Below are 139,359 nucleotides of genomic sequence, written 5' to 3'. Positions count from 1 at the left end.
AAGAGGGAGAAGGAAGCATAATGAGGGCAAGGGTGACACCACACCCGGCAGTTTCGAATAGATGTTATATAACATACCTACAAAATTGCAATTGTACTGTAATAAATAGTAGTAGTAGTAGTAGTAGTAGTAGTAATAATAATAATAATAATAATTTTAATAATAATAATAATAAAATTATATGTCGCCCATCTGACTGGGTTTCTCCAGCCACCCTGGGCGGCTCCCAACAAAGATACAGGGGTACCTCAGGTTACATACGCTTCAGGTTACATACTCTTCAGGTTACAAACTCTGCTAACCCAGAAATAGTGCTTCAGGTTAAGAACTTTGCTTCAGGATAAGAACAGAAATTGTGCTCCGGCGGCGCGGCGGCAGCAGGAGGCACTATTAGCTAAAGTGATGCTTCAGGTTAAGAACAGTTTCAGGTTAAGAACGGACCTCCAGAACGAATTAAGTACGTAACCAGAGGTACCACTGTACATTAAAATGTCACACATTAAAAACTTCCCTGAACAGGTGCTGTGTCTGCTCAACTGCCCATGTTGATGGACCACAAATTGGATGCTCCTGGACCTCAGTGGGACTGTACTTGATGCTGGACTGAATCCTGGCTTTGGATTTGGATTAACCCAGAACCTCGTTTCCTGACCTTCAGCCTTAGGACTTCGGACTTTGCTTGGGCATGGCACACTGACGTGTGGATCAGGAAATACAGCCTCTTCTTGCTCACTAAATAAACCCTGTTACCTCTTTAGCTTTTGACACTGAAAAACTACAGTCGTGCCTTGGTTTTCGAACAGCTTAGTTCACAAACAACTTGGAATTCGAACATCGCAAACCCAGACGTAGGTGTTCCGGTTTGTGAACTTTGCCTCAGAAGCCAAACACATTCCATTCGAAAACCAAGGTACGACTGTTTCATATATAAAAAACCCCACACCCACACAATTAAAAACAATTCCATATTTTAAAACAATTTCAAATCCAATTCAGATGCAAACCAGCAAAGTTACATTTTCCAACTTGCTCTGCAACTCATTGGGGTGGGGTAAATGCTTTATTTTCCATAAATTCTGCTCTTAATAAAATGCACAATTTTGTATTTCAGATTTCTTCACTGGGTGGTGGAAATGAGAGAAATATTTAGAAATGGGGAAATCTAATAGGCAAAGGCCCTGATTATTTGTATGAACACATATCTGCATATATTACGTTCATTTGTAAAAGAGGATTCTTGTATTTAAATCTTGGTCGCTGCTGTCCCCTGGTGTACATATGTAAATATTTTTGGTTTTGAAGAAATCTCTACAGTATTTTAAATCTGGAGTCACTTCTGCCATCTGGTGGAAATTGATGGTGTTTGCACCCCATGCTTTAAAAAATGTACTGCTCACATCTTTAAAAAAACCACTCAGGGAAGCTGTAGCAAGCAGAATCAAGCTATATAAGTTCTGCTAGAAGTGTAGCATTCCTTCAACCTGGCAAGAGTCAGTAGGAACAGTTTCTCCTTCAGGAGAAAAAAATTCAAAAAATCCAGAAATTCAGGAAGATTCAACACATTACTTAATACAGACCCTCCAAGTGTCCCTATTTTCCCTGATTTAGAGAAACCACCCCAGTTTTTAATTTGATCCTAGAATGTCCCTCTTTTCCTTAGGATGTCCCTATGTTCATTGGAGAAATGTAGGAGGGTATGACGTTCTTTGACCCCTGAGCTGTCTGACGGAAAACCTGTATAGGGAACTTTTTTTTAATGTTTAATGTTTTATTATGTTTTTATATATGTTAGAAGCCACCCAGAGCGGCTGGGGCAACCCAGTCAGATGTGTGGGGTATAAATTGTAAAATTATTATGGAACGGGGTGTCCCTATTTTCATCGGAGAAACACTTTGGGCGGTTTCCAACAAAATGTTAAAATACTATAGTCTGTTAAACATTAAAAGCTTCCCTAAACAGGGCTGCCTTCAGATGTTTTCTAAAAGTCTGGTAGTTGTTTTTCTCTTTGACATCTGGTGGGAGGGCGTTCCACAGGGTGGGTGTCACTACCGAGAAGGCCCTCTGCCTGGTTCCCTGTAACCTGGCTTCTCTTTTTTAAAAATAATAATAATAATATTTATTACTTTTAAAACTTACAAAAAGGAAAGAGAAGAAAAAGGACAAAAAGAAAAACAACAACAAGAAAAGGAAAAAAACAATACAATACAATATATAAACAATACAAAACACAACATTAACCTAAACAAAACAAAACAAAACAAAAACAATTTAAAAACATACATTATACCATTTCAGTAGTCTACCTTTCATACCCTTGTTTCATCGACCTCCTCTCACCTCCCTTTTTGTATTCCACTTCTATTAATTGTTTCAGCAATTCCTCTCCATCTTTCTCTATTTTCTGTCATATAAATATCTTAACTTATTTTACCCTTATTTTCCATTAATACTATAATGCTTATTTATGCTTAACTCCTTATAACATTTCAACTAAAGCCATAAGATTTCATTCCAACATTTTTCTAACACTCAGTAATTTTACAATATTTCTATTTCTGAAAATAAACTTTAAAACTTTTTCCAATCTTCTTCCACCATCTCTTCTCCCTGGTCTCGGATACTGTCAGTCATTCGTCAATTCCAAATAGTCCATCAACCTGGTGATCTTCTGTCCGAGGCTCTTAACTCTTTTCCAAGTCCATTCTGCAGGTCTCCTTCATATTTATACATGCACGGAGTAAACTCCTCCCAATCAGAGGAATTCCGCCATTGCCAGAGGCGCTAACCCGGAAGTCCTCCCCTGTAACTTGGCTTCTCGCAGCAAGCGAACCGCCAGAAGGCCCTCGGCGCTGGACCTCAGTGTCTGGGCTGAACGATGGGGGTGGAGACGCTCCTTCAGGTATAGTGGGCCAAGGCCGTTTAGGGCTTTAAAGGTCAGAATAGAAAAGGTGCCAACTTTTTAACTGACCCCTGCCCCTATGCCTTTAAGGCAGCCCATTCTGCAGGCATTTAGGGGAATGTGGGTAATACTTACCTCATGCCATGAAACAAAACTACAGATGCAGGCTATTGAGAACAGCCCAGCGCTTATGCGACGACAGCCACACAGATGCTATTAGCTCAGAGATGGAAAGAAGATAGTCCCTACCAGAGAAGAATGGCAAATAAATTGTTGGACTATGCTGAAATGGCAAAACTGACTGGAAAGCTCAGGAACCAAGAAGACCAAAACTTTAATAAGGAATGGGAAAAAATTGTAATTTACCTTGGAGACCACTGTAAGCAGATGGAAACATTAGCAGGATTGCAATAACACTTGTAAGCTAGCAAGTACTACAAAGACAATGGTGTTATATAAAATGTAAATTACTGGAAAAGATGCAGTAGAAAAGGTTTAATAATAGTACCCACAGAGGGCAGGTGGAAAGTCCAGAGACTCGGAGGAATCTGCAAATGTGTATGTGAATGGTTGCATTGTTATAATTTTATATTTGCAAAATCAAATAAAAACTATTTAAAAAGAGAGAGAGAACAGCCCGGGGCTATTTGAAACAGTCATTTGCATCAGAGTGGGCCAAAGATTGACCAGGAGCTACTGGTAGATGACTGGATGATATGCAGTACATGATGAATATTTCTGATTTCCAACAAAGGCGTGTTAAAGGGGAGCATGTAAGAAATCATGTACTGTGTGGAAATGATAGGGAGTTTTTCTCCTCCTCCTATAATCCTAAAACTTATAGGCTTCCAATGAAGCTGGAGTGTTGGAAGGACAACTGGAATTATTTCTTCACACAGCACATAAACTGTGGAATTTGTTCCCACGAGTTGTAATGATGCCCACCAAGTTGGAAGGCTTTTTTAAAAAAAGGATTAAGACAAATTCATGGAGGATATGGCTGTGTTCTGCCTCCACTGTTGAAGACAACACTGTAAGCTCAGATAAGGAGAGATACGATTGGTAGATAGACAGATATAGGTAGCCCATCTAAGAAAAGGAAAACTCCTGCAGCAAAGCTGGTGCTCCACTTTCCTTGGACCTCATCAGCAAGTGTCAGGAGTTGAAGTTAGGAGCAGGTCAGCAACAAAACACCTGGTGCCCAAGAAGTTAACTGTTTATTCAAAGAAACCAAAACAGCCCAGGCCTAGGGATCATGGCAGCTCTTCCCAGTAGGTCTTGCCCCAATGAGTAGTCCCCACCTTCCCACTGCTCTCGGACTCCTCCCCCCGGGGTCCTTCCCAAACAATATGAGGCTCCTTCGCCTTGTCTCTCTTTGCTCCGTTCTCTCCATTGCTCTGCATGTTCTGGGAGACCAGGTGAGAGGGGAACAGGTCGCGGCAGGAGACGACTCCCAGGTTTCTTCAGCGGCCTGCCTCATCTCTGCCTTCTGTCCCCTTCCGCTCCTGCCTCTGAATCTGGACTGCTCTCTGCCACTACCTCTTCCTGTTCACTAAAACCTGTTGCCTCTACTTCGGCTTCTGACACCTCCTCCTCCTGGTCTGCTCCCTCTTCTCCCTCTGACCATGTGTCGTCGTCCCACCACCAATCCCCTGGCTCTGAGCCTTCTTTCCCTGGGGTTTTCCCAGCTGGTGCCTGTTAGAATTCCTGCTCCGTGATTGCAGTCATGGGATTTTTATCTATCACATGACGGTGTATGTTTTGACTCTACAGAGTGGGAAGTGATGGAGACAGGATGTTTGTGTTACTGTGTTCCGTGAAGTGGGACTATTGTCCTTTGTTCTTTCTTTCTTTGCTGTCTGATGCTAGAGAGAGAGGGAGCCATGTTGCAGTGCTCCGTGTGTGTTTATATGTAAATAAAGTAGATTAGCCAAAATGCTGAGTTGCTGAGGTCTGTCACGCAAGGTGCGCAAACTCTGCGGATCCCTAAGTATACTGGTGTCTGTTGGCATCGGTCGCTGTGATGTTCAGGCAGAAGAAAGCTTTTAAAGCTCCCAAACAAAAGACCAGGAGGGAGAGAACATGCCAGTTGGGCATGTGTCTCTGCCAGGGTCCTACTCGAGTGTAGGCTGAACTCCTGACAGTGCCTCCCCCCCCCCACTCCTCTGCATCCAGCCAGTGCATGACAGTGAGACCGAGAAGGGGGTTGTCGTCTGAGTAGCCCAGGACCTCCTAATACACTGCCCAGACTTGCGCCCCAGGGATGTCACTTCGGTCCTTGCGACACAGCGGTTTGACTTCACCCCCGGAGGCACACTCCATTGGGGTGGGGATTGGTTTTGTTTTGGTGTAATTGTTTTTTGTTTGCTTGCTTTTATATTTTGTAAATGGAGGCGAGTATGAGGCTTGGGATTCCTACTGTGGAGGGGCGAGGGAGGTATGGCGGTGGGGGCAGATGTCATAGGCGAAGGGGATCGAGATACGGATATGCTCGTACCCCTTCCAATCTGTGCCCCATCCCGAGACACGAGGGTAGGGTGAGCAAGGATTACTCACCTCCGGTGTTGTGCAATGCCAGGTCTATAGGCAACAAAACCGCCACCCTGCAAGATTTCTTTATCTCGCAGGGGGTCGACCTGGCTTGTGTGACGGAGACCTGGGTGCACGAAGGGGATACTGTTACCTTACGAGAGATGGCGCCCCCGGGTTTCTCCGTCCTTCACCAGTCGCGGACTGTGGGCCAGGGGGGGAGGGGTGGCATTATTAATCCAGGAAGATTGTTCTTTCAGGGCTCTACCATCGCCATCGATCCCTGGCATTGAATGTCTTAGCCTAGTGTGGGGCTCCGAGGTGAGCTTGGCTGTCTGGCTGGTGTACCGGCCACCTAGCGCACCAGCAGCCACCCTGTCAGGCCTATTGGAGGCGGTGGCTGGCTGGGCCTTCGAGTTTCCTAACCTATTGGTATTGGGGGACTTCAACATCCATGCTGATGCCACTCCCTCCTCACAGGCTCTGGACCTGGTGTCTTCCATGGCGACACTAGGGCTCTCCCAGTTTGTTTCGGGCCCCACACATCAAGCAGGCCACACGCTGGATTTGATCTTTGGCGTCGGTATAGATGTGATCATGTTTCCTTTGATGAAGGTGCCATGGTCTGATCACTACGCTCTGAAAGCCAGGATTGATGTTCCACCCCCACCCTGCTTAGGTGGCGAGCCGATTTGGGCTTGCCCGCAGAGGCTGATGGACCCTGATAGATTCCGTCAAACCTTGCTGGACCTTTCTCCCCCTGGCGACTCATTGACTGAGCTTGTTGAGGGCTGGAATACCCAGCTCCTGGCAGCCATCAATGAGATCACACCTAAGCGCCCTCTGCGACCCCGCAGAAACCGGGCTCCCTGGTTTACCGAGGAGCTCCGGAAAATGAAGCGGGACCTCAGACGGCTAGAGCGAGTATGGCGGGGTGCCCGTGACGGAGCTTCAAGAACATCTTATAGGGTTTTTATGAAAACCTACGAGATGGCAGTGAAGGCCGCTAAGAAGTCCTACTTCTCGGCCTCCATTGCATCTGCTAGCTCTCGCCCAGCACAATTATTTAGTATAATTCGGTCTTTAACGTCCCTAAATTTGGACAGCCAAATTTAAATAACAATTTGACACACAGCTGTGAGGCATTTGCGAGCTTTTCTGCGGAGGTCCTGTTGCTCCGCCATGACCTCCCTGCCAATTTGGATACAATAAAGGAACTGGAGGCCCCTCGACTGTCCTCGGGTCCAATATTGGACCACTTTGACCGGATATCCCTAGCCGATGTGGACAGACTCCTCCGAGCTGGAAAGCCCATCACTTGTCCTCTCAACCCGTGCCCGTCCTGGCTGACTAGAGCGTGTCCAGACGCTCATTTTTTTCATTCAAAATATAGTCTGGCCCCCCCACAAGGTCTGATGGACAGTGAACCGGCCCCCTGCTGAAAAAGTTTGCTGACCCCTGATTAATGGGTTTCAGAGAGCACTGCTGTCTTCTCAGAGTTTGCCTCACTGCCCTGGTACGCAGACAGAGGTGCATCTGGTATCTTCATTATTCAATACAGCTTTGGGCAAATGCTGAGGACGTACCTCTTTAACCTGGCTTTTGAGACTTGAGATATATACTTTTGTAAAGGTAAAGAGACCCCTGACCATTAGGTCCAGTTGTGACCGACTCTGGGGTTGCGGCGCTCATCTCGCTTTAATGGCCAAGGGAGCTGGTGTACAGCTTCCGGGTCATGTGGCCAGCATGACTAAGCCGCTTCTGGCGAACCAGAGCAGCACACGGAAACGCTGTTTACCTTCCCGCCGGAGCGGTACCTATTTATCTACTAGCATTTTGACGTGCTTTCAAACTGCTAGGTTGGCAGGAACTGGGACCGAGCAATGGGAGCTCACCCCGTTGCAAGGGTTCGAACCACTGACCTTCTGATTAGCAAGTCCTAGGCTCTGTGGTTTAACCCACAGCACCACCCACGTCCCTTAAAGAGCTTTCCTACTGAATGTACATCCCACCTTTTTCTCCACGGAGTATATGGTTCACGTTGTAGTTAATCCCTACAATTTCTGGGTTTGTAAGTTGTTTTAAAACTGTTTTTAATGTTGTTGTGTCCCACCCTGTAACCGTAAGTGAAGGTTGGGAAAATTATTATTTACTCTTATTACCGGTACTTCCCTAGGCATATTTTCCCCCACCCACTCAACAAACCAGCATAAGCAGCCATCCGTTGAATAAATAATGTTTTAATATTTCAATTTCCATAATAAATACCAACATTCTCATCAATCAATAAATAAGTAAACGAGGTAGAAAAAACCCTGTCATGTCTGAGGAAACAATCCTTAATTATTATTGCAAATTCCCTTTGTCGTTAAAAAGTGCAGTAGAACTGATTAACAATAAATACAAATATATAATATTCCAAAACATCACTTTCAACTGTAGCCTGCTGAGCCGCAGCAGGAAAACACAAACACACGGAGCAAACTCCACAGCATTAACAGATTCTAAATTTGCAGCTCCCCAATCACTCGCAAACTGCAGAGTGGGATGGCATTGCGATGAGGCATCGGAAGAAAATCTTCAGGCCTTCTGCGTCTTTTCCAGTGAATTGCATTTTTAAAGGATCCGAAGAGTATGAAAACTCCAATTCTGCAACTTGAATAAATTACGCAATCGATGGTACCCAGTGGTCAGTGTTTGCGTTACAGTATACCACGCTCAAGACCTCTGAAAGGCCAATCCAGACACTTCAGCAACTCTTAAGAAGTAGGGAGAAAAAATCGCAAAGCCTAAAAAATTCCACCCGAGTTTGGATAAAGGTGGATATTGCACGATCCACAGCACTAATATGTGAGGATTTAGGTTTCCTAGAGAGGTAGTTCACTGCCCATTTCAGAATGGGAATTGTAGCAGACACCATTGGTGGTGTGGAGAAAGGGGCAGGGATTTGATGACAAGAGGTGAAGTTCTTCAAAAATAGTTAAAAGGCCTTTGGGAGAAGGGGAAAACCACAAAACTGGGATTGAGAGAACAGAGAATAACCCTGTTCTCTTGCCCCAGTGGTGGTATAGTGGTGTGGTGGAGAGCCAGTGTGGTGTAGTGGTTAAGAGCGGTAGTCTGCTAATCTGGGGAACCGGGTTCGCGTCTCCGCTCCTCCACATGCAGCTGCTGGGTGACCTTGGGCCAGTCACACTTCTTTGAAGTCTCTCAGCCCCACTCACCTCACAGAGTGTTTGTTGTGGGGGAGGAAGGGAAAGGAGATTGTTAGCCGCTTTGAGACTCCTTAAAGGGAGTGAAAGGCGGGATATCAAATCCAAACTCTTCTTCTTCTTCTTCTTCCCGTCCTCAGATTTCCATCCCTGCATTATCCACCACTACTTTGAGGTAGAGCGTGTCGTCTTTGAGGTAAGCAGGAATCTCAAGATGGCTGACGAAGAGGGGACTCCCGCTGGCCACGTTCAGCCTCTGCCGCGGCTGGTGGAAGGAGACGCTGTGGGGATCCGGGAGGAAGGTATCCATCACGGGGGACTTTCTCCGTGTGGGGTCCAAAAGAGAGAAGGTGACCTTCTGCCGGAAAGGCCAGGGCAGGACGTCGTCGTAGGGCCCCTTGGCCAAGGCGAGGAAAAGCGAGACATGGCCCCCCTGGCCAATGCCATCTCCGTCAGGGTAGAGCCGGACACAGAGATGGTACCCAAACGGATGAGTGGCAAAGGCCGGGGAGTAAATGGAACGCTTCTTCCCAGCTTTGGCATCCTTCTGGAGTTTGGAGAAGTTCTCCACCTTCCACACCAAGGTCCCGTCGGTGCTGGCCAGCTGGGGCAACGCTGGTTCTCCAGACGCTTTCTCCATGGCGCACACTTCCTGAGAGGCCCTCAAGAGCTTCTCGTAGTGGGAGCAGCAGCGCTGGAGGGACTTCACCGCAGCCGTCTGGCTGTTCAGCTGTCGGCGCAGAGACACCACCATCAGCTCCAACGCCTCCACCCGCATTTGGACGGCTTCCACGTTCATGGAAGGGCCACCCTAGGGAGAGAGAGATGAGAGAGTTTAAATGGAGGGGTTCCCATCAGGGCATATTGCTCTATTTCTGGGCGCAGGCCCATAACGGGCCCTGAGCTTGCTTTATATACCCTCGCAATGCAGGTTCTCTCGACGTGACTTACCATGACTGTGCTATTGACACTCCAGCAGGGTTCTATCTCCTCAACGTTTTGATCTCCAAGGGCCAAGGGAGCCTTCTTTGGGGTTCCGGGCTGGGCCACAGGGGGGCAAGTGTGCTCCTAAAGCAAAAGAACAAGGCCAGAAAAATGAGCAAAGGTGGTTTGCTGCCGACTGCAGGATCCTAGATTACCTCATGTTCTGAAGCCTTCAAAAGGCATATCTATACGCTACAAAACATACTGGCTTTGTATCACATTCTGTTGTTGGGAACAGCATTTTGATGAGGGTGGTAAGGTATGCCTTTTAGGAATTCCTAACTCTGCTTTATTATCATAGTCTTACTGATACAAATTATTGTTGTTGTTTTTCATTTATTCAGTTTGCAGCCTATTGTTTTACTGGGGTGCCAGTTGAACTGATCTTTGGTTTGGACTGTCCTCTGAATGGGGCTATGAAATAATAATAATAATAATAATAATAATAAATAAATAAATAAATAAATAAATAAATAAATAATTTGTATCCCACACTTTTCCCCAAAGGAGTCCAGGAATGTCAAACGCACAAGTGATAAAACTATCAAAATATCTAAACATCAGGAGCTATAAGTGAACCTCAAAACGAATGCAGTAGCGATTCTACAAATTATTGGTTGTTTTTTTTCATTTATTCAGTTTGCAGCCTATTGTTTTACTGGAGTCCCAATTGAACTGATCATAATTATTCTTTTAAAAAAATAAAAAAATAACTTTTTATTAATTTTCAGTTACGAAAACCGATCAAAATTATTCTTATCACCTCCCCCTAAAAGCAAACTTAGGTGGCGAGTGCTGTTGACAGAAATGGACTCAGAATGGCCCCATAAATAAATAAACATGGAAGTACTGGATGTGCTCAGCTGCCACAGAATTATTTGTTTGCTTGCTTTTATTAAATTTGTATATTGCCCTTCATCTCAGGGCCGTTCACAACATAATAGAACATCAATCTGGAAAAGAAAAAAACGGAGCACAGGAGTGACTGGCTGGCTAGAACCCTGAACAGGATCACAGACGGAAGAGTCAGATCAATAATATCTGAGCAGCTCAACTATGGACTTCTTTCCCCTTTTCCTCCAGTCGCAATTTCTTCCAACTGTTTTGCATGTGTTTTGTCAAATGCCTGCAATTGCCGCAAGAGGGCACCTAAGAGCTTTGTGCTCCCGTTTCATTCCTGGTCTTGTGCACTGCGTATTAGCATCGAGAAGGGAGTGATTCTCTTCATTTAAAACCACTGTACCTGGTACGATTTCAGGGTCCCCATCCAAGCGCAGTCAAAATTTGGGCAGGCAACTTGTGTGGCTAGAGCGTCGTTCTCTGCTGCTTTGTCAGTGTGGAACTGGAGAGAGAGAGAGAGAGAAAAGAAGGAGTCAATATGTTGGCTGCCAATTCTGACCCATCACAGTTACCTCTACCAATACACTACAGTCATAAAAAAAGGTAAAGGGACCCCTGGCCATTAGGTCCAGTCGTGGCCAACTCTGGGGTTGCGGCGCTCATCTCACTTTACTGGCCGAGGGAGCCGGCGTACAGCTTCCGGGTCATGAGGCCAGCATGACTAAGCCGCTTCTGGCGAACCAGAGCAGCGCACGGAAACGCCGTTTACCTTCCCGCCGGAGCGGTACCTATTTATCTACTTGCACTCTGACGTACTTTCAAACTGCTAGGCTGGCAGGAGCAGGGACCGAGCAACGGGAGCTCACCCCATCACTGGGATTCGAACCACCGACCTTCTGATCGGCAAGTCCTAGGCTCTGTGGTTTAACCCACAGCGCCACCCACGTCATACCTCACTACAGTCATACCTCGGGTTAAATATGCTTCAGGTTGAGCGTTTTCAGGTTACGATCCACAGTGACCTGGAAGTAACGGAATGCATTACTTCTGGGTTTCGTCGCTCGCGCATGCACAGATGCTCAAAACAACGTCACATGCATGCGCAGAAGCGCTGAATCGTGGCCCGCGCAGACGCGGGTTGCATTCGCTTCAGGATGCGAACAGGGCTCCGGAACGGATCCTGTTCACATCCAGAGGTACCACTGTACACATTACCTCTAACCATCCTTTGCTGACCAGGTGCCAGACTGATGTTTCAAACTACAACTCCCATCAGCCTCTGCAGACCAGGTGGGCACCAGGTTGGCAAAGTCTGCCTTAAACACATCGCCCTCAAATTATGGCAAAGTGCACAGTCAGTGCTGAAAAGCAGGCACGGCAAATAGTGATTCTCACCTCCTTCTCTAGGGCGACAGTTGTGAACTACTTTGAACCCAGGATTCACCCTTAACTCCAGCTTACAACAAAGGGACGTCAGGTGTTTTTTTCCTGTTTTTCTGTTTCTGTTTTGCTGTCTATGTCTCTCTTGTACCATGTTCCTAGTAGACAGGAGGGCGAGATTTCTGGCCTTCATAGCCATACAGAAAACGAGAAAATGCTGAAAGGAGTACAGTGGTGCCCCGCAAGACGAATGCCTCGCAAGACGAAAAACCCGCTAGATGAAAGGGTTTTCCGTTTTGGAGGTGCTTCGCAAGACGAATTTCCCTATGGGCTTGCTTCGCAAGACGAAAATGTCTTGTGAGTTTTTCCAACTTTCCCCCCCTTTTTCTAAGCCGCTTATCCACTTATCCGCTTAGCCGCTAATAGCGCTAATCCGCTAAGCTGCTAATGGGCTTGCTTTGCAAGACGAAAAAACCGCTAGACGAAGAGACTTGCGGAACGGATTCTTTTCGTCTTGCGAGGCACCACTGTAGGTTGTCAAGCAGCAGCGAAGGGAGTGCAACAGATTCTTTAAATAAACCCTCTCAGCTTTTCTACTTATGGAGCTCTTCTGAATTTCATCACACACCTCTCTCTCGTTTTCTCCCTTTCTATATCTTGTGTTTCTCTTTAGGTCCTGTTTTTAAAAGAGGATGGCAACACAGGTGTGACCCATGCTAGGGGATGAGGTTGATCACAGGGCAGCGCCAGGTAACATCCATACCTGAACCTTGGCTCTTAGAGGGAATTTAGTGAATTTAGTGAGAGGGAATTTAGTGACCATTCATTTATGGGTTTCTTGCTATTCGGGGCTGGGCTTGACTGGTCTTATTATCATTTTCTTCTTGTTAAATTTGTTGCTTTCCACAAAAGAGAGTCCAAAAGTGATTGACTGAGATTTGCCAAGATGGCAACAAAACAACAACAACAACATATCGCTTTAAGAACCAAAAGCCCAGGAAAACCCAAACAACTCTGGTTCCAGAACATCATGTTACTACAACTCACCTGTTTGGGGTTCAGTCCCTTCTTACAAGTCCGACAGGCCACCCTGTCTGTGTCCCTGTGGGGAGAAAGAGGACAGAAAATTGAGCAGGATGAACCCTGAGAAACAGAAAGGGGGTGTAAGCCACAATAAGCTTATGTCGTAATAAATTTTATATACTTTAAAGGCACCACAAGCCTCTTTCCCTGCAAGGCACTACTAACATGGGTTTCCCCCTCTGAAAACTACATTTTGAATCTCTTTCTTTCTCTCTCTTTCATACACACCCTCCAAATTTTATTCATTAAATATATATCCCACCCTGCCAGGGAATAGGGGATAGGGCGGTATATAAATTCAATAAATAATAATAATAAATAAAACACTTATGCATTAAAAAAAACCCAATTGAGAATAAAAGGAACACATATTTGATGCATTTGAAACATAGCTACTTCCATCTTCTCTTCCCTGTGTCCTCTGCTAATTTATTCTTCCTCCCCACATATGCGAAGCAGTCGTTCATCATCAAGATTAATGCCATCCATTGGTTAATCATTAGTCTTGTGGATACCGCGCATTATTCTCATTTGTCACATTTATATCCTGCACTTGTCCAAGAAGCTCAGGGCAGCGTGTGTCGTGGTTCCCTATCTGGGCCCCTCTTTTATGCCCGCAACAATTATGTGAGGCTGAACTGAGTCGCTCAAGATCACCAAGTGAGCTCAGGGCCGTCTGAAGCATATCCGGCGCCTTTGGGGAACAGTTTTCCAGGAGATGAAGTGGGATACATAGGGACAGAGGGCTCAAAAGCTCTCATGGATACTGAAGAGTGGAATCGGCTCCCCAAGACACTTTAGCGCAGCTCAGATTTACAAAATCACTTGCTGCACCAGGAAGTGCCGTCAGCATAATTCAGAGCCACAGGCCCCCTAGACTACCACACGTCAACATCTTGCTTACGCACAAGCACAGCTGAATCGGCATATGACAACAACAACATTTGAGGTGCTCGAGGAATAAACACAGCTGTGCCAATATGGCTTGGCATCTATCCCCACTCCCCGAGAAAACAGAAAAGCAAACTGAAATATTGCAAACTGGAGAGAAACATGACTCTCACACACCCTGATCCTATTAAAAGAAACAAAGTGAGTCTTCTTTTTAAATTATGTTTCTAGAACGCATCACAAATCTGTCGTTGCCAACAGAAACTGGCCCCCGACCAATTAACGGGTTGCAGCCTAAAAACACTAAGTCCAATAAAAGTGGATGCTTCGTTCCCAGGAAATACAAAACACAAGAAGAGCCAGGGTCAGGCCAAGGGTCCATCGCCTTTGATTTCCCAGAGTGGCCAATCAGATGCTTCAGAGACCCACACAAAAAGGGGCAGGAAGGCAGCAGCCCCCTCCCACTGGTGCTCCCCCACAGCTGGTATTGGGGCAGTTTCTATATGCCCATCATAGCCAGAAGGTAGGCAGGAAGATAGGAGATTGATTTATCCAGCTAACCCTATGAGATGAAGGAAGCTGATCTGGCTTGCCAATTAAATGCCAATGACTGTAGTTATAGCTCAGTCAGTAGAGCGTGAAACTCTTAATCTCAGGGTCAAAGGTTTGAGCCCCACGTTGCGGAAAAGATCCCTGCCTTGCTATGGGATGGACTAGATCAGGCTTCCTCCTGATGTTTTTGGCCTACAACTCCCATGATCCCTAGCTGGCAGGACCAGTGGTCAGGGATGATGGGAACTGTAGTCTCAAAAACATCTGGAGGACTGGGGTTGAGGAAGCCTGGACTAGATGATGCCCATCAGGGTCCCTTCCAACACTATGATTCTGTTATTCTAAGCCCTGCGAATCCTGGACAGGTGACCCTAACATCTGAGAAGCCTCCAGCTACAATTAAACATAAAGGTAAAGGGACCATTAGGTCCAGTCGTGACCGACTCTGGGGTTGCAGCGCTCATCTCGCTTTATTGGCCGAGGGAGCCGGCGTACAGCTTCCGGGTCATGTGGCCAGCATGACTAAGCCGCTTCTGGCGAACCAGAGCAGCGCACGGAAACGCCGTTTACCTTCCCGCTGGAGCGGTACCTATTTATCTACTTGCACTTTGAAGTGCTTTCGAACTGCTAGGTTGGCAGGAGCTGGGACCGAGCAACGGGAGCTCACCCCGTCGGGGGATTTGAACCACCGACCTTCTGATCAGCAAGTCCTAGGCTCTGTGGTTTAACCCACAGCGTCACCCACGTCCCTCCAGCTACGATTAGGGGACTCCAACTCCCATGAGCATGACAAATGATCACGGATGATGGGACCTGTAGTCTAGCAACATCATGGAGAGGGGGAATCGCGAATACCCCGCCTTTGCCCTTAAATATCCTGGGAGCACTTTCCCCTTTTTTTGCCACTGACCTGAACAGCCTCTTCACGCATCCCCTGCAGTAGCGGTGCCCACACTCGGCTTGCTGTGGGTTGCAGAGGAGGAACCCGCACGCCTGGCAGAGCAAGCCGGCGTTGCCCAGCAGATCCACGGGCATCACGGAGCCCCGTTGCTTTCCCATCCTTGCCAACGTGGGCTAAACTCTACCTTCAGTCCCGAGAGAGGGAAAATAAGATCCACACGAAAAGCGACCAGGAGAGGAAGGGGAAAAAAATGAGTCTGGCAGGCAGCAGCCGGCGCGAGGCTTTTATGGGACGGGACGGGCGTGAGTCAGAGAAGGGCGCGCGAGGGAATCCCGCCGCTGAGTCATCAGAGATTCTCCCCGAACGTGCCAGCTGCGGGTCAACGGGGTGACGCAGTTCTGTGCGCGCGCGCGCGCGCGCGCCACCAGGAGAGCCGGGCCCCGGCGGGCTCGGCGCGGGAAATGCCTCTGAGGAGAGTTGAGGCTGAGGGGAGGGAAAGGGATTGCGAAAATGCAAGGGGCTGGGGAGAGAGGGGAAAAGGCACACTGGGCCGGCGTGAGGCGAAATGGCGCAGGGGAATACTGTTATTATTATTATTATTTGTTACGGGAAGGGACAGCGCTTTGGAAAAAGAAAGGAAAACCGTGATGAGAGCAGCTGGTGCCTTTCCAGAAATGAAGGCGGGCGCCCCTCTCTTGCTTAACCTGCCTCCGCATCGTGGACTAAGGGTTAAATGGTTATATGGTGCTTGAAGGATTTACAGAGTTATACAAAGATTTGGAGCACACTCACACACTGCAAGGTGTCCTTTTTAATAATAATACAGTGGTACCTCGGGTTACATATGCTTCAGGTTACACACTCCACTAACCCAGAAATAGTGCTTCAGGTTAAGAACAGAAATCGTGCTCCGGTGGCGCAGCAGCAGCAGGAGGGCCCATTAGCTAAAGTGGTGCTTCAGGTTAAGAACAGTTTCAGGTTAAGAACAGATCTCCGGAACGAATTAAGTACTTAACCCGAGGTACCACTGTAATGACAATTTCCATTCTGAAAGATCTTTGGCGATCACTTGTAGCTGAGTAAGATTGTCTTCCATAAACACAGTTTTAAAAGTGTCTTCCAAAAATACAGTCTTCCATAAACACTGTTGTCGTGGTCGTTTAGTGGTGTCCGACTCTTCGTGACCCCCTGGACCAGAGCACACCAGGCACTCCGGTCTTCCACTGCCTCCCGCAGTTTGGTCAGACTCATGCTGGTAGCTTTGAGAACACTGTCCAACCATCTCGTCCTCTGTCATCCCCTTCTCCTTGTGCCCTCCATCTTTCCCAACATCAGGGTCTTTTCCAGGGAGTCTTCTCTTCTCATGAGGTGGCCGAAGTATTGGAGCCTCAGCTTCAGGATCTGTCCTTCCAGTGAGCACTCAGGGCTGATTTCCTTAAGAATGGAGAGGTTTGATCTTCTTGCAGTCCATGGGACTCTCAAGAGTCTCCTCCAGCATCATAATTCAAAAGCATCAATTCTTCGGCGATCAGCCTTCTTTATGGTCCAACTCTCACTTCCATACATCACTACTGGGAAAACCATAGCTTTTACTATACGGACCTTTGTTGGCAAGGTGATGTCTCTGCTTTTAAAGATGCTGCTGTCTTGGTTTGTCATTCACTGTCACGAAATCCATCATGCGAAAGGCTGGGCTGGATGAATCCCAAGCCCAAGAAAGTAAAATCTCTCACTGCCTCCATTTCTTCCCCTTCTATTTGCCAGGAGGTGATGGGCCCAGTAGCCATGATCTTCGTTTTTTTGATGTTGAGCTTCAGACCATATTTTGCGCTCTCCTTTTTCACCCTCATTAAAAGGTTCTTTAATTCCTCCTCACTTTCTGCCATCAAGGTTGTGTCAACTGCATATCTGATGTTGTTGATATTTCTTCTGGCAATCTTAATTCCGGCTAGGGATTCATCCAGCTCAGCCCTTCGCATGATGAATTCTGCATATAAGTTAAATAAGCAAGGAGATAATATACAGCCTTGTCATACTCCTTTCCCAATTTTGAACCAATCAGTTGTAGAGATCAACTAAGTTTGTTTTTGGTATAAGCATTTGTGTGCATGCACACTTCTTCAGATACACTTCAGATACATTTTTATATATATTTCGACTGTGTCAGACCAACACGGCTACTTACCTACATCAGGTGAAGACACCCCCCTCTCTGGTGTGTACTGCAGTGCAGACACAACATTGACGTGTTTCAAGCTACTAGCATCTACGTAGCCTGTAAAGGCCAGGGCGCTTTCACACCTCCTGATGCTAATGGAAGTTGCAGTCCAAAAGCTTCTTGATGGCACCCCCTGAGCTTGTTGGCAGAAGCATCAGGGAAAGATGTAAGAGGTAAAATATATAACAGCAGCTTTGGGTGGGTGACTTAGACCAAGGAAACATGGTCTTTAAAATGGTATTTCTTTGAGAATGAGTGGGGGACAGTGTCATTTTTTTCTTACCTTTCCCCTAAAAAGCTCAAGGTTGGCATACATGGCAGTTCCTTCTTCCACTCACCCCACAGAAGGGCACAGAAGAAAAGAAAATAAGCAATTGAAATTTTATGTGTTTTTTTAATTGTTTTTAAGTTTTGTATTCTTGTATTTTTGTATTTTTGTTTTTTTTCCCTTTTTTGTCTATTTTTGTTTTTGTGTTGCTATTGAAAATGCTAATAAATATTCATTAAAAAAAAAACCAGAAGGGCACAGAAGTGATTTCCTTCAGGACAGAATGGGGCGGACCAACATAATTCCTATTGGCAGATAAAGGAAGAAAGAAACGTCTGTGTTCATGGGACCCACACGTCTCCCAGAAGCATATTTAATTGTGCAAACTGGATATTACACTGAAAGTCCCAAGGTCGGTGCGTTAAACACAGGCTGACTGTGCTTTCTCATGTACCCCTGTGGTGTAATGGAGAGAATGTCGGGCTGTGTACACACCATACATTCAAAGTGCATGGCTCCCCCCTCCCCAAAAAATCCTGGGAACTGTACTTTACTCCTCACAGAGCTACAATTCTCAGCACCCTTAGCAAACTACAGTTCCTGGGGTGGGGGTGGAGTGTGTTGTGTTCGCAGCCTCAGACTATGCCCAGGGAGACCAAGGTTCAAATCCTGCCTCAGCTATAAAGCTCACTGAGCGGCCTTGGGTCTCTCTCTCCCTCACAGGGATATTGTGATGACAAAACGGGGTGGGGGAGACCTTTGTTAGGCATTCAATACAGTGGTACCTCGGGTTAAGAACTTAATTCGTTCTGGAGGTCCGTTCTTAACCTGAAACTGTTCTTAACCTGAGGTACCACTTTAGCTAATGGGGCCTCCCGATGCCGTCACGCCATTTCTGTTCTCATCCTGAGGTAAAGTTCTTAACCCGAGGTACTATTTCTGGGTTAGCGGAGTCTGTAACCTGAAGCGTCTGTAACCTGAGGTACCACTGTACACATAATAAGCAAATAATTAATTGACATGTTCGTTTTCCTGCAAGCGGCAATGCGGGGAATCTTTTTAACCACACCTTGATTACAAATTTTATGGGGCCTGGAGGAAGCCAGGTAAAAGTTGCTTTAGGGAGTGCATTCATAGCTGCCTGCAGAGATCCCCACTCCAAGCAGGAGAGGGATGAGTCAATCCAATTAAGTTGTTGAAAAGTTATGTACTCATCAAACACAGGAAGCTGCCTACATTCTACCAAGCCAGAGCAGTGAGCCCCTAGCTCAGTGCTGCCTGAGTGGCAGCGGATTCAGGAGTTCAGGCCAGAGTGTCTCCCAGCCCTATCTAGAGGCACCGGGCATTGAACCCACGATATTCTTCATGAGAAGCAGCTGCTCTACCACTGAGCTATGGCCCTCTGGCCTCCCCATCGCAAGTGATATCTAGTAGCATGTCCCCTTGTTGTCTTCACATTGCCACATCGTTCAACTGGCAACAGTTCAGGGGGAAAGCTGTGTGTCCGTCTGTCCATCCCCCACAGTACGAAACATCGTATAGTGGTACCTCAGGTTACATACGCTTCAGGTTACATATGCTTCAGGTTACGCACTCCGCTAACCCAGAAATAGTGCTTCAGATTAAGAACTTTGCTTCAGGATAAGAATAGAATTCGTGCTCCGGCGGCGCAGCAGCAGCGGGAGGCCCCATTAGCTAAAGTGGTACCTCAGGTTAAGAACAGTTTCAGGTTAAGAACGGACCTCCGGAACGAATTAAGTACTTAATCTGAGGTACCACTGTACTTCAAGTGCTGGGAAAGGTGAAATGTTCTTGCGGCAAAAATGCAACTCTAAACTTGAGCAGATCATGCCCAGGCAAGACCTGAGCAGCAGAAATGAGTAAGCAGTGCTTTCTGTTGCAGTGAAAATCTGAAAAGTCTGGAAAAGCCCACATGGAGCACTTTTTGAGATTGGTACATTAGCTGAGTCAGGTGCCAGAGGTGAGGTCGCCGAGTTCACGGGTGGCGCTGCTAAGGACAGGGGAATCCCGGTGTTACATGCCATCCTTATCTCTGAGCAGCGCCCAAGGGTTGCAGGCAAGCTATAACCCAGGGTTGGTGTTTCCTGCGGGACAACAGCCATCTTGAAATATCTCACAGGCTGCACATGGAAGGTGGAGCAAGCTTGTAATCTCCTACTCCTAGAAGGTAGGACTTGTTGCTCTTTCCACAAAAGTACCCCAGATATAGCAAACGTAAAGCCAGCTATGAAAACCGAAGTGGAATAAGAACCAGAAAACACATCTGTAGAAAGGCAGGCCCAACACATCCCACCCTACTCAAAGATGCCACAGACCACAGGGGAAGAACATTCCCTCCAACTGCTTCTCAGTTTCCTGTTGTTGTTGTTTAGTCGTTTAGTCATGTCCATTTCTTCGTGACCCCATGGACCAGAGCACGCCAGGCACTCCTGTCTTCCACTGCCTCCCGCAGTTTGGTCAAACTCATGCTGGTAGCTTCAAGAACACTGTCCAAACACCTTGTCCTCTGTCGTCCCCTTCTCCTTGTGCCCTCCATCTTTCCCAACATCGGGGTCTTTTCCAGGGATCTTCTCTTCTCATGAGGTGGCCAAAGTACTGGAGCCTCGGCTTCAGGATCTGTCCTTCCAGTGAGCACTCAGGGCTGATTTCCTTCAGAATGGAGAGGTTTGATCTTCTTGCAGTCCATGGGACTCTCAAGAGTCTCCTCCAGCACCAGAATTCAAAAGCATCAGTTCTTTGGCAATCAGCCTTCTTTATGGTCCAGCTCTCACTTCTGTACATCACTATCTCAGTTTCCTAATCGTAACTAACTGAGTGTCCACTGAATTGATTCTGGGCTGAATGGATCTTGTGCTGATCCAGCAAGATGATTCCTATGCCAAAATACCTTCAGCTGGCTCATGAAAGCAAGGGAAAATCAGAAGTAGTCTATTCTTTTCTTTTATCTTCTTTTATCTTCTTTCTTCTAGTCATTCCAACTCTATGATTCTATGATTCTCTCCCCGCACCCCCGCTGTTTTCTTTTGGTGTCCTCTGGGCCATTTTTGAGGTCCAAGGATTACACACACGTGAAAGTGGTGGGTTTGGACCCAGGGCAGAGACAACCTTTCAGAGTGAGACTGAGAGAAGAATGGACAGGCCTCAGGTGAGAGCTGGAAGGGTCCCCCACTTTCTGTGCGAGAGAGCCAGTGTGGTGTAGTGGTTAAGAGCGGTAGTCTCGTAATCTGGGGAACCGGGTTCGCGTCTCCGCTCCTCCACATGCAGCTGCTGGGTGACCTTGGGCCAGTCACACTTCTTTGAAGTCTCTCAGCCCCACTCACCTCACAGAGTGTTTGTTGTGGGGGAGGAAGGGAAAGGAGAATGTGAGCCACTTTGAGACTCCTTAAAGGGAGTGAAAGGCGGGATATCAAATCCAAACTCCTCCTCCTCCTCTTCTTCTTCTTCTTCTTCTTCTTCTTCTTCTTCTTCTTCTTCTTCTGTGTGAGACAAGGCTTAAGAGAGAGGGCCCCGCATTTTCCTCTCCCTCTCTCTGCTTTTGTTTTTATTCAGATTGATTTCTTTTATCTTATTGTATCATGAAAAAGCTTCCATAAAATCTTAATAATAACAACAATGAAAAGAAAGCGAGCCAAACCACGCAATGCAGAAAAAGGACAGCGTACACACACACACACACACCAAAGTTCACTACCACCCCCAAATGTGGCCATCGCCACAAGCAAATATTAGAAGATAGTGAGTCACCTTACAGTACAATGACTGATGAGTTTGGCTGTGTCATGGATGTGTGTCGGAAGAAAACCGGATTGGAAACAGAAATGCAAAGATGGGCAATGAAATGTTGGTCTCTCCCTGCCAGTCAGGGAAGAAATGGAAAGCGTTCTGGTTTCTCAATCAGCAACAGCACATGGTTCACACACACACACACACACACACACAGACACACCCCAAAATACATACAACCACCCTTTCCTCCCTAGGACTTCGGCTAAGCACCACTTCCAGGCTCTTGTATCTGTTAAGACCAGCCGAGCAGCTCTCTGAGGCTGTTGGGAAATTATGGGACAGGCAGGCGATGAATCATCTCTAGGGGTGTGCGTTTACATTTGAGAAATTCCCAAAAGATGCAGCATGGAAGCGATTCTGGCAGATCTGTGGGAACTGATTACGCACCAGGCGCCGTAATCGAGGATTACAAGAGGCCAAGCTCTGCCCCAGAACCTGTTTTCAATTTCATTTCTTGGGCTTTGCCCCCTCTGGATGACATAATATGATTAAGAAAGTGACTGATCTACTAACCTCAATGCCCTTTAACATTTTGGGGTTTTGTAAAGGGAGGAAAGTGGCCTGGGGGACAGGGGGCAGGCGGGTGTGGAGGATTCCCTGGTCCTGAATGGGGTAACTGTGCCCCTGAAGGACCAGGTGCGCAGCCTGGGAGTCATTTTGGACTCACAGCTGTCCATGGAGGCACAGGTCAATTCTGTGTCCAGGGCAGCTGTTTACCAGCTCCATCTGGTATGCAAGATGAGACCTTACCTGCCCACAGACTGTCTCGCCAGAGTGGTGCATGCTCTAGTTATCTCTCGCTTGGACTACTGCAATGCGCTCTACGTGGGGCTACCTTTGAAGGTGACCCGGAAACTACAACTAATCCAGAATGCGGCAGCTAGACTGGTGACTGGGAGCGGCCGCCGAGACCACATAACACTGGTCTTGAAAGACCTACACTGGCTCCCAGTACGTTTCCAAGCACAATTCAAAGTGTTGGTGCTGACCTTTAAAGCCCTAAACGGCCTCGGTCCAGTATACCTGAAGGAGTGTCTCCACCCCCATCGTTCTGCCCGGACACTGAGGTCCAGCTCTGAGGGCCTTCTGGTGGTTCCCTCACTGCGAGAAGCCAAGTTACAGGGAACCAGGCAAAGGGCCTTCTCAGTAGTGGCGCCCGCCCTGTGGAACACCCTCCCACCAGATGTCAAAGAGAAAAATAACTACCAAACTTTTAGAAGACATCTAAAGGCAGCCCTGTTTAGGGAAGCTTTTAATGTTTAATAGGTTATTGTATTTTAGTGTTTTGTTGGAAGCTGCCCAGATGACCAGGGTATAAATAAATTTATTATTATTATTATTATTATTATTATTATTATTATTATTATTCCTGCATTGCAGGGGGTTGGGCTAGATGGCCTTTGGGTCCCTTCCAACTCTATGATTATAATCCCATGATTCTATATCCTGGAGTTCCACCAAATGGTTCCCGGGGCCTTTAAAGGGGTGGCTCCCTGATTGCAGAACACTTTCCTCAGGCATTTCATTAGCTTTTGGAGAAATGTTTAAATATTTTTTTTATTATAACCATTTTAAAACATTATGTCTGTTGTGTAATAGTGGGTGGGATGGTGCTTTTTAACTGTAGCTTGTTAAGGGTGCTCTGTGTGTGTGGGGGGGGGGGGATTAAATACCTTCCCCGGGATTCTTTTGGGGCGTAGGTTGTGACCAGGGGAATGGGGACACTCCAGAGGTTGCAGGACTATGAATCCCTGAAAATCAGCTACGATGGCTGGGGCTGTGGGAAGTTGGAGTCTCTCCTGTAGGGCCCTGGGGCCCATGCACCAGGCCTGAGCCGCCTCCTGGGTTTTCAGCTTCTCATTCCTCCCAATACACCAAAGGGGAATTTTGGCTTCTCAGACACTTGCCAGAAAGTTCCCCAATTGCTGGGTCAGCTTTACCAGCTGCCTTGGTGCCTGTCAGCCCAACTCCGGGGCTCTCTAACGTGGAATTTCACTTTTTCAGCGTCATCATCGCCACCGCTCTGCCGGCTGCAGCAGAACATTTGCTTCTGCCGGAAAAGGCAAGCCAGGGAACATTGCTTGCCCTGCTTTCACTTCCCCATTGTGTGAGAACTCAGCTCCGGGCTTTGTTGGTCAACAGTGCAGGGGAACAACACTGCCTCTCTGGACCAGCGAAGCTGCTTCCACTCTGCTCTGTGCCTCCCACATCCCAGCCCCTTAAGCTCCTTCCTCGCTGCGTCCCAAGTCAAAGAGCTGTGCAACCTAAAGCCAATTTCAATGGGGCATATTACGTCAAGTGTGTCCAGGCTTGTAGCAACAGAGGCAAGTGTGTGTGTGCCCCCCCCACTCCGCCCCCTAGATGACCAGTATGTTTCCAAGCACAATTCAAAGTGTTGGTGCTGACCTTTGAAGCCCTAAACGGCCTCAGTGCAGTATATCTGTTTTGGTTTTTTTTATTAATATTTATTAAATTTTTAACAAAAAAGAGTTACCAAATAATAGCACACAGAAAAAATACAAAAATACAAAACCAAAATTTAACATAAAAAGCAAAAGCTAAAAATCCCTCTTTTGTTGTTGTTGTTGTTTAGTCGTTCAGTCGTGTCCAACTCTTCGTGACCCCATGGACCAGAGCACGCCAGGCACTCCTGTCTTCCACTGCCTCCCGCAGTTTGGTCAGACTCATGTTTGTAGCTTCGAGAATTATAATATCTTATATTCATTTACTTATTTTTGTGACTTCCTCACACCTCCCTTCTTTGTATTCCATTTAAAAATTTACTCAGCAAATTCATAACCTCATATTTTAGCCTAATCATTTATCCTCACATATTCTAACTTCAAATTTTCGTCCGAAATCCATCCCTTCTTCCATATTCTTATTTTACCTTATTACTAGAACCACTTCTTTTCATTCCAACGTCATTAACATTCAATAATTTTACAGTGTTTCTGTAGATAGATTTTAAATTTCTTCCAATCTTCCACCAACTCTTCTCCCTGGTCTCGGATTCTGCCCGTCATTTCAGCCAATTCCATATAGTCCATTACTTGCATCTGCCATTCTTCCAGGGTGGGCAGGTCTTGTGTCTTCCAATGCTTTGCGATGAGTATTCTTGCTGCTGCTGTAGCATACATAAAGTAAGTTCTATCCTTCTTTGGCACCACTTGGCCGACCATACCCAGGAGAAAGGCCTCTGGTTTCTTCAAGAAGGTATATTTAAATACCTTTTTCAATTCATTATAAATCATTTCCCAGAAAGCCTTAATCTTTGGGCACGTCCACCAGAGGTAAAAGAATGTACCTTCAATCTCTTTACATTTCCAACATTTATTATTGGGCAGATGATAGATTTTTGCAAGCTTGACTGGGGTCATGTACCACCTGTATATCATTTTCATAATATTCTCTCTTAAGGCATTACCTGCCGTGAATTTCATACCTGTGGTCCACAACTGTTCCCAGTCAGCAAACATAATGTTATAGCCGATATCTTGTGCCCATTTTATCATAGCAGATTTTACCGTTTCATCCTCAGTGTTCCATTTCAGCAGCAGGTTGTACATTTTTGATAATGTCTTAGCTTTGGATTCTAACAATTCTGTTTCTAGTTTTGATTTTTCCACCTGGAAACCAATTTTTTTATCTAAATTATAAGCCTCCCTTATTTGAAAATAATGGAGCCAATCTCGCACTTTATCCTTTAATTTCTCGAAACTCTGTCTCGGTCCAGTATATCTGAAGGAGCGTCTCCACCCCCATCATTCTACCCGGACACTGAGGTCCAGCGCCAAGGGCCTTCTGGTGGCTCCCTCACTGTGAGAAGCTAAGTTACAGGGAACCAGGCAGAGGGCCTTCTCGGTAGTGGCACCCTCCTTGTCGAACGCCCTCCCACCAGATGTCAAAGAGAACAACAGCTACCAGACTTTTAGAAGACATCTGAAGGCAGCCCTGTTTAGGGAAGCTTTTAATGTTTGATGTACAGTGGTACCTTGGGTTAAGTACTTAATTCGTTCCGAAGGTCCGTTCTTAACCTGAAACTGTTCTTAACCTGAAGCACCACTTTAGCTAATGGGGCCTCCTGCTGCCGCTGCGCTGCCAGAGCACAATTTCTGTTCTCATCCTGAAGCAAAGTTCTTAACCTGAAGCACTATTTCTGGGTTAGCGGAGTCTGTAACCTGAAGCGTATGTAACCTGAAGCGTATGTAACCTGAGGTACCACTGTATTACAATATTTTAATAATTTTTTTGGAAGCTGCCCAGAGTGGCTGGGGAAGCCCAGCCAGATGGGCGGGGTATAAATAATAAATAATAAATTATTATAATTATAATTATAATTATTATTCTCTGCTCATCACTACCCTTTGCTGGTATCTGAGCCAGCGAGGTGGAGAGAGCAGCTCAGGCAGGAATAGGGAACCTGCAGTCCTCCAGGTGTTCCTCAACTGCAGCTTCCATCACTTCGGTTTCCCTTCCAATTTGTGCTTGCCCTGTGCAATGCAGTTTCCATTCTACTGCATTTCAGCTTCCATTCTTCTTCTTCTTCTTTTTTGGCAATCACTCGTAGCCGAGTAAGATTGTCTTCCATAAACATGGTTTTAACAGTGAGTCCGTAAGTGACTGTGGGGGCCAATTTTGTATCCACACACCCTTCCTCAGTGGGGACATTGGTTTCCGGGCAGGAGTTGATCACAGTGTGGATTTGCCAAGAGTGCCTTCCTCTTTGCACGTTTCTCCCTTGCGTCCTGAGTTTGAGTGTCTTCAAAGCCCATGAAACCTTTGGTAAAGGCTGTTCTCCAACCGGAGCGCTCGCAGGCCAGTGTTTCCCAGTTGTTAGTGTTTATATTACATTTTTTTAAGATTTGCCTTGAGACAGTCTTTAAACCTCTTTTGTTGACCACCAGCATTACGCTTTCCATTTTTAAGTTCGGAATAGGAAAGTTGCTTTGGAAGATGATCATCAGGCATCCGCACAACATGACCAGTCCAATGAAGTTGCTGTTGAAGAATCCTTGCTTCAACACTGGTGATCTTTGCTTCTTCCAGTACACTGGCATTACCGGTAGTTCGCCTGTCCTCCCAAGTGATGTGTAAAAATTTTCGGAGACACCATTGATGGAATCTTTCGAGGAGTTGGAGATGGCATTTATAAGTGGTCCATGTTTCACAAGCACACAGTAAGGTTGTTAGTACAATAGCTTTGTAAACAAGCATTTTGGTTTCCCCGCGAATGTCCCGGTCCTCAAACACTCTGCACTTCAATAGGGAGAAAGCTGCACTCGCAGAGCTCAGGCGATGCTTGATTTTGGCATCAGTGTCACGAAGCTAGATATAGCCATCTGTCTTACTGGAAGGGAGATCTCATGCATTCCTTAAAATGTGTGTGCTTTTGTGAAGCAGTTGGGCACAGATTACGATGTTGTTGGACCACAGCTCCCATCACCCTTCACTACTGGCCGTACTGGAAGGGGCTGGTTGGAGATGGAGTCCAACAACATATGGAGAGCCACAGGTTCCTGATATGGATGCTAATCATAGCTGTCAACCGTCCCTTATTTGGTGGGAAAGTCCTTTATCCCTGCGCTGTGTCCTGCTGCTGTCCCTTATTGATGATGTCCCTTAAAATTCCCCGGTTTTCAAAGAAAGCAGCTCCTCTCCCTCCCTCCCTGCTGGCCAGGGAGGAGGGAGGCTCCAACTGCGTTGCTTGGCTGCGTCGCTCACCCAATAAGGAGTCTAAGAACGACTGGGGGGTGGAGCTTGCATGCCTTGTGCCGATCAAATCGGCCGCGTTGCCTGGGGACTCGCCTTTGCTCAGCGCTTCCCAGCAGAGAGGTGACGGTGGTTTTCCTTGCTGCATCCCCTTTGCCGGGTTGCTGCGCTGTGGGAACCACCGCTTGAGGCTTCGTTTGGCTGCTGGCTGGGCTTTCTGCCTTTGGCTCAGAGGGGCTCAGAAGTTGAACATATCTGTGCTTGAAAAATCCCTTATTTTGGCTGCTGGTCCCTTATTTTCAAATCTGTAAGTTGACAGCTGTTATGCTAATGCTGCCACAGGGGGGGTATTTTTGAGTCCAGCATGGCTAGAGCGAGGAAGGAGACTTCAAGGGGAACAGGAAAGCCCACACAGAAAACAACTCGGAGGCCATATTGCTTATGGCCAAAGGGAAATTAGATGGTGGGAAAGCCCAGAATTTCCTCGTTTCTAAAAAGCCTGCTTCTATGTATTTGAACCTTTTTACCAGAAAAACAACCATGCTGACCACAGGCAGTCGATCAACCCACCCAGAGGCAAAGCAGAGATCCCAGTCTAATGAGCAGGGCAGAGGGTATTCACAATGATTCAAGGTGTTATAGAAAAAAATAGGGGGGTTGGCTTTTGCTGCCCAACTCCCCAAGGGACTGAGTCCCCTTGGTGACTGGTCAGAGATGAATGGATGGAGGCAAGATCCATAGAAAGGAAGGAAGCAAGATCTTGGTTTTTCTGATGCAACAGGGTTCTCTCCCCTCCTTGCAAGGAGGTAGGTGAGACCCAGAACAATGGTGAGCAAGCCCCTATAACAGGGGTCAGCAACCTTTTTCAGTCGTGGACCTGTCCACCGTCCCTCAGACCATGTGGTGGGCCAGATTATTATTATTTTTTGGGTGGGGGAATGAACAAATTCCTATGCCCCACAAATAAGCCAGAGATGCATTTTAAATAAAAAGACACATTCTACTCATGTAAAAACACGCTGATTCCCAGACCGTCTGTGGGCTGGATTGAGAAGGAGACTGGACAGCATCCAGCCCCTAGGCCTTAGGTTGCCTACCCCTGCCCTGTAAAGACTTTGAAAACTGCCCACCCTGTAGCCCAACACCCCCCCAAAAAAAAACCATCATGTAAACATCACAGAAGGAGACAGTCTCCAGCAGAAATTTGAGGATGTTGCTTCTCTTCTGTCTGCCAAGATACCTGATAATGCCTTACTTGATTGCATTTTCTGGGTAGCCTGGCCATTTCTTTGAGATGGTAAATACTTAGTTCTTGAATCTCGGAAGCTGTACGCTGGCTCCCTCGGCCAATAAAGGGAGATGAGCGCCGCAACCCCAGAGTCGTCCGCGATTGGACCTAACGGTCAGGGCTCCCTTTATCTTTACCTTTACAGTCTGGGTACTACAGACCTTAGAATTCTTAGAACAAATGTCATCCTACATAAGTGCAGAAAAGGTGTCTAATGAAGGCACCAGGCGAACTTCCCTGGGGAGAGCATTCCACAGACGGGGAGCCACTGCAGAGAAGGCCCCGTTCTCATGTTGCCACCCTCCAGACATCTTGAGGAGGAGGCACACGAAGGATGGCCTCAGAAGATGATCTCAGGAAGGTTCATATGGAAAGAGGCCGTCCTTGAGGTATTGCGGTCCTGAGCCATTTAAGACTTTACAGGTCAAAACCAGCACTTTGAATAGGGCCCGGAAACTAATTGGTAGCCAGCACATTTGGACCAGGATCAAACCGTCTTGCTCTGGCCCCTGAATTCTGCACTGTCTGAAGTTTCCGAACGGTCTTCAGAGGCAGCCCTATGTAGAACGCACTGCAGCAATCTAACCTTGAGGTTGCTAGACCTCAAGGTTACAAACACTGACTTGAGCATTTGTGGCTGGTGCCTTGTGAAACTTCAGAAACTGCCGGAGGAGGGAACTTTAAAAAAATATCTTATCCACCTTTCAGGGTGCATTGACGACACAAGGTAGTTTACAAAACAAACCTTAAATCATGTGACACAGCCCAGATTGGGTGCTTTCAGGACCTCGCTGTCCTTTGTACCTCTTAGCCCCACCTCCAGAGCGAGCAGCAGCAGAGCACATGATGCAAAACAACAGAGCATGTCGTAATTAGCCAATGCAGGCTAATTCCCCATGACTTCCAGAGGTCATGAGATTCTTCTCTGGCCCGGGCAAAGTAAACATCACCCAAAGAAGAACAGCCGGTTGTGAAATAATTTACTTCTGAAGCGAACACCATGTTCAGTTCAAAACGGCCTGTTTATAAAACATCCGTCTGAATTTGTTTATGGCGAGCCTGTGCAAAGTTTGCCAGGAGATTAGATGACGTCAGCTGCTTATTGAACATCCACTCTCATTTATTCGCAGGGAGATTGGGCGACATTGCAGAAAGAAAATATTGTCCCACACTTTCCAGTGAACTTCCCCCTATCACTTCTCTTATCACAAAAAGAGATAGAGTGGGGGTAGAGTGGGTTTGTTGGACAGTGGCAAGTATGGGAGTTTACCTCTCCCTTCCGGTGGCTCACCGATAAGAATTAACGAGCATTTGGTAGATTTATAGTCCTTTTATTACGGCATTCTGTTACAAGCACAAACGGGCAACTCTCTACAAAGACATTAGTTGCCTGCTCTGACTCCTCCTTGCGATTTCCGCAGCAAACTCTGACACGCTCAGACCTCCGAGTTTGGGGGAGGGAGGGCTTTCCCCCCACTCTCGATTGATGTATCGCCCAGCTGCTCCTTCCCTTCTGGTTGCTTAGCTACTATCTCAAAGCTGGGCAGCTCCTCTCATAATAATAATAATAATAATAATAATAATAATAATAATAATATATTCATACCCCGCCTGTCTGGCTGGGTTTCTGAGTACCTTGGGTAACATACGCTTCAGGTTACATATGCTTCAGGTTACAGACTCTGCTAACCCAGAAATAGTGCTTCAGATTAAGAACTTTGCTTCAGGATGTGAACAGAAATCGTGCTCCAGTGGCGCAGCAGCAGCAGGAGGCCCCATTAGCTAAAGTGGTGCTTCAGGTTAAGAACAGTTTCAGGTTAAGAACGGACCTCCAGAACGAATTAAGTACTTAACCCGAGGTACCACTGTACTCAAATTTCTCTTTGGGGGTGGGGGGTGTGCCATTAATGAAATCTACAATCTTCAACCTCTTTTTAAAAATATTTTTAATTGATTTTTCCATGTATACTTCTTCCAACAATATATCTTTAACAATTTTTCATATTTCCACCCTCCTCCCCTGGACTTCCCTCATACTCCTGTTTTGTTTTATTTCCATATTGTTCACCCTGCGTATTGTTTCCCCAGAATTTTCCCAGTACATATAGTCTTATTTTCTGTTGTATACAGTTGTGCTTGTTTACTCAAACCCTACCAATGAGTCCATTTCTTGATGTTGCCTCTTCATATATGTTGTAAATGGTTCCCATTCTGTTTTAAAGTCTTTGTTGTCCTTTTAATGTAGTTTATCTGTTAGTTTTGCCAGTTCTGCATATTCCAACCATCTTCAACCTCTGATTCCCTCCATTTTTAGCCAAATAGCATCTCTCCATGGATGAAGGGAGTCAGCTCTCACCCACAGTCAGCTCTGTTTCTATTGTGCTGCAGTTCAGTTTCAGGTAAAAGCTAAAAACTACTATCTCGCTGTCCGATGTGGCCAAATTTAACACAATAAGTTACGTTGCCTCTGTGTGATTCCACACCATTCCTTTTGGTGCAGAGGAAACGTCGGGGGTGGGGGTGGGATGAGGAAGAAGGAAGTCCTCCATTACATATAAACTGCAGGCTGGGAAACATCAACAGCCAATACGGGTCGTATTTGCTTCTCTCATTTCCGTTCCTGACCACAAATGAACAGGCAAACTGAGGCAATTTCCACTTCCATGTCTGCTCGGAGCTGAATTCTCTGCAGTGCCAGCCCTAGCTGTCACCCGAATGAAAATAAGGTTGAGCTGCCAGTTCAGTTGTCTCTACAATTGTTGCTTTTACACCTGGCAGAAAAATGTCATGGATGGGCCCTGAGTTGGGGGAGCCAGCCCTCGAGTGAGTGTGTGTGTGTCTTAAAATACCCACAGTTCCTGTGCCACTTCCCCAATCAAATTTGTTTCAGCTTAGGGGGGAAAGAGAGAGAGAAAGAGAGAACACATGAAGAGAATATATACTGGATCAGTTTAAACACTCATTTGGTTCAGCATTCATATTTTCACAGTGGCCAACCTGAGGGAAGCCTACAAGAAAGACATGGGTGTCATTTATACTAAATACCGTATTTTTCGCTCTATAAGACGCACCAGACCACAAGACGCACCTAGTTTTTGGAGGAGGAAAACAAGAAAAAAAATATTCTGAATCTCAGAAGCCAGACCAGCAAGAGGGATCGCTGCGCAGTGAAAGCAGCAATCCCTCTTGCTGTACTGGCTACTGGGATAGCTACGCAGTCTGCATTCGCTCCATAAGACGCACACACATTTCCCCTTACTTTTTAGGAGGGAAAAAGTGAGTCTTATAGAGCAAAAAATATGGTAAGTCCCTTCAATGTATCTTACCCAAGCCTACTTGGGCATTGTTATGGAAAAATCTGGGTGCGAGACTAACAGGCATGTAATTTCAACACCTAATTTTGTTTTATTGCAAAAGGGTTGTAGCCAACCAAGTCCTACTCAGAGTAGACCAAGACCCTACCCACACTATACATTTGACGCAGTACCATGCCGCTGCAAACAATCATGGCTTACTCCAGAAACCTAGGCGCTGCGGCTTGTTAAAGGTGCAGAGAGCTCTTTGGAAACCCCTTACAGAGTGACAGTTTCCAGAACAATCTAACCATCAGTCCCTCTTCCTATTGAGCCCTGGGAATCGTAGAACTCTGAGGGGAATGGGGGGGGAGTCTCCTAGTTTCAATTTTTAAATAGTGTTTTTATTGTATGGTTTTATGCCTGACTTTGTCCATGGAGTTTTCTTGGCAAGGATACTCACCTTGCCAACAAAGGTCCGTATAGTTAAAGCTATGGTTTTCCCAGTAGTGATGTATGGAAGTGAGAAGGCTGATCGCCAAAGAATGGATGCTTTTGAATTCTGGGGCTGGAGGAGACTCTTGAGAGTCCCATGGACTGCAAGAAGATCAAATCTATCTATTCTGAAGGAAATCAGCCCTGAGTGCTCACTGGAAGGACAGATCCTGAAGCTGAGGCTCCAGTACTTTGGCCACCTCATGAGAAGAGAAGACTCCCTGGAAAAGACCCTGATGCTGGGAAAGATGGAGGGCACAAGGAGAAGGGGACGACAGAGGACGAGATGGTTGGACAGTGTTCTTGAAGCTACCAGCATGAGTTTGACTGAACTGCAGGAGGCGGTGGAAGACAGGAGTGCCTGGCGTGCTCTGGTCCAGGGGGTCACGAAGAGTCGGACACGACTAAACAACTAAACAACAACAAAATGCCTGACTGTTATACACCGCTCTAAAAAGATCATGCCAAGGAATAAGTAACTATACAACCTCGAGCCAAGGAGATAAGTACAGTAGCTATAAAACCTTTAGAAGACATCCCTGCATAGGGAAGTTTTTAAATGTTTCATGTTTTATTCTGTTTTTATGTATGTTGGAAGCTGCCCAGAGTTGCTAGGGCAACCCAGTCAGATGGGCGGGGTACAAATAATAAAACTGTGACCCTGCAGACGTTGCTCACGCCCATTTCTTACTTTAGCCATGCCCACCACTGTCATGTGACCCTCAGAGGAATGCAACTGTTCAGGTCCGAAAGAATAGCCTCCTCGGTTGTCCCAGAGACAATGCACTCTGTGTGTGTCTTCATTATGCCAAGGGGGAAGTGGGCGGGGAGAACAACGGCACGGACTTTTGCAATACTTCCTAGGGAACAGAGTTTGTGTTTGCCAACAACGCACCGTGGAGTCACGCAAGAACATCGACTATGACGCAACAGGAGTGTCACACACAGCCTTAAAGAGAGAGGGGGGTGGCTGGGGTGAGAGTCCTGCCATCGCAGCGGCAAGATTTACCGTTCAGGAAATGGGTTCATTTAAAACACACATACACACGCACAGTAAAGGGTACTTGGGGCTGTTACCTCAGGACTGTTACCCTGAACCAGTCACTGCTTTCAGCGCAAGGCAAGGAATTCCAGGGAGTTTCAGTCCACACATTCTTGCTGAATGACTGTCACAGGTCATTTATGAGTAAAATGAGTAGCACGGATGGGGACTGGGTTTTGCACGGCCAGCCCTCTAGGTTTGTGCACACTCCCAACTGTCCCGTTTGTAGAAAGCACAGGACCAAGAGGTACCATATTTTTCGCTCTATAGGACTCACCCGACCATAGGGCAAAGCACCTTGTTTTAGAGGGGGAGAACAAGAAAAAAAATTCTCGCCCTCTCTGCTCAGCGCCCCTTCAGCGAAGCGGCAGGAGAAACAGAGTCCCTTCTCCCTCTCTACTGAGAGAGGCGGCTATCCCTGAAGCCTGGAGAGCAAGAGGGGTCGGTGCGCACCGACCCCTCTCGCTCTCCAGGCTTCAGCGAAAGCAACGCATAGCCTCCAGAGCGCGGAGGGAGCGCTCCCTCTGCGCTTCGGAGGCTTTGCGTTGCTGTCGCTGAAGCCAAGGAGCCTGCATTCGCTCCATAGGACGCACACACATTTCCCCTTAATTTTTGGAGGGGGAAAAGTGCGTCCTATAGAGTGAAAAATACGGTATTTCTTTTAGGCATGGGCCTGGTGGGTTTTTTCATTTGTCCCACACTGCTTTGCCCAGGAAAGCCCACTGTTTACCGCTGAATCGGAACAAACAATTGATGTTTGTTCCAATTCAGCAGTAAACAGCAGGTTTTTGTGAGGAGAAGCAGCACTGTGGTGAGTGCAAAAGCCTTGCTGCCTGTGGGAGAACCCTGAGGTTGCAACTGCTTGACTCACGTTGACCTCTGGTGCACTGAAACCCTGCTCAGTGCAAACATGCCTGCTCAGAAGAAAGTTCCAAGTGATTTATGCGCCAGATAAGATAAGGAGCTGTTGGCTCACGAAGGAAACTCCAAAAAGCCATAGACACAGTAGCTCCACCGTGAACTTACAGTTACCCACTCGTGAATCATGGTGGCCAAGCTGCCTCTTTCCAGTAAAACTGACGGGAAGAGTTAGAGGAGTATTGAACCAGAAAATATTTGGAGAATGGAGAATATTTAAGGCTTATATAAGATCATATTGTACCAACCACACCATATTAGCAGAACCTGAGTGATACTTGTAAACACAACAAATACCCTTTGTGGAGTAGACGGGAACAATATTAAAGAATATAAAACTGTGCGGGATAATTGACGACAGTATAAACAGTACAATGAGAACGATTGGAAAACTCATTTTGTCAGAAGTCTTTTTTGTTTAAGTGTTTATTGAAGTATTAATTAGGAAGATTAAGTTTTTTATGCATGTAAATCTGCTTTTTCTTCTTTCTTTTTTCTGTACAGTGGTGCCCCGCAAGACGAATGCCTCGCAAGACGGAAAACCCACTAGACGAAAGGGTTTTCCGTTTTGGAGAACCTTCGCAAAACAAATTTCCTATGGGCTTGCTTCGCAAGATGAAAACGTCTTGCGAGTTCCTGCGGGGGTTTTTTCCTCCCCCCCCCTTTTCTAAGCCGCTAAGCCGCTTATCAGCTGATCCGCTAAACCGCTAAGCCGCTTATCAGCTGATCTGCTAAGCCCCTAAGCCGCTAATAGCGCTAATCCGCTAATCCGCTAATGGGCTTGCTTCGCAAGACAAAAAAACCGCAAGACAAAGAGACTCGCGGAACGGATTCTTTTCGTCTTGCCAGGCACCACTGTATTTTTTTCTTTTCTTTTTTCTTAATTGTTTTTTCTTTAATTTTCTTTTTGTAGTATGAGATTGTAAATTCTTCGTAAATTCTTTGTATGTTTGTGTAATTTAAATTAATAAAGATTATTTTTTAAAAAAATTCAAAAAATGGCTGCCCTAGGGGGCAGGGCATAACAGAAAATGGTTGCCACCTCCAAAAGAGCTGAAGAGACTGGAACCACAAATGGCACAGGGAAAGAAGAGTTTGGATTTGATATCCCGCCTTTCACTCCCTTTAAGGAGTCTCAAAGCGGCTAACATTCTCCTTTCCCTTCCTCCCCCACAACAAACACTCTGTGAGGTGAGTGGGGCTGAGAGACTTCAGAGAAGTGGGACTGGCCCAAGGTCACCCAGCAGCTGCATGTGGAGGAGCGGAGACGGGAACCCGGTTTCCCAGATTACGAGACTACCGCTCTTAACCACTACACCACACTGGCTCTCTACATCAGGCACCTACATCAGCCGCTGCTGACAGAGAGAAGCTCTTTGCACCCTCTCATGTGCTCCTAACAAGTGGAAAGTGTTGTGTACTGAAGTTTTCACCCTCGGCCAGCAGGGGGATACTGTAGATAGTTTTCACTCAGGTCCACATATGCAAATAAGGGATTGAAAGTGACGTTCAGTGGTTGGATAGTTACAGGAAGTGGTTACTGTTCCGTTGTAGTGGAGCTCTATATAAGCAGGATGGCTGAACCCTTCAGTTCAGTTCTGTTCTGGCCTGTGAATAAACAAGAGCTGTTTGAAGAATCGCTGTGTCGTCTGATATGTTCACCCACAATTTAAAAGAAAGGATGGCAGAGGTGGCCCATGAGTGAGGCGAGGCAAAGCCATTTGCCTCAGGCAGCGGATCCTCCCACTGTCTCACGCCCACCATTGTGCCACTGCCAGCCCCACCGGGGCTTCCTGCACTACCGACACACTGCCCTTGCCAATGTGTCCTTACCACTAACTGTGGCATCGTGGCGGCAGTGTGGCCACAACCACAGGAGAGGGTTGCAGTGACAGGACCGGCAGCAGAGGCAAGGATGTGGCGGGACCGGGAACCAGATATTTGGGGGTGGGGTCATCAGGGCGTTTTGCCCACAGTGGCCAAATGTCTCAGGACAGGCCTGAGAGAGTGGGCATCTAATCCTGGCATCCATTGAAATGTGTGCTAAAGAGTATATGAAAAAAACATTGTTCTGGAATAAGCATATCGGTATGTAATGAATGATGCTTTGCAGGGTTAAAGAAAGAGAAAAATGGTGTAAAAAGTATAAAGATAGAGGTAATCTACATTAGACACAACAACTTAGAAAGAGTAAAAAAAATTAAGGTCTTAGAACAAAGGAAGGAAGTCAATATGTGTATATGTATGTAATGACCAGATTAGAATGATATTGTTTTATTTGTAGATGTGTGCTTTTTTGTTGTTTTTGTTTTTGTGTTCTTTTCTCTTTTGTGGTTTTTTTTGCCTGTTTGTACTGTTTTATTTTGGATTCAATGTTTGTAATTTTTGTTTCAATTTTCCATTGAATTTTTTTAAAACAAAGGAAATAAAGAAATGTGTGCATGTTTAGGAGGGGTGTTTAATGTACAAGAGGCTGACCCAGTGCAAATAGGAAGCAGGCAGGCAGGAGCACTGTAGGGTTTTGAGGGGTGCTTTGTGGAGGCCTTCTGTGGGCAACTGCGGGCACCAACCTGGCGACCCCAGCTCTAGTATTAGCCAATGGTCGTTGCGTTATTCAGGCCGACGGCGACTGAAAAAGCGATTCCCACAGAAACTTCCCTGCCACAGACTGTGAAAGCACGTTGAGCAAGCGGCTGAGGAACCTCAGGGTGGCCTTGGAGTGGAGAGTGGTAGTGGAATGCAAGCCTTGCACAATCTCCCACCCAAGCTCGCCCACAGACACCCACACAGAGCCAGCCAGCCCAGCTGTTAACTGGACTTGACATCTCGCAGAGGAAGTCCAAGTTCTACCACGGAAATCAGCCAGACTCAAGTCTAAACAAATGAGCAATGACAGATTTCCCCGTAGGTTACGCTGGGCCCACATCAGAAAGGCCTTCCCAGCAATGCAGAAGATGATTTACTCAGGAGCCGGCCTACAGAAACCAAAAAAGATTTGTTGAGAAACCCGGCCAGAATCAGCAGCAACATTCCATGTTCACAAGGAATAGCTGTTTGAGGTAATTGATATTCATGCATTAAGAAGGGCGAATTGCATTACTTCGTATTTTTCAAGATTAGGGTAGGATTCGTTCATATAGTTTTCTAGGGGCTGTGCCCCTGTTCGCTCTGCTCACCCCCACCCCCACCGCCATTCTCCCTACATAGAGATTCCCCTTCCCAGCCTGTGCAACTATGAAGCTTGCTTTTCACCTTCCCAAGCCATTTCTTCATGCAAACCCAGGATTGTGATGTGGCACTGTAAGCCCACCAGTGGGGGCTGCATGATGACAGCCTTACCTTTTTATGTATATAGGAAGATAAGCACCATGGCACACCTGTAGCAGCAAAACTGGTTGCCTTCATCTGCCTCAGCTGCAACCAAACATGTCTCTCCTGCATCATCCAAAAAACTGACCTCAGATGGATGCCAGCCAGGAGGATACTGAATTTCGTACCCATTTTTTCCCCTTTAGCTTTTGATGGCTGGCTAAATTGCAAACATGCGCTGGATTATGGAGAAAGCTAGAGAGTTCCAGAAAAACATCTACTTCTGTTTCATTGACTACACAAAAGCATTTGACTGTGTCGATCACAGCAAACTATGGCAAGTTCTTAAAGAAATGGGAGTGCCTGATCACCTCATCTGTCTCCTGAGAAATCTCTATGTGGGACAAGAAGCTACAGTTAGAACTGGATATGGAACAACTGATGGGTTCAGTATTGGGAAAGGAGTATGACAAGGCTGTATAATGTCTCCCTGCTTATTTAACTTATATGCAGAATTCATCATGCAAAAGGCTGGGCTGGATGAATCCCAGGGCGGAATTAAGATCGCCGGAAGAAATATCAACAACCTCAAATATGCAGATGACATAACCTTGATGGCAGAAAGCGAGGAGGAATTAAAGAACCTTTTAATGAGGGTGAAAGAGGAGAGCGCAAAATATGGTTTGAAGCTCAACATCAAATGAAACTAAGATCATGGCCACTGGTCCCATCACCTCCTGGCAAATAGAAGGGGAAGAAATGGAGGTAGTGAGAAATTTTACTTTCTTGGGCTGCATGATCACTGCAGATGGTGACAGCAGTCTCGAAATTAAGAGACGCCTGCTACTTGGGAGAAAAGCAATGACAAACCTAGACAGCATCTTAAAAAGCAGAGACATCACCTTGCTGACAAAGGTCCAAAGCTGACAAAGGACCTTGCTGACAAAGGACCAAACTGTGAGAGGCAGTGGAAGACAGGAGTGCCTGGCGTGCTCTAGTCCATGGGGTCACAAAGAGTTGGACACGACTAAATGACTAAACAACAACAAAGGCTCATGAACCTCCATTTATGGCATTTGTACATATTGCCTGGGATGTGGGTGGTGCTGTGGGTTAAACCACAGAGCCTAGGGCTTGCTGATCAGAAGGTCGGTGGTTTGAATCCCCGCGACGGGGTGAGCTCCAATTGCTTGGTCCCAGCTCCTGCCAACCAAGCAGTTCGAAAGCACGTCAAAGTGCAAGTAGATAAATAGGTACCGCTCCGGCGGGAAGGTAAATGGTGTTTCCGTGCGCTGCTCTGGTTCGCCAGAAGCGGCTTAGTCATGCTGGCCCCATGACCCAGAAGCTGTACGCCGGCTCCCTCGGCCAATAAAGCGAGATGAGCGCCGCAACCCCAGAGTCGGTCACGACTGGACCTAATGGTCAGGGGTCCCTTTACCTTACATATTGCCTACTCAGACTGGCATTGCTTCCAGGGTCTTGGGAGGACGTTCCCCATTATCTGATTTTAATTAACCAATCCTTTTCCGAAGAAAATACCGCTGTGATTGAGTCGAGGCGTTCCTGCATGTGGGGCATGTGCTTTACTACACAACCTTAGCTCCAAAGAAGCGCTGGAGCTCAAAGCAGCAGCCTGGAAAACCCTGTCCACAAATGAACAGCGGCTGCATATTACCAGCAAGGAGGGGAGAAAAATTAGGAAACACTAATAATTCGGAAGGTGGGGGATGTTACTATTATGCAACATCCTAATTCTGAGGATGTCACAGTTATGTAATTGTGGTTTACTACATCACTTTTCTGTGGAAGAGTAAGTTCTCAGGCACTTCTCATTAAAAAAATAATAAACAAATAAAAGGAGTACATTGCTTACCTCCTTTTATCATTCAAACTGTATATACTAAGGCCGTGGTTCACAAACCATTTCTGCCATGGACCACTTGAAAATTCCTGAGGGTCTTGGCAGACCACTTAATGATTTTCCTTCCTGTTGTAGCAACTGAAATGTACCGTGCTAGACAATGTGTGGTCCACACTGAATGAGGTTTGCAAATTACCACTTACGGTCTGCAGACTACAGTTGGGGAACTCCTGTGCTAAGCTACACAATTGCTTCCAGTTTACACCATCCTTTCTCCACACACAGATTTTGAAGTAAACTCACGGCACTTGTAGCCAGCTGCGTAAACCACACAGATGAGTCAGCCGCTTTTGTGCCTATTCTGTTACCCTTCTGGGCCAGCTTTTAAGAAAGGTCTGTGTGTGGTTTAATTGGGCGCAGAATTTACCTTCTTGAGAATATCCGTTTCTATGAAAGCGAGTTTTTAGTTCTTGTGGTTATGAAGATAGTCAATATCGTAAGTCCCAATAAGTTCTGGAGGGGCAGGACGAGAGTTGACAGAAGGAGCTCAAGAAGTTGCCAACTGATGACTCTGGAAGAGGGTCCAGGAGGGTATAGAATCACAGAACTGTATACAGAGTTCGGATTTATTACATTTACTGTATATCCCACCTTTCATCATAGCTGTCAACCGTCCCTTATTTGGTGGGAAACTCCCTTATCCCAGTGCCGTGTCCCGCTGCTGTCCCGGATTGATGATGTCCCTTAAATTTCCCGGGTTTCATGCTCGCCCAGCTCGGGAAGGAAGCAGCGGCTCGGGGTCTTCCGCCTCGAGAGAGCAAAAGAGCTGCCGCGACTCCGCCTCTCCCTTTTCCCCCTCAGGGGCGCGTCGTGAGGAGACGGGTGGCGACGGGCGGGCAGGCAGCCCCTCTCTTGCGAGAATTTCGCCGCTCTGCCAGGGGAAGCCGGAGGCGGCAGTGGCAGCGGCAGCTGAGGAGGCAGCCTGAGGGAGGAGGAAGAGGAGGGGGTGGGGAGGGACGCAGAAGGGCGGCGCTTCAGCGGCCGCCGTGGCGCCGCAATCGCCTCATTCTGGACTTGCGGGCAGCATGGGCGAGAGTCTCTCTCCCTCCCTCTCTCTCGGGCGGGGAAGGGCCGATGGAACTCCTTGCGCCAGGACGACGGCAGCCCCGACGTGCTGCTTAGCATCCCCTCCAACCAGTGCAGCATCTTAATGTCGTGATTTCCCCCTCTGCATCCCTTTCATAACTCTATTTTTATAAATCATTTGTCCATCCATAGTTCAAATTTTTCTGTCAATCCTACCAATGTATGTAACTCTTTACGATAGCTTTTCAAATAAATTATAAACTTTCCCCATTCTTTATGAAAGAGGTCCTCTTCCTGGTTTCTAATTCTGCCTGTAAGCTTTGCCATCTCGACGTCGTTCATCAGTTTTGTCTGCCACTCTTTGGTGGGAGTTGTAGACCCTTAGGATCATCTAGTCCAACCCCCTGCAAAACACAGTCAGTCGCAGCAAAAGCAGCATGGCTCCATCAGTGCCGGATTTCTGTATAAGTTAAGCAAAATCCCTTATTTTGGCTGCTGATCCCTTATTTTCAAGGCTGCTGGTCCCTTATTTTCAAATCTGTAACTTGACAGCTATGCCTTTTGTCCAAGGAGCTCAGGGTGATGTACGTGGCCTGCTCCCTCTGTCCATTTTATCCTCACAACAACCCTTTGATGTAGGACCAGGCTGAGAGACTGTGACTGGCCCCAAAGTCAAGTTCCCAACCTGTGTGTGTGTGTACCTATTGGATTTGAAGTTGCTTTTGCAAAGAAGTAGTTTTTTACTGTGGAATTGCATTTATATATGGACTTGTCTTGTCACTTGTTTTTGCATGTGATAATGCTTTTAATATTTTTATACATGTATTATTTTGGGGAGATTTTTACACGCACTTGTCTTTTTAACACGTTTATTTTGTTTACTGTTGATGTCTTTACAATGAAACCCTTTTAATGGGAAGCGATGGGCTCAATCCATCAGTCAACACAATTAATCATAGTGGAAAGGGATGCCAAGGGCAGAAATCTTTTGCCCAACATGGGGCTCAAACCCACGACCTTGAGATTGAGGTTCTCGTGCTCCACCGGCTGAGCTATCCCTGCTGTCATGCCATGCATCATTTGGCCGTCAGAGTGCTATTCACACACATAGTACAACTCCTGCTCGCAACACTCGTCTTCCCACAGGACTCCTTCCTCCGTGCCTGTCCCTGCCCCACAGTATCCCCGTAGGGGATCGCTCGGTTCCCCTTCCCGCCAGCTCTGAGGCTCCTCCACGGCGCTCCCATTGGCCCAAACCCAGTAGCCCCACAGCCCGTGGCGGTGCAGCCCCAGCCAAGTCTTCAGACCCGGCTGGAGCGCGACCCTCCCGGCCAGGATTTGGCCTCTGGCATGGCAGGCAGCCAGAGCTTCGAACCAGGTGCAGTTTTCCTGAATGACGACAGGGCTTTGATCCTGCAGGGGTCCCGCTAACAGGAAACAGAAAGAGAGAAGAGGTATTAGACTGCAGGGATCAGCAAACTTTTTCAGCAGGGGGCCGGTCCACTGTCCCTCAGGCCTTGGGGGCGGCAGACTATATTTTGAAAATAAAAATAAAAATGAACAAATTCCAATGCCCCACAAATAACCCAGTCACATGACCTGCACAAAGTCACGGAGCCCAAAAGACACACTTTTTTTCAGTGTTATGCTCTCACTGTGGCCAAAAATGCACATTGTGCCTCATCATGCGAGATCGTGGCACCTCCAAAAAAATCACTTTTGGGGGGGGCGAGATCTTGACATGACAATATGGTGCCTAAAATGGCCGTCTGCTCTCGCATAGGAAAAACAGGATGTCCCATGTTTTTCCAGGACATTTTTGAGGGGGTTTGTGTTTGTAGAAACTAGCTAATTGCACAAAGGAGAAATGTCGCTTCACACACTTTTCCCCCAGAAGGAAATGTGGCCGTCGGAATGGGGGGAAAACCCTATCCCCCCCAATTCTGCTACAAAGCTTTCCAAAGGCAACTAAACAGTGATCTGTCTCCAGGATGTATAAGGTAAAGGTAAAGGGACCTCTGACCGTTATGTCCAGTCGCGGACAACTCTGGGGTTGCGACGCTCATCTCGCTTTATTGGCTGAGGGAGCCGGCATACAGCTTCCGGGTCATGTGGCCAGCATGACTAAGCCGCTTCTGGCAAACCAGAGCAGCGCACGGAAACGCCGTTTACCTTCCCGCTGGAGTGGTACCTATTTATCTACTTGCACTTTGACATGCTTTTGAACTGCTAGGTTGGCAGGAGCAGGGACTGAGCAACAGGAGCTCACCCCGTCGCGGGGATTCGAACCGCTGACATTCTGATCGGCAAGTCCTAGGCTCTGTGGTTTAACCCACAGCGCCACTTGCATCCAGGATGTACCTTTTGATAAATCAGAAGCAGAGAAAGTTGCCAGCTCTGTGTTTCTGGTCTCTTTCTCGGGCCTGTGTTGGGTTGAGAAGAGATCCTGAACTGCAGTAGGATAAGGGGGCTCGTTTCCATCCGTAGTTGCAGGGTCGTACCCTAAGGAGACAAGATACCCAATTATTTTGCATTTGGACTCAGATCAGCCCCAGCCATCAGGCACGATGGTTGGAGGCGATGGGACTTGTAGTCTGGCTGCATGTGGAGTTCCACAATTTCCTCGTGAAAAGCTGGAACTGGGAGACTGAGACCAGAGCTTAGGTTGCATAGTTTTTTTGGGATTAAGAAGAGCCCGTCTGGTCCAGAACCCTGTTTTCACAGATGCCCAAAGGGAAGCATATGGTATTACTGGCGAGTAGGACTCTTGAGACTTCTTCAGTTACAGGGCTGTACTGTGGTACCTTGGGTTACAGACGCTTCAGGTTACAGACTTCGCTAACCCAGAAATAGTACCTTGGGTTAAGAACTTTACCTCAGAATGAGAACAGAAATCGCATGGCGGCAGCAGCGGGAGGCCCCATTAACTAAAGTGGTACCTCAGGTTAAAAACCGTTTCAGGTTAAGAACGGACCTCTGGAATGAATTTTCTTAACCCGAGGTACCACTGTATCTGGATTACTGATAGGCAGGCAATATGTGACCTTAACCAAATATCAAGAACCAGGCCTCTGGTCCTCCCCATTCTGCTCTCTTGTGTTTTGTCACGGTTATAGGAATTTTAAGGTCTCATATATATATATAATAAATGTTCATAACTGTATAAGGCAAACACATAAATAAATAAATAAATTTGTAAGTGTGTGTGTGTGTGTGTGTGTGTGTGTGTGTATATATATATATATATGTAAACTACATGTCTGGAAATAGTACAGGAAAACAGTCCTAAAGCCATTTTGACTCTTCCAGTGACCTCAAATATTTCTCTGCAAGGAGGAAAGAAATGGAAAAGCCTCCCCATTGTCTCTTTGTTCACAAATCCTGTCTTAAGGGTGTGTCTGTGTATGAACAGGGTGAGCCTGTGACTTGGACTAGTTATCATCACAAAAGAGTGGACAAATGGCCCAGGTAATACAATCCGTGATCCATTATCAGGTATCCTAGCAGACAGGAGAAAAACAACACACTCATATTTCTGCTGTAGACCGCCCCTTCTGTGATGTATGTATGATGTATTGGGGGGTAGTCTTGAGCTACAGGGGAGGCAATTTCAAATGTCTATATAAGAGTTTGCACACCAATGTTCTGGGTCTCCTCCTCCCTCCTGCGTGTGTGTGTGGGGGGGGGGGACCCTGTTGCAACAGCTTTAAAAAAGATCAAGCTTACTAGCTGCTTTGCTTTTCTCAATATTCTCTGGCTGGCCCCTGTTATTTTCTCCTAGTGATAGAGAACCTACATAAGGACTCGATACGGGCTCTTTGGTAACCCATAAGGAAAAAGGAGCAGTTTTTCCCCTTATCATCTTCTTCTTTAGCGATCACTCGTAGCCGAGTAAGATTGTCTTCCATAAACATAGTTTTAACATTGAGTCCTTAAGTGACCAATTCTGGATCCACACGTCCTTCCAAAGTGGGGACATTGGTTTCCAGACGTGAGTTGATCACGGTGTGGATTTGCCAAGCATGCCTTCCTCTTAGCACATTTCTCCCTTGCATCCTGAGTTTGAGTGTCTTCAAAGCCCATGACACCTTTGGTAAAGGCTGTTCTCCAACTGGAGCGCTCGCAGTTTCCCAGTTGTCAGTGTTTATACTACATTTTTTTTTAGATTTGCCTTGAGACAGTCTTTAAACCTCTTTCGTTGACCACCAGCATTACGCTTTCCATTTTTAAGTTCGGAATAGAGTAGTTGCTTTGGAAGACGATCATCAGGCATCCGCACAACATGACCAGTCCTTTACCTTTTTTTCTTATATAACATCACTCTTTTCCATTTCCCTTCTTCACTCTTCCAGGCCGTCTGGAAAAAACTCACCATCGTTGGATCCGGCTGAGAACCGTTTACTTGTCACAGGTATCCAGGAATCTGAAGCTGAACCACTTGCCGTGGAAGTCACTAAGAGGAAAGATTTTAAGAATTAGTCCCACCGCCATTCACTACCTTTCTCCCCACACCCCAAAAAAATATTATAGGGCCATAACTTAGACACAAACAGCTTTGTGAGTGTTTGCGTGGTGGGGGAAATCGATCTGAATTCTTGACTTGAGGAAGCCACATCCTGGGACCTGTGTAAATTATGCAAAGGAGCTGGATTTGCATTGACCGGTTTTGCAGAATTTGTTTGGCTTCTGGCATTCAAGGGATAATCCCCTGACCGCTAGAAACCCTGGCTGTAATCTAGGCTCTCATGATTATTCTCACACAACAAGATGTTCTCTCCCTATTCTCCCCCTGTGTGACCTCCTGAATTTGTTCTGGCTGTTTCCCACAACCCCGTGGAGCAGATTCAAGAAGGGTGCAAGGGGTGGAGAAGGGGGGGGGGAATTCCTGTTGGCCGAAGGGACAGAGCAGTTGAATACCACCCATAATGTGGAAGCACCCTGAGCCACAATATTAATACTGTCAACCATGGTTCTTGCTCTGTGTATACATCAGGGGTGGGAAACCTGTGAACCTTCTCACACTGTTGAACTACAACTCCCATCATCCCTAACTTGTGACAGGGTGGTGGGAGTTGGGATCCAACAATATCTGCCAGGCTGCAGGTTCGCCAACCTTGGAGTAAGGGATATGGCTTCCTACTTGTGCCCACCTCACTCCAGGAAGCCCTATGAGGCGCAGATAGGGTTTCCCTCAGTGTTGAAACTGAGGATGTTTCACTGGCCTGCAATCTGAGATTTTCTAAGATTCCACTGATACCTAGGTGTGTGGCAATCTGGTACGCAGCTCTGATTCTGACCGTTGCTGATAGATGTGATAGGAATTTTATGGTCTTAGATATATGGTAATGTTCATAACCACACATACATAGATCAGCACAGGAAGGCCAACCTGGAACCATTTTGATTCCTAAACTGAGCAAATGTTTTCTCTGCAAGGTCAAACTGGAAAAGTCTCCCCATTGTCTCTTTCCTCACAAATCCTGTCTTAAGATATGAATAGGGTGTGAGCCTGTAACCTGGCCCAGGAAATAAGTATTTTACCACTACAAAAGAATGGCCAGGCTCCCCAGGCAATCTAGTCAAATAACTTGCCAGACAGGAGATAAACTGTGACAGGAGAAAAACAACATTTAAATTTCTGTGATGTAGGTGGGATGTATCTGAGGGGTGGTCTTAGGTTACACCCCTTCTGTGATGTATGCATAATGTTTCTGGGGGTGGTCTTGATCTAGAGAATGGGAATTTCAAAAGTCTTTATAAGCCCTTGCACAGCATTTTTCTGGGTTCCTCCTCCTCTCCTGCGTGTGATGGGAGCACCCTGTTGCAACAGATCAATAAAGATCAAGCTTACTAGCTGCTTTGCTTCTCAATATTCTCTGGTTGGCCTCTGTTATTCTCTCCTACCAATAGGGAACCTATGTAAGGACTCTATATGGGCTCTTGGATACCCCATAAGGGAAAAGGGCATATTTTTTATTTACAACATAGACATAAAGGTAAAGGTAAAGGTACCCCTGCCCGTACGGGCCAGTCTTGACAGACTCTGGGGTTGTGCGCCCATCTCACTTAAGAGGCCAGGGGCCAGCGCTGTCCGGAGACACTTCCGGGTCACGTGGCCAGCGTGACATCGCTGCTCTGGCCAGAGCCAGCCACACACGGAAACGCCGTTTACCTTCCCGCTGGTAAGCGGTCCCTATTTATCTACTTGCACCCGGAGGTGCTTTCGAACTGCTAGGTTGGCAGGCGCTGGGACCGAGCAGCGGGAGCGCACCCCGCCACAGGGATTCGAACCGCTGACCTTCCGATCGGCAAGCCCTAGGCGCTGAGGCTTTTACCCACAGCGCCACCCGCGTCCCCTTACAACATAGACATATCCCCTCTTAAATCACAGGGTGAACATTTCAGTCTGATGCAGGAGCTGGCAATAAGAGCTTATGCCAGGGGTCAGCAAACTTTTTCAGTTCACTGTCCCACAGACCTTGTGGGGGGTGGCCGGACTATATTTTGAAGAAAAAAATGAACGCATTCCTATGCCCCACAAATAACCCAGAGATTCATTTTACATAAAAGCACACATTCTACTCATGTAAAAACACCAGGCAGGCCCCTCAAATAACCCAGAGATGATTTTTTTAAAATAAAAGGACACATTCTACTCATGTAAAAACACGCTGGTTCCCGGACCATCTGCGGGTGGGATTTAGAAGGTGACTGGGCCGGATCCGGCCCCCGGGTCTTAGTTTGCCTACCCCATGGCTTATGCGGTTGTGGTAAATGGATCCAGATTAGGATCAGGGAGACACGGGTTCCAATTCCAACCACAAAATTCATTATGTGGCCTTGGGACAGCCATGTACTCTCAGCCTAAGCCACCTCAGAGGATAATTCAGAGATGAGATCCTTGGATGCGGCCTTCCAGTAGTCTGACTTGGTTTAAGTCAGCTTCCTGCATTCCTAATATTGTAGAGGACTGGGCAATATGGAACAACACAATCAAGAGGCAAGCTAATACCAGTGAGGGGCTGGATAGAAATCTGCTTTTCTTGAAATAACATTTGTTTGTTTGTTTGTTTGCTTTATAAAAATATTTGTACACTGTTTTATCACCAAACATAAATACATCAAAGTAGTTTGCAGCAATAAAACTGTGAAATACAGTGGTGCCTCGCAAGACGAAATTAATTAGTTCCGCGAGTTGCTTCGTCTTGCGATTTTTTCGTCTTGCGGAGCACGGATTCCCCGGGTATTAACGGTTTTACGAAAAAGGAAGCAAACTCGCAAGACGTTTTCGTCTTGCGAAGCAAGCCCATAGGGAAATTCGTCTTGCGAAGCACCTCAAAAAACGGAAAACCCTTTCGTCTAGCGAGTTTTTCGTCTTGCGAGGCATTCGTCTTGCAGGGCACCACTGTAATTAAAAGCAGACATCAGTTAAGCGTTGTAGTATAACAATAGGAAATGGATAGCTTACTTGGTTAACAACAGCAGCAACAACACCACCGCACTCCTCTGGCTGGGTTTCCCCAGCCACTCTGGGCAGCTTCCAGCACATATGGTTAGTTCATGGTGATGATAACACCAAGGTTTCAGGTTTGATCCCCCTAAGGGACATTACAGGGGGGTTCCAACTTTAGGATTCTACGAGATTCTATTAGAATAATTAAAAAAAAACCACCTAATGCTCAATTGCTCCCCCTAGAGGCAAATGGAGAAATTACCAGGTTTTCACCCACCTGAGTGCCCCTGCACCCACAGAATCTTTCCCTGGCACCTTCAGGGTCCTGTTCCCCATCCCCTCTACCACTTGCTGAAATCAGGCTTGGGGAAAAGTCTACTACAGGTTTAGGATACTTACCAGCCATGGTCGACTGCGGGCTAGGAGTCAACACGTCCTTCTGGTCAGGTATGGAGCGGCAGTTTAGCAGGAGTTGGAGAAGAAAAGGAAGAGCACCTGTAGGCCCTGAAAGGCAGAATATAGGAGACGCTTTTTCGAAGTGATTATTTATCCACGCTTTGCTTCTCTTATTACTGGAAGCTGTAGTTTCCTCCCTCTCAGGACTCCCAGCACCCTTAAACAAATTACAGCTGCCATTACAGTGGTACCTCGGGTTACAGACGCTTCAGGTTACAGACTCCGCTAACCCAGAAATAGTACCTCGGGTTAAGAACTTTGCTTCAGGATGAGAACAGAAATTGCGTGGCGGCAGCGGGAGGCCCCATTAGCTAAAGTGGTGCCTCAGGTTAAGAACAGTTTCAGGTTAAGAACGGACCTCCAGAACGAATTAAGTTCTTAAACCCGAGGTACCACTGTATTCTGAATGGGAGGGTCCTGTGCTTTAAATGTGTGTCGAACGTTCTTTGAACGTGTGGTGTGGATTTAGGAGCTGAGCTTTTCGAGTAACGTAGCCAAAATGGGTACAGTGGTACCTCGGGTTAAATACTTAATTCGTTCCGGAGGTCTGTTCTTAACTTGAAACTGTTCTTAACCTGAAGCACCACTTTAGCTAATGGGGCCTCCCGCTGCTGCCACGCTGCCAGAGCACAATTTCTGTTCTCATCCTCAAGCAAAGTTCTTAACCTGAAGCACTATTTCTGGGTTAGCGGAGTCAGTAACCTGAAACGTATGTAACCTGAAGCGTATGTAACCCGAGGTACCACTGTACTGAGACACAAGCGGGAGGTAACAGCACGCTCAGATGTGGAGGTGTATTGTTTAGTTCTTGTTCTTATTATGCGTTTTTGTGTTTTTCATCTCGTATTTTTGCGTTACCACTCGCCACTCACCTTTGCAGCACACGAAAGGATGTTTCTGCAGGCATTTCTCCTGATACCACAGACTCTCGTTCATAACCGCACAGCTCTCCGAAGTCCTGGACGCTGGGCTCCACTGTGTAAACTTATAGGGGTCGCCATTAAGCCAGACCCAGGAGAGGCCTTGGCGGTACAGCCCGATCCAGAAGGAGCAATTGGGGCAGAGGGAGGCAACCTGCTCCATATCCCTGTCATCCCGGAAACCTGCCAGCCGGGTGCCCTGTCGAAGGCAGTAGCAATGGGCTCCGAGCATGGTTTGCGGGTCCTGGATGAGGAAGTATTCGCGGTCTGAGGACAGGAGCGATGCCATGGCGACTGTGTAGAGAAAGATAAAAGAGAAAAGGCACCCAAATATATCCAGTATCGAAAGGGGGTCGGGCTAGACATAGGGTCCTTGCTAACCCCACAGTTCTATGGTTCTGAACCCTGACTTGCCATATTTATTGCTCTATAAGACTCACTTTTTCCCTCCTAAAAAGTAAGAGGAAATGTGTGTGCGTCTTATGGAGCGAATGCAGGCTGCACAGCTATCCCAGAAGCTAGAACAGCAAGAGGGATTGCTGCTTTCACTGTGCAGCGATCCCACTTGCTGTTCTGGCTTCTGAGATTCAGAATTCCCCCCCCCCCCCCTTGTTTTCCTCCTCCAAAAACTAGGTGCGTCTTGTGGTCTGAGCAAAAAATACAGTACTCTGTCCAGATTTCATGACTGGAAATCATAATGATTTATCACGTTAAGCTGCCGTTGTTCTGAAAACAACAGGAAGATTTAAAGGAACTATTAGAAATGACTATCAAAGCACTGGAGATATGAGATGACCAGAGCTCCCCCGAACTTGAAGCATGGGAAGTCCCAATAAAAAATTAATAATTTGGCAGAATATTTTGATTAATTGATATGTATATGTATAATTTGGAATACTTAATGTGATTTAGATTGTTAAAATGGAAAACTTAATAAAAATTATTTTTTTTAAAAAAAGTTGCCATTGTTCTGAGGCGCTTTGGACAGTAACAACAACCCTGTGAAGTAGGTTAGGCTGAGCGTCAGTGACTGACTCCAAGGTCAGAACCCCGTGAGCTTCATGGCCGAGTGGGGATTTGAACCCCACTCCAACCAGTACACCACACTGGCTCTCTAAACGCCAGGATTGTTCCATTTTAACCTTTCAGCAACCGCTCTGAGGTAGGGTGAGAGATGGCGACTTGACTCCAGACAACCTAGAAAGTAGGGATTCAATGTTCATGTTTTCCAGGCCTGGTTCAAGCACCGCACCACTGCTTCTTCTCCTCTAGAGGCTGCCTGCTTTATCGGCTGGTTCCAGGTGGCAGTTGAGGCATCCCTACTACTTACTTGGGAGTAAGTCCCATTTAAAAGAATTGGCATGCGAACAATACCTCCTAAAATCCTCGCTTCTACACAACTACGAAAGGTGCAGGAGAACTTACTTCTGAGTAGACATGCACAGGATGACACTATTAATGCATTAATTCCCCTATGTCTGTTTTTTTTTTTTTTAATTGTTTTATAAAATAAAGAGGCAGACGAATAGATTTAGTTCAGAATAAATTCTGGGCCTATTCGTTGCAAATACTTTGAGTGGGATAAACTTCACTTACCCCCTAGAAGGATGGCTGACAAGAAAAGCTTCATAGCGATGCAAAAGGGGTTTCTTCAAACCCAGGCAGGTTCCAAGCGCCCAACAAGAGCCGAGGTGCTAAGCTGCGAAAGTCAACTTCTGGGAAATTATGTCCTTGCTTGGGAGACTTAAAGCCTAGGTATGTCTGAATGATGAAGGGGACCTCCTAGCTTTGGTAAGGATTCCACCTGAGGCAACAGCCTTGTCCACAAGATTATGCGAAAGGAAAGGAAAGAAGATTTGAATTTCAAATTGAGGCATAGGCACAGAAACATCCTGTCTTCCTGGGGCGCTGAGCTGGAGACAGGTGCTTCCTTACTTTGGAAACCAGATCTCAGAGAACAAACAAGAGCTGTTTGGTCTCCACCCTGCATTGCACAGGTGTTCCCTGAGGAGCACCCATTCATTGAACTCCTGCTCCATACCTGCCAAGTGCATCCCATTTTTTTATCCGAGATCATGGCGGCCATTTTGGGTTCCGCGATCTCAAGCTACGCTCTAGCTCCTAAAAAAAAAAGAAAAAGTGCTTTTCCCGGGGCTTTCCTCAAGGTGAGAGCGAGGTGCAAGCAACATGACTTGCCTAGGAGCGTGTCCCAGATGATGCACGTCCCGGGTTTGGGTCTCCAAAAGTTGGAAGCAGTGCTGGATTTATGTATAAGCTAAACAAGCTATAGTTTAGGGCCCTTGGGTACCTTGGGTTAAGAACTTTGCTTCAGGATGAGAACAGAAATCGTGCAGCGGTGGCACAGTGGCAGCAGGAGGCCCCATTAGCTAAAGTGGTACCTCAGGTTAAGAACAGTTTCAAATTAAGAACAGGCCTCCAAAACGAATTAAGTTCTTAACGAGAGGTACCACTGTAAAAATGATTTATTTTTTTAAAAAGATATACAGTGGTACCTCGGGTTACATACGCTTCAGGTTGCAGACTCTGCTAACCCAGAAATATTACCTCGGGTTAAGAACATTGCTTCAGGATGAGAACAGAAATCATGCTCCGGTGGTGCGGCGGCAGCGGGAGACCCCATTAGCTAAAGTGGTGCTTCAGGTTAAGAACAGTTTCAGATTAAATATGGACCTCCAGAACAAATTAAGTACTTAACCCGAGGTACCGCTGTAGAAGAGTCTGAAAAGGTTCAGAAACGAGGTGAAATTATTTTTGTACTTCAGCTAACGTAGTAAAAATGGCACCGTTCATGAAGCATAGGTAACGGGGGGAAACCCAAGGTTTCCAAAAGTACAACAAATATTTAGGGGGAAACCCTACGGGGAGAGAGAAAATCCAAAACAGACCAAAGCGAACAGAGTGTGCTCAGTAGGCATGGGACGTGGCGGGGGCAGGGGGCGGTGAACCAACTACTAAATGGAACGGGTAGGGGATGGAATGGGAAAATCTGGGCTACTTTACGAACAGCGCTCCATGTTGCAACATTTTGCTGCGGTACTGTTTAAGCCGTCTTACGCTGCAGGTGGCCATAGGCAGAGCCCTCTACTTTTTAAAAGTAACCATGTGCACATTGTGGAGAATTTTGAGAACCGGGGTTTTCCCTGCAGTGATTTCTTCCAAAGCAGCCTGACTTACTGGTGCTGCTCTTCTGCTGCGATGAGGAAACCAGTCACAAGTCAGATGAGGCTGAATCTGGCCTCCTGCCAGCACAACCAATGGTTAGAAGTGATGGGAACTGTAGTCCGACAACATCTGGCAGCATACAAATTCTCCTGGTATGCCCTGGTATGCCCCGCGGAGGAACCTTAAGGTCCACAAATGACAACATTCTGGAGGTCCCAAGTCACAAGGTGGTTAGATTGGTCCCAACTAGGGCCAGGGCCTTTTCAGTACTGGCCCTGACTTGGTGGAACGCTCTGTCACAAGAGACTAGGGCCCTGCGGGACTTGACATCTTTCCGCAGGGCCTGCAAGACAGAGCTGTTTCACCTGACCTTTGGTTTGGACTCAGACTAACCCTTATCTTTCCCTCCCTTTATGGTTTTGACTTTTAAAATGAGGCTGCATTTTAAATTGCATTTTAAACTGTATTTTAAATTTCTTTTTTTTATTTTCTTATTATGTTTTTACTGAAATTTTATTGATGTTAGCCGCCCTGAGCTCTGGCTGGGGAAGGCAGGGTATAAATATTATTATTATTATTATTATTATTATTATTATTATTATTATTATTACCCCTGCTCTCTGCTGCTTAAGACCTTGGTATGTTCTGGAAACCACAGAACTCGGGTCCTGCTCGAGCATTTCCCACAGACCTCTCGTTGGCCCCTGTGAGAACAGGATGCTAGACTAAATGACTCATGTCTCCAAAGGACCGATTCTCCCCCATGAGTCTGCCCAGTTATTCAGATTAGCATCTTTTCCAGGCACCCCCATCAGAAACTGGGGAGAGCGCTTTTCGGCTATGGAAACTTTGCTGATGAGATACTCTCCCAGCTCTGAAATTTGAGGGCTGGGGGAAGTCCTGTTTTCTTTATCTGAAAGACGTCAAGCTGCACATTACGATTATCTTTATTGTCATTGTCCCATACAGAAAAACGAAATTGAAAAAATCTACATTAGACATTCAAAAACCAACAAGCCTGCTATCCCAGCTATCCCAGCCTGGTTAACCCTCTAAAAACTCTGATACCCCATAATTAAATACAATATACTCCCATAGAGACTACCTTACACTGCATTTAAAAGCAAAATCACATTTGGATAAAAACTGTTTCTCAGGCTGCTAGTCCTAGTCTTTATAACCCTGTACAGTGGTACCTCGGGTTAAGAACTTAATTCGTTCCGGAGGTCCGTTCTTAACCTGAAACTGTTCTTAACCTGAAGCACCACTTTAGCTAATGGGGCCTCCCGCTGCCGGAGCACGATTTCTGTTCTCATCCTGAGGTTAAGTTCTTAACCTGAGGTAATATTTCTGGGTTAGCAGAGTCTGCAACCTGAAGCGTATGTAACCCGAGGTACCACTGTACCTTCTTCCAGAAGGCAGAAGCTGAAAGAGATCATTTCCGGGGTGCGCACTATCCCGCGCTATCTCTGCAACTTTCTTATGACACCTGGAAGCATAAATTTGATCCAAGGTGGGAAGAGTGCACCCAATTATTCTCTCCGCAGTCTTTACAACCCTGGACAGCATTGTTTTTCCCCTGACCGTGCAGCTCCCAAACCACACACAGAGACCATAAGTTAATTACGGTCAAAAGATTAGAGTGGGTTCTAAAAATATAATTAAAGAAGAATGAAGCGGTAACATCAGGAATGTAACGAACATATGTTTGTAACGGGATTGGGAAATGTATTAAATTTAAATAATTTGGATGGATTTGTTAAAATTTGGAAAACTAATAAAAAATAAAATAAAAATATGCCTCTTATAGGGTTGCTGTATCAAAAAAGTGAAGATCCAGACACCTTTTTTTGGCATAGTTGTTGAACTGTTTTTGTAAACTCTATTTTTAATGAATTTCACCAAATTCAACGCTGCCGACATGGGTTACCATAAGCCCAGATTTTCTCGGACATTTCAGCGATTTTCCGCCTGGACACCGTTTTAGATGACCAAATCCAGGCTATTTCCAGGAAAAGGGATGCGGGTGGCGCTGTGGTCTAAACCAGAGAGCCTCCTGGGGTTGCTGATCGGAAGGTCTACGGTTCGAAACCCCGTGATGGGGTGAGCTTCCTTTGCTCTGTCCCAGCTCCTGCCAACCTAGCAGTTCGAAAGCACACCAGTCCAAGTAGATAAATAGGTACTGCTGCGGCGGAAAGGTAAACAGCATTTCCAAGCACTCTGGCGCTCGTCACGGTCCTCTGTGTGCCAGTAGTGGTTTAGTCATGGTGGCCACATGACCCAGAAAGCTGTCTGTGGACAAATGGCAGCTCCCTCAGCCTGAAAAGAGAGATGAGCGCCGCAACCCCATAGTCGCCTTTGACTGCACTTAAACGTCCGGGGGTCTTTTACCTTTTTACCTTTATTTCTGGGAAAATCCAGATGTATGGCAACCCTAGCCTCTCAGTTATGAAAGGCAGGAGGGAAATGTGTCTTCCAGCATGCAATGAACGCTGCGTAATGAAGGTGCTGGACACACCTCTGTGGGAAGGGAATTCCACCGCTTGGGGGCTGCCACAGAGAAGGCCCTGTCCTGGGCTACCTACCCACCCTGAACTCCTGCAGGCGGCGAAACTACCAAGAGGCCCTCCTCAGCGTATCTTGAGATGGTCTGTATGGATGGAGGCACCCTTTCATATATTTGGGGCCCTGAGTCACTTAGGGCTTTAAACACTAATGTGAGCATTTTAGGATGGAAATGCAATGGCGACTGGTACAGCTGTGAGTGTGATAAAGGCGACTCTCCAGTTATGCAGGGGGTTATGTTCTGGGCCCACGTGTGCTTAAGTGAAATCTCGTGAAGTGGGGAGCGCCCTCTAAACCCCCTTTAAACACCTTCTCTGCTGTTCTCTCTCTGCAATCCATACCCAAAATAGGTAAAGGTAAAGGGACCCCCGACCATTAGGTCCAGTCGTAGCCGACTCTGGGGTTGCGGCGCTCATCTCGCTTTACTGGCCAAGGGAGCCGGCGTACAGCTTCCGGGTCATGTGGCCAGCATGACTAAGCCGCTTCTGGCGAACCAGAGCAGCACACGGAAACGCCGTTTACCTTCCTGCCGGAGCGGTACCTATTTATCTACTTGCACTTTGACGTGCTTTCGAACTGCTAGGTTGGCAGGAGCAGGGACTAAGCAACGGGAGCTCACCCTGTCGTGGGGATTTGAACCGTCAACCTCCTGATCAGCAAGTCCTGGGCTCTGTGGTTTAACCCACAGCGCCACCCCCGTCCCAAAATACTGTGTCCTAAAATATCAATAACTAGAATTGAAGCTCTGGAGAGGATGAGCAGCATAAACAAGGCCCCGCTGTGCCTCTGGTCTCTTAGGGGCTTCCGTCGCCCTCACTGACATTCTATTCGGGCTTCGGGAAGGGTTTCCTCATGAGTCACAAGGACTTCCTGGCTCTCTCCAGCCATTTCTGGGTCTGAATTAGAATTATTTCCCAGTGCCGCACTCAAGCAGAACACGCGTGTGTGTTTCTGTACTGTTGTTTTGGCTGCTCTCAACATTTTTATTTATTTTAGTTTGTAGGGTTGTATTTGCTATGACAAATCCATAAACTGACACTATTAACCCTGCAAAGGAACAAAGAGGGCATGAAAATGTATCGAAAACCAGCCTTTGCCAACCTGACGCCCTCCAGATGTTCTGGACTACAACTCCAAAACATCCAGAGGTTGCCAAGTGGGCAAAGGCTGGTTTAAACAAATTCTTAACTAGCTTTGGTATCCAAAGGGGGTTCCTTTCAAGACAGAAAAGGCCAGACAGAGCCATTTATCTCTGTGCTTCTCTGGAAAGACCCCCAAGAGACTCGCAGAGAAACCTCTTCATTTTACATCTTGAGCCCCTTCTGCCCGCAACACAATCCAGCACGATTCCGCCCTCTTGAAAAAGGCAAAAAAACACACCCTTTATTCACAGACAGCCAAGGACACACAGAGAGAGAGAGTTATTTGCAAGCTTCTGCTAGCCGGTTGAACGCTTGGGACAGCGCCGTGACAGTGTCCAATATCCGGCGGCGATCCTGTTCTGCCAAGCGCGCGCCACAGCGTTGGGCAAACTTGTCCGGGTGCCAGAGGGCCTGCTGGCGCCGCAGGAAGCGCCGGTAAGCAGCTTGGTCGGAGGGGTCCATGCCGTGGAGCGCCACGGCGGCCATCTCCTCCGGCGTCCCAGTCGGGCACGGCCAGGGAATGTCCACGTATCTCAGAAGGCGCGAACCGTCGGCGGAGAAGACCCGGCTACAGCCTTCCTCGTAGCGCAGCTTCTTGGCTTCCCTCAGTTCCTTTTCCTTGGCTCGGGCCCGCTGTTTGAACAGCAGGTGTTCCTCCTCACGGAGGCTCCCCAACTTAGGCAGAGGCTTCTTTGGTTCCGCTTTAGGTCTCTGGCAAAGGCGTTCATTGTCCCGGCTGCGCCTCTGCCTATATTCATGAGCGATGCGGTCGGCCCAGTCCTCATAGGTTTCCGTGTCTGGGCCAGCAGTGTAGAAATCCTCTGGGAAGGGCGAAAAGGGAAGAGGAATTTGAGAATACAACTTAAAAGATCGTCTCACCCGTTATACACCCAGCTGAACATGGCACTCGAACGGCAGTTGGCCAGACACATCATCGGATTCCTCATAACAGCTGTGTGAACCAAGGAGGAGGAAGAGAACTTGTTTAAATTTCTAGGATGATAATTCTCAGACAAAATGGCAATTATGGAAGTGATCGGAAGATACCATAACACAACTTTGGCTGAAGCTGATTAATATTCTACGGCCTTTAAATTGTGCTTGTGGATAGGGCCTGCAAGACAGAACTGTTCCGCCTGGCCTTTGGTTTGGACTCAGTCTGACCCTTATGTTTCCCGCCCCTTATGGTTTTGATCTATGGGCTACTTTTAAAACGAGGCTGCATTTTAAATTGCATTTTAAGCTGTATTTTAAATTGGTTTTTCCCCTATTATGTTTTTACTGTAATTTTACTGGTGTTAGCCGCCCTGAGCCCAGCTCTGGACGGGGAGGGTGGGGGAATAAATAAAATAAATTACTACTACTACTACTACTATTATTAATGGTTTCTATGGTTATTGTTGTTTTCCTTTTTGTTTCCTTTGTGAATGATGCCATGGCCTTTGGCTAGTGCAATAAAGTTTATGATGATGATGATGAATTTTTGTTCAGGCCTATGTTTATTTTTATTACTTTGCTCTGGGACTAAAAATTAAGCAGGACAAACCTAGTGCAAATAATAATAATAAATAAAATCTATATCCCACCTGTCCTGCAAGCAGCTGAAAGAGGCATCTGGCTCTCCCCCTCCACATTTTATCCTTACAGCAGCTCTGCAGGGTAGGTTAAACTGAGGGGCAGTGGATTTGAACCCAGGTCTGCCGGGGCCTAGTTCAACACTCTAACCACTACATTGGCTCTCACAGAACTTTTGACTCTGCGAGGCTGAGCTTCACCTTCGTATTGCCAGCCCATCTCCTGAAACTCGTCCTCCCATTCGCCGAGGAGTTTGCGGCGCCATTCCCTCTCTGCGTCACCCTCTGCCTTGTCTGCCTCAGACGCCTCCTGAGAGCACTGCAAAAAAAGGTTATGGAAGGTATCAGCATCCAGTCTGGTCAGCAAGCACCTGAAACCCAACCTTACCCTTCCCCCACGGAACCACGCCGATACCCATTTCTCTTCCTCTTCCCTCAAGAGTTCTCCTGGCGTCTTCCCATCTCTGTTCCTGATGCTCATTGCAGAGGGGCAACGGTTTCGCAAGGGCGAAAACAGGTCTTCGTAGACTGGGGGAAGGGGAAGAACAAAAAAAACCAAAAAACCAAGATTAATGAATGGCAACCGAACTAACAGCAGCAGGCAAACCCTCTCTCCAGTGCCCTCTAATGGCTGCAATATGTGCTGCTGACAGGAAATCCAAGCCTTTTTATATATACAGTGGTACCTCGGGTTACATACGCTTCAGGTTACACACTCCACTAACCCAGAAATAGTGCTTAAGGTTAAGAACTTTGCTTCAGGATAAGAACAGAAATCGGGCTCCGGCGGCGTGGTAGCAGCAGGAGGCCCCATTAGCTAAAGTGGTGCTTCAGGTTAAGAACAGTTTCAGGTTAAGTACGGACCTCCGAAACGAATTAAGTACTTAACCCGAGGTACCACTGTACAGTCATACCTCAGGTTAAGTATGCTTCAGGTTGAGCGTTTTCAGGTTGCACTCTGCGGCGACCCGGAAGTAACGGAACGCGTTACTTCCGGGTTTCACCGCTCGCGCATGCGCTCAAAATGACGTCACGCACATGCGCGGAAGCAGAGACCTGCGCACGCACAGACGCGGGTTGCGTTCGCTTCAGGAGCCCCGTTCGCATCCAAAGGTACCACTGTACATAGGTGTAGCCAGGATTTTTGTGGGGGGGGGCAGGCCTTTTGTGGGGGGGACACCTTAGTTAGCTGTGTATTTTTATTGATTTGGGGGCAGCTGCCTCTCCCTGCCCCCCCCCTTTGGCTACACCCATGTATATATAGATAAATAAATACATAAATTTTATAGTCCACCCATCCACAAATAGCTCAAGGTGGGATACACGGTTCTCCTCCCCATTTTATCCTCACAGCAAGGTTTTAACTTGGGTGGGTGTTGTTTATTGTGGGTGGGTGGGTGGGAGGGTGGGTGTGTTTTAAACTGTTCTTAAGTGTTATAAAAGGGACGCGTGTGGCGCTGTGGGTTAAACCACAGAGCCCAAGACTTGCCGATCAGAAGGTCGGCGGTTCGAATCCCCGCGACGGGGTGAGCTCCCGTTGCTCGGTCCCTGCTCCTGCCAGCCTAGCAGTTTGAAAGCACATCAAAGTGCAAGTAGATAAATAGGTACCACTCCGGCGGGAAGGTAAACGGCGTTTCCGTGCGCTGCTCTGGTTCGCCAGAAGCGGCTTAGTCATGCTGGCCACATGACCCGGAAGCTGTACGCCGGCGTCCCTCAGCCAGTAAAGCGAGATGAGCGCCGCAACCCCAGTCATCCGCGACTGGACCTAATGGTCAGGGGTCCCTTTACCTTTTAAGTGTTTTATAAGGCTGATTAATATTTTACAGACTGCCAAGGACGCTGTAGTCCTACCTATTAGGGACGCTATTATCCAACGAATCAGGGATGCTGTGGCAGTAGATTTCCTGCCCTGTCAGAGAGCTGGCTCGGAAAACCATACCAAAGATCCCTCCCACCTCCATCCTTCCATATTCCATCTCCTCCACCCACAGCAGACAACCACAGAGCCCCATGTGTGAAGGACTTAGCATGTCCATAAGCTGACCAAGGAGATGCTCGAAGGCTGTGCCTCACCTGTGCCTCCCTTGCGGGCCACCTGTCGGGCAGCCACATGCAGAGCTGTGTCCCCACGCCGGTCCGGAACGGAGGGGTCCGCTCCATGCTTCAGCAAGAGGAGGGCAGTTTTGTGGTCTTGCCGGGCACAACACCGATGAAGAGGCGTTCGGAGCTTGCGCCCGGCCGCCTCACCCAGGTCCAAGGCTTCCCCGTGGTGCTGCAGGAGCCTGCGCAGTTTGCGGCGGCGGCCGGAATCGACGTAGCGCCACAGGCGACGCTGGTACCTTGACGCCATGGGAGCGGGCATGTGGTGGAAAGGGCGTGACGCTGTGGGGGACATGCAGGATCAGTACCCAGCGCCCTCCCCCTAGGTTCTGACCACACACCTCCATCTCTGCTTTGCTCAGCTTAGCTGTATGACCTTTGCTTTATACCAGTGATTCCCCACCTAAGCGTCTCTAAAATCTGATACCATCCCCATAACATATAATTATTATTATTAAAAAAAAAAAGAACTCCTACACGTGTGGAGGAAGCCGAAAAGGCCATTAACTTGGTCTAAACAAGCTTCCAAAGAACATGGCATCCACATTGCTTGTGTATTAGAAATTAGAAGTTTAGAAATTATTTATTGTAACTGTTGAGTGGATTTCTGTTTAACTTTTATATGTTGATATTATTATTTTGTACTATTCTAATAATTGTTGAATGTTGCTTTTTAATGTAGGTTGCTTATTTTAAAGTTTTGTTTTATTATCACATTTTTGTATTGCATTAGATTGTTGTAAGTTGTACATTTTTTGTTTTTTCAGCTTGTAAACCGCCTTGAGTATTGTAAGATAGAAAGACGGTATACAAATAAAAAAAATGAAATGAAAAATGAATGTGTGTCACAATATATATTTATATACGGTATATGAGGCCCCTAGAACCATAAGAAATGCAAAATGCAAACAAATTCACTGTTAATAAGTCATTCTCAAATTGCCCCCTCCCTTAAAAATCAAATTGCCCTCCTGAGAGGCATGTGCCCCATGCTGGGTTTTATACCAAAAACCTAGCTCATTTTCCTTGTGTTTGACACCTGATACTATCTATTTACCTAATGTGTGAGCGCACTCACAAACACACACAGAGTGTTAGGGAAGAGAAATAGTTTTTCTGTAGCCACTTCACGTCTCCGCAACGCCTTACCTCTGTTGGCATCCAGAAATCTTTCACTCCTTTGGGAAAGCTGGGTGGCTTATAGAGAGGCAAACATTACCCACTGGTGGTGGGGGATATTTTTAAAGCTGAGTAACAGCCCTGCAGGGATGCGGGGGGCGCTGTGGGTTAAACCACAGAGCCTAGGACTTGCCGATCAGAAGGTCGGCGGTTCAAATCCCCGCAATGGGGTGAGCTCCCATTGCTCAGTCCCTGCTCCTGCCAACCTAGCAGTTCGAAAGCACGTCGAAGTGCAATTAGATAAATAGGTACTGCTCCAGCGGGAAGGTAAATGGCGTTTCCGTGCGCTGCTCTGGTTCGCCAGAAGCGGCTTAGTCATGCTGGCCACATGACCCGGAAGTTGTACGCCGGCTCCCTTGGCCAATAAAGTGAGATGAGCACCGCAACCCTAGAGTCGGCCACGACTGGACCTAATGGTCAGGGGTCCCTTTACCTTTAAGAGCCCTGCAGGGATGCGGGTGGCACTGTGGGTTAAACCACAGAACCTAGGACTTGCCGATCAGAAGGTCAGCAGTTCGAATCCCCGCGACGGGGTGAGCTCCCGTTGCTCGGTCCCAGCTCCTGCCCACCTAGCAGTTCGAAAGCACGCCAAAGCGCAAGTAGATAAATACGTACCGCTCCGGCGGGAAGGTAAACGGCGTTTCCATACGCTGCTCTGGTTCACCAGAAGCGGCTTAGTCATGCTGGCCACATGACCCAGAAGCTGTCTGCGGACAAACGCTGGCTCTCTCGGCCAATAAAGCGAGATGAGCGCCGCAACCCCAGAGTTGTCCGCGACTGGACCTAAGGGTCAGGGGTCCCTTTACCTTTAAGAGCCCTGCAGGATCAGGCCCATCTATTCCAGCGTCCTGCCCTCTCGACGGCCAGCAAAATGTCCCCATGGGGAGAAGCCCACAGTCAGGACCTAAGGGCAACAGCCCCTCTGCCCACCTCACTGTCCTTTCCTTGAGGGTTTTTAAGCAGAGGTTGGATGGCCATGATCTAGCTGAGAGTCCTGCCTTGCGCGGGTTGGACTAGATGATCCTAGGGTGCCCCCTTCCAACTCTACCATCCCGTGATTTCCCCCCAGCAACCTGTCTTCACGCGAGACCCGCTCCTCCCCAATCATAATTACCTAAACACCCCTCCGACAACTGCAAGGTTTCGCGAGCGAACGGATTCCTCCCAGTCTGCGTTGATCCATGGCGGAAGGGGAGGAAGAAAGGGCACGCACCGATGAGGGCGGATGTGGCTTCAGGAAGCCGCCCAAAGCGAAGTGGTCCGCGCGCGCGTGCCAATACTTGGTGCTCAGCTTATTGGAGTCCGGCTAGGAAACCGCGAGGTAGGACCAGAAAGTAATTAGCCCTCCGGAACAGTCCCATAGCTTGTTGATAGGTTTCTCACTGTACTATGGAGTCGTCTCCTCTACTTTCCAGTTCATTTGAGGCAGCCCGGGGCTGATGAGAGTTGTAGTTCAAAACATCTGGCGGGCGCCAGACAGGGAAGGCTGCTGGGAGGACTAGTGTGATAATTAAGACTGAAAAGTGTTACATAAATGCTCATATTTACCTCTATTATTTATCATTAGTATTAGGAGTAGTAATATTTCTGTTGTTGACATCTGTTTTGGGAGACAAAATTAATATTAATAATTTTATTATTTATACCCCACCCATCTGGTTGGGTTTCTCCAGCCATTGGGCGGCTCCCAACAGAACACTAAAAAAACACTAAAAAATCAAACATTAAAAACTTCCCTAAACAGGGCTGCCTTCAGATGTCTTCTAAAAGTCAGATACAGTCATACCTCGGGTTACAGACGCTTCAGGTTTCGTTTTTTCGAAACCTGGAAGTACGAACGGGTTACTTCCGGGTTTGGGGGGGTCACACACGCACAGAAGCGCTAAATCGCGACCCGCCAGTGCACAGACGCGCTGCTGTGGGTTGCGAACGTGCATCCTGCATGGATCACGTTCACAACCCGAGCGTACACTGTACAGTGGTACCTTGGGTTTAGTACTTAATTTGTTCCAGAGATCCGTTCTTAACCTGAAACTGTTCTTAACCTGAAGCACCATTTTAGCTAATGGGGCCTCCTGCTGCTGCCACGCTGCCGGAGCACGATTTCTGTTCTCATCCTGAAGCAAAGTTCTTAACCTGAAGCACTATTTCTGGGTTAGCAGAGTCTGTAACCTGAAGCGTATGTAACCTGAAGCGTATGTAACCCGGGGTACCACTGTAGTTGTATTTCTTTGACATCTGGTGGGAGGGTGTTCCACAGGGCAGGTTTCAGTGAATCTTTTTCAGCATCCTGGCTACCAGCTCCCACCACCCCCGTGTAGACACTTCATGTTGTTTAGTCGTTTAGTCGTGTCCGACTCTTCGTGACCCCATGGACCAGAGAACGCCAGGCACTCCTGTCCTCCACTGCACCCCGCAGCTTGGTCAGACTCATGCTGGTAACCTCGAAAACACTATCCAACCATCTCATCCTCTGTCGCCCCCTTCTCCTTGTGCCCTCCATCTTTCCCAACATCAGGGTCTTTTCCAGGGATCTTCTCTTCTCATGAGGTGGCCCAAGTATTGGAGCCTCAGCTTCAGGATCTGTTCTTCCAGTGAGCACTCAGGGCTGATTTCCTTCAGAACGGAGAGGTTTGATCTTCTTGCAGTCCATGGGACTCTCAAGAGTCTCCTCCAGCACCATAATTCAAAAGCATCCATTCTTCGGCGATCAGCCTTCTTTATGGTCCAGCTCTCACTTCCATACATCACTACTGGGAAAACCATAGCTTTAACTATACGGACCTTTGTTGGCAAGGTGATGTCTCTACTTCTCAAGATGCTGTCTAGGCCTGTCATTGCCCTTCTCCCAAGAAGCAGGCGTCTTTTAATTTCGTGGCTGCTGTCACCATCTGCAGTGATCATGGAGCCCAAGAAAGTAAAATCTCTCACTGCCTCCATTTCTTCCCCTTCTATTTGCCAGGAGGTGATGGGACCAGTAGCCATGATCATAGCAGATCCCTTTTTCAGAGATGGTCACCACAATCTGGTTCTCTCCTTTTCCAGAGCTCAACACAATCCTTTCTTCGCTGCCCATAATAACCACCATCTTGGCATTGTTCTGGACACACCAGGGCTCCTGCTGTAACTTAGACACAGCTACGCCAAAACACTCCTTGCCCCCTGCTGACTCCATCACATCCCTTGCCTTCCTTAAGTTCTCCAAGTTCAGCTGGACAATCCCTGCTTGGAGACGCTCTAGGAACAACGTCTCACTCTTCTCATTGATGTTATAGTCAGCCACGCCATCATTTGAGAAGACACAGATCTCACTGAGACCTTGGCCACTGCCCATCCATCACATTCCACCAGCATTTGGGCGTCTTCCTTGATGAAGCTAGGCTCCATAGCAAAACACTCCACTGCTTTGTCAAAGCAAGCCAAGGATAGGGCCTTCTTAGATGAACTCCAGCAACGCAGCTTGCTACGGGTGGTAAGAAGAATCCCCAGGCTCAGGGGCTGGGGCTGGGAGCAGACGCAGGCTAGGTACTGCTCCCATGTAGCCACAAAGACATGATATTGGGCTTTGCCTTGGATGTAGAAGACGGTGATCTCACAGTCACCCCTCCCAAAAATCCACTCTAACAGCTTGCGGTCAGCAGCAATGGTAAGCCGGGCGTTGTTTCTTATGCACTGGGGCTCTAGCATCAGTTGATTCAAGGCAAGATTCAGGCAGGAGAACAGCTCACTGTTTGGGTCCACACTGCTTCGAAGAGATAGCAAAGTCGAGAAACTGAAGGCCATCTTTTCCCAGTGCAAAACAAACCTGCGGTGTTGGTTCCAGATTTGCACAATGGGATCTAAGGGAAGATGACAGGAGGTTGAAAAACGGTTCTGACATTTATAAAAATTCCTTCCAGTAGCACCTTAAAGACCAACTAAGTTAGTTCTAGGTATGAGCTTTCGTGTGCATGCATCTGAAGAAGTGTGTATGCACACGAAAGCTCATACCTAGAACTAACTTAGTTGGTCTTTAAGGTGCTACTGGAAGGAATTTTTTAATTTTGTTTTGACTATGGCAGACCAACACGGCTACCTATCTGTATCTGACATTTATGTCAGGGATGGGGAAACTGTGGCCCAGTGTTGTCAACACTGCTAGGCATATAGTTTCCATTATTTACTTCTATGCAATTTTCAGAGTCTGGATTTCATATCCATCTGACTTCACTGCTCACATTTTCTCTCTCTAGGCCTATTTATATAATTATAATATATCTGGCAACTCAGGATAACATCTACACATCTGAGGAAGTAGACTCTGGCTTAACAAATGCATTACATATTTGAAAGGTGTCGCATCTCAGAGGCAAGTCCACTAAGGGAGTCTAAAGGCATTGCTTGGTTTTCGGAAAAGACAATGGTGAGGTTTTCTGAGCGGTGACTGCCTCCTTCCTTACAAACCCTGCCAGTGTTCATATTGTCAGAGAGGGCCCTCTTGGTCGTTCTGCTACGCTCAGCTCAGGGTGGCTGTGGCCCAAGGAAAGGCCTTCTCTGTGGCAGCCCCTAAGTTGTGACATGCCTTTCCTTCACTCTAGCTTTCAGTTAATGATGAACACACACCTCTTTACTCTGGCCTTTGCCACCTGAGGTGTGACCAAGTTGTTGTTTTAAACCACTTTTAATGTTGCGTTTTAATAATAATAATAATAATAATAATAATAATAATAATAATAATTTATTATTTATACCCTGCCCATCTGGCTGCGTTTCCCCAGCCACTCTGTGCGGCTCCCAACAGAATATTAAAAACAAGATAAAACATCAAACATTTAAAAAATTCCCTAAACAGGGCTGCCTTCAGATGTTTTCTAACAGTCAAGTACAGTGGTACCTCAGGTTAAGTACTTAATTCGTTCCGGAGGTCTGTTCTTAGCCTGAAACTGTTCTTAACCTGAAGCACCACTTTAGCTAATGGGGCCTCCTCCTGCTGCTGCGCCGCCGGAGCACGATTTCTCTTCTCATCCTGAAGTTTTTAACCTGAAGCACTATTTCTGGGTTAGCGGAGTCTGTAACCTGAAGCATATGTAACCTGAGGTACCACTGTACTTGTTTATTGCCTTCACATCTGAAGGGAGGGCGTTCCACAGGGCGGCACCACTACAGAGAAGGCCCTCTGCCTGCTTCCCTGTAACCTCACTTCTCGCAGTGAGGGAACCTCCAGAAGGCCCTCGGAGCTGGACCTCAGTATCCAGGCTGAACGATGGGGGTGGAGACGCTCCTTCAGGTATACTGGGCTGAGGTTGTTTAGGGCTTTAAAGGTCAGCACCAACACTTTGAATTGCGTTTTAATCATTGTAACCTGCCCTGAGACCTTAGGGTGAAATTAAAACATTAATAGTTTAATTAAAAGATGCTGGAGGCTGCAATCTTACACACATTTACCTGGGAGTAAGCCCCTTCGCACGGAATCAATGAGTAGTAAAGCGCAACACTGCACTGTGGGGAAAGAGGCCTGGGGCAACGAATTGTAAAGAAAGTGTCAGAGTGGTGCAGCTTGTTAAGTTTAGACAAATTCACAGAGAATGATGATACAGTGGTGCCTCGCAAGACGAAATTAATCCGTTCCGTGAGGCTCTTCGTATAGCGGTTTTTTCGTCTTGCGAAGCAAGCCCATGACAGCTTAGCGGATTAGCGCTATTAGCGGCTTTCAGCGGATCTGCTGATAAGCGGCTTATCAGCGGATCAGCTGATAAGCGGCTTAAAGGTAAGGTAAAGGTACCCCTGCCCGTATGGGCCAGTCTTGACAGACTCTGGGGTTGTGCGCCCATCTCACTTAAGAGGCCAGGGGCCAGCGCTGTCCTGAGACACTTCCGGGTCACGTGGCCAGCGTGACATCGCTGCTCTGGCGAGCCAGAGCCGCACACGGAAACGCCGTTTACCTTCCCGCTGGTAAGCGGTCCCCATTTATCTACTTGCACCCGGAGGTGCTTTCGAACTGCTAGGTTAGCTTAGGGCTTAGATAAGCGGCTTAGGGCTTAGGAAAAGCGGGGGAAAGGGAAAAACCCCCGCAGGAACTCGCAAGACATTTTCATCTTGCGAAGCAAGCCCATAGGGAAATTCGTTTTGTGAAGCGCCTCCAAAACGGAAAACCCTTTCGTCTAGCGGGTTTTCCGTCTTGTGGAGGCGTTCGTCTTGCGGGGCACCACTGTATCAGTGGCTGCTAGTGATAACGGCTCTCTTACCTCCAGTGTAGCTGCTGGGAACACAGCAGGGGAGAGTGTACTGCTGCATTCAGGTCCTGCCTGTGGGTTTTCCGACAGGTATCTGGTCAGCCAAGAACACGGTGCTAAACTAGATGGGCCTCTGGCCTGATCTAGCAGGGGCTCTTCCTATACCCTTAATAAGGCAATACTCCCAAACACAAGCAGTTCAGCACTGAAACAAAATGCCTCCAGGGGCTGAGGAACCTCCTGTAATGTTTCTAGAAAAGGCTGGCCACACATCTGTCAAGAGATGTCATATTTTATACAATGTAAGATCATCCTTTATTGGATCCCAAGTTTTTGATTACATATCTCCTACATCTAATACAGTGGTGCCTCGCAAGACGAAAAGAATCCGTTCCGCGATTCTCTTCGTCTAGCGGTTTTTTTGTCTTGCGAAGCAAGCCCATTGACGGCTTAGCGGAATTAGCGGTTTAGCGGCTTTTAGCAGCTTATCAGCTTAGCGGATAAGCAGCTTAGAAAAAGGGGGGGGAGGGAAAAAACCCCGCAGGAACTCGCAATACATTTTCGTCTTGCGAAGCAAGCCCATAGGAAATTTGTTTTGCGAAGCACCTCCAAAATGGAAAACCCTTTCGTCTAGCGGGTTTTCCGTCTTGCAAGGCATTCGTCTTGCGGGGCACCACTGTACCATCTCACCTATCATGGACAAAATAAAATGCCCATCTTCTTCCATCCTTTCCCTCCTGCCTCCTTAGGTTTATCATTCATTTATTCATTCATACACACATACTGCACCAATTTGGGCTGCCAGTCCTGCCTCCTTGCTATAGTCCTACTTTGTCTTCTACACATGTTGCTGTGTGGAGGTATGCTGGGAGGCTCCATAACTCACCAGAGGTTGGAGCTCAGATCTTTCTCCTCCTGGTGCACTGAGCAAGTGCTGAATGAGTCATGACCTGAGCAGCTGTCCAACCTGTTATTTTGCTGTTTTGCCTCCAGTACATACTTATTTGTTTTCCATGTTTTTGTAGCTAGGGGAAGGCTAACAGGTATCCAGGGTGCTGCTCTCAGGGGAAGGGCAGCCAAGGGATGGATGGATGGATGGACGGAAACACACAGGCACACACACACACACACAGAGCGCACAGCAAGAGTTGTGAAAGACAAGTTGCTCGTGCTTTTGACTGACATGTGACATGCCCCATTTGTTGGTGCAGGGTCAAATTGCAGCACACCTTCAAATTATGTGCAAGGGAACTGGAGAAGCACAAATCTCTTCACCCAAGAGCTCAGCCACCACAAGGGGACTTCCCCTGGACAAGACAATACCTAGAGACTCTATGGAGTCAATGAAAAAGTTACTATGCAGGATCCAGCTTCCTGAGGAAAATCTTTTAAAAGTCAAGTCCCCTTATGGCTGTGATATCTGTCATGGATGTTTCATCTGGGATTTCTGCATTGCAGGGGGTTGGACTAGATGACCCTTGGATTCCTTCATGATTCTATGATATATACTACAAACACATGAGAAATGCCCTCTGGGACCTAAGAGGGCTTGGGGGCAGGAATGGGTTAGACACCCAGGGACTGGGGCTTCCATGCCCTTCATAGCTCAATGTCCGTCGCTGAGAATAATGCATGCAAAATGACAAACATTTCTGCATAAGGGAATTTAATTTGAATAGTTTCTATAAGCTACATAATTCAGCTCTTTCGCGAGGCAAGTTCTGGAGCACTGTTGGCAAATAATTCTATTTTTCTTCCAGCATAGAGTACACATAGCCCTGCACAATGAACACCGACGACTGCGCAGAGCGAAAGCTAACGTTTTGTTTGCTAACAGATCTTCGGGGAAACTAGGAAAAACAGAGATATTTTAATCTTTTGCTTCCCTTGGGGATCCTGAAAGGAAGCCAAGAGCCTTTTCTGACCTTTGGCCTGTTTACCTGGGTGGTCCAAGGATGCCTGAGAGTGTTATGGCCTCGTGCAACACATGGGAAACTCCAAGTTTATTTTTCTGGATTACCTACTTTGGCTACTGCCTAACAGCTGCCAGCAGCTCCTTGTATCTTCCTTCAGAAGACCTTTCCCCTTTACAACATTGTGCTGTCTCTCCGATTGGGCCAGAAGGAGAACGAGTGGTTATGTAGACAGCTCCTCTAACCAATAAGAGCTCAAATATCAAGGTTCATGTAAGTACGGAGGTTGCGTTCCCAAGCTTGAGCCTTGGCCTCTCTGCGGCGAGCTTCTCGTTTCCCCACCGTCGCTGCTCTTTCCTTCCTGGTCCTCTGCTCTACGGGCCTCTCCACTGCACTGGAGTCATTAGCGTCGAAGTGGGTGACTTTGGGTCTGAGGTCGCTGCAGAAGCCCAGGCCTTTCTGATCTCGCTTGAGGACAGTCTGGATCGGGAATTTGCGGCCAGTGCCCTCAGGCCCCAAGCCAGCTTCCTGATCCCAACCTCCCTTGACCATCAGCCGGAAGCCCACGTTGTTCTCTGGGATGTGGTAGCGTGTGGGGGGCAGTGGGTCGCGCCGGTTGAACAGGTGAGCAGTGGAGCGCTCGTGCAATGCCACCATGTCCTCGCTGCAGTGCGTCCGGCACACGGCACAGTAGTTCCTCTCGGCTGGTGGCTGCGGACTGGAGAACAAAGGAAAATTACACCGGAGAAAGGCAAGCCGCATTCACACAAGCTATGGCTGTAGTAACCCTCAAAGAGCATCTTACAGGGGAATGTGAGGAAGAAACACAAATACAGACTTCTCCTGAGAAAGAAAGGGGGAAAAGGGAGTGCCTACCCACTGTGTCTGTACTGTCTGGATGAAAATATCATCATCATCATTTATGAATCCTCTTTCCCACATTTACAAGCATACAGAAAAAAACAATAAAAACTAAACAAACACCAATTGAGAGAAGTTTTAAAACAACACAAAAAGACCTGCCAAAAAAGTTGAAAAACATATTCATGTATGTGACAATGGCCGCAAGAGTTCTGGTAGCACAAAGATGGAAGACTGAAGAAACCCCAACTAAAGAATCATGGCAAGAAAAATTGATGGACTATGCAGAACTGGCAAAATTGACATATAAGCTATGGGACAAGGATAACTGTGACTTTAAGGATGAATGGAAACCTTTCACAAAGTATCTGAAGACGCAACAAAGCGAATTGGACTCCTTGGCAGGTTTTGAATAAACATCCACAATATTTTTTTTTACTGATATTAATCACCTAAACAGTTTATACAACTTTGTAACATGCAGAAAATAGCAATATTAGGGAAACCAAAGACTGGAACTGAGGGAAGTTGGGGGGTGGGGTGGGGGTGGGTTCTGGGGGGGGGGGAGGGAGGAAAAATGGGGGGGGGAATAAGGATATGTTTTTGGATAATATGTCTTGTTATAACTTTGAATAAAAAAATATAAACAAAAAACACACACACAAAAACCAACAACAACACAAATGCAAACCCAAGTCAAGAGGGTTAACTCCAACCAAGCTCTTCTAGTAATTTGGGGCCTAGATATGGGAAGAAGGGTGTAGGGCCTGGATATCCTAGGAAGGGGGGTGAACAGTTTGTGGCAGGGAATGGTCTCTATAGCAGGGGTAGCCAATATGGTGCCCCTCCAGATGCTTTTGGACTCTAACTCCCATCAGCCCCAGCCATCAAGAACCATTGGATAAGGATACTGGGAGTTGGTATTCCAGCTACATATTGACTACTGCTGCTCTGGGAGATCTTTCCATGTTCACAACTGATGGTCAGTTGAAGTGTCTTAAGTGGATGGTAATCTCTTAAAACTGTGGCAGTTTTATTGGCAGGTATTTCTGGGTTTCTGGAACAGTCCGAAGCAGCATTTAAAAGCAAACCCATTCAGAGGCTTTCTTCTCCAGACAGTAACTGGATATTTAGTTTATTACATTTATATCCTGCTCTTCCTCCCAAAGGAGCCCTAGCTGAATTCTCGGGAACAAGGAAGCTCACCTGGAGGGTTCCTCCTTCACCTGTGGCCTTTCACTCTCCCGTAGGACGTCCACCACATCCTGGTGTCCTGCCTCCTCAGCCAAATCCATAGCATCCCGGCCTTGGGGCTCACAGACCCCTACCCAGGCAGCGCCGCGGCTCAGGAGATATCTCACAGCCTCCACCCGACCAGCGTAAGCTGCACACATAATCGCTGTCCAATAATAATCGTCTCTATAGTTCACATCACACCCTTCCTTCTCCGCCAGCGTCCGCAGAGATTTCAGGTCGCCATCCTGGGCAGCTTTCAGGAACTTGTTCCCTGTGCGGCTACTTGTCGGTCCCAGGTGGTTCTGGACGGGATGAAGCTGTTGCGCAGGTCGGTGGCGTACGCAAGGCGCCTTTCGCTTCCTATGTGAGGGTCTCGCAGGATTAGCTGGAGCTTCCAAAAGGCTCTCATAGAAGCTGCGAGCTGCCTCTCCCGCTGTGTTCCCTTCCTGCTGGCCAGCAAGACGGGAGCCTCTGCAGCTTTTTTTCTGGACATGCCCATCTCTCCAGAGATCTGATTCCTCCTGGGCACGAGTAAAAGCAATCAGCTGAGGACCGTGGTTCATGTTGGAAGAGGGTGGCTCTGGCTATAAAGCCAAAACCACAACCTGGAACTTCGCAGCCTGTTGAAAGAAGAGTCAGAGAATTACGTGTTACACCAAGACCCATTTTTTGCTAAGTAATAAAGGCTGAATGTGTGCAGTGATTTCGCAGCAACTACCTAAGAATCCATGTTTCCAAAAAGTGAAATTTCTAGTGCATTTGGCTTGTGAAGACATGCTTTAAAGCATGCACACAAATGGCCGCTGAAATGACTGAAGCCAGAGAAATATGGCAGAGCAAGATTTCCAGTGGTTGGGTGGGGGGGGTCTTCAGTGCTCTGCACAGTTTCTTGCCCCTCTCTGTGACTGGCAAAACAAGAATAAGTTATGAAAAATAAAATAAAATGTAAATATTTGCTCCAGTTGTTTATCTGTAGAAAACCATAGGATTCCACTCTCTCTTTTTTAAAAAAAATAATCAGGTTTTTGTTGTTGTTGGATAAGTACATCTTGTATTCTGTGCTAGAAAGCCAAACTTTAATAAAAGCTCAGTTCAATGGCATGGTTTGGACAACTGTTCCATTGTTTCATAAACCATGGTTTATGAAGCTGTGATTGAGTGCTTGGGTTGAGGGTTCTTCGCTTCACCTGTTGTGCCTTATATTAAACCAGTTAAATCAGTTCATGTTAAAGACAATATGCAATAGAAGATGAAGAGAAGAGGAATGAGCAGAGTGCGCTTTGGCCCATACACTCTTTTATGGTTTCACAAACCATGGTTTATGGGGCTTCAAACAGTTATCCAAACCAGGCCAATATCTCAAATCAAATTTGCACGAAACTGCTTATTTTGTATAGTTCATTTTGTTAGGCATGGCTAGGAAATGCAAAGAGTCAGGAAGAACAAAGATGGATCTGCTCTCCAGCTACCTGAAATCCTGCTTAAGACCACTCTAACTTCTAAGCTGTCACCCACCAACATAATTTTAAGCCTGTTTTCATAAGCACAATGGCTAGAAACCGACTTTTTAAAGCCCCCACGAAGATTCTCATGATGCTAAACACTACATCAGATACTGTGTTCTTTGTTGTTCAACCAGGTATCCTTAGTGTTACAGATCATCAACGGAAGCCCTGCTTGTGAGGCCACCTGAGAAAACTTGCAGAAACAGGTTGGAGAGAATCACAGAATCGCAGAGTTGGAAGGGGAGCCCCCAGGGTCATCAAGTCCAACCCCCCTGCGGTGCAGGAGTCATTAAAATGTGTACATTTTTAACCTAGAGATGCGAGGGGGGGGGTGAACGTCGGGCCTTCTCCAGAGCTTCACCCAGATCCCTGGGCGAAGGAAATCAAGCCAAGGTCTCCCTCCACCCCCGAAGCAGGAATGGGGTGCGGGGTGGGGGGCTTCTCCCCCCCCCCCAGCCTCTGGGAAGCCTAACACAAGCCCTACTGACTCGGGCCTTTCCTTACCACCCAGGAAAACACTCACCCAGTTCTCCTTTACCGGAAATTCAGGCGGCGGGTCACTCTACCCTTTCCAAAACAATCTCTATGGCGCCGCTCACAGAGGCTTGTAACGCGCATGTGCCAAGCTGGGACGCCGGGGAAGGGGGGCGGGGTAAGGCGCGCAGGCGTAGAAGCATATACCTTGAAGAAAGCTGCATCTGTTTAGCAGCAGCTGGCGAGCGGATACAAAGTTGCCCGTTTGCGCAGGGTTAAAGCCGCCTTCCCTGTACCTGACGCCTGCGCAGTAGGGTGTCCGAGGAAGTGCCCCGCCGTCGCAATGGAGACGCATGCGCCGTCTGCTCCTAGGGGAGGTTGCGGCGGCGGCGGTTGTTCTCGCGGACTGCTGTCTTGCGCGCTTTCCCGCCTTTTGCGGCGCGAGGAGCAGTCACGTGCTAAGCGTTTTCGCGCCGCCGCCGTTAACGGTTAACGCAATTTGCATACTGCAGGCTCACTCTTCCCTCATAGCTCCTGCTTTTTCTGGAGAGTAAGCTCCTTTTTTCCCTTTTTTTTAAGAAAAGGGACCATATTAATGAAAATTAAAAAATAGGCACCATGCCCCACTAGACTTGTGAGAAAACAGCTTTCCCAAGCGAATGTGTTGGTTTTACATTTTATTTTTCAAAAAGAATTTGCCCTTTTGCCCTCACCCTGTGTGGAGTGAGTGGAGAGGGGTGGGTGGGAATTAGTTGCTCACAACTTAATTTTACGGTGTGGCCCTAACCTAGTCTGTTCAGAAATAATTCCTGCTGAATTCAAAGGATTTTGAATCCAGGAAACAGGAATTAGGATTGCAGTCTTAGTCAGGTTCTGTATCTGTCACAAACCCACTTTGCCAGAAAGGGGACGATACGCAAATAAACCCAATTAAGGCTGATCTATATAGAGTCATGCCTCGGGTTAAAGTCGCTTCAGGTTGAGCGTTTTCAGGTTACGCTCCGTGGCGACCTGGAAGTAACGGAACGAGTTACTTCTGGCTTTTGCTGCTCATGCATGCGCAGATGCTCAAAATGACATCATGCGCGTGTGCAGAAGTGGCGAATCGCCACATGCGCAGATGCGGGTTGCGTTCTGCTCTGGATGCGAACGGGGCTCCAGAACGGATCCCGTTTGCATCCAGAGGTACCACTGTACACCCTTTTCCGGTGTTATCACCCTTAAAGTGGAGTTTGTAGCAGGTAAAGAACGTCAAAGTTCCTTGCAACAAATGAACAGCAATCCAGACGGGGAGTGTCGGAGCAAGACAGCAAATTCTTTGACACATCCCAACCCCTGCTGGCCTGTGAAAGGCGGGGTGGTATTTATTATTATTTGCTGTGCATGTGGATGCCAGGCTGGTGTAGCTGGAGGTGATCTCTGCGGCTTTGGATCCAGAGTCATAATTGTCTCAGCCTAAAACTACCAGCAACAGCTTCCCACCAAAATGGACAAAACAAGAGTCTCGGCTATGGCAAGCCACCCTCCAACCAGTGTTCATCCTCCTCACTAACACAGGCTGGCAGAGAGGTGGCTACATGCCATCCAGTTCCCCATGAAATCCATTTTGGGGTGTGTGGGTGCAGGATTGTACTTTTTTTAAAAAAGACTCTTAAATAGCATCCAACAGACCATTTCAGTAATCAAGATTTAGGCAGACATGTGGTAAAAGTAAAACTTAAAACTGAACTAATTCAGACAAATGTTGAACTGAAAATGAACCAAAATTATCAAACATGTTACAGTGATATTAATTTAATTAAAGAAGGCTAAGGTGGTAGAATGCAACAATTATTTATATAAAACATTGACTGACACCCCCCACTTTCTGCACAATAACCGGAACTCAAGGCAGCTAACCATAAGAGAAAAATTTCAGTTACGTAAGTTTTTTGTAAAAAGGCTGTGGTGACTGATGAAGGCACTGGTCGGAACAGAACTTCCCAAGTGACCTAAGTATTAGTCATTTGGTTTAGGCTCAATTGTTACAATGCCAGTTATCTTGCCAAGTGGTTCAGAAGGGGAAAGGAAAGTTTGTCCTTGGAAAATCCAAATTTCCACTTCAGTTGGTCATTATAAGCACTATCATATAACTTGAACAATTGGCTAAAGTTACTTGTTCTCCTCCCTTTCCCCTTTTTTCCCCTTTTGTACCTGCCTCTTAGATTGTAAACCTGGGAGAAGTGGCTGTCATGCTCTATAAGCTGATCTGGCAACCATTTTTGCTGTAGAGTGAGGTAGAAAAATATATTTCTATATAAAATAAATGCTGATCTTTATATATTTATATCCATTGAACAGGCATGGCTAATTAAGAGAAAACCTAAAATGACAGCCATGTTGAGAACGGGCACTGCAGACAGAATGAGTCGGCGAAGCAGCACCAGCATCAGGGATGGTAACTTACTGTGGATGGGAGGCCTATACTGGATAGTGGGAAATGAATCTAGTTGCTCTTCATGTAGTCTGTGAATTATAGGGGGATCACCCACTTTCCTTTTGTGACTGCCCCTTTAGCTACAATTTTTAGAAAATTATGGGAGTGATATGACTAAAGTTGTGAGGGAGGATGTCAGGAGATGTGATTTGTGAATTTCATTGGTAACCCCCCCCCAACTCTCCCATCCCCCAATTCAAGCACTGCCCTCATAGAAGTGACCTGGCCCCGTCACTTCCAGTTGAAGAGAATTCTGGAGGCTTATGTTGAAATTGCAAGCTAAGCTAAACAGTTTTCTTTAACTTAATTTAAATTTTGAGTGGGAAGTGCCAGCACAATCCTATACTTGTCTACTCTGATGTCATCCCTATAGGGTTCAATAGAACTTGTTCCTAGATGTAGCTAGATAACTGCAGCTCTAAATGTATTAAATATTTATATATGAAAACATTTGAAGATGGTGCTGCAACAACAACAACAAGCCAAGCTGCTTAAAAGAATGGCTACAGTTGGTGACTCTGGGATCAACCTTGTGATTTACTAGGAACCCAAAACTCACAAGCCTAAAGTCTGTCCTGCACTTATTTAGTGAGTGTTTAAAAATGTACATTAAAAGACATCAGCAAACCCATCAGGATTTTTCAGTTGGTCTGGACCTGCTGATAAATCCTGCATTAGGGCTGCAAACCTATATGCATTTACCTGTGAGTAAGTCCCATTGTACTCCATGGGACTAAATACAAGGAAACATGTTTTAGAGATTGCACTGTAAAGTAAATGATAACATATGCAGAAGCAAGCACTTTACTGCCGTTGCCCCATCTTGCCAGCACCTGCAAACTACTGCAATCACCAAAGTTCCCCCAACCTTCCACCTCATCCCAGCGCCTCTGCCGTTGCCCCTTCATGTGCCACTTCTAATCTATGCCATAAATTATTGGAAGTGCTCCAGGAAATTGAAGCATAGTTAGTATACAATGGCAATTTATATTGTATTGTAACTCATAGAGGTACTGAAATCTACAGGGTCAGTACTAAGACTGTTGGGCTTCAAAACCTCATGCAGCCACGATGCTCACTGTACATTCTGGGGTAATGGGTATAATTTTATTTTAGTGAATGATGTATGCTGCCTGAAATTCTCTGCCCACTTACTGGAGAGTAAGTTGCACCAAATTCTTCCCTTAACTAAACAGGGAAACAAGCCACAGAGTGGCTGCCTTAGTAGTAGACAAAATTACTCACAGAGGAGGAGGATGGGGACCTAGGCACCACCCACATCACCTCCTAGGTGCTGGACCTGGTCTAGGTTCCACAAGCTACCACTGGATCCTAGGGAGGTTGTGGATTGGCCTCTTAAGTGCACCCACTCCCCATCTCTCCGCAAGGCAGTTCACTGGCCTTGGACAGCGGGTGCAGTGTATGGGTGCTCTGTCACTACGGTCAATGTATGCTTCACTTTCTGGTCTCTCTTCTTCAAACTCTTGACTCCTGCTAAATATGCATTAATGAATGATGATGTCATTGCAAGCAAATGAGGAGGTACCACAGGTGGGAGACCTGGAAGAGTAGATCCCATATGTATGCTGATGACCAAAACCTAATGAGGATGGTTAAAATCTGAAGTTTTTAATAATAATAATAATAATAATAATAATAATAATAATAATAATAATATTTATACCCCGCCCTCCCCAGCCAATGCCGGGCTCAGAGCGGCTTACAAGCAATAATAAAAACAAGATGAATGATTACAACTTAAAAACAAAAATAAAATACAACATTAAAATAATGGAACATAAAATATTAAAATGTAGCCTCATCGCAGGAGGAGAAGGAAAAGAAAAAAGAGAGGGAGGGAGGGAATCAAATTGGCTCCAAGCCAAAGGCCAGGCGGAACAACTCTGTCTTACAGGCCCTGCGGAAAGAAATCAGATCCTGATTTTAATGTTTGATGTTTTATTGTGTTTTTAATATTCTTGTTGGGAGCCACCCAGAGTGGCTAGGGAAACCCAGGGGTATAAATAAATAAATAAAATAAATAATAATAATAATAATAATAATAATAATAATAATAATGATGCTCAAGAGAGAAGACCAAATTGGACGATTCAGATCCTAAATTGTAGGACTTGGAATGGAAAAAATATTCTCCAAAGACTTTTAACAGAGAGGGTGGGGGATTAAAACGTCTTTGCTGTTTAATGGAGGCACATAGAGGACTTTCTTGGTTCTTTTTAGGGAGGAGCATACCTAACAGTGCCTATTATGTATTGAGAAATCAGCTGGCTTATTTTCTTTTCCCTCCCTTTTCTATAATTAGCTTTTACTCAGTCCTTCCTTCGAGGACTGCATTCCAGTAATCTGTGCGCTTCATAAAAATAACAGCTAATGCTTGGCCCCACAATCCTGCTTTTTCTGCGCCTCCCACTTTTCCCTCTCGCTCGGTGGACGCACTTGCTCTCTTCCGCATATTTAATATGTATTTAAAATATGCGCTGCCTTCAGATAGGATCAGACCCACTTTGCTTTGCTTCCAATTCTCCTCCTCCCTTGGGGTTATAATATATGTTTTCATCTGCTCGCTATTTCCACCCCACCGTCCGAGAAACCATTCCCCAGGCTATGCCCGCCTGCTTTTCAATCGGGGCAAATACGAGTTGGCAGTGAGGATTTGCATCGGGCTGACGGCGCAGAAAGTTACCGTGATGCGCGCCTGATAGCCGCCCTCTTTTTCCTCGCTTTGTAAGAGAAAGCTGCAACTACCGCTTCAATTCTGAATCGGTACCTAGCTCGTGGTAGGGGATCCATGAACCGTCTTTCCCGTACAGATCAAGTTTCTCGGAGCTCCGGGCTGCTATTTCAATTATGGCAATTTTATCTGACCAAGGAGGCTTCCGTCTCAAGCACTCACGACGATTCTTTAGGGACTCTCCTACTCCTGTCTCCTTTTAAATTGAAATATTATTTGACCATATTTACCATAATGCGTTCGTTATAGGTTAGCGCGGCATAGGCAAACTTTACATCCTTTCTACCTAGACGCCTCTCATTGATCGCCTGGGACCACTCCACCTACACATGTTCTTCTTAAAAGCGCAGCGGCTTAAAGGACTTTTGGACTACAAATCCCAGTGTGCTCCGCGGCCCAGAACGTGCTTGCCATTTCCTTCGCGGCTGCACTCTAGGACTTGTAGTTTCGTCTATCTTGTTTGCTAACTCCAGCCTTATTCTGAAGTACTACTGTCCCGTGATGCTCTTTCATCAGTGAGAGTGGCGCGTGCGCGGTGGAAACTGGCAGAGGCCTTAGCGGTCCAAAGCTTGTTTGCACCCCGTGTTCCTCTCCTTGAGGCAATTGAGCCCCCTGAGGTGAGTTATTGAGGCATAGATTTAGGGGGTTACTCTGCAGAAAGTAGAGAGGAGGAATTTTAGGCAACGGAGACGGCTCTGCAAGATTAAGGGAGGGCGTTTGGGAGCCTGCCATAGGCAAAAAAAGAAAGAAAACAAGAAAGCAAGGGGAGGAAGAGTTGTGTCCTTCTCACAGTTCTGTGCAGAAGGGCAGGGCATGGGTAGAGGTTAAACTAGTCTGCAAAGGGATTTTTTACTAGTTCTAACAGAGAGAGAGAGATGGCGTTCAAGTAGAAGGGAACACGTTGGATTCTCCTCTAATACCGGTCTGCAGTCACGGAAATGAAAGGGTGTGTTTTCTTGAACAGGGTGCGCTGAAACTCTCTATACCCAGCGAAGTGCTTTGCATAAGAAGTGTTTTGATAAAGGAGCTATTTCCTGGTTAAACTGGAAGAGGTGTGTTAGAAGGTTGTGAAAATGTGGCTGTTGATGCACCTTTTTTTTCTGTAGAGGACGGGAAGATGAGTAGCTCTGAGGAAGTGTCCTGGATTTCCTGGTTCTGTGGCTTGCGTGGCAATGAGTTCTTCTGTGAGGTGAGTTGGGATGAAGGCCTCAACAAACGTGTGTGTGGATTTTGTGAGAGAAGGGCTGGGAGCTAGGAGTTGGGATGCTGCCATCACTGTTCTCCATGCGTGGCAATGAATTCTTCTGTGAGGTGAGTTGGGATTAAGACCTCAGTATGTTTGCGTGTTAAAGCTATGGTTTCCCCAGTAGTGATGTATGGTAATGAGAGCCGGACCATAAAGAAGGCTGATCGCTGAAGAATTGATGCTTTTGAATTATGGTGCTGGTTGAGACTCTTGAGAGTCCCATGGACTGCAAGAAGATCAAACCTCTCCATTCTGAAGGAAATCAGCCCTGAGTGCTCACTGGAAGGACAGATCCTGAAGCTGAAGCTCCAATACTTTGGCCCCCTCATGAGAAGAGAAGACTCCCTGGAAAAGACCCTGATGTTGGGAAAGATGGAGGGCACAAGGAGAAGGGGACGACAGAGGATGAGATGGTTGGACAGTGTTCTCGAAGCTACCAGCATGAGTTTGACCAAACTGCGGGAGGCAGTAGAAGACAGGAGTGCCTGGCGTACTCTGGTCCATGGGGTCATGAAGAGTCGGACACAACTAAACAACAACAATGTTTGCATGTAGTTTTAGTAAGAGGGGCTGGGAGCAAAATGGCATGATTCCCCTCCCCCCTACAAAAAAATATCCTAACTATGTAGTAGGAAGGGTGTTGGCAGTGAACAGGGACTCCTAGGTTTCTTGAGAGGATGAAGAGTTTTGTATATTAGTTGGAAGTTCATGGGAATCTTAGGAAGCTAGTTACTTGCATTGTAATGCTGTACTTGTCTACTCAGAAAAAACCCCAATGCCACTGAGTTCAATGGAGCTTACTTCCCAGTGAGTGAGTATAGGATGAGATGTCAAATAGGCCGAGGAGATCTGAGAAGTCAAAATAGGTCACTTGGTAAAGGCAATAGTTTATTTGGCTGATCTTGAGTCTGAGTATTTTTTATTTCTATTCTAGGTAGATGAAGATTACATCCAAGACAAGTTCAACCTGACTGGCCTCAATGAGCAAGTTCCCCACTATCGCCAGGCCTTGGATATGATCCTTGATTTGGAACCAGGTGAGAGATGGTTCTTTTTGTTTTACCGATTACATCTCAGACCACCTGACATTTGGGACTAAGAGTAAATGTGGTCAGTGGTCACAGGGTTATCCTAATGAGGGCACACTGCTACCCTAAAGCACCTTGCATATTTTGGAATGACTAGACTTCAAGTTTCATTTTGGTGTGTAATAAGAATTTACATAGCATGGGTACAAGATTATTATTATTATTATTATTATTATTATTAGCGGCAAGGTGCTTCTGTTTCTCCTGCAGGACTTGATCTCCTTCCGCAGGGCCTGTAAGACAGAGCTATTCCGCCTGGCCTTCAGTTTGAATTAGCCTGATCCTCTATTCCCTTTTGCCTTTCCTCTTCTATGAAGAAACCCTTTCTGGGACCCCATATTTAAATTCTTCCCTGGTCTCCTTGCTGGCCCTAGTAGGACCAACTTGGCCAGTTATCCCTGGTGATCATTTGATGTCTACTGACTGGCTCCCCCCCCAAAAAAAGACCCCGGAATTTTATTGATATGGATGCTGTATTTTATGTTGTTTTAAATTCATATTTTAATCAATGTTTTATATTTGCTGTTAGCCACCCTGAGCCCAGTTTTTAAAATTTATTATTAATATTATTTATCTACATAAAGCACAGATCTCTGAAAGCCTGTCTGTCTGTGAGAGTATTAATTTGAGACAACTTCCTGTTAAAAAATGGCAAACAAATCAAGAGAGGGCTAGTTAAATACTACTCTAAAAATATTTTTTTTGTATTCTTCTAAAACAAAATTGTGCATACTGCTCAGAATGTCAAAATCCTCCTCTGCTTTTCTACTCTAACATTAGTGCACATGGGGACTTGGAATTGAAGTTTCTGAGACTTCATTAAAAGCAGAGGTTAAGTATTTGCAAGGATGTAAATTATTGGGCCAGTTCTGTGGAGCAGCTTGCCTTGGAAACCATACATTTTGGAAATCCTGATTATGTGTTCTTAATTAAATTTATATTCTGTCTTTCCATATGAAGTTGCCTATTTCATGTATCTGATAAATGGCATAGATGACATTGGGTTGAACCCAGAAAAATCATTGCATGAGCAGAACTGCTTCCATTCACACAACAGAACCACTCCCTCCCCCCCCCCCCCGCAAATCTGTGTGCTTTGGTGGAACCGCTAGAGCAGGGAGTGGAGAGTTCAGTTGTGCAAGCAGTTGCTTTGTTAGATACAACCCATAGTCTTATTAGGGGAGCCAAGATCAGAAACCTATAAAGACTTCTGATACTTTCCCTCCTTAATTATTCTGTAATTTGGCAAAATTAGTGAATATGTTTTGTCACTAAGTTGTACAGCTAGAATTTGGTGTGCTAGGAAAGGGAGTAAAAGACAGAGGCAGAGAGAGAATTGTACATGTGCAGTGCTAGCATTAGGTATAATGTGGTCTTAGAAACTGTTTGTATCAGATGATGCATCTTTCTACCCTTGCTTTTGACACTTGAGGTGTATAATTTTTTGATCCACCTTATTTCTGTGATTGTAAGGTGTTTAAAAATGTTGTTAATACTGTGTTTTAATGTTGTAACCTGCCCTGGGTCCTTAGGGTGAGGGGTGGGATGATGATGATGATGATGATGATGATCATTTGTTTCAGCAGTGGACTAGAGCACATGATGGGGAACCTTCATCTCTGTCAGAGTCTCTATGGCTCTCCTGTACTTTTCTTATATTAGCTCTTGACTTTTTCCTGTCCTCTTGTAGATGAGGAGCTTGAGGACAACCCTAACCAGAGTGACTTGATTGAACAGGCAGCTGAAATGCTCTACGGCCTCATCCATGCCCGCTACATCCTCACAAACCGTGGAATTGCCCAAATGGTGAATGTCTATGCTGTTGTATAAGCAGGTCACCCTGTAACTTATTTACTAATGCTCTGATATAGCCACAGTGAGACCAGAGGCAATAAAGTCAAGAAGGGAAAGGCACTTTAACTTATACTATAATATCCTCTTGGCTGTCCTAAGTGGCCAGTGATAGACCCGATTTGGAACTCCTTAAAGGCTATTCTTGATGACCTCCTGCCGTAACCAATCTTTCTTTGGAGTTGTCTTCCCACAATGTGGAGAGGAAGTCCTAATTTCTTTTGCAAACACTTTCTTTTTTCTAGCTTGAGAAATACCAGCAAGGAGACTTTGGTTACTGCCCCCGAGTTTATTGTGAGAACCAGCCCATGCTGCCCATTGGTGAGTTTGTGTACTGGTGAAGAGGTTTTTTAGGAGCTAATGGGAGGGGTCTAAAGTTGAATTGCATGTCAGAGTTCTTGAGTAGTGCAATAAACATGTACTGAATTGGAGGGAATCCAGGAGGGCTGCAGGTAGGATCAAAACTTGAGGGTGGGTACTTGCACAAACAGGCTATTTCAGAATTTTTATTGTTGAATTATCTGTTTAAAAGGCTTGAAAAGTGCTCATTTTAGAACTGCTAACACCAAGGTATGATGGTGGGTCTGAGCCCCAAAGCCACCTCTTTTTTGAACTTTGCTTTCTTCTTCACTCCTAGGCTTATCTGATATCCCAGGGGAGGCCATGGTTAAACTTTACTGCCCTAAGTGCATGGATGTCTACACCCCCAAATCTTCCCGCCACCATCACACAGATGGGGCCTATTTTGGGACAGGCTTCCCCCACATGTTGTTTATGGTGCACCCTGAGTATCGGCCGAAACGACCTGCTAACCAATTTGTGCCCAGGTAAGACTGCTTCAAAAGATGTCAAGTGAAAATGTTCCAGGAGAGTATTGGGATCACAGGTTTATCCTTCCTTGCTGCTTAAATTCAGCCAACCAAATCCACATTTTCTCTTGTTACTTCCATTGGGTGCTTGCTACTCATACCCTTTCCAGCTAACCTGCTTGAGGGCCACCCATACCCAGCCATGAGGTCATCTCTCGCACATGCAGCCACAGCCACACATACTTTCACCAAGAAAATTCCAGCTTTCTGGCAAAAATCTCCTCCTACTAGTAAGGAGAGAATTTGCTGAAAGTTTCTATCACAAAGTAGAAACCTCAGGTATCCTTGGTGGTGAAAGAAAGCCTGAGAGCAGAACTGCCTTTTGACTGGGTCAGCACTGCTTAGCTGACCTGCCCAGCTTATTGCTATCCATTCCATCACTTGAATGGAGATACTGAGAAGGCTGAGATGCAGGCTGGCTCAAAAGTGGTATCCAGCTCTGTTCAGGTTGGGCTGGGCTGCTTGCCTCCCAATAGTTTGCATATGAAGTAGGGTTGGGCAGTATCTGGTTTTCAGCATCATGATATAACACCAGCTACACATTGCAATATACCGATATATCACAATGTCTGAAATAAGGATGGAACCATGTAGAAGCAAATGGGGTAATGTCCTGGCAACTGCTACCTAGACAGAGAGAGGTGGGAAGGAAGAAGCAGCCAAACCTTGTGTTGATTCCTGGATGAGGTGGAGTGTAGACTGAAAGCGGAAGAGTGAGATGCTGGAGAGGGAACCCCCTACCCCCATATCCAGATAGTCATAAGAAGAAGCCTTATACTCATGATATTTCCGGGGTGGGGGGGAGATACATTACTTCCCCATGGAGAAGAGGAGTAATAAAAGTACTCCCAAGGTCGGAGCCTATGCAGAAAGAAGAGAGACTAGTCACCCCATAAATAAGCAATTCCTCCAGAGAAGTGACAATCCAGGGCAATTCATCCCATCTTCTCACATTCCCTTAACAACGCTCCCTCACATGCCAGTTCCCCCACAAATTGTGACGTAGTCTGAAGTCCACAAAGAAACCATTTGCTTAATATTATTACTTTTTATTATTTTTTAATGGGGGAGGGAATGATGAGAATCAGGTATGTGTCTGTGTTCCTTTCTGAAGAGAGCCAGGAGGCAGGCGAGCCCTTGCATTTGGAAGGCGAACTCCTTCCACACCTCCCTAGACAGAAAGAGGGAGAAGAAAGAAGCTGGAACCTCAATTCTTGGATGAGATGGAGTGAGATGCTGAAGAGGAAAACCCTCCCCCCATCCATAGGGAGAAGCCTCTGCCTCCCTACACACAGCCTTGCAGGCAGTGCTGTGGGTGATGGGGTGGGCAGGGTGGTAGGCTGAGATGAGCCACAGGGAAGCAACTGGAGAGAGAAGACAGCAAGCGGGCACTACAGTTACAGGGCGGGGGGCACTAAGGCTGGCACTGTCCTCTTAGTGATGTGTTCCTAATGGGTGTTAACTTTGAAAATTAATGAAACCTTTTACTGAAATACCTGGTAGCTGTTTGAGCTTTTCTTCCCTGAATCTTCCATTTTAACCCAACACATTTCCATTTCAGACTTTACGGATTCAAGATCCACCCTATGGCTTACCAGCTGCAGCTTCAGGCCGCCAGCAATTTTAAGAGCCCAGTCAAAACTATTCGTTGATCTTCTACATCCAGGTGCTCAGGGTCCTTCCCTGATAACTCCCTTTACCCCAGTCAGGGCTGCTCATACTTTGTTTTGATGAAGTCCCCTGCAGATTATTCTTTGTCACTCTCCAGCCTGATTTTTGGTCTCATTTCTGGTGTGTGGTTTAAATTAATAATAAACAATTTCTGTTAATTCCCAGAAACACAGACTGTGACAGAAAAATTCAATAACCAACTTGAATGTCATGATTTTGTGGGGCTTTTTTTCTTTTTAAAAAATAAAATACATTAAAAATGTAAAAGATGAGAATTTGATTTGTCTTTGTTCTGGGCAGGAGGATTACGGCCTAGGACCCTCGTACCTACGGGACCGCCTCTCCTGGTATGCCCCACAGAGAAACCTACGGTCTGCAAATAATAACATCCTCAAGGTCCCAGGCCTCAGAGAGGTTAGGCTGGCCTCAACTAGAGCCAGGGCCTTCTCGGCTGCGGCTCCAATCTGGTGGAACGCTCTGTCACAGGAGACTAGGGCCCTGCGGGACCTGACATCTTTCCGCAGGGCCTGCAAGACAGAGTTGTTCCACCAGGCCTTTGGTCAGGGCGCAGCCTGACTCCCTCCTCTGGCAACCTGCACAGAATCTTGCTTAATCGGTTGCCATTAATTTGATTTTAATTAATTTTTATAATGAAATATTTTAAATGTGTGACTATTTGATTGTTTGATTATTTGATTATTGTTAGCCGCCCTGAGCCCGGCTTCGGCTGGGGAGGGCGGGATATAAATAAAATTTATTATTATTATTATTATTATTATTATTATAAACTACTTTAAGGTTTTCTACAATTAAGTGATATATAAATTTCACAAAATAGATAATAGATAGTGGGAAGAAAGTGGTGGGGAACATGGATCTGATTACACTTAAAATGCATCACAAGTTGGAGATGCTGAATTAATATGATAGACTCCCACCTCCTACATTATACGTGTTGACTTCTGTAGTGGACAACACACATATACTGTGATAACTCAGTGCTAAGGTGGGGAGGACATTTGAGCCAACCCCTTAATTATCACTGCGTATGTTTTTAAAGTCACATGCTGGGGAAATATTGTGGTTAGAGAGGTTTGCTATAATTTACACCGAGCTTGGAATATTCATTGTGTTTAACTGAAAAGGGGGAATATCAGAAGTAATTTGGGCAACTGAGACTACATCCTTTAAGAGGGGAGTGTTGATTAGAAGGAGGGAAATGTGCCTCAAAATCACTTCTAGGGTTGATTGTCTGTATTTGTAGCCCATTTTATATGTGTGCTCTTCACTTGCTGAGTAGGAGCTGAATTCATAATCCAGAAACCACTAACTGTAGTCATACACAATTGTAACTCAGTATTTGCCTACAGTGTCCCCTCAGTAATTGTACACAGGATGAGTGTGGTCTGCTGAAGGTTTTCCAGTAGCCTCCACACTCTGTGCAGTTTGCTATTCTTCCCAGCATCTTTTTTTAGTGGTCCTACCCTGTAATGCTTTTATGTATTTTTAAAAACTGCTGCTACATGTGCACAAACTTGGTAGCATTCTGTGTTCACATCTGGCCAGAAATCCTAAGCAGTTTCTTCCTTCTCCCAACTTCTCTCCCCTTACACACTTGCACAGCTCATGCTGTTAGTGATCACTAGCTTTCTCCCAGCCCTAACCACCCCTCCCCATACCAGGCTGTATGTGAGGTGCACTGAATTTGCCCTGCATGAAGAAGGCAGGCAATTCTCTTCATTTCCTGCAGTGCTGCACCTCACAATGGCAATCCAGTATGGGAAGTGGTGTCACAGGCCAACACAGTTCTCTAAGGCAACATTTTATTTCCTGATGGGTGGCACTTAGCACCCATCAGCATGGAAAACTGGAGACCAGTCTTCACTTGGCTAAAAACAGAGACTCCAGCAGGTTCACTCTAGTCAGAAAAGAAGTGGATTTCACCAAAGTGTCTAAACAACTTTCATTTCTCAGTGGAAGAAACACGTGCAATGTTAAAATCAGTGTAGCTGTCTCTCAAATGTGCTGCTTAACTTTCTAGAATCCCTGTCGATTGGATTCACCCTTCCCTTCAGCAGCTTGGTTGGAGGAGATGTCAACTGCCTGTAGGACAGGGGCGGGGAAACTGAGGCCCAGGGGCTGAATGTGGCCCCAGGGGCCTTTCATTCTGGCCCTTGTAACTCTTCCCAGGCCACATCCTATATCCCCAGGCTACACTCCTCAATGACCCTACTCTGCATTCCCCTCACGTCCCCCACTGCTCCCTCTCCAAGCCAGAATGTTCCCTTTAACTGATTATTGTCTTGCACAATGTGGGGTGGTTACATACACACATGGGGGGGCACATCATTGCCCCCCGCTCTTGAATTTACTTGTCACTAATCTAAACTCTGGCATTTTACATGCGAGTGAGTGAGTGTATATTCCTGCAAACACAGAGGTCACATCCACACTTATGTGATGCTATAGCAAAGTGCATAGTGGATCCACTTTTACTGAATGCTATTTTCAACACTGCCTGGAGACATCACTTGTTTTATGAACATTGTACATTAAGCTTACTTTGTTTTTACAATTTATACTCTGCTTTCCACATAGTAGTTTCTCAAAAAGGCTTACAAATATAAAAGCAAACAAAAGTAACAATGTCCCAACCTTTGAGACGTATGTTGTTAAAACCAGCAGCAATGTCAAAGTAAAATCAATGGCCAATAGGAACAAAATGCATTGTCTGTGGCCTCTACATATCAACAGTTTACCCAATACGTATCCACTCAACTGCTTCATTCTGTGGAACTGGTTCTGTTACAGGTGCCTCATAACATGCATTCTGCGCTTGTAAGAAATTGATCTTGTGTGACAGCACCTGCACTTTGGAACTCCCTGCCACTTGACATCAGCTCCTTTGCTATACTCTTCGGCACCTGCTGAAAACACTTATTATGGCAAGCCTACCCAGACATGTGGGGGACGCAGGTGGCGCTGTGGGTTAAAGCCTCAGCGCCTAGGGCTTGCCGATCGAAAGGTCGGCGGTTCGAATCCCTGCGGCGGGGTGCGCTCCTGCTGCTCGGTCCCAGCGCCTGCCAACCTAGCAGTTCGAAAGCACCTCCGGGTGCAAGTAGATAAATAGGGACCGCTTACCAGTGGGAAGGTAAACTGCGTTTCCGTGTGCGGCTCTGGCTCGCCAGAGCAGCGATGTCACGCTGGCCACGTGACCCGGAAGTGTCTCCGGACAGCGCTGGCCCCTGGCCTCTTAAGTGAGATGGGCGCACAACCCCAGAGTCTGTCAAGACTGGCCCGTACGGGCAGGGGTACCTTTACCTTTACCTTTACCCAGACATGTAGACATTCACATGTTTTAAACTCTTGCTGGTATTCTAATTATCTTTAAAATGTTTTAATTATTTGTGTCCAACTATTTTTATGGATGATTTTAATAACAATTCTTGTAGGTTGCTTAGTTCTTATTACACTCACAAGTTTTTGCTAAGCGAATAATATAAATAAACACTTTGATATTCTAACCGGAGGCGTTTTCAAAACTGCAACTGAAGCATATTTACGAATCTGTACTTATGAATGGACCTGAAAACTGTTAGGCTGATGAAAACGTGCCACATTGCCTTGTCGGTTGCGCAAGCTGATGAGTGCTTCTAATGTCCCACCTTGAAAGCGTGTCTAACCATTTCAGGCGGAGAAGAAAATGGACCTGTTATGCACCTGCTTTTTCAAAACAAAAAAAACATTGCATGGTCTCCGACGTCCCCTTCCAATGGAAATTCTCCATTCTTTGTCATGAACATGACAGGATCAATGACCGCTCGCTCCCTTACCTTTCATTTTGGCAGCTTTTATAAACGGCAGGGCTGCTTGCCTACAGCATCAGCACCACCAGCATCTCGGCGGCGCTGAATTGAATCGGATTAACTAGTCGGAAAAGGGTGGAGCTTCGGAGACTACAACTCCCGGAATTCCCCGGGACCAGGCCGGCTGCTCTCGGCGTCTCCAATGCAGCCGCAGGAAAGGGGGCGCCTGGCGCGCCGTAGCCAATAGATTTCCAGCGTGCGTGTGTGTTTTAGTGGATCCGAGCTTCGGATGCAGAGCCGGAGCCATGGAGTGGGTCGCCGCCGCTTCAGGAAAGAGGGGCGATCCCTTAGCTGGTGGGATCCCTGCCTGGGAGCCTCCCGATGCGCCCCCGATGGCAGCAGAGCGCAGCCCCGAGGAGCGGCGGGACTGCACTGAAGACTTCAGCTTTGCAGGTAAGCAGAGACCCATCGCAGGGGAATGAAGGGGAGAATCGGGTTCAATGCACTTTTTATTTATGTAAGGCTTCTTTTTGCAGTTTAGGGGTGGTGTCGTCGGCTCCCGGGCTGCCTTTTGTCTTTCTCGACGTGCGGTGGTGCTAAGCAAGGAAGGGGACTATGGGGAGAGAAATATGTGGGGTGTGGGCGGCGGCGGAGAATGGGATGGAGAGAGGCTTATTGTTTGGGGGAATTGGACTGAATCCATAGGGGGGAAGGATCAGGCACAGTCTAGTGTCGTAGTGGCACCCCCAAAGCAAAGATCTCACCTCGACTCTAAAACGAGGAAAGGACTTCATTTGGATAAAATCCTGCCTGCTCCAAGCTCCGGTTGTTTCAGGGGCGCATCACCCCCTCAATGTCCGTCCATTCATTCTTGTCCCCACCCACATCCCCGCCGCTCAGTGGCGTTTTGTTGGTTTCATACCTGCAGACCAAAATCTTGGAAAGAGTCGACTGCTTGCCTTCCGGGACCGCTGAAATTCTTTTCATTCATTAGCAATTTGTGTTAGGCGCCTGAAGGGAACATAGAGCAATCCTGCGCCCCTGTCGTTTCAAAAGGCGAGAGGAGCTGGGCTGCGTCAAACTAAGGGGTCTCTCATTTCTCTTTACTGACTAACAGTATTTGTATTTCTACCCCTCCTAAAATTTTCTCCAAAGGTGGTGTGGTGCATATGGCTTCCCCCACCTCTTCAATTAATTAATCCCCACAAGAACAACGCCTCCTGGTTTCTGCAAAAACGGAAAGGGAACCTGATTGTTGCTGTCTCTTCAGGTCTTTTCATATCTTGCTGTTTTGCTCAAGGGCAAAACAGTATTAATAATACTTTGCCGCTCCTGTGTCCCACCCCTTCTGCAGATATGCCTTTCATTCCTATCAGCTTCAAATATTTTGAGAAAATGTGTATTTATTATTATTAATTAAATTTGTATATTGCCCTTCATCCAGAACATAAAAATTCAGAATAAAGTACATAATAATAATAAAAAAGAAGAAACCAAACCAAACCAAACCAATACCCACACATTTAAAAAGACATAGACTGTTAAATCAGCCAAAGCACTGAACATCTTAGGTCCAGGGTATCTCAAGGAACCCTCAGTCACTGAGATCACCTGCAAGAGCATCATTGGTTGTTCCCCAAGTTGTCGAGGCTCATTTGACAACAAGAAACTAGGCCTTTTGTATCATAAGCCCTGTGTGGTGGAATACTCTGCCAATAGAGATTCAGCAGGAACCTTCCGTTTTAAACTTTAAGCACCTGTTCAAAGCTTTTCCATTCCATCAGGTTTATGCAGAAAATTAAGAACACATCTGCCATAATAATTAGTGCATTTCTTATCTAAATGTTCTTATTGTATGGTTTTACGTATAGCTTTCGTAAACCACTGTGAATAGTGGCATATAAATATTTTTATAAATAAAAATCAATCAATTTCACCCAAAATGTGTCCTCAGTTTTGTCTCTTGTTCACACAGGCTCTGAAAAGTGTTCCGTGTTTCAATTGAGGTCAACATCTCCTCCTTGGGAAAAGGACATTGCTGCGGTAGAGTCTGCCCAGGTGTGTGGTCTACCATGGCACAGTTTTTGGCTATATGGGAGAAACCCCAACCCCCTCTCACTCATTTGACCAGGAAGCTTCAAAGCCCCTTTTACAAGTCTGTTTTTAATCTGTGGAACCAGATGTAGTCTGCTATCACTGTCCCACCATCTTCCTCATCCCCCACCCTAAATTCCTACACAAACAGACACACACACACACACACACACACACACACACACAGGGAGAAATTGCATACAATAGAATAAAATGGGAGAACATTGATCCCAGTGGGAATACCATTTTTGTAATACTTCCATTAATGCTTCCATTATACTGGCCTCGGTCCAGTATATCTGAAGGAGCGTCTCCACCCCCATCGTTCTGCCCAGACACTGAGGTCCAGCGCCGAGGGCCTTCTAGCGGTTCCCTCACTGCGAGAAGCAAAGTTACAGGGAACCAGGCAGAGGGCCTTCTCGGTAATGGCACCCACCCTGTGGAACGCCCTCCCATCAGATGTCAAAGAGAACAACAACTACCAGACTTTTAGAAGACATCTGAAGGCAGCCCTGTTCAGGGAAGCTTTTAATGTTTGATGCATTATGGTATTTTAACATTTCGTTGGAAGCCGCCCAGAGTGGCTGGGGAAGCCCGGCCAGATGGATGGGGTATAAATAAAAAATTATGATGATGATGTTGATGATGTACAGAAACACCACACCCTCCATATAGAAGAAGAGCACATCAGTGGGGAAAGGCCGCTTGGCCCTTTGCCTGCTAGTCCATTGTTGTTTTTATTGTTGCAGGTGACTTAATGTAGGGCGATATTTTTTTAAAAAACACCTCCCCCCCCCCCCACTTGCAGTGGTACAGCCTATTTTGCCTGCTGCATATACAGGCCAGGTCTCATTTTTTCCAAGTTGCAGGGAGTTGCATCTATTGTTCCTCTGTTTTGGTTCAGGTGTGGTTTTTTTTGGTGGTGTGCCTGAGGCTGAGATTTCTTTCATTTCCTTCCAGCAGCCAGTGACCTTTGAGGATGTGGCCGTCTGTTTCACAAAGGGGCAGTGGGATCTGCTGGAGCCAGAGCAAAAAGCCTTGTACAAGGAGGTCATGCAAGAGAACTACGAGAACGTGGCCTCCCTGGGTAAAGAACTATTTCCCAAGGTCACAGGACCTGGGAAACTCTGAATTGCCCGTGTCTCCCAGCAGTTTTATTTATGTAAAAGATCTAAATGTATATGTGGAAAGCACAACACTGGTTATTAGAATGTATGGTACAGATGCCAATAAATGGCCACTTAATTAATGGGGAGCGGCCGCCGAGACTACATAACTCCGGTCTTGAAAGACCTACATTGGCTCCCAGTACGTTTCCGAGCACAATTCAAAGTGTTGGTGCTGACCTTTAAAGCCTTAAACGGCCTCGGTCCAGTATACCTGAAGGAGCGTCTCCACCTCCATTGTTCAGCCTGGACACTGAGGTCCAGCGCCGAGGGCCTTCTGGCAGTTCCCTCGCTGTGAGAAGTGAGGTTACAGGGAACCAGGCAGAGGGCCTTCTCGGTAGTGGCACCTGCCCTGTGGAACACGCTCCCATCAGATGTCAAAGAGAAAATCAGCTACCAGACTTTTAGAAGACATCTGAAGGCAGCCCTGTTTAGGGAAGCTATTAATGTTTGATGCATTACTGTATTTTAATATTTTGTTGGAAGCCGCCCAGAGTGGCTGGGGAAGCCGAGCCAGATGAGCGGGGTATAAATAATAAATTATTATTATTATTATTGTTATTATTATTATTATTATTATTCCAGACTAGATAGTGGTTGTTGTTTTTTTAATTTGCTAAGCTTAATAGACATCCTGTAGCAATGAATGCATTCCCAAAGTGAATTACATTTTGCATGAATGCTTTCACATGATAACCCTGAATTATAAAGTTATGAAAGAGAGATTATTCCATTAATCATTGCATCCTGCCAAACTAATGTTGCCTTCTTGCACAGATGGCTGAATTCAATTTTACATTATAGTGACATTCACTCCTGCATGGTGCAGAGTGAGTGATCAGTAGAGTTAGAGGAGTTGCAGTGTGTGTTGTTTTTTTTGGGGGAAAGAAGATAAGCAACAGGGCCTTACCAGTGTAAGGCTGCAATCCTATACTTGCCCAGGAGAAAACCCCATTGAGACCAGTGGGGTTGACTTCTGAGTATACATGCATACGATTGCACTGTCTGTTGCACACATTTCCATTTGCTTCTGCTCCTTAAACTTCCAGGGAGGTTAAAAGTTTGCGTAGGGATCTGTATTATACTTACCTCTTGTGCCACTGTCTTCCTCATGACCCTTTTCTTTTCTCCTGCCTTGCTCCCAAACAGGTTTTCCAGTTCCCAAACCGACCCTGATCTTCTGGCTGGAGCAAGGAGCGGAGCCCTGGGTTCAAGATATGGGAGAAAAAGCAATCAAAGGTGAGGCCTGCTGCAGACATGGGGAGGCCCAATGGGGCCCGCTGTGGAATATTGCCTCCTTGAAAATTGGGGGAGACATCTGTTTCCCTCAATGGCGTGTGAAACCTAGCAGTTTAACTGTGAGATGCTGAACTTGTTTGAAAACATTCTCACTATCCCTCTCAGGGTTTCCCTCTTTACTGTTCCTTTTAGTCCTGTGTGATTTCCCCCCTTCTGTCTGCCTACCTCCACTGTCTCTGCTCTTGCCATGGGCTGGATAGGCGTGGAGGAATGGTGGGAGGAACCAGCTAGGAAACCACCAAGGGAAAGGCGTCCCAGGCTGATGGGAATCAGAGTCCAGCCATATCTTGAAAGCCACAGGTTCCCCATCTCTGTTGTTGGGGCTTGTAGAATGGAGGTTCAGTGAAAGAGCATATGTTTCGTTCAATTCCTGGTATTTCTAGTAAAGGCTCAAGTAGCAGGCAGTGGGAACAAGCATCAACTGGAGAGCTCCTGACAGTCAAGGGAGTACAATCCTAGGCAGGGTAGATTGTTGTTGTTGTTTAGCCGTTTAGTGGTGTCCGACTCTTCGTGACCCCCTGGACCAGAGCACGCCAGGCACTCCTGTCTTCCATTGCCTCCCACAGTTTGGTCAAACTCATGCTGGTAGCTTCGAGAACACTGTCCAACCATCTCGTCCTCTGCCGTCCCCTTCTCCTTGTGCCCTCCATCTTTCCCAACATCAGGGTCTTTTCCAGGGAGTCTTCTCTTCTCATGAGGTGGCTAAAGTATTGCAGCCTCAGCTTCAGGATCTGTCCTTCCCTTGAGCACTCAGGGCTGGTTTCCTTCAGAATGGATAGATTTGATCTTCTTGCAGTCCATGGGACTCTCAAGAGTCTCCTCCAGCACCAGAATTCAAAAGCATCAATTCTTTGGCGATCAGCCTTCTTTATGGTCCAGCTCTCACTTTCATACATCACTACTGGGAAAACCATAGCTTTTACTATACGGACCTTTGTTGGCAAGCTGATGTCTCTACTTTTTAGAGTAGATAAATTGTTTAATTCCCTATACAGCTGCCAACCATGATGACTATGGTTGGGCTTCATGGTGGGTGGCGGTGATGTTTCTGAGGGCCAGTTGTTGGAAACTGTAGGAGGAGAGCGTGGTCTTGTGCTCGGGTCCTACTTGTGGGAGTCCTACAGTTGTCTGGGTGGCCCCTGTACGGACAGGATGTTGTCCTATGTGTGGAGGAAAACCTTAAAACATGTCGCAGAGTCCCCCAAAATAGACCAGAGGCAATTGTATTTCTTTCTTTTTAAATTTTTTAAAAAAGTTTTTATTGTTAAAATAATTCAGCATTAATATACACATATTGTGGATATACAAGCATACAAACATACATTTGATACAATCCTTAAATATATACAAACACACCTACATTCAGTCCCACAGATAATTCCTTTTCCCATCACCATCCACCACCCCTCACCCCACCTTTGTGTTAGACTTCCAATCTACTCAATTGCAATTTCTTTCCACTTCTTTTACTTTCTTTCACACACCTTTAACCTAATTTCATGCTTCTTTTTCTATTACACATTGTTATCCATCTTATTTAGTATTTCAGTATTTAAAACGGAACTTGTTTATTCTAATAGGAGTTCTGATTTTTCAATATGGTTTTGCAAGTATCCTTTAAACACCTTCCAATCCCTGTCTATCTTCTCTTTTGAGATCCTTCCAATTTCTCCCATTGTTTTGGATATATTGTAGTACTCCAATAATTGTATTTCATCCAGCAGAGCTTTACTTTCTACTGAAGGCAAATGATCGTAATGGTCACAAATCCAAATACATTCAGGATTGGCACAGTCCATAAAAATCCAGTTGCAGCACTTACAAAACTTATAACAAGACTAAAACTTAACAGTAAGCATACAGTGGTACCTCGGGTTACATACGCGTCAGGTTACAGACTCCGCTAACCCAGAAATAGTACCTCGGGTTAAGAACTTTGCTTCAGGATGAGAAAAGAAATCGCGCTCCGGTGGCGCAGCAGCAGCAGGAGGCCCCATTAGCTAAAGTGGTGCTTCAGGTTAAGAACAGTTTAAGATTAAGAACGGACCTCCGGAACGAATTAAGTACTTAACCCGAGGTACCACTGTACTATGCACTGAACACCACACCAGAAGGGCGAGAGAGAGAAAGAGAAAGTAAACCCCAGGCTCCCTTTGGCCTATATTTATAGTCAGCATGATCTTAATTGGAAGAGATAAGAGAACTAGTTCAGCTTCCCAGAAGGTATAACCCAAACAATCATGACCTTTCTGTCTGCTTCTTTCACACAGAGAAGCTTCTAGTAGCTTCTAGAATCCTCTTGTATTATTCAGAATGGGAAAGATCTCTACACATCGGATCAATACTTTATGCGCTAAGAAATGCAAACTGACAGATATTGGACTAGGTCCAGCAAGATCTCCTTGCGTTATTGTCTAAGACAGCTTCCTGTTTTTCCTCCTCTCACTTCAAAACAGCAAGTGACAAGAAGACGGCGAAGAAAAAAGCAAGCTGCCCCCTGTGTGGGAAAATAGTCTCTTCCAAATATGCTCTCATCGGGCACATGAGGACCCACACGGGAGAGAAGCCTTACGAATGCTCCGACTGCAGGCGGAGGTTTGCCTTGCGGAAGAATCTGACCTTGCACCAGAAAACTCACCAGAGTAAGCAGAACGTGGAGATGGTGTAACTTGCCCAAAACCTTGTCGTGAGGGAGGCGAAAAGAGAGCCCATATAGTATAGGGGTCCCAAGTGGGTGGGTAGGTAGGTAGGGACGCAATGGGTCTCCCAGCGTTTTGCATGCAGAGATGTTAATTTATCCCATGGTGAGATTGTGTTTGGTGGAACAGATCAATCGATCCCCACCCCACGAGTCTAAATATGCAAACATTGCTTCCTTGCAGGACACCTTGTGCCAAACTCCCACTTAATCCAAGAAACCGCTTCCTGCAAAGAATCTGCTTTTAGCCAGAACCAGCCAGGGGGACAAGAACATCAAGGTAAGTGCTTCTAACCCCTGTGATGGTCTGACTACTTGGCCTGTGGCAGGCAGATACAGAGCTAAAGGCCTACGTAGTGGTGGCTCCCAGATTACAGAATGTTCCCACAGAGAGGCTCGCCTGGTGTCTACCTCAATGCCTCTGCCCCCAGGCAAAGATCATTTGATTTTTCCAAGGTTCTGAAGCCTGTTGTGAATCCTTTTTTAATGCTGCTTGGTGTTTTACTTCTAGTGACAGCTTTTCCACTTACCTTTTATATTGCAATATTTGTAATTCCAACTTTTGGTTTTTATATATGCTGGAAGAAAAATGTAGGAGTTTTTAATGTTTGATGTTTTATTGTGTTTTTCATATTCTGGGGAAACCCAGTCAGATGAGTGGGGTGGGGTATAAATAATAAATTATTATTATTATTATTAATAATAATAATAATAATAATAATAATAAATTAGCTGCCCTGGGAACTGGTGGAAGGGAGTGGTGTAAATCCAAATCCATAAATGAAAATGACTTCACTGGGCTCAGGTTTTGTTTTGTTTTTAAAAAATTGTCGTTTTTATTGTTTGACACCCTGAGCTCCTTTGGGAGGACAGAGGGGATTAGAAAAACCTAATTAATAATAACAGCTGCCACTTCTGGAGTCATCATTCCCTGCTTTCTATGTACTAGAGCGATATTCATAAAGCTTGTTCAGAGCCTATAAGCTCTTCCCTCCCTTCTAGTTAAGTATTTTTTAAATACAGTGGTACCTCGGGTTAAGAACTTAATTCGTTCTGGAGGTCTGTTCTTAACCTGAAGCACCACTTTAGCTAATGGGGCCTCCCGCTGCCACCACGCCGCCAGAGCACGATTTCTGTTCTCATCTTAACCCGGTGTACTATTTCTGGGTTAGCGGAGTCTGTAACCTGAAGCATCTGAAGCCTGAAGCATCTGTAACCCGAGGTACCACTGTATTCTGTTTCTATCCACTCAGATTACCTAATGTCGGAGGTTTCAGTGCCTCAGCCGAGCTACCTTGGAGGTGAGTTTCCATAGAGTGACCTGTCTCATCCCCTCTTGTTTTTGTCGAGTCTCTGCTCCCTTTGCATGGTGTATGGGTGGGGGTGTTATCAGGGCCACAAGTCCTTTTTTATGGAGTGGGTGGGTGTCTCAACAAGTTGCTCCCCCCCCCCCCACTTCCTTAGTACTACAGACATCAGTGCTGGTGGCTGCTCCTTGTCCTCTGAGCTCTCTGCTCACTTTCCAGGAAACTGGCAGGTAAGCCAGCAGCAAATATGCAGTTGGAAAACTCACCTCAGTGGGCCAGGTTTGATAAGTGTGTGGGACTGCCCACCTGTCTATCACCTGCCACCAGATGGCCAGTTTTAGCCCACATAGTTTGAAATTAAATCATGCATAGCGGGGGGCACTTCGAAGGTCCAACAATCACCTGGCTGGAACTTGAAGAGCCTACACTGTCCGGAGCTCGTCCTACACTCGAGTAGGACCCTGGCAGAGACACATGCCCGACTGGCATGTTCTCTCCCTCCTGGTCTTTCGTTCGGAAGCTTCAAAAGCTTTCTTCTGCCTGAACATCACAGTGAACGATGCCAACCGACACTGGCACACTTAGGGATCCGCAGAGTTTGTGCAACTTGCGTAACAGACCTCAGCAACTCAGCATTTTGGCTAATCTGCTTTATTTACATATAAACACACACGGAGCACTGCAACATGGCTCCCTCTCTCTCTAGTATCAGACAGCAAAGAGAAAAAGAACAAAGGACAATAGTCCCACTTCACGGAACACAGTAACACAAACATCCTGTCTCCATCACTTCCCACTCTGTGGAGTCAAAACATACACCGTCATGTGATAGACAACAATCCCATGACTGCAATTATGGAGCAGGAATTCTAACATACACAGGGTGCATGGGCATAGCCAAGGGGGGGAAAGGGAGGCAGCCCCCCCCCCAATCAAGTAAATCAATAAAAATACTTCTGCCCATCTAACATGAAGCCTGCCCGCCACCCCCCGCATAAATCCTGGCTACACCCATGACAGGGCTTGCAAAAATTTGTTGCAATGGTGTCAGTTACCAGTTTATGTTGGTAGCAGGGATTTTTGTTGTTGACACATTAATGATCTAACTCGTGGCTCCCAATTGGTGGTCCATGGATCACAGGAGGTCTGTGTAGCCCACCCAGGGGAACTGTGGCACCATTCACATAACAAAAACTACCATAGAGATAGCAAAAATTTCAAAAGTAGGGGGTCCGTGGTTCAGGGAAGTTTTTAAAGGCTGATGTTTTATTGTGTTGGGAGATGCCCAGAGTTGTTGGGGCAACAGTCAGATGGGTGGCATAGAAATAATAAGAATAAGAATAATAAGAATAAGCTCTGATCTGATGCCCTGAAAAAAGAAAAACTGATAGTCGAGGATGCCACTATGACGTCAAACAAAGGAGTAGCGAGTCTGCAAAACTGCCATCCTTTCATAAAGTGCCAAGTATTGAAGTTTATTGACTGAATATGAGCATACATATTCCTTTATAACCCTAAAACATATCCCAGTATCACATTTTCATGGCATCACATTTCATTTTCATCACAGCATGGCATTTTGTTATTTAGTTATGATTTTAAATTTCATCTGCTATAATTCAAATGACTTAATTTACAAAACTATAGATTTGATGTAATATATTAAATGATTAGGGACGCAGGTGGCGCTGTGGGTTAAAGCCTCAGCGCCTAGGGCTTGCCGATCGAAAGGTCGGCGGTTCGAATCCCTGCGGCGGGGTGCGCTCCCGCTGCTCGGTCCCAGCGCCTGCCAACCTAGCAGTTCGAAAGCACCTCCGGGTGCAAGTAGATAAATAGGGACCGCTTACCAGCGGGAAGGTAAACGGCATTTCCGTGTGCGGCTCTGGCTCGCCAGAGCAGCGATGTCACGCTGGCCACGTGACCCGGAAGTGTCTCCGGACAGCGCTGGCCCCTGGCCTCTTAAGTGAGATGGGCGCACAACCCCAGAGTCTGTCAAGACTGGCCCATACGGGCAGGGGTACCTTTACCTTTACCTTTATTAAATGATTGTTTTCTTGAAGAAATGTATATATAACACCAGTGTATAGAAAGACTGTAAAACTAGGATTCTTTTTAAACTAATGTTACTAAAATATGTTTAAATGGATAGAATAATAATAATAGTTACAGTGGTACCTCAGGTTAAGTACTTAATTCGTTCCGGAGGTCCGTTCTTAACCTGAAACTGTTCTTAACCTGAAGCACCACTTTAGCTAATGGGGCCTCCTGCTGCCGCCGCGCTGCCAGAGCACGAATTCTGTTCTCATCCTGAAGCAAAGTTCTTAACCCGAGGTACTATTTCTGGGTTAGCGGCGTATGTAACCTGAAGCGTATGTAACCCAAGGTACCACTGTATTTATTTCATTTTGAAAAATGGGGTCTGTAGTACTTAGCTAACTGGGAACCTGACCTAATTAAAAACACCAACCAACCAACCTATATTATCCCTCCAATTTCTCTCCAAAAGGAATAATCAAGGTTGAAATGGTGGACGACCCAGACGAAAAAGACCCGATGGATGACTATGCTCTCTCGCTGTGTCCCCTGATGGAAGTGTGGCCTCCAAACCTGTACCCAGAGGGCTGTGGAAGGGAACCTGGTGCAGCGGGAGCAGCCCGAAAGACGTTAGGCCCCCGATCTATCCAAAAGTCATGGTTCTCTCAATTCCCATGGCTGGAGGCCGACAAAGGGCAGACCACCCTCTACTGTGTGGTGTGCAAGGAGAAGCCGCCCGCTCACGGCCCAGTGTCCAAACTAGTAACGGGCTACACCAGGCCATTCAAAGTGGAGACTCTGAAGCACCACGACAAGAGCAACGCCCACAAGCTGTGCGTCCGAGCGTTGACAGCTAAGGAGGACCCAGATGGCGCTCCGACGGCCGAGCGCTTGACTAAGATGTCCAGCCACGTGCTGAGGAACATGGAGCACCTTTTCAGTGCCGCTTACGACATCGCTTACCACTCGAAGCCGCTGAACGATTACGAGAAAGCGCTGGACCTCCTGCAAGTCATGGGAGCCCCTATCATCCCCAGGTACAGGAACAGGGTGGCATGCACCCTCTTCATAAGGTGCATTGCGGACACACTGCGGAAGGAGATACTTGACGGCATCTGCCGGTCGCCTTTCGCCTGCCTCCTCTTGGACGGCTTCACGGATTCCTCCGACCAGCCCTGCCTGGCAATTTACATCCGCTACCTCAAGAGAGCGGAAGTGAAGGAGTCGTACCTTTGCTTGGCATCTTTGCCTGGCCACACTGCTGACGCCTGCTTCGCTGCCGCCGTTTCAGCCATGGACGAGCTGCGGATCCCATTCAGGAAACCCGGGTGGGTTGTGGGCCTTGCGACAGGCGGCGCAGCCAGCATAGCAGCCTGCAAAAGTGCGCTCGTCGCCAAATTCCAAGAGGTGATCCCTCTCCTGTCCCCGGCCCATTGTATCACCCACAAGCTGCAGTATGCGGCCATCGGCGCCTGCTATAGGGATGTTGACTTTGTGAAGGACTGCGAAAAGCACATCAGGGCGATGTTCAAGTTTTTCCAAGCCTCTCCCGAAAGACTGAGGGAGCTGCAGGGTGCGGCTCCCCGCCTGGGCCAAAAGGTGGCCAAACTAATGGAGTCAAACAGTGTCAGGTGGGTGGTGAGCAAGAGGCAAACTCTATGCGCCCTTCTCGAAAGCCTGCCTGCTTTGGTTGCTCACATGCAGCGCCTGTCGAAATCCAGCAGCCACGAGGGGCAGAAGGCAAAAGGCATGTTGACGTTCTTGAGGAGCTTCCATTTTGTCAAGTTTTCCCACTTCTTGATCGACTTCCTTCAGGTTTACAAACCCCTCTCGGAAGTGTTCCAGAGAGAAAGCGTCTTGCTTGGGCAAGTGACTGCTGCTGTGGAACCTGCCTATCTCACTTTGCAAAAGCTCCTCCAACAGCCGGGACCGAAGGAGGAAGAGTTTAACGCCACCGTGAAGGACGGTTCTTTCAGAGGGTTCTCCTTGGATGTGGTCGAGATGGGAGAGTTCCGCTTCCAAGTGGACCGAGCCAAAATCATCCTGACCGGGGCGGAATACCTGCACCAGAGATTTGACGGCCAGACGTCGCCCCAGCTCTTAAAAAGCACAGAAGTGTTTGATACCGTGTGCCGGCCTGCTGCTGGGAGCTGCCTTGCCAACTCTGGAGACGCCGAGGTACTTTCCATGGCGAAATGTTTTGAGTACGCTCTCCCTCCCAGCTACAGTGAGGAAAGTCTGCTGGATGAATGGGCCGAGCTTAAAAACGTGGCCAAGGACCTTTTGTTTTCAGAGCTGTGCAGGAAGGCCATTGCGGAGCGGCAAGCGTTTCCTTTGCTGAGCAAACTCGCCTCCGTTTCTGCATGCTTACGAATATCTACAGGATGCTGTAAGCGGGGCTGCGCTGTTATGAACCTGATAAGGACTTACGAGAGGTTGAAGCTTTCCAACGAAGTGGCAAACTCTCTTGTGATGGTGGCAGTCAATGGGGTGGCAGTGCCAGACTTTGACCCGTTGCCTGCAATCGAGCACTGGTACTTAACATCATCAGGCCGCCGTTGTTGACAACTCGGCCCCCGTCCTCACATGCGTCGTTGATGGGATGCAGCTCGGAGCACAGTGCAGGGTGTGAATATGACCTGTAGTTGCATTGGTTCTCCCCTTCCTTTTCTCTCCCCTCCCCTTGTGTCAGTCTAAAGGGACCCCTGACCATTAGGTCCAGTCGTGACCGACTCTGGGGTTGCGGCACTCATCTTGCTTTATTGGCCAAGGGAGCCGGTGTACAGTTTCTGGGTCATGTGGCCAGCATGACTAAGCCGCTTCTGGCGAACCAGAGCAGCGCACAGAAAAGCCATTTACCTTCCCACCAGAGCGGTACCTATTTATCTACTTGCACTTCATGCTTTTGAACTGCTAGGTTGGCAGGAGCAGGGACTGAGCAACGGGAGCTCACCCCGTCACGGGGATTTGAACCGCCGACCTTCTGATGGGCAAGTCCTAGGCTCTGTGGTTTAACCCACAGCGCCACCCGTGTCCCTTGTGTCAGTCCAACCAAGCTCAAAAGGGAGAACAGCCATGTTTGAGCCAAAGGCAGCAGGCCAGAAACGAAGGCTCTGGGGTTACCTAGCAACTCAAGTATTAACCCATTGTGGTGTGCAGAGCTTGAGGGGCTTCCTGTACAGACCTGGATCACAGGCCAGGGTGGGAGGATAGTTGATCACACATGAAAAATGTCCTGGGCCCAACAGATGCTTTGGGCAGGCCTGGTGACGATCTCAGGATGCTCTGGCAGCTTCCTTGTTTAGTAAAAAAAAAAAAAGATTTTCAAAGCCAATCCTTAAAAGAAGCAAAAAAAAAAAGAAAAAAAAAACCTACAAGGCCTTTGGCCTGACACAGATGCTTCCACCTGTTACGTTTCCTTGCTAATTTTTCGAGGCTACGTTGTTAATATAGGTGTCGTTTTAAATTTTGTTGCAATGCTTTGGGTGCCAAGAGGTACTAAAAAGAACAAAACACTTGTATGATTTGTTTGTTTTTATTGTTGCACACAGCTGTGGAAGGGTTTGCAAGCTAAGGCAGTAGAGAAATGACGTCAGCAAATACAAAATAGCTACAAAATGAATTGATGTTGGGAATTTTTATACAGGACTCTCGCCTCAAAGGCCTTTTTGGTGGGAACTAGGACCAAACACCCCAGAGGACAGGATCACACTTCAAAACGACCTTGACAGATTAGAGAACTGGGCCAAAACAAACAAGATGAATTTTAACAGGGAGAAATGTAAAGTATTGCACTTGGGCAAAAAAAATGAGAGGCATAAATACAAGATGGGTGACACCTGGCTTGAGAGCAGTACATGTGAAAAGGATCTAGGAGTCTTGGTTGACCACAAACTTGACATGAGCCAACAGTGTGACGCGGCAGCTAAAAAAGCCAATGCAATTCTGGGCTGCATCAATAGGAGTATAGCATCTAGATCAAGGGAAGTAATAGTGCCACTGTATTCTGCTCTGGTCAGACCTCACCTGGAGTACTGTGTCCAGTTCTGGGCACCACAGTTCAAGAAGGACACTGACAAACGTGTCCAGAGGAGGGCGACCAAAATGGTCAAAGGCCTGGAAACGATGCCTTATGAGGAACGGCTAAGGGAGCTGGGCATGTTTAGCCTGGAGAAGAGGAGGTTAAGGGGTGACATGATAGCCATGTTCAAATATATAAAAGGATGTCACATAGAGGAGGGAGAAAGGTTGTTTTCTGCTGCTCCAGAGAAGCGGACACGGAGCAATGGATCCAAACTATAAGAAGATTCCACCTAAAGATTAGGAAGAACTTCCCGACAGTAAGAGCTGTTCGACAGTGGAATTTGCTGCCAAGGAGTGTGGTGGAGTCTCCTTCTTTGGAGGTCTTTCAGCAGAGGCTTGACAACCATATGTCAGGAGTGCTCTGATGGTGTTTCCTGCTTGGCAGGGGGTTGGACTCGATGGCCCTTGTGGTCTCTTCCAACTCTGTGATTCTATGATTCTATGAAATGTTCCACCCAGGTACTAGTAAAGCTCGACAGATTTATATGACAGCATTAAAGCATAATTCACCTAATTGTGTGTCACAGTGATTGTACCTGGCAGTGCAGCTTCTTGTATAGGATTCCTGTGCTATAGTGATTTGCTGGCGAGTTTGACACAGTTCATTTAAGTTTCAATTACGATAAGGAGATTTACTTCCCACAACAGGGAAAAGTGAGGGTCACTGCTATAACGTGCAAGTATCTTCTACGTACATTTGAGTTTGACATAGAAATGTCAGAGGGCGTCTCTCTTGTATATGTCAGTGCATGCAAGTTACATAGCCCAGGGGCCACGATCGCTTTATTTTTTGCAGGGAGGGGGGGGCATGGGCCCATTTGCAAACATAAGCGACTCACATGGATAAAACACACACACCCCATAAGCTATTTTAGCAGGTTACTCAGAGAGCCCCATTGGCTGCTGAGTCACTACTAGGCCAGGTTCAAAGATCTGGTGATATATAATAAATGATATATAATAAAGCCCGAAGCCACTTGAGTCTAAGTACATTAAGGCCTTCCCAGTTCCTTAAGATGAACATCAGCCACAAGTCCTTCTGATAGGGCAATTTCAATGGTCCCCCAGGCCTCTGAGGCTTGGTCAGCTCATTGGCCTCCCTTGCCTTCTTGTTTATGCTGGTTTTACTGTTTATGTTTTTGTATCAGTCCCCTTGGGGTCACTTTTGTGAGGAAAGCAACTGATAAATACAGTATAATAATAATAATAATAATAATAATAATAATAATAACCTGCTCATCTGGCTGGGTTTCCCCAGCCACTCTGGGTGGCTCCCAACAGAGTATTAAAAACACGATAAAACATCAAACATTAAAATCGTCCCTTGCCTTCAGGTGTCTTCTAAAACTCAGGTAGTTGTTTATTTCCTTGACATCTGGTGGGAGGGCGTTCCACAGGGCGGGTGCCACTACCAAGAAGGCCCTCTGCCTGGTTCCTTGTAACCTCGCTTCTCGCAGTGAGGGAACCACCAGAAGGCCCTTGGCGCTGGACCTCAGAACGATGGGGGTGGAGACACTCCTTCAGGTATACTGGACCGAGGCCGTTTAGAGCTTTAAAGGTCAGCACCAACACTTTGAATTGTGCCCGGAAACGTACTGGGAGCCAGTGTATGTCTTTCAAGACTGGTGTTATGTGGTCTCGGCGGCCACTCCCAGTCACCAGTCTAGCTGCCGCATGCTGGATTAATTGTAGTTTCCAGGTCGCCTTCAAAGGAAGCCCCATGTAGAGTGCATTGCAGTAGTCCAAGCGGGAGATAACTAGATCATAAATAATGGCATTCCATTCCCCTTGGGCACCAGCCACCACTGAGATCAAGCCCATTGCATTACAAGTACAGTGGTACCTCGGTTTACAAACAGTCTTGTTTACGAACTATTCAGTTTACGAACTTTGCAAAACCGGAATTATTGTTCCGGTTTGTGAACTTTGCCTCAGTCTACGAACGGAAGCCAAACGGTGGAAGGGCACCGCTGGAGGAAGGCCTCATTAGAGAAAGCACTACTCGGTTTAAGAACGGATTTGGTTTAAGAATGGACTTCAGGAACAGATTAAGTTTGTAAACTGAGGTACCACTGTACTCTGAATCTTGAATATTTTCACTGTTTATCGTCAGAAACATGGCGTTGCCCCAGGTGGCATGGTGTTTAGAGAGGAAAACAAAGCTCATGGAATACAGTGGTACCTCGGGTTAAGTACTTAATTCGTTCTGGAGGTTCGTTCTTAACCTGAAACTGTTCTTAACCTGAAGCACCACTTTAGTTAATGGGGCCTCCTGCTGCTGCCGTGCTGCCGGAGCACGATTTCTGTTCTTTTCCTGAAGCAAAGTTCTTAACCTGAAGCACTATTTCTGGGATAGCGGAATGTGTAACCTGAAGTGTATGTAACCTGAAGCGTATGTAACCTGTTGGAGGTTGAGCAATAGTCGTGCAACAGAATTGTTGTATCCAAGAATCAAGGCAGTGAGAGGTAGAGAAGAGCAGCTTTATTCCAAAATAAAAGCAACAGCGGTAACAAAAGTCAGCAAGTATATGGCCCATTGCTACTTCCCAAGTCTTTTACATGGCTAAATCTGCTTTGGCTTTCTTAAAAAGAAACTTGCATTGCATACTAACCACCGCAAGAACTAATGGGAAGAATCGAAGATCACGTCGTCATTTTAAAAAGTTACCATTTCCAGAGGCAAGAAAGAGATGGCTGAACGTGATGGATTTAACATCGATATCACCAGTTACAGCGAGGTGCTCCACCACTTGCATTCCCGGTGGGGTTGGGAGTCTAATAATTGGCCGGTTGAACACTTCCAACACCATATCTTGGGCGTTAAAGGAGAACGCTACCTGGAAAGAGAAATGAAGAGTTAGATCAGGCATTCCCAACCTGCAGCCCTCCAGATGTTTTGGCCTACAACTTGCATGATCCCTAGCTAACAGGACCAGTGGTCAGTGATGATGATGGGAATTGTAGTGCAAAACATCTGGAGGGCTGAAGGTTGAGGATGCCTGAGTTAGATCAACTATGCATCTTTTGTCATATTGATTTGAATGAATAGGAACCATTGCTATGAAGTTAGCAGACAGACAAGAGAGAAAGCTAGAGACTTGCCAAGAGAATATAAGCCTAACTACATAGTGTTGGGACGCGGGTGGCGCCACAGAGCCTAGGACTTGCCGATCAGAAGGTTGGCAGTTCGAATCCCCGCGACAGGGTGAGCTCCCGTTGCTCAGTCCCTGCTCCTGCCAACCTAGCAGTTCAAAAGCACGTCAAACTGCAAGTAGATAAATAGGTATCACTCCGGCATGAAGGTAAACGGCGTCTCCGTGCGCTTCTCTGGTTCGCCAGAAGCGGCTTAGTCATGCTGGCCACATGACCCAGAAGCTGTATGCCGGTTCCCTCAGCCAATAAAGAGATGAGCGCCACAACCCCAGAGTCGGCCACGACTGGACCTAATGGTCAGGGGTCCCTTTACCTTTACATAGTGTTAGGCATAAGTTTAATACAAGGGCTGCATTCAGATGTGGAGTTTATTGTGTTAGTATTACTGGTTAAATTGCTAGAGCTTCTGTCCCGATTTCTAGCATTGTTTTGAAACAGCAATGCCTTGCTGTGCCACTGATCTGTGACTTTTGGATCAAGGTGCTAGCATACCACACTAAATTTTAAATGGCAGGAAAGAGCAGTATGCTGGTATACCACCGCAAATTCTGTAAACATACATCTCAATTTTCCGAGTGAATGGGTTTGCAAATGGATTTCTGCTGGAAACGGTTAAAGAAATGAGATCTATTCTTCCGCTAGATTCCACCAGATTTCAGGAAGCAGCTTTTACAGTGTGTGAAATATCACATCAACTTGAGGGGGTGGAGAGAGCAGGTAAGGAAATGTCAATGAGATAAGAGTGGTGCCAGAGTGGTGCATGCTCTAGTTATCTCCCGCTTGGACTACTGCAATGCGCTCTACGTGGGGCTACCTTTGAAGGTGACCCGGAAACTGCAATTAATCCAGAATGCGGCAGCTAGACTGGTGACTGGGAGTGGCCGCCGGGACCACATAACACCGATCCTGAGAGATCTGCATTGACTCCCAGTACGTTTCTGAACACAATTCAAAGTGTTGGTGCTGACCTTAAAAGCCCTAAATGGCCTCGGTCCTGTATACCTGAAGGAGCGTCTCCACCCCCATCATTCAGCCCGGACACTGAGATCCAGCGCTGAGGGCCTTCTGGCAGTTTCCTCATTGCGAGAAGCGAGGTTACAGGGAACCAGAGAGAGGGCCTTCTTGGTAGTGGCGCCCACCCTGTGGAACACCCTCCCTTCAGATGTGAAGGAAATAAGCAGCTATCTTATCTTTAAAAGACATCTGAAGGCAGCCCTGTTTAGGGAAGTTTTTAATATTTAATGCTGTATTTTTAACATTCGATTGGGAACCGCCCAGAGTAGCTGGGGAAACTCAGCCAGATGGGCGGGGTATAAATTAATAATAATAATACTGTAATAATAATAAAGTGCCATCTGAATGCAGCCCTGGTTGCTTAAACTTGGCCGTGTTTACTGTGGAGAAAAAGCAGCGGCGGGCATAAAAAATCACAAAACTGTTCATAATACAGATATAAGGGGTATTATACTATCCCACCTAAAAATAACAAGCAGCTTTAATTGGAGACTGGATATAGTCTAGCCTCCTTGTAAGCTTTGCAAATCAGGATGAGTGCTCAGTAAACAGGCCATTTGGAGGAGCCCAAATATGCAGGATGAGAACATTTTATTTCATCAGTTGGGAAGTTATGGTTCTCCAGCTGTTTCTTGAACTCCCCTCAGTCCCAGCTAGCAGGGCTAATTATTAGGAATTATGGGAACTTCTTGTCCAACATCTCAGTGGCCACAGATTCCTCATTCCTGTTTTATATCAAGGGTCCCCTCACCCTTCCACCTCATTATATTGAAATACTGAGCTTTGGTTTATCCTTTAGGTCTCAGATATACATCCCCAGCTGTTCTCCCTGTAAGTTATTCCTGCAATAGGGCTCTCCTCTTACTTACTGTGACGAATAGTCCCAGGTCCAAGAGAAGATCCCGCTCTCTCCCCGTAGCAGAGTTAAAAACGACGACCCTATCTCCGTTGAAAGTCTCAAATCGAGCGTTAAATTGAAGGAGCGGATTCGAGGCATTCTGGCCTATATGAAAGGTAAAGCTGATAGGAACATGGGAAAACATGCTTTATACAGAGTCATAGAATAACCCCCTGCAATCTCAGCTAAAGCATTGGTCCATCTAACTCAATACAGTGGTACCTCAGGTTAAGTACTTAATTCGTTCCGGAGGTCCGTTCTTAACCTGAAACTGTTCTTAACCTGAAGCACCACTTTAGCTAATGGGGCCTCCCACTGCTGCTGCGCCGCCGGAGCACGATTTCTGTTCTCATCCTGAAGCAAAGTTCTTAACCCGAGGTACTATTTCTGGGTTAGTGGAGTCTGTAACCTGAGGCGTATGTAACCTGAAACGTATGTAACCCGAGGTACCACTGTACTGTCTTTACTAGAAGGCTACGGCCCCAAGTATCCCTATGGAATATCATACCTGTTCATATTAGCACACAGAGACAGTTTGTAGTATAGATACAAGGTTTACCAGGCCCTCCCCACAGGGATGGGGTAGAAATTTGATTCGGTTTGCATTCAAGGCTAAATCTTATCAAACTGACTCATGAGAACTGACATGTAGCCATCGTTCAAAATTTGCACTTTTTTGTGATGCAATTCTCCAAGCAAAGAATGTTTCCAAAATGCAAAAATTAAAGGTATTGAGGGAGGGGAGATATCTAATCCTTGTGGCTCACGTGTGTGGGGTGAATAAATAAAATGATTGGCTGGGTGCCTACGTGGGGCTTAACACACTCTCCAGTGGGAGAGAGCCTCCAGTAGCAGAGTTTAAACTCGCAAAGTTCAGCAGTAGAATGTGGGAATTCGAGCTGTCAAATCTTTTCCATATCCCATTTTGTTGCATACGGTGCTTTGTTTTCTATGCCTCTTAGCATTGACCAGACCACACCAGCATAGTAAGTTTAAAATGCTTTACTTACAAAAACGTTCCAAAGGCCAGGTTTATGCATTTATCCAAGCAGCAGCAAAGAAAACACAGATAGCATACTCTTGAGTACAACATACAGACTGTAGTTCTGAACAAGCGTTCTGTGCTTGAAATGCTGACCTGGTTGATTTACATGGTGGAGGGAAAGGGATAGGAACAGGGAGAGATGGTGTCACTTCCTCCTTCATCAGAGAAGAAGGGGCATGACCTGTGTCTAGGAATCACAGCTCTATTGTTTTAACCCCTTCATGCACAAACTAGCTCTATGCTTTCTAGTTGCATTTGATTGCAAACTCCCACAAGGGGAAAATGTAAATATCTTATTTTCACTATTAATACAGACCTTTTGGCCTCTCGGGGCACCTTGGCTTTCATTTCAATGCGTTCCCCGGCCTTCAAATTCAAGCGGGCAACCATTTGCTAAAAGAAAAAAAAAAGGGGGGGGGAGGATGTGAAAGATTCAAGGGCTCCTATTTCTCATAGTATAATCTTTTTCAGCCTCAGGTTCTTGGACTTTATAAATAAAGATAAACAAATTAAAGTCAACTGCCTCTTTATGGTCTTTAAACAGATTGATGACTTTCAGACATCCAGGGTCATTACACCCAATTTTAAACATTTTTAAAAACAAATGTGATACTAATGCTGATCTTTGGTGTTGAAATTAGGGGTTGGGCAGATTGTACTAAAATCAAAATAATTCAGACTTGATTTTGTGATTTTAGGGTTTTCATAATCTACCCCCAGTGTATCTAATTAGAGCATGAAAATGATTTCAGGTTAAATAATATAGTAAATTTAAAATGGTAAATCACTGGTACATAAAAAAATCAGCTGCCAAGAAGACAGTCTTCGGATATCCAGAGGAACAAAGGGCATATATGTGCAAGGAAACTTGGTTACAAAATATTTCAAAACCATTTCCAAACTTTGGATTCTTTGTATAGGCACGTAATCCATGGGAAAATGTCACTAGAAATGTATTTAAACACAGGTTTTAGAGGTAGGAGCAATACTGCCCTGGACAATGATGCAGTTGGGGGAAAATTGTATGGTATACCATAATCCAATATAAATTACTTGTTTTGGGGGAAGTAGTACTGGCAAATCTGGCTCATTTTATTCTTAGGTGTCAATTATATACTGATATGATAACAGCCTAGCTAGGGATTGAATCTGGGAACTTGTGCATGCAAAGCATATGGTCTACACAGTTCCCCCCCCCCTTTTGTTCTTACTGGGAGAACAGAATACTTCAGATGGGGAGAGGAATCAGTTGTGGGCAATCATTTTAACTGTAGTCCTCTTACATGATTGCTGCTAATATAAGATCTTTCCAGATTAGTTAAACTCAATACCAAGTCTTTTCAGTAAGCTATTTATACTGAAACAGAAACCAGTCCATGATTTTTATCCCATTCTGGTTGACCCTAATCAAGCTATCAATTGCCCTTTGATGGCCATTGGATTTACCCATCTCACCCACTTTATGGAAGAACTCCATGAGGACTAGCTATGAACCTATCCGGACCCTGAGATCATATTCTGAGGCCCTCTTTCATGTGTCTCCTCCTTGAGAGGTCCAGAGGGTGGCAACATGAGAACGGGGCCTTCTCTGCAGTGGCTCCCCATCTGTGGAATGCTCTCCCCAGGGAAGTTCGCTTGGTGCCTTCATTATACACCTTCAGGCGCCAGGCAAAAACGTTCCTCTTTAACCAGGCCTTTGGTTGACCTGATTTTAAAGTGTGACTTTAAAGTCGTAATTCACCTGAAATATCAAGCATTCCCCACACCTGCCATGGATAATTATAATACACTTAAACTTCACACTCACAATAAGCAAATAGCATTTCTAAAAAAAAATTTTTTTTTTGCCAACTCACCAATGCCATTGCTTCGAAAATACAACTATTTAAAAACTATTTAAAAACACCACCACCTGCGAGCATCTACTTCTTGGGCTTCAATGGTGTATGTTTCTCACACCCCAACCTTTAAATGGTCCTCAGGTGTGAGTGTTTCCTTCTTCTGGCCAATCAGGGATGAAATTCTGGTTACCAGTTAATTAAAAGATAACAGGGCTGATCCCTCTGGCTCTCTGCAGGTGGGGTTAGTTTATCAATATTGGGGGGTGGCTGTTAAGGGGCATGTTTATTTGCATGTGAAGAACATGCATACTTTTGCAAGAAATGGGACACAAGGACTTAAAGAATGTAATAAGAGCCCTGCTGGATCAAAGGCCAGTCTAGTCCGTCGTCCAATTCTTGTAGTGGCCAATTCTATACAATGGTATTTCGGGTTAAGAACTTAATTTGTCTGGTGGTCCGTTCTTAACCTGAAACTGTTCTTAACCTGAGGTACCACTTTAGCTAATGGGGTTTCCTGCTGCCGCCGTGCCGCCACGACACGATTTCTGTTCTCATCCTGAAGCAAAGTACTTAACCCAAGGTAATATTTCTGGGTTAGCAGAGTCTGTAATCTGAAGCGTATGTAACCCGAGGTCACTGTATATAACATTTAGGAAACATCTGAAGGCAGCCCTGTATAGGGAAGCCTTTTTTAAGGTTTAACACGGGTGGCACAGAGCCTAGGGCTTGCCGATCAGAAGGTCGGCTGTTCGAATCCCCACAACGGGGTGAGCTCCCATTGCTCGGTCTCTGCTCCTGCCAACCTAGCAGTTCGAAAGCACGTCAAAGTGCAAGTACATAAATAGGTACTGCTCCAGCGGGAAGGTAAACAGCATTACCGTGCACTGCTCTGGTTTGCCAGAAGTGGCTTAGTCATGCTGGCCACATGACCCGGAAGCTGTACGCCGGCTCCCTCAGCCCATAAAGCGAGATGAGCGCCTCAACCCCAGAGTCGGTCATGACTGGACCTAATGGTCAGCGGTCCCTTTACCTTCACCTTTATGCTGATTATATGTGCTGGAAGCCGTCCAGCACCCAACTCAGATGGATGGGGTACTATTATTATTATTATTATTATTATTATTATTATTATTATTATTATTATTATTAAACCTGCCCTTGCAAGGGCGGGAGACATGTGACCAGGAGCCTAGCACAGCTGCCCCTTTGGAAATGGCTCATTGAAGCGATCCAGATGTGAGGGGGGAAGAGCATTTTGCTTCAGGCTCTTAACATGACACGACGCCCGAAGAGAGACCTCCGACTTGCACCCGCCCCTTCCTAAGCGCCTTCCCCTCCAGCGCAGCAAAGCGCGGTGCCTAAGGCGCTGGCGCAGCAACCAGCGGAAAGGAAAGGAGCGGCGCCATTGGCCGCAGGTGTCGCCAGCCTCGCCCAATCCGAATTGCCGGAGCCGCCCGCGCCGGGAGGCGGAGCTACTAAAACCAAAGCGAAAGTGAGGGTGTGGCCAGAGGGGGGGGGGCTTTAATCCCGGGAGAAACCCTGGGATTTAAATATATAGAGAGAGTGTTTCTCTTTTTCCTTACCCAGACTGGTGTTGTCCGTTGCGCACAACTTCTGCAGCAGTTAAAATAAAAGATGTTCCCTCTGAAACCTCTCTCTCTCTCTCTCTCTCTCTCTCTCTCTATATATATATATATATATTAAAAAATCTATATATATATAGATTTAAAATATAGATATATATTTTAAATCCCAGGGTTTCTCCCGGGATTAAAGCCCCCCCCCCCTCTGGCCGCACCCTCACTTTAGCTTTGCTTTAGTAGCTCCGCCTCTCGACGCAATATATATATATATATTGATTGTTGGCTTCCTGGTCCTCCCAGTAGTGTTTTGCTTTTCCTCACCTCTGCTGAAAGGGGCAATCGAATTTGTAAGAGCTTCAAATTGATTGCCTGGCTAGGCTGTGTGTCTTTTGTTGTTGGGGTAAGATTGAATGGGAAGCGTACTAATTCCCCCGCGCGCCTCATTCGCAGTCCATTTTCCCTCCCTCTCTCTGAAGCGGCTGTTGTTTCCTCCCCCCTTGATGAGAGTAGCTCAGTCCCTAAAGATATTTAATCTTAGGGGTCGTTTGGCAAGAGATTTCTCAATTGCAGGGGGCTGGACTTAAATGACCTTCCCTTGTGGTCCCTGTTCTGTGATACACAAATAATATTTTTTTTCTTTCTTTGTGTGTCCCGGAGGCTTCACCCTAAAGTGTTTCCTGCTCAGTCCCAGAAATACTAACAGCTACGAATTAGGCTTGAACATGTGCAGAGTGCTTGTCTCTCGCAACTGAGCACCCATAGTCTTGGAGGTCCAGTCAGGAAGCTGTGTATGTAGCGGCAAGAATGACGACAGTAGATAAATGTATTTTTTTTAATTGTTAGTCTTTGAGGTGCCCACCAAACTTTGCTACATTTTGGATGCACATTTTAGCTAGAAGATGGTAATCCTTATCCATTTTCTCTCTTTCCACCCCCAGACTGGAGTTGTCCGTTGCGCACAACTTCTGCAGCAGTTAAAAGGAGTTCGTTCTAAAATCTCAAGCCACGGGCTTTTGCATCTTTCGGAGAGAAGGGAAGTTAAATTCAACTTAAAAATAAAAATTGTTGTATTGAGCAATGGCCGCTGAGGATACCCTGAAGATGTTTGAGGTGGAAGTGACTTGCTCCATTTGCTTACAGTATTTCACTGACCCAGTGATTCTAGACTGCGGGCACAATTTCTGCCACCACTGTGTTTTCAAGTACTGGAAAGATTTTGTGCGTGATCGGAGCTGCCCTGAGTGTAGATGGGTCGTTGAGCCTGACCGGCTCATTACGAACAAGCCGCTGGAAAACTTAGCTCGATTCCTCAGAGATCAAGCAAAACAAGCAAAAGGAGGGGAAGGAACCTGCTACAGGCACCCAGAGCCTCCCACATCTTTCTGTAAGACTGACCAAGCCCTAGTCTGCTCAGCATGTGTCGAATCCGCAGAGCACAAGGCTCACGACGTAGTTCCCATGGAGCAAGCTGCCCAAGAGACCAAGGTGAGAGAGGCCTTTGTTTGTAGGACTGGGCATGCATATGCACAGCCAGGAAAAAAACAATGCTGTCCAGGGTTGTAAAGACTGCGGAGAGAATAATTGGGTGCACTCTTCCCACCTTGGATCAAATCTATGCTTCCAGGTGCCATAAGAAAGCTGCAGAGATAGCGCAGGATAGTGCGTACCCCGGAAATTATCTCTTTCAGCTTCTGCCTTCTGGAAGAAGCTACAGGGTTATAAAGACTAGGACTAGCTGCCTGAAAAACAGTTTCTATCCAAATGCGATTTTGGTTTTAAACACAGTGTAAGGAGTCTCTATGGGAGTATATTGTGTTTAAAAATGGGGTATCAGAGTTTTTAGGGGGCTAACCAGGCTAGGATAGCTGGGATAGCAGGCTTGTTGGTTTTTGAATGTCTTATGTAGATTTTTTCAATTTCGTTCTGTATGGAACAATGACAATAAAGACTATCGTATCGTATATTATTGATTTGCAGGAGGAATTCAAAAACATTCCTGCTTAGTCAGGCGTTTGGTGGCTGAAGGTTCATGGCAGCCCTGAGATCACTGGTTGAGAGAATGCTTTGAGCTTAGAATTTTTTTTAAACTTTATTACATACTCTCCTAAAGCATGCTTGCGTTTTCTTTTCAGGATCACATAGGCAACTGCATTAATGCTCTAGAGAACCGGGAAGAGACAATTCTGGAGTGTAGATCAGCTGCAGAAAAACAAACTCAAACCCTGATTGTAAGTGTCACTGTTACTGGCAAGTCCGCAAGTAATAATAATAATAATAATAATAATAAATATTTATACCCCACCCTCCCCAGCCAGAGCCAGGCTGAGGGTGGCTAACACTGTAAAATTACAGTAAAAACATAGTAGGGGGGAAAAAGCCAATTTAAAATACAGGTTAAAATGCAATTTAAAATGCAGCCTCATTTTAAAAGTAGCCCATAGATCAAAAAGTAGTAGCACTTTAAAAAAATAATAATTGTGTAATTACCGACAAAGGAGTGCATAAAATACCATCCAAGTTGGAGGTCCGTTTTTGGAAACTCTTTCCCTACTGCATGCAAAACCAGGTTTTTCTGTGCTTCTTGTGGGCTGAGCGTTTCTCATGCGAACTCCAGAGTGTGTGCAAACTTTTCACAGCTACTGCACTACATTGTTGTTGTAAGAATGCCACTCTTATTCCCCACCCCCCAATTTAATCTGGGGTCATCCTCTCTGAAGGAATTCAGATAAATAAATAAAAACCCATTAAATAAATAAATAAAACAGCCCATTTACAGCATTAAGCCCCCTTTTGTGAGCATTCTGAGTGTAGAGTCGCCTTCCACAGCCTAGCGGTTCATTTTATGGACCAATGGTCTCGTTAGATAGTAAAATTCATGTTAAATTGCTGTTTTAGGGGTTGTTTTTAAAAGTCTGGATTAATCCATTTTGCATTACTTTCTATGGGAAAGCATGCCTTGGTTTTGGAATGCTTTGGTTTTGGAACGGACTTCTAGAACGGATTAAGTTTGAGAACCAAGGTACCACTGTATTGCTGACCTATGCCTGACTCCAGCTCCTGACCGTTTAACGTCCTTTTATATATACAGTGGTATCTCGGGTTAAGTACTTAATTTGTTCTGGAGGTCCGTTCTTAACCTGAAACTGTTCTTAACCTGAAGCACCACTTTAGCTAATGGGGCCCCCCGCTGCTGCAGTGCCGCTGGAGCACGATTTCTGTTCTCATCCTGAAACAAAGTTCTTAACCCGAGGTACTATTTCTGGGTTAGCGGAGTCTGTAACCTGAAGCGTATGTAACCCGAGGCGTATGTAACCCGAGGTACCACTGTAATTAGTATCCTAATGTTGCCAGGACGACCTTATTCCTGCCTCCTCTGACCTCTCTCTCTCTCTCTCTTTCTCTCTTTTCCTGCTCTCTTTCCATCGGCTTATTGAAGAAACTGACAGAAAAGTTGATGCAAGAAACACTGTCCAAGTTTGACGATCTCCGCCAGTTCCTGTCGTCCGAAGAACACACTATGGTTGGCAAGCTCCGAGACATACTGAAGGAGATCGTAACGAGGAGAGACAACCACATGAGCAAGCTTTTTCGGGAAGTCTCCTCTTGCGAAATCCTCATCCGGGAGCTGGAGAAGAAGTGCTGCCAGCCAGTGAGTGAACTCCTGCAGGTAAGGCTGAAGTGGCAAGAAATGGACAAGGCTTTTCCCCCAAGGACAGTCTGGTACCCAAACCTTCATGCACCCTTTCCTTAGGTGGCACCCACATTTAAAGCCCTCTGATACCACCATAAAAAGCCATAAAGGTAAATATAAAGGGACCCCTGACCATTAGGTCCAGTCGTGACTGACTCTGGGGTTGTGGCGCTCATCTCGCTTTATTGGCCGAGGGAGCCGGCGTACAGCTTCCAGGTCATGTGGCCAGCATGATTAAGCCGCTTCTGGCGAACCAGAGCAGCGCACGGAAATGCCGTTTACCTTCCTGCCACAGCGGTACCTATTTATCTACTAGCACTTTGAGGTGCTTTTGAACTGCTAGGTTGGCAGGAGCTGGGACCGAGCAACGGGAGCTCATCCCATTGTGGGGATTCGAACCGCCGACCTGCTGATCGGCAAGTCCTAGGCTCTGTGGTTAACCCACAGCACCACCCGCGTCCCTACAGCCATGGCTTCCCTCAAAGATTTGTGGGAGCTGTAGTTTAAGGGTGCTGAGAACTATGAGGATACCTAGCTTCAGTTCATAGAGTTCCCTTGGGAGAGAGATGGATTGACCACTCTGTGAACTGTAGCTTTGTGAGGGGCTAAGAAATTTAATAAAATAAAATCTTCCTACCTCTGGGGGTTGTGGTGAGGGTGCATTGGGGAGGAGTGTTCCCAATTATATGCTCCTCTGAACTTCTGGTGAGAAAGGAATGTGACCAGTTTCGAAAGGCTTGGGTAGCATGAAGCACTAGCTCAGGGGTCAGCAAGGCTTACTGGGCATGGGCCGGATCACTCCCGCGGAGATCATCTGTGGGCTGGACGGGTGCAGCGCGACTCCAGAAATCGCACCTGTGCATGTCCATGGCGCCGGAAATTGCTTCTGCACATGTATGGAAGTGAGAGCTGGACCATAAAGAAGGCTGATTGCCAAAGAATTTATGCTTTTGAATTATGGTGCTGGAGGAGACTCTTGAGAGTCCCATGGACTGCAAGAAGATCAAACCTCTCCATTCTGAAGGAAATCAGCCCTGAGTGCTCACTGGAAGGACAGATCCTGGAGCTGAGGCTCCAATACTTTGGCCACCTCGTGAGAAGAGAAGACTCCCTGGAAAAGACCTTAATGTTGGGAAAGATGGAGGGCACTGTTGAAAATGCAGTGTCCCAAGCACAGCGGAATGATGAGGAGTACGTGCCACATACTCTATATTACTTTATTTACACTTCAAAGCTGGTAGATTACAGAAAAACATCTTGCCTCTGCCGGAGCAGAGAAAGCATCCTCTCTCCTCTAAAGCACGGAGAGAACACTGTGTGAACAGTGAAAAACAGGAAACCAGTGTACGTCACATCCAGTCTCCTTTCCCGTGAGAAACTCCAACAGCAACTCTGACTGGAATGTAAACATTGTCTTGTGACAAGCATTTCGCTGCACAGTGAAGAGAGCAGAAACCAACAGGCACAAGGAGAAGGGGACGACAGAGGACGAGATGGTTGGACAGTGTTCTGGAAGCTACCAGCATGAGTTTGACCAAACTGGGGGGGGGGGGAATGGAAGACAGAAGTGCCTGGTGTGCTCTGGTCCATGGGGTCACGAAGAGGCAGACACGACTAAACGACTAAACAACAACAACAACAAATGCCCAGATGCTGAAAATTGAGCCTGCACAGAAGCAATTTCCGGCGTTGCACTGCGCCCGTCCAGCCCACGGACGATCTCCATGGGAGTGACTGTCCGCGAGCTGGATCCAGAACCCATTCGGGCTGGAACAGGCCCCCGGGCCTTGGGTTGCCAACCTCTGCACTAGCTGTTATGTCCAGTGTACTCAATTTACACACAATTGCCTGTGTTGGGTTAAAACACACCTTTCCACCAGTGTTTTTAGATGGCTTCTGCTAAGCAGATGCCCCGCAGATGGGCATAAAAGGGGTTTTCTTCCGAAGGGCATGCATCAGGCTCCAATTTCTTCCTTTTCTCTCTCCCTTCTAGGATGCTGGGAACACCATGGAGAAGTAAGTGGAGCTCTACAAAATCCTGCATAGAGGCAGGGTCCTGGGAATCACAGAGGACAAAGAGTGGCTGTTTTGCTCAGGTCCCTGAGCACTGTGGGAACAGGGGGACACACTAGATGGGTCTTTGGCCTGATCCTGCAAGCATGGTATTTCCTCCAGTGTTCTGAGTAGTGTTGCCATCCCTGCTTGCTGCCTAGTTTTCCATTGAATCTCTGTTGTCTCTGGGAGATAGGGATGGTGGGTTCAGCGGCAGTTTGTTTTCTCTCCAGTGTGGAGCCAGTGTGGTGTAGTGGTTAAGAGCAATAGACTCATAATCTGGTGAACTGGGTTCGCTTCCCCGCTCCTCCACATGCAGCTGCTGGGTGACCTTGGGCCAGTCACACTTCTCTGAAGTCTCTCAGCCCCACTCACCTCACAGAGTGTTTGTTGTGGGGGAGGAAGGGAAAGGAGAATGTTAGCTGCTTTGAGACTCCTTCGGGTAGTGATAAAGCGGGGTATCAAGTCCAAACTCTTCTTCTTCTTCTCCAGGTTCCACCAGGCAACACCGTTTCAGTGTGTGAGCCCTTTCTCGCCAAAGCAGCTGTGGGAAATATGGGACGTGACGGACGCAAACATCTCTCTGGAGAGTGCCGTGAAGCAGTTCAAAGGTAAAGGAAAGAACTTGCTGCAAACTTCTTGTTTGTTCGTTTTTGACGCTGGCCATGGCAATATGCCCAAATTGGGAGGGCCAAAGGCTTGCCAAACCTGGGAGAAAGTTCACCCAAATCCCAGGAACAGAGGCTTCTTCTGGAGACCTCTGCTTGGGTTGTTCTTTCGGTGGGATCCTAGTGAGAACCTCCACAGTGCCGCTGAGTGCTCTTTGAGGGATTTCTCTCTTAGGTTTTTCTTTTTTATATAAAAAAGACTATTCATACTTGTGTGTAACTTGGGGTTACCCTGAGTCTGTGACAGGGTGGATTTGAGTTAAATCAAATCGATTTAAATCACAATTAAAATCAATAGTCCGTGAGACTTGATTTAAATCCTTTTTTTTTTTTTTAACAGAAAGACACATTTCTTGCTGGTATAATCTTAATATTTACAACCAGATGAAGGTTTTGTTTTTTCGAATAATAAAATTTCAGAGTAGTTTTTACAGTTATATCAAAAATTACCAATTTGGTTGTACTATTAGAAATACAGTGGTACTTCGACTTACAAACGCCTCAAGTTATAAACTCTTCAGGTTACAAACTCTGCTAACCTGGAAGTGTTACCTTGAGTTGAGAACTTTGTCCCAGGATGAGAACGGAAATCGTGTGCCGGTGGTGCAGCGGCAGCAAAAGGCCCCATTATCAAAAGCCCGCCTCTAGTTAAGAACAGTATCATGTTAAGAACGGACCTCCGGAACGAATTAAGTTCATAACTAGGAAATAATCATTTCCTTAACAACAATTTAAACAATTTATTTAACTAAAGCAATAACATTATGACATACATATCCATATTTGTTAACTGATGTGGTTAAACAATAAAAAAGAGACTTAGACTGAGTTTTGTTGTTTAGTCGTTTTGTCATGTCCGACTCTTTGTGACCCCATGGACCAGAGCAGGCCAGGTATTCCTGTCTTCCACTGCCTCCCACTGCCTCCTGAAGTTGGTAGACTGAGTTTTAGCTTTAACTTAAAACAAATCCTTATTTCCTGATTAATAGCTTTTGGGCTATAATGTAACTTAAATAGAAAACATTCTTTGGAAATATATGTCCTCCAAAAGCTTTTTATTTTAAAAATCCGATTTAAATTTTTAAAAATCCAATTTATTTATTTTTTAATTTAAAAAATCCGATTTAAATTAAAAAATCATTGATTTTTATCTACTCTGGTCTGTGGGAGGTGGTGCTGTTGCCCATCTAAGTGTAGATGCTTGGATGGGTCTAATCAGTGCTATTTCTTTTTAGAAAAAGAGGTGCCGGAACTCACCATGAATGCCTCCCTTGATTTCTTAGAATGGCAATGGTTCCTACTTAAAAGGTGCCAGAACTGGGTTCCGCCTGAAATAAAAAAAGTCCTAGGATGATGATGAAGATGATGATAATTTATTTATATCCCACCCTCCCTAGCCAAAGCCGGGCTCAGAGTGGCTAACAACAATAAAAATAGCACCGTTTACATAAAATCACAATCAATTAATTAAAATACATTCTAAAATCAATTCAGAATCGAATTAATGGCAACCATGGCTAGAGTTCTATGAGGATTACAGAAGGAGGGGGTCAGGCTGCGCCCTGGCCAAAGGCCTGGTGGAACAGCTCTGTCTTGCAGGCCCTGCGGAAAGATGTCAAGTCCCGCAGGGCCCTAGTCTCTTGTGACAGAGCGTTCCACCAGATCAGGGCCACAGCCGAAAAAGCCCTGGCTCTGGTCAAGGCCAGCCTAACCTCCCTGTGGCCCAGGATCTCCAAGATGTTTTTATTTGAAGACCATAAGGTCCTCCGTGGGACATACCAGGAGAGGCGGTCCCGTAGGTATGAGGGTCCTAGACCGTATATGGGGAACCTGTAGCTCTGCAGATGTGGATGGACTACAGCTGTCACCATCCTTGATCACTGACTGTCCTAGCAGGGCCTGATGGGAAATAGAGTCCAGCCACATCTGCAGAGCCACAGATTCCCCACCCCAATCTATTTAGTATTGATCTATGGCATTCCCCAGATGTTGCTGGACTACAACTCCTATCATCTCTAGCTAGCAGGACCAGTGGTCGAGGATGATGGGAGTTGTAGTCGAACAACGTCTGGGGACTCAAGGCTGAGAAAGGCTGGTCTGTGAAGATGATTCTCCCCCACCTGCACAAATCTCCTCAGCTTCCTCTTTAATTCTTCACCTGAAATAGGGGGGAGGGGGACAAGTAACAGAACGAGGGAAACTGATCTGTTCGATGAAGACAGCGATGTGGTGATCAAGGTATTTTCCCTTTCCTTCTTCAGATGCTGTGGAGTCTAGATTCTCGCTTCAGGAAGGTAAACTTCTGGGACCTGCGATGGGTCAAAGGAATCTCAAAAGGAGGGCATATATTTTTGGATTGTACTGCGTTGGGTTATCTGCCTGATGTTTTATGTGTTGATTTTAATTTGTATTATACTTGCATTTGCATTCCACCTTTTCCTTCAAGGAGCGTAAGGTGGCGGACATGGTTTCCCCCCTCCCTCATTTAATCCCCACATCCCGGTGAAGTAGGTTAGGCAGGGAGACAGCTGGTCAAGGGGTGAACTTCATGGGCAAGTTGGGTTTTGAATCCCAATCTCCCAGGTCTTAGTCTGAGGCTCTGGACACTATGCAGGACTGGTTTTATTCTTAAGTTTTGTTTTTATTTTGTATTGCTTTTGTGTTGTAAGCCTGCAGCCCTCGAGAAGTGGTAGGCTCCAGGTTCTGTCAGTTCCAGTCAGTGGAGACTGGTCCATTTGTGTAAATGGACGGCCTCGGTCCAGTTTACCTGAAGGAGTGTCTCCACCCCCATTGTTCTGCCTGGACACTGACATCCAGCGCCGAGGGTTTCAGGCGGTTCCCTCATTGCGAGAAGTGAGGTTACAGGGAACCAGGCAGAGGGCCTTCTCGGTGGTGGCACCCGCCCTGTGAAACACCCTCTCACCAGATGTCAAAGAGAAAAATAATTACCAAACTGCAGCCCTGTTTAGGGAAGTTTTTAATGTTTAATAGGTTATTGTATTTTAGTGATCTGTTGGAAGCCGCCCAGAGTGGCTGGGGAAACCCAGCCAGATGGGCGGGGTATAAATAATTTATTATTATTATTATTATTATTATTATTATTATTATTGTTATTATTATTATTATTATTATTATTATTATTATTATTATTATTTATTATTCTAAATTTAGTCTACCCTCAGCCACTGCCTACTTGCCTGTCTTCTTACTTCCATCCACGTTAGAGCGTGGAACAGGCTTTCAGCTTCCCCCTTCTTGGGATCAATGTTTCCCTTGTAGATCTCAGCAAGGAAGGAAGATAGTGGCAGAATTAGAATTAGTCGGGGACGCGGGCGGCGCTGTGGGTTAAACCACAGAGCCTAGGACTCGCTGATCAGAAGGTCAGCGGTTCGAATCCCCGTGACGGGGTGAGCTCCTGTATCTCGGTCCCTGCTCCTGCCAACCTAGCAGCTTGAAAGCACATCAAAGTGCAAGTAGATAAATAGGTATCGCTCTGGCGGGAAGCTAAATGGCGTTTCTGTGTGCTGCTCTGGTTCACCAGAAGCGGCTTAGTCATGCTAGCCACATGACCTGGAAGCTGTACACCGGCTCCCTCGGCCAATAAAGCGAGATGAGCGCCACAGCCCCAGAGTCGGTCACGACTGGACCTAATGGTCAGGGGTCCCTTTACCTTTACAAAAGGATAATATGAGTGGACTCTCCATGTCCTAACCACAGTAAAAAGACTGATACTGATTAATTAGGAAAAAATGTGGCTCCCTTTTAGGATTGGATTAAAGACTTATACAAACTTGCAACATACAGTATGAACAACTTGCATATAAACGCAGACTTGCCATGGACAAATTCAATGATATTTGGAATATATTCTTACCAATACTGTAATAGGTTAAGATCTGGTACAACAGCAGATCTTGTAAAGAAAAAGAAAGAATTAGCGAGGACCTAAAAGTGTGCACCTCGAGTGTCCCTGCCCTATCTGACTGGGTCTGTTTCCATGCCCTACCAATAAGCCCTGGACAATTAAACTTAGATAGATAGATAAACTTTATTTGCATTAGCCAACGGCCATAGCAACATAAAACAAGCAATATATACAATTAAAAAGACAACAATCAAACTTACACTATTGTAAAATTATGTTTACAATAAAATTATGTTTACAATTACACTATGTGTAAAATTATATTTGTCATGCAATTGCAGCCTCGTACCCAACGTTACTTGGTAACTCTAACAAACCAAAAAACTCAATGCAGTTTTGAAATTGGTGTTTGAAATCAGTATGGTTTTGAAAGGTTCAGTCCACCACCTTAATTCCAAATGGTATCCAGCCATAAGCAAAAATCTGTTCCTTGACTTTGGGAGCTACCATGCTAAATTTGGCTATGACATCTTAAGAGGTGTCTAGATGCATTGCAAACCATTTCCCAAAAACGTATCGTAGATAGTGACGCTACTCCTCCCAGCCCTTCCAAGCTCACCACTGTCACTCATTTCTCTCCGCCATCATCTTTCAGCGATTGTGGCCTTTGATCCAGAGACGGCACATCCCCGGCTTGTCCTCTCTAAGGACTGCAAAAGCGTCAGACTGGCGGACAAAACTCAAGAGCTGCCCAAGAGCCGGAAGCGGTTTGAAGCCAACCTATTCCTCCTAGGATGCGAGGAGTTTGCCGTGGGCAGGAACTACTGGGACGTCGCCGTGGGAAGCGAGGGCGAATGGGCCGTGGGAGTGGCCAGGAAGTCCGTCAAGAGGAAGGACGTGGCTGCCATAAGCTATAAGGTTGGGATCTGGGCAATAGGGAAGCGGGGAAGTCAGTACGCGGTTTTCAACCCCCCTGACTTCCCTCCTCTGAGCTCTGTGCGGGAGCTCAAGAAAGTTCGAGTGTCTTTAAACTGCGATGGGAGGCATGTGGCCTTCTTTGATGCGGACGATGCAGCCCTGCTTTTCCAGACCCCAATAACTACCATCGCCAGAGAGTCCTTCCTCCCCTTCTTTCATGTTTCCAATAAAGCTGTTCTAACACTGCCCCGCTAAGGCAGTCAGAAACTTCTTCCCACTTTAGGGCTTTGGCCACTTAAGACATTGATTCTGCTGCGCATCTCAGTGGTTGATGGAGTGCAGAACACGAGCGACTCACTTTCGTGTTTTCCCAGGGAGGCTAGTCTCCTCTCCCCCCCAAACTTGGGTCTCCCATCTGTTTTTGGACTACATCATCCCTGACACCACTGGTCCTGCCAGTTAGGGATGATGGGATTTGTAGTCCAACAACAGCTGGGCAGCCAAGTTTGGGAAACCTTGCTTCTAGGGCAGCCTTCCAGATGTTTTGACGGCAACTCCCACCAGACTGAGACTGATGAGAGTTGTAGCTGGAAGCATCTGGAGCAGATGTAGGGAACCTTTGGACCTCTGGGTATTGCCAGACTACAACTCCCGTCATCCCTGGCCATTGATTATGCTTGCTGGGGCTGCTGGGAGTTATAGTTCAGCAACTCCTGGGGGAGACAAAGGTTCCCCATATTCTAATCTGGAGGGTTACAAGGTTGGGAAAAGGCTACATTCAGTGTTGTCATTTGGCTTCTCCGTCCTCCAATGAAGGGGATTCTGGGGTTGAAATGTAACCTTAACCAATCCTGTTTATATTTCAAGGGGGTGAAAACACACATTTTCACAGTTATTTTGCATGTTAGACAGTAAAGCTGATCTGCACATTAACTTTTTAAAGAGAACTTTTGTTCGTAGGTTTTATGTGGAAGAGTGGACGTATTTCTGGGATGATTTTTGCTAAGCCAAGATGTATTAAAGGCTTCTGTTTTTCTTATGGCTGCCTTGTTTTCTTTTCCAAGCTCAAAAACGATTACAGATGCATATTTCACTTGAATCCTGCTTGCTTTCTGTCCTTCCTCTAACGAAGGCTCATGTTGCTGAACTGCAGCTGCCATCATCCCAGGCTCTTGACCATGCTTCCTGGGGTTGATGGGCATAAATGTTCCCCATAAGTGCTCTAAGGCTGGGGTTGGGAACCTGCATCCCAAAGGCCATATTCAGCCCTTGGCCTAATTCCATGTGGTGGGCAGGTGGAAACACAAGGAAGGGAAGAAGGGAGAAAAACAGATGGGGGGGGGGTGAGAGAGGGGCTGAAAGGGAGGGATGGATCTGGGCTCCTCTTGGTGGAAGCTTAGAGCAGCTTTCAACTCAACTTTGCTTTATAGAAAAAGTGACAGATTGCAGCTCCCCAAAAGTCTGACTCTGGGTGTTATATATATATATATATATATATTTGAAACGACATGTTGAAGTTTTTCCTGAAATCACGTGCTGATAAATTTTGTGAAATAAATAAAATGTGTGAGTTGCATTTGAGTGAGTCTGGTTGAGACACTACCCTATAATCAATAATAATAATAATAAATTTTATTTATACTCAGCCCTCCCCAGCCAAGACTGGGCTCAGGGCAGCTAACACCAGATATAAAACAATTGATTGAAATACAACTTTAAAAACAAGATTAAAATACAACATTAAAAAGCAGCCTCATTTCAGCAGAAACTCAAAAACTTTTTTGGGGGATGAAAACGTCAAGTCTTCACCAAGGCTAACTATCCAGACTGGTCCTATGTGGGCCAGAAAAAAGCCAGGGAAGTCCCCAAGTAGGAGTGGTGAAGGTGGGGCAGAGTTTGGTACCTGCAGAGGCAGGAGCAGTTTATTCCATAAATTAAGAGAAGTAGCAAAGAGTTTGGGGGTATCACCTTAAATCTCAACAGGCTTATTAGAGCATGAAGTTTTGTGGGTTAGAATCCGCTTCATCAGCTATGTGATATGCAAAGCACAGTTATTGCAGGAGCATTTGCGCTCGGATTTCGGTTGGGGATAGAAAACAGTGTCGAGAACAGAAAATTAAATGGGGGAGGGGGGGAAATACAGCGATTTTGAATTTGGGTGGCCAGCAGATGCAGAAGAGGAGAGAGCTTCTGCAGCTTGAACAGCTGTGCAAATTAGGAGAGGAAAAATTGAAGCTGACATCATTTGCAATTTGCGTGCCGAGTTACACCTGTTGATTTTTCTCTTAACCCGAGCAAACTCTGGAACAGTGAAGGAGCCCCGTTCCCTTTTTGCATCGGCCCATGTCTACGACTTTTAAATAAAAAGGACTTGTCAATGAATGCAAACTAAGCCCAGTGGCCCCTTCGTAGAAAAAGCAGTAGCGCTAGGCTATAATATCATAACGAAGCTGAGCTACGCGGAGCAATATAACCGCGAGAAGGCATCGCGGCGCTTGTAACGCCTCCCCACGTGCAACGCCTCTCCTGGCGCTTCGGCAGAGCATTGCAAAGCGAAAGGGAAAGCGGAGATTCCATTGGTCACAGCTGTTACCAATCCCGGCCAATCAGAAATGTCGGAGCCGCCCTTTGCGCGAAGAGAGGCGGCGTTCTCTTCACCATCAGGGAAGCGTCGGAGAAAAGACTACAACTCCCATGAGGCCGTTCTGCGCGGCTGCCAGCGAAGCGGGCGAGTACACGCGCCGCAGAAGCTTTTGGGAACTGTAGTTCGGTGTTCTTACTAGGCGCGCCCGGCGGGTAATTACAGCGCCGTGTTTAAAGGGGCGAGAGTTTGCAGCGCTTGTTTGCTTGCAACTTCATTCCGCTCCTGCGTTTGTTCGTCAAAAGTCTTCGAAGTTTTCCACTGCGGAGGCTGCAGTTTCTGCTGCTTTTAAACGGGAGAGCCCCCTTTCCAGGGCTCCAGTTTGGGTTGACTGTGAGTTGCCTGTCTAGGTAAACTGAGCTGTGGCTTTTAAAAGTATTTTATTTTATTTTATTTTATTTTATTTTATTTTATGCGTTTGTCCTATCAGGTAAACCTGCGTCGAATAGGGCGATCGGGTTTAACAATACAAATTAGGCTGACTCCCAGGTCTCTTAATAGTGCAAATCCTTTGTTTACATCCTCTACGTGGGGTGATGCTGCGGGCAGTCTGATTGTCCTTTAAGCACGCTGATGCTCTTTAGATTTTGGATTTTAGACTACAGTTCCTGAGGCTGGGAGTTGTAGCCCCAAACATCTGGCAGGCAGGTGCTTTGCTGCTTGACTTGCGCCACCCTAGAGATCTGAGAGCTGCTGGTACTTTGGGCTTTAATGCTGTTTATGTGCTACAGCTACATGATAGTGATGTACAATAATGGACGAAGCTAATTGGTGCGTACAGAGTACAGGTGTCTCGTTTTAAGTAAATTCTACAATATATTGCTTTGTTACTACTACTCCTGGAGAATTGCCATGACCTGAATCTAATTATATAGGACTTGCACAAGGGCATGTGGGCATGAGAGAGACACTGTATGTTGTTTGTTCCTTATTTCTCAGTATTATACATTTATATCCACGCTCAAGGCTGCTGTTGTGGGTCTCATTTCCTCCATGCTATTCTGTAGCAACCCACTGGCTGAGAGGTGGTGATTGGTCCAAGCTCACACAGTGAGTTTCGTGGCTGATTTTGGCTCGCTGGTCACTTAAAACTCCTCCACCTTGTTCTACATTCTTAGGATGGGGATGTAGATGTGAATGAACTGGGGGAGTGGAATGTTTTGATGACTAAATAACAGTGGCAAGGTCTGCTGGATTGTTATTCTGTGGGGCTAGACTCATGTACCACCTGCTCCTGTTTCTGTTGCTCTTTTCATTGCACCCTCCCTTTCCCGGGAGCTTGACACGGTGGAGCTGGAGTTGTCCTTTGGGAAATGCAAGATGATAACTCCAACCCCTTCTCTCTCTCTCTCCCCACTTGCAGACTGAAGCAATTCCTTTGTAGCAGTTCAAGACAGAAGAGTCTTTTGCAACTTGTTCAGTCAAAGGTGTCTCCAAACTCTGCTGGATAAGAAAAGCCAAATCCCGTATTTTAATCTGCACCACTTTTTTTTTTTTTAATTTGAGCCATGGACAGAGAGAACATCACGTCCATGCTTTTATTAGAGACAGCTTGTTCTGTCTGCCAGACGTGTTTCCGTGATCCTGTGATCCTAGACTGCGGGCACAATTTCTGCCATCCCTGCATGGCGAAGTGCGAGGAATTTTGCGGGAGAGTCCTCTGCCCTCTGTGCAAATATCCTCAGCCGAGTCGGAAACAGAACATGAAATTGGGCACAGTCACTGAATTGTTCCAGCAGCTGACCGAGTGTGCAAGACAAGCGTCAAGAGAGGATGAAATCTGCCTGCAGCATGAGCAGCCCTTGATTTTTTTTTGTAAGCGTGACAAGGCCCTCCTCTGCTCGAAATGTGTTGAATCCATGGAGTCTCCATCTGTTCTGGGTGTGGCAGAAGCTGTCCAAGAATACAAGGTGGGGTTCCTCTATAGGTGAGATTTGAGGGGTGGGGAGAAATAATCTTTGCATGTTTTAAACAAGGTGGCTGAACTAGAGGAGAAAGACTGGATAGGGAGGGAGCTTGTTCCCTGAGGCTGTGTACGCATTATACCTTTAAAGCATGATCTCCAACTCCCTCATAGAATTGTGGGAGCTGTAGTTAACCACTCACTGAGTAACAATTCCAGACAACCCTTTAACAAACTACAATGCCCAAAATTCTTTGTGGGGTGGAAGGAAGTTATTTCAATGTGCTTTAAAGGCATATCGTATATGGAGCCTGTCATTGGATAGGCTCGTTTATGTTCTGTGTCTAATGAAGTTATCAGCTTGGCTAGGATGTAAGTCTTGTCCTGGCCTTGGGACAAGGGGAGCGCTGTGTGGTTTGCTGAGGACTGGGAAGAGGGCATAGGAGACTGGGAAGCTAATGAATTGGAGTCCAGGAGCAAACTGAGTGGGGAAGAGGCAAATGCCTTGAAAGAGGAAATCAAAATGAGGAGGACTGATTAAAAATGCAAGCAACTGAGAATGAGGACCATTTTACAGGGTTCAGTTTTTGGAAGGTCATTGCTTTGGTTTTGGGCCTCGCCCTCTAGTACTTGCAGGAGAACTTCTAAAAGGCCCATTTTTTCTTTTCAGGATTGTTACGTTCAGTATGCCAACACTATAAAGAAGGAAAAAGAAGAGATAATGGCACAGAAGTTAAGCACAGACCTGGAAAGCCAATTGATGCTTGTAGGTAGCCACTTTCACTGGGAAGCGATCAAGTCGAACTGGGCTTCTTCAAATGGTCTTGTGGATTGTTAGAGATGGCACTGTGGGTTAAACCACAGAGCCTAGGACTTGCCAGTCAGAAGGTCGTCAGTTCGAATCCCCGTGACGGGGTGAGCTCCCGTTCCTTGGTCCCTGCTCCTGCCCACCTAGCAGTTCGAAAGCACGTCAAAATGCAAGTAGATAAATAGGTACCGCTCCGGCGGGAAGGTAAACGGCGTTTCCGTGCGCTGCTCTGGTTCGCCAGAAGCGGCTTAGTCATGCTGGCCACATGACCCGGAAGCTGTACGTCAGCTCCCTCGGCCAGTAAAGCGAGATGAGCACCGCAACCCTAGTCGGTCACGAGTGGACCTAATGGTCAGGGGTCCCTTTACCTTTTATTGGTCCTATTATAAATTAAATAGTTATATTTCTGGGCTTTTGTTTCTGGAAGCTGGGAGTGAAAGCTTTCCAGGGCAGGGATAGCCAATGCCGCACTCTCAGGATGCTGTTGGTCTGCACCTCTGCTCCCCCCTTCGTTGACAATTGGCCATGCTGGCTGGGGCTGATGGGAGTTGTAGTCCAACAACATCTGCAGGGCACCATATTACCTATCATGAACAGTTCAGCCTGAACTATGTTCTTTCCTGGAAACGTACTGTTGGTGACAGATAAGACAACTTTTATGCTGGCCCCAAGGCATCACATGCTGGGCACCTGGGTAATATGGATGGGCTGTTAAGAATCATTCCTGTTAATGTACAACTTGATGAGTTTTATGGGGTTGGGGAGCATGTTGAGATTTATTTATTACAGTGGTACCTTGAGTTACAAACACTTCGGGTTACAAATTCCACTAAACCAGAAGTAGTACCTTGGGTTAAGAACTTTGCCCCAGAATGAGAACGGAAATCCCGCGCCAGCGGTGCGGCGGCAGCGGGAGGCCCCATTAGCGAAAGCGAGCCTCAGGTTAAGAATGGTTTTGGGTTAAGAAAGGACCTCTGGAACGAATTAAGTTCGTAACCTGAGGTACAGTCATACCTCATGTTACGTCCGCTTCATGTTACGTTCTTTCAGGTTACGTCCCACGGCGACCCAGAAGTACCGGAAAGGGTTACTTCCGGGTTTCACCACTCGCGCATTTGCAGAAGCGCAAAATGACGTCATGCGCATGCACAGAAGTGGCGAATCGCAAACCGCGCCTGCACAGATGTGCCGCTGTGGGTTGCACTCTTTTCATGTTGCGAACAGGCATTCGCAACCAGAGGTTCCACTGTACTACTGTATTATTATTATTATTATTATTATTATTTATTAATGTGAATCATTTTAAAAGACATACCGTATTTTTCGCTCTATAGGACGCACCCGACCAAAGGACGCACCTAGTTTTAGAGGGGGAGAAAAAGAAAAAGAAATTCTCTCCCTCTCTGTGTAACGCCCCTTCAGCGAAGTGGCAGGAGAAATGGAGCCCCTTCCATTCCTCCTCCCGCTTCGCTGAAGGGGCGAAGCACCTCTGCAGCGAAGCCAAGAGAGCAAGAGGGATCGGTGCGCACCGATCCCTCTTGCTCTCCTGGCTTCAGCGAAAGCAACGCGAAACCTCCGGAGCACGGAGGGAGCGCTCCCACTGCGCTTCGGAGGCTTCGTGTTGCTATCGCTGAAGCTATGGAGCCTGCATTTGCTCCATAAGACGCACACACATTTCCCCTTAATTTTTGGAGGGGAAAAAGTGCGTCTTATAGAGCGGAAAATACGGTACCCTCCTTCCTCGGAGGCTTTTGTAGGGATATCTGTGTGTTTGTGTGTGTGTGTGTGCGCGCGCGCACGCTTTGGTTATGTTTAAAGAATTCCTTTTGTATACCACTTGCGTCCTAATGCTGTGCTCACCAACCTCCTGTCTTCCAATGTGCTTCTTCCCCCACATCCCCACTTCCAACACATCTCCATCTGCTTCTTGAAGGAAAAGGCAGAAACCATCAAGAAAAGGATGACGTCTGCTTTCAAGGAAATAAACGAGTTTCTGGCACAACAAGAGAAGTTACTTCTTGCCCAACATGCGGAGATAATGCTGGACATTGTGAGCGGAAGGGACGAGCACGTGGTCAGACTGTTTCAGCGTGTCGCCTTTTTGGATAGCATTCTCGAGGAGATGGAAAAGTGTCACCGGACGCCGAATGAGCTCCTGAAGGTTAGGCTGTGGCAGAAATGGCGGGGGCTTTTCTCTTTGGAGTGGTACCAAACTCTCAAATCACTTCACCACAGACAGCCTTATCACCACTTTGCGATTCCACTCCTTGTTAAAAACTGTTTCACTCTGCAATTCTCAGGCTCTTCTTGGTGCTAGCTAGTGATGAGCCTCTGAATGACTTCTTGTGTACTTCATTTATTTCTGTTTCTCTTTCTATTAAATCTCTTACCTATCCTTCACCGTGAGGACCTGGGGAAGGTTACAACCATTAAAAAATATAATACAGCGGTACCTCGTTTTGAGTCCGGGATCCGTTCCGGAGCCCCGGAAGCTAGACGAAAAGGATGCATGACAAAGCGCCGCTCTGCGCACTTGTGCAGAGTTGTTTGTGCTTCTGCGCATGCGCAAAGTGCAATTTAGCGCCTCTGTGCATTCACGAGCAACAAACCTGGAAGTAACTTGTTCCGGTACTTCCGGGTTTGCTGCGGACATTCGACAAGATGGATGCTTGGTGAGGCGGAATCAAAATGAGGTGCCACTGTATTAAAATTTCTGGGGGTTGGGCAGGGCCTCATATATCTCCCATGCTGACCTGGCTCACCAGGTTGATGTTTAGATCAGTGTTTCCCAACCTTGGGCCTCCAGCTGTTTTTGGACTACAACTCCCATCATCCCTTGCCACTGGTATTGCTAGTCGGGGATGATGGGAGTTGTAGTTCAAAAACAGCTGGAGGCCCAAGGTTGGGAAACACTGGTTTAGATAAGAGAAACACCCACATATGCTGTTCCAAGTTCCTGGGAAGAAATGATGAATATATATATATATAGGCTTGGATTGTTTTGGGGTTGGCTAAATTTTTGTGAAACATCTCTCACTGCTGTGCTACAAAGCGAAGGTTCCCTTCCTTGCCATACAAAGTAGCTGCTATTTTGTGAACGTTGTTAATATTGCTTTATAGATGTAGTGATTAATCGTATAATGTGACTTTTGCTTTAATTATGATGTTTAGCTTTCTTTTTTTAGCTGCTGCCTTGTTTTATAGATCATAATTGTTTTGCTGATTGGTTAATTATCCTATATGATTTAGGCTGTATTTGTGATGTTCTATTGTTTCTTTATTGCTTATTGTTATTTATTGTTTGTAAGCCATTTTGGGATTTATTTGAATGAAAAGCGACATAGAAATCTAATCAATCAAATTGGGGAACATTGCTCTCTGAAATCTTCCAGAATTGCCTGAAGCAGGAACTGAACTACACCTCTCTCTTTCTCCCTTCTCCCCCTCCCTCCCTCTCTCTTTCTCTGTCTTTATAGGGTGTTAGACGCACCATGGAGAAGTAAGTGGGTCCTGTAGCAACACACATGTTGGAAGTTCTGGCTTAATATTGTGGGTTTGTAATGGATGCTTGTCCCAGTTCTGGTCCATTTTTCCATCTGGTTCTAGGCTTGGATGGCCTTTGGGGTACCTAAAAGTCATAGTCCCAGCCCCATGTTACCTCCATACCCTGCCTGTAAACCTGAGGTTTTCTGATGAACGTATCATCCTTGGTTAACAGTTGGCAAACACAGTTGGCTGCTGCTGCTGCTCTGCATCCAACATGGGAGGGACAAATGGGTAAATGCGAATAAATAAATAAACTTAACTCAAAGTAGAAACTGTAAAGATTTAGACAGATTTTTCTGAGCACTTGAGGTCAAAAGAACGGTAATTGAAAACAACTGTTTTCAAGACATTTCATTCCGAATCTCCTAGACAGAGAGGTTGATGACAGGTGGTTGTCCTGCTCTCACCCCCCAAATAAATCCTGGCTACACTCATGACTCCCAAAAACCTTGGAACAAACCCTACACATTATTCCCCGTCCCCACAGCCTCTCCTTGGAGCAGAGGAACAGGAGGTTGTAATTTAGGCCAGGTAATGAGAGAGGGTAACCAGAATGCTTCACTGCTATGCATACAGAAATTGGTAGGGGTCAGGAATATTCTGTTGAATTTGGGTCTCTGGCTATAGTCCAGATTGAGCTCATTTGCTCTTTACTGCTTCTGTATTGTGAGGTTGGTTGCTTAAAAAATATATCTTTTCCAGATTTGAGAAGGAGTTTGCGAGTCCAGTGGCTTTTCCACCAGTAAAGCGATGGGAACTCTATGGTTGGCATGATTTGACATTCCTTCTGCACTCTGCTGTAGAAAAATTCACAGGTGAGAGAAGGGCTGGGGCAAAAAAAGTTAAAATAGTACTCCAAAAGTGTGTGTCTGCTGCTTTAGTCCTTGAGCCTGGCAGGATGAATGGGCAATTCTGAGCATTGCTTGTGAAGTTGGCGATAGTTAACTGTGTGGAGGGCAATGGTAAAAATGGCTTCTTTTTAGAAGAGTTTGGAAGAGTTTGGATTTGATATCCCGCTTTATCACTACCCGAAGGAGTCTCAAAGCTGCTAACATTCTCCTTTCCCTTCCTCCCCCACAACAAACACTCTGTGAGGTGAGTGGGGCTGAGAGACTTCAGAGAAGTGTGACTGGCCCAAGGTCACCCAGCAGCTGCATGTGGAGGAGCGGAGACGTGAACCCGGTTCACCAGATTACGAGACTACCACTCTTAACCACTACACCACACTGGCTCTCTCTTTTAGATCTTGTTTTGGAATTTTGTTACCTAGGACAGGGTCAGGGAAGCTTTTGCAGTCCAGGTTTCCTTCTGGGTGACCTTCTGAGGGCCACATTCCAGTGATGGAGGGGGCCAGAAGCCGAGGTGGTGGAGCAGCATCTGCAAATGTTTCTACACTCATTCGCATGTGCCTCTCTGTCCTCCATGCAAGCAAGAGGCTTTGTGAAATGTTCTAGGATGCATTGCAGATGGGCAAAAAATCTGAGTACGAAGCAGTGGGTGGGGAAAGAACTGTTTGAATGAGTTATGTGCTTTTGCTTAATGTGTGTTCTTTCCCACTTAGGCACTCTGATATCTGGATATGAAATACAGGAAGGTAAACCAATGGGGGCCCAAATTCACAGGATGGCTAGTTGGAATAATACATTTCAGCCACTAGATGATGGGCTGAAGAGGAACACTTTAAAAAGAGTTCCTCCTGAAAGTTGTTAATGAGGGCAACAGATGTACCTCATTCCAGAAATTGGGAACACCCCCCCCCCGGGAAGGCCTGGTCAGAAGTCAACACCATCATTATAGTGCCATCTCTGTTTTCTATTGCCAGGCAAAAATACACTAGTATTTACCCAGGCCTCTGGATCTTAATTTTCTGCTTGTCTTTTAGTTGAGTTTGATCTGCTCTTTTAGATAGATTATTGGTGCATTTTAGGTTGTGCTCACAAGTCACTTTGAGTTGACCTTTCTGAAGAAAAAGTGACCAATGAATATGATAAATAATAGCCAGGCAGCCCTGAAGAGCAGCACAATGAACTTGGCCCCCAACTTGTTCATAAGGCACAATATCAGGTTGTTGTTTTTTCATCCGGAACTAAGTTCTGGCACCTCTCAGGTGGGCACCAATGCCATTCTTAGAGAACAAGGGACAGTGAATTGTGGCACCTCTTTTTCTAGAAAAATAGCATTGTATGATGGATGGGGAGTGAAGGGTGCTCTTTAGACAGACTTTGGAGCCAGCCACAGCTAGACAGCATTTATCCCTAGTTCAGGTTATGAATTGTTCTCAGCCCGACTGCTGGTTTCGCCATAATTTACATTCTCCTTCTCTCTGCCTTCTAGTAAGTGTGACTTTGGATCCAGACATGGGTAGCCCGCTGTACTCCCTATCTGATGATCTGAAAAGTCTGTGGAAAGATGGCCCTCTAGATCTGACTGGGTATGGTAATGTTCCTGGCCTCCTTCCTTTTGTGTTGGGATGTAATGTATTCACCACAGGCCGCCACTGCTGGGAAGTCACGGTGCACGGTGAGGACGACTGGGCTGTGGGAGTGACCAGGATTTCTTTGAAGAGGAAGAAGAGAAGCGCAGCTGCCTTTAGGCCCTCAGAAGGGATCTGGGCAATAGGCAAGTGGAAAGGCGGCTATGCAATGTTCACCTCTCCCAAAACTCCTGTGCCCATGAGCGGAGAGGTGCTGAAGAGAATCCGAGTGTCCTTGAACTGTGACGGGAAGCAGGTGTCTTTTGCCAACGCTGACAGTGGCGCTGTGCTTGCCAAGTTCCAGACAGCTTCATTCTTGGGGGAGTCCCTTCTCCCCATCTTCTGGTTGGACGGAAAAACCTGCCTTTCTGTCTCCTGAGGCAGCCATGTTTCACCCCACAGGCCCTCCTGCCCACTGACCTCCAGCCTCTTGTTCCTCACTTCACATTTCCCTCTACCACTGTTCCTCACCCCTGACTCTACCATCCATGGAAATGACTCTTCTCGTGGTGTGGCATCGTAGGCCGAATCTCTGTATTCGCCTTAGCCGTTTGCTTTGTACTTTAAGGGAGTTTCTCAGCCGATGAGGAGCCTTCTGTGAGATTTTTTTTTCCCAGTGAGAGAAGAGGATCCTGATTTGAAGGAGGGTTAGGGGTTGAACCCGGTAAATTCAGGGTTTAGTATTCCATAAGAGAAGACTCCTGTTTTATTCACCACAATCTGTTTTATAGTTGTGAATGAAGCAAATGTTCATTTTTTTAAAGAACAAAGAGCACGTGTGTTCACTCTTTATTGTTTTGTTTAGGGCATGGGAATGGTGAATTTGGGATGGCTTTTAATCAACTGATCCAATAAAAGGTTTGTACTTTTGTGGTTTGTTCTTTTTTCTTCATTTTTTTTTATTAATTTTCACAAAATTACAAACAAACAAGACAAACAAACAAAAACCACAAATCATAATCTTATTAAAAATTATACTTATTAACATTGTTAAGCGACTTCCTCGCTTCCCCTTGGTTGAATTTCCATGCATATCCATTTAACGGTTTTCCAAATCACAGTTCTTATAATATTTACCTTTAGCTTTAACATCTTTCAGTCTTTTCATTTTGAAATTATACAAATTGATTCATCACTTAACCTATATAATATCCTAGGCCAATTAGTTAGCTACAAGTTATTTCCAACTAATTTAAGTTAACATATTTAATTAAATCATTAATTTTTTTCCATTCTTCCTGGTACTCCTCCTCCTTCTGGTCGCGGACTCTTCCAGTTAGGTTAGCTAGCTCCGAAAAGTCCATCATCTTCATCTGCCGTTCTTCTATCGTTGGTAATTCTTGGGTTTTCCATTTTTTAGCTAATAAAATACGAGCAGCAGTTGTGGCATACAAAAATAATTTAACATCTTTCTTGGGCAATTCCAGACCTGTTATTCCAAGAAGAAAGGCCTCTGGTTTCTTTATGAATGTATATTTCAACATTTTTTTCAATTCATTATAAATCTTCTCCCAGAAGTCTTTCGCCTTGGGGCAGGTCCACCACATGTCATAGAAAGTTCCTTCCTTTTCTTTGCATTTCCAACATAAATTATCACAGTTATGATATATCTTAGCTCATTTAACAGGAGTTAAATACAATCTGTACATAAATTTCATTATATTTTGCTTTAACACAGTACATGCAGTGAACTTAACCCCTTTCTTCCACAGTCTTTCCCAATCATGGAACATGATATTGTGTCCTACATCTCTTGCCCAATCAATCATCACAGATTTAACTTGTTCATCTTTTGTATGCCACTCCAGCAATAGCTTACACATTTTAGACAATTTTTTTCCTTTATTATCCAACAACTCAGTCTCTAACTTAGATTTTTCAGAAGCAAAACAATTTTTCTTATCCAGTTTGAACAATTCATTAATCTGGTAATAGTGTAACCAATTTAACTTATCTTCAACTTGATCAAATGGTCTTAGTTGGTTCTTTTACTTCTTTTGCCCTCACCCTTCAAATGTCTGCTCAAATGTCTGCTGACCATTTATTTCCACATAGCTCCCCACCCCCCGAAATCTACTCCTGTAATCGATCTGTGTGGTGGTTCTCTTAGCATATATTCACAACAACCTTGTGGGGTAACCTAGGTTAAGAGATGAGCAGAAGGAAAGGAGGATCAGCTTCTATTGGTAAAACCTATTTGGTGTTTCGCAACCTTAGCCAGACCTAGCAGAGTACACGCAGACCCCACGGAAGCAATTGGCAACTTGGCTGCAGACAGGATAGAGGAAGCAGGAAGCAGGAACTTGTAGTTAGGTGTTTATTATATACAGTGGACTATTTACAGGAGCAGAACACGGATCTTTTGCTAGCTCTCTCTGACACGACTCACAACTCCTACACTGACACAGAACTCTGAACCTCATGAACTCCGAACTAACACATTCCAGTTAGTAGGCCACTAATTATCACTCCCTTGAGAGAGCTTGACCAATCAAGGAGCAGTCTCCATGCCTCTGTTATCACCAGGCAGACTTACTCCTTCAGATTGCCGTCTGGCTGGCTGCCAAACCTTAATTGACTCTGTGTGAGTAGCTGCATGTACACAGTTTCCCTACAGCTTTTAGAACTGCTTATCACGCACAAAGTACCATCATTTAAAAGCCATTTAAAGCATATGGCTTTCCCCAAAGGATCCTGGGAGCCGTAGTTTGTTAATGATGCTGGGCATTGTAGCTCTGTGAGTAGCAAACTACAGTTCACAGGACTCTTTGGGGGAAGCCAATGTACTTTAAATTTATTATTTTATTTATTTGTTGAATTTATATACTTCCCTATACCCAAAGGTCTCAGGGCGGTTCACAAAAGAGATAGCTGGTGCACCAGCCAAAGCTTGATGGAAGGTACTCTGGGCCACTGAGGCCTTACTTGAGATACTTTTATCAGATCCTGCACCTCGAGTGACAGCAAAGGATCCAGGAGTACCCCCAAGCTATGCATGGTGTGTCTTCAGTGTTTCTTTCTTCTTTTTAATGTGCAATCTTTTTTTTTTAAGTAACATTTTTACAGATCAGTTTCATTTGTTGAGACATTTGTTGAGGTTCTCTGCTATTCACTTGTGTTCCTTTGGCGGCCTAGGGTGTGGTTGTTCATTTGTGATTGGCTGTGGTGATCTTTGTTCCAAAACAACCACCCATCCCACTTACACATGAAAACAAAGATCACCACAGGCAATCACAAATGAACAACCACACCCTATTGATTTGTATGCTGTTGGTAGATTTTTGTCATTGTCTTGTTGGGCTATGTATGTGATAAAGGGGAGCCATACCAGGGTGAAGGTGTCTTCTTCTATTTGTCCCCGTGTCAGTTTCAGTTTATTGGTTCATTTTTCTAAGGCTGTTTCCCATACTATTTTTTTTTTTAATTAATATTTATTGAGATTTTCAAATAGTACAAAAACAAAAAACAAAAATTAAAAGAA

At 46.2% G+C, this 139,359-nt stretch overlaps 8 protein-coding genes and 2 long non-coding RNA genes across 20 annotated transcripts; 4 read left to right on the top strand and 6 right to left on the bottom strand.

Annotated features, from left to right (window-relative positions):
• Positions 1-7,653: 7,653 nt before the first annotated feature.
• Positions 7,654-15,589, bottom strand: LOC307208858 (TNF receptor-associated factor 2-like). Its single transcript, XM_079963865.1, has 5 exons — positions 15,279-15,589; positions 12,890-12,944; positions 10,866-10,964; positions 9,590-9,706; positions 7,654-9,449 (listed from the first exon to the last, which is right to left on the bottom strand). Exons 1-5 carry the CDS (start codon positions 15,425-15,427, stop codon positions 8,775-8,777), a joined length of 1,095 nt encoding a protein of 364 aa, XP_079819991.1. The 5' UTR covers positions 15,428-15,589; the 3' UTR covers positions 7,654-8,774.
• Positions 15,590-41,549: 25,960 nt separating this feature from the next.
• Positions 41,550-45,302, bottom strand: LOC307209184. Its single transcript, XR_013835391.1, has 3 exons — positions 44,939-45,302; positions 42,928-43,068; positions 41,550-41,993 (listed from the first exon to the last, which is right to left on the bottom strand). It is a non-coding gene; the product is annotated as an uncharacterized lncRNA (long non-coding RNA).
• Positions 45,303-48,245: 2,943 nt separating this feature from the next.
• Positions 48,246-51,628, bottom strand: LOC307210938 (macrophage mannose receptor 1-like; the record flags this gene model as incomplete). The annotated part of the gene is made up of 3 exons (XM_079967142.1): positions 50,992-51,628; positions 49,348-49,689; positions 48,246-48,523 (listed from the first exon to the last, which is right to left on the bottom strand). The coding sequence occupies exons 1-3, from the start codon at positions 51,023-51,025 to the stop codon at positions 48,246-48,248; spliced, it is 654 nt and encodes a 217-aa protein (XP_079823268.1). The 5' UTR covers positions 51,026-51,628.
• A 4,885-nt stretch (positions 51,629-56,513) lies between these two features.
• On the bottom strand, positions 56,514-62,381 carry NFKBIL1 (NFKB inhibitor like 1). The gene is made up of 5 exons (XM_079963890.1): positions 62,253-62,381; positions 59,933-60,241; positions 58,275-58,387; positions 58,061-58,178; positions 56,514-57,106 (listed from the first exon to the last, which is right to left on the bottom strand). The coding sequence occupies exons 2-5, from the start codon at positions 60,219-60,221 to the stop codon at positions 56,565-56,567; spliced, it is 1,062 nt and encodes a 353-aa protein (XP_079820016.1). The 5' UTR covers positions 60,222-60,241; positions 62,253-62,381; the 3' UTR covers positions 56,514-56,564.
• Positions 62,382-68,999: 6,618 nt separating this feature from the next.
• On the bottom strand, positions 69,000-78,946 carry GPANK1 (G-patch domain and ankyrin repeats 1). 3 transcript variants are annotated; one of them, XM_079963898.1, is made up of 3 exons: positions 78,798-78,946; positions 71,331-71,980; positions 69,000-69,981 (listed from the first exon to the last, which is right to left on the bottom strand). In XM_079963898.1, exons 2-3 carry the CDS (start codon positions 71,921-71,923, stop codon positions 69,519-69,521), a joined length of 1,056 nt encoding a protein of 351 aa, XP_079820024.1. In that variant the 5' UTR covers positions 71,924-71,980; positions 78,798-78,946; the 3' UTR covers positions 69,000-69,518. The 3 variants fall into 3 exon arrangements, with proteins under 3 accessions (XP_079820024.1, XP_079820023.1, XP_079820022.1); XM_079963897.1 differs by lacking the exon at positions 78,798-78,946 and adding an exon at positions 73,547-73,692; XM_079963896.1 differs by lacking the exon at positions 78,798-78,946 and adding an exon at positions 73,389-73,530.
• Positions 73,766-85,567, top strand: CSNK2B (casein kinase 2 beta). Of its 2 annotated transcripts, XM_079964070.1 has the most exons (8): positions 73,766-73,889; positions 75,680-75,776; positions 79,674-79,756; positions 80,748-80,850; positions 82,592-82,707; positions 82,998-83,073; positions 83,390-83,579; positions 85,183-85,567. In XM_079964070.1, the coding sequence occupies exons 2-8, from the start codon at positions 75,707-75,709 to the stop codon at positions 85,271-85,273; spliced, it is 729 nt and encodes a 242-aa protein (XP_079820196.1). In that variant the 5' UTR covers positions 73,766-73,889; positions 75,680-75,706; the 3' UTR covers positions 85,274-85,567. The 2 variants fall into 2 exon arrangements, with proteins under 2 accessions (XP_079820196.1, XP_079820197.1); XM_079964071.1 differs by lacking the exons at positions 73,766-73,889; positions 75,680-75,776 and adding an exon at positions 79,045-79,184.
• Positions 85,568-89,283: 3,716 nt separating this feature from the next.
• On the top strand, positions 89,284-102,345 carry LOC307206271 (zinc finger protein 862-like). Of its 6 annotated transcripts, none has more exons than XM_079959320.1 (9): positions 89,440-89,551; positions 90,027-90,154; positions 91,074-91,156; positions 92,153-92,279; positions 93,508-93,597; positions 96,114-96,299; positions 96,540-96,635; positions 97,609-97,656; positions 100,169-102,345. In XM_079959320.1, the coding sequence occupies exons 4-9, from the start codon at positions 92,246-92,248 to the stop codon at positions 102,259-102,261; spliced, it is 2,547 nt and encodes an 848-aa protein (XP_079815446.1). In that variant the 5' UTR covers positions 89,440-89,551; positions 90,027-90,154; positions 91,074-91,156; positions 92,153-92,245; the 3' UTR covers positions 102,262-102,345. The 6 variants fall into 6 exon arrangements, with proteins under 6 accessions (XP_079815442.1, XP_079815441.1, XP_079815444.1 ...); XM_079959319.1 differs by having other exon boundaries at positions 89,487-89,615; XM_079959316.1 differs by lacking the exon at positions 90,027-90,154 and having other exon boundaries at positions 89,284-89,551; positions 92,156-92,279.
• A 3,885-nt stretch (positions 102,346-106,230) lies between these two features.
• On the bottom strand, positions 106,231-110,284 carry LOC307209210. 2 transcript variants are annotated; one of them, XR_013835425.1, is made up of 3 exons: positions 110,206-110,284; positions 108,816-108,966; positions 106,231-106,616 (listed from the first exon to the last, which is right to left on the bottom strand). It is a non-coding gene; the product is annotated as an uncharacterized lncRNA (long non-coding RNA). The 2 variants fall into 2 exon arrangements; XR_013835426.1 differs by lacking the exon at positions 110,206-110,284 and adding an exon at positions 109,855-110,195.
• A 4,010-nt stretch (positions 110,285-114,294) lies between these two features.
• On the top strand, positions 114,295-125,510 carry LOC307208728 (E3 ubiquitin-protein ligase TRIM39-like). Of its 2 annotated transcripts, XM_079963626.1 has the most exons (7): positions 114,295-114,798; positions 115,446-115,541; positions 116,750-116,980; positions 118,998-119,020; positions 119,549-119,667; positions 121,986-122,018; positions 124,245-125,510. In XM_079963626.1, exons 1-7 carry the CDS (start codon positions 114,391-114,393, stop codon positions 124,760-124,762), a joined length of 1,428 nt encoding a protein of 475 aa, XP_079819752.1. In that variant the 5' UTR covers positions 114,295-114,390; the 3' UTR covers positions 124,763-125,510. The 2 variants fall into 2 exon arrangements, with proteins under 2 accessions (XP_079819752.1, XP_079819753.1); XM_079963627.1 differs by lacking the exon at positions 115,446-115,541.
• A 1,732-nt stretch (positions 125,511-127,242) lies between these two features.
• On the top strand, positions 127,243-136,723 carry LOC307208733 (zinc finger protein RFP-like). Its single transcript, XM_079963640.1, has 8 exons — positions 127,243-127,474; positions 128,519-129,058; positions 129,722-129,817; positions 131,793-132,020; positions 133,336-133,358; positions 134,108-134,220; positions 134,967-134,999; positions 135,740-136,723. Exons 2-8 carry the CDS (start codon positions 128,657-128,659, stop codon positions 136,255-136,257), a joined length of 1,413 nt encoding a protein of 470 aa, XP_079819766.1. The 5' UTR covers positions 127,243-127,474; positions 128,519-128,656; the 3' UTR covers positions 136,258-136,723.
• Positions 136,724-139,359: the final 2,636 nt, after the last annotated feature.

Source organism: Podarcis cretensis (genome assembly GCF_951804945.1).
Source record: "Podarcis cretensis genome assembly, chromosome: 2".
NCBI classification, from domain to species: Eukaryota; Metazoa; Chordata; class Lepidosauria; order Squamata; family Lacertidae; genus Podarcis; species Podarcis cretensis.
The sequence above is the reverse complement of the archived record's forward strand: the minus strand, read 5'-3'. Positions and strand labels throughout refer to the sequence as shown.

What these genes read in the sequence shown, in the direction of transcription:
- LOC307208858 (XM_079963865.1), bottom strand. Translation starts at nt 15,427, where the DNA reads ATGGGAAAGCAACGGGGCTCCGTGATGCCCGTGGATCTGCTGGGCAAC. An exon ending in AGGGACTGAACCCCAAACAG is followed by an intron (nt 10,965 to 12,889) that starts GTGAGTTGTAGT and finishes CTCTCTCTCCAG; the next exon opens with TTCCACACTGACAAAGCAGC. An exon ending in GTGTCAATAGCACAGTCATG is followed by an intron (nt 9,450 to 9,589) that starts GTAAGTCACGTC and finishes CTCTCTCCCTAG; the next exon opens with GGTGGCCCTTCCATGAACGT.
- NFKBIL1 (XM_079963890.1), bottom strand. Translation starts at nt 60,221, where the DNA reads ATGCCCGCTCCCATGGCGTCAAGGTACCAGCGTCGCCTGTGGCGCTAC. An exon ending in GGCCCGCAAGGGAGGCACAG is followed by an intron (nt 58,388 to 59,932) that starts GTGAGGCACAGC and finishes CCCTTCCCCCAG; the next exon opens with TCTACGAAGACCTGTTTTCG. An exon ending in GGGAAGAGGAAGAGAAATGG is followed by an intron (nt 58,179 to 58,274) that starts GTATCGGCGTGG and finishes CTTTTTTTGCAG; the next exon opens with TGCTCTCAGGAGGCGTCTGA.
- GPANK1 (XM_079963898.1), bottom strand. Translation starts at nt 71,923, where the DNA reads ATGAACCACGGTCCTCAGCTGATTGCTTTTACTCGTGCCCAGGAGGAA. An exon ending in GTGAAGGAGGAACCCTCCAG is followed by an intron (nt 69,982 to 71,330) that starts GTGAGCTTCCTT and finishes TTTGTTCTCCAG; the next exon opens with TCCGCAGCCACCAGCCGAGA.
- CSNK2B (XM_079964070.1), top strand. Translation starts at nt 75,707, where the DNA reads ATGACAGCCATGTTGAGAACGGGCACTGCAGACAGAATGAGTCGGCGA. An exon ending in CCAGCCCATGCTGCCCATTG is followed by an intron (nt 83,074 to 83,389) that starts GTGAGTTTGTGT and finishes CTTCACTCCTAG; the next exon opens with GCTTATCTGATATCCCAGGG. An exon ending in GCTAACCAATTTGTGCCCAG is followed by an intron (nt 83,580 to 85,182) that starts GTAAGACTGCTT and finishes TTTCCATTTCAG; the next exon opens with ACTTTACGGATTCAAGATCC.
- LOC307206271 (XM_079959315.1), top strand. Translation starts at nt 89,404, where the DNA reads ATGGAGTGGGTCGCCGCCGCTTCAGGAAAGAGGGGCGATCCCTTAGCT. An exon ending in CGAGAACGTGGCCTCCCTGG is followed by an intron (nt 92,280 to 93,507) that starts GTAAAGAACTAT and finishes GCTCCCAAACAG; the next exon opens with GTTTTCCAGTTCCCAAACCG. An exon ending in TCAGCCGAGCTACCTTGGAG is followed by an intron (nt 97,657 to 100,168) that starts GTGAGTTTCCAT and finishes TCTCTCCAAAAG; the next exon opens with GAATAATCAAGGTTGAAATG.
- LOC307208728 (XM_079963626.1), top strand. Translation starts at nt 114,391, where the DNA reads ATGGCCGCTGAGGATACCCTGAAGATGTTTGAGGTGGAAGTGACTTGC. An exon ending in AAGCTGCCCAAGAGACCAAG is followed by an intron (nt 114,799 to 115,445) that starts GTGAGAGAGGCC and finishes TTTTCTTTTCAG; the next exon opens with GATCACATAGGCAACTGCAT. An exon ending in TGCCGTGAAGCAGTTCAAAG is followed by an intron (nt 119,668 to 121,985) that starts GTAAAGGAAAGA and finishes TTCCTTCTTCAG; the next exon opens with ATGCTGTGGAGTCTAGATTC.
- LOC307208733 (XM_079963640.1), top strand. Translation starts at nt 128,657, where the DNA reads ATGGACAGAGAGAACATCACGTCCATGCTTTTATTAGAGACAGCTTGT. An exon ending in AAGCTGTCCAAGAATACAAG is followed by an intron (nt 129,059 to 129,721) that starts GTGGGGTTCCTC and finishes TTTTCTTTTCAG; the next exon opens with GATTGTTACGTTCAGTATGC. An exon ending in GTTAGACGCACCATGGAGAA is followed by an intron (nt 133,359 to 134,107) that starts GTAAGTGGGTCC and finishes TATCTTTTCCAG; the next exon opens with ATTTGAGAAGGAGTTTGCGA.